General features: G+C 38.3%; 4 protein-coding genes across 8 annotated transcripts; 1 reads left to right on the forward strand and 3 right to left on the reverse strand.

Annotated features, from left to right (window-relative positions):
* The first annotated feature begins 487 nt into the window (after positions 1 to 487).
* Positions 488 to 56,260, forward strand: drd2a (dopamine receptor D2a). Of its 2 annotated transcripts, none has more exons than XM_077566863.1 (8): positions 488 to 1,400; positions 35,999 to 36,309; positions 43,686 to 43,795; positions 48,049 to 48,185; positions 49,784 to 49,992; positions 52,823 to 52,906; positions 54,059 to 54,440; positions 55,325 to 56,260. In XM_077566863.1, exons 2-8 carry the CDS (start codon positions 36,031 to 36,033, stop codon positions 55,519 to 55,521), a joined length of 1,398 nt encoding a protein of 465 aa, XP_077422989.1. In that variant the 5' UTR covers positions 488 to 1,400; positions 35,999 to 36,030; the 3' UTR covers positions 55,522 to 56,260. The 2 variants fall into 2 exon arrangements, with proteins under 2 accessions (XP_077422989.1, XP_077422990.1); XM_077566864.1 differs by having other exon boundaries at positions 36,066 to 36,309.
* Positions 56,261 to 84,178: 27,918 nt separating this feature from the next.
* On the reverse strand, positions 84,179 to 94,840 carry ankk1 (ankyrin repeat and kinase domain containing 1). Its single transcript, XM_077566862.1, has 9 exons — positions 94,404 to 94,840; positions 94,014 to 94,296; positions 92,874 to 93,025; positions 92,628 to 92,677; positions 91,720 to 91,875; positions 88,538 to 88,662; positions 87,979 to 88,012; positions 87,422 to 87,662; positions 84,179 to 85,614 (listed from the first exon to the last, which is right to left on the reverse strand). Exons 1-9 carry the CDS (start codon positions 94,592 to 94,594, stop codon positions 84,579 to 84,581), a joined length of 2,268 nt encoding a protein of 755 aa, XP_077422988.1. The 5' UTR covers positions 94,595 to 94,840; the 3' UTR covers positions 84,179 to 84,578.
* An 11,309-nt stretch (positions 94,841 to 106,149) lies between these two features.
* On the reverse strand, positions 106,150 to 115,420 carry LOC144052624 (uncharacterized). Its single transcript, XM_077566872.1, has 6 exons — positions 115,267 to 115,420; positions 114,037 to 114,118; positions 111,973 to 112,136; positions 111,098 to 111,171; positions 106,589 to 106,686; positions 106,150 to 106,263 (listed from the first exon to the last, which is right to left on the reverse strand). Exons 1-5 carry the CDS (start codon positions 115,343 to 115,345, stop codon positions 106,618 to 106,620), a joined length of 468 nt encoding a protein of 155 aa, XP_077422998.1. The 5' UTR covers positions 115,346 to 115,420; the 3' UTR covers positions 106,150 to 106,263; positions 106,589 to 106,617.
* Positions 115,421 to 121,818: 6,398 nt separating this feature from the next.
* ttc12 (tetratricopeptide repeat domain 12) lies at positions 121,819 to 143,634 on the reverse strand. 4 transcript variants are annotated; one of them, XM_077566729.1, is made up of 22 exons: positions 143,489 to 143,634; positions 142,923 to 143,010; positions 142,516 to 142,670; positions 142,392 to 142,413; positions 142,158 to 142,235; positions 141,923 to 142,044; positions 140,672 to 140,731; positions 139,497 to 139,568; positions 138,876 to 138,936; positions 136,884 to 137,072; positions 135,078 to 135,147; positions 133,743 to 133,831; positions 132,649 to 132,817; positions 132,127 to 132,222; positions 130,389 to 130,452; positions 130,183 to 130,317; positions 128,959 to 129,051; positions 128,802 to 128,870; positions 126,449 to 126,550; positions 125,434 to 125,533; positions 125,038 to 125,266; positions 121,819 to 123,411 (listed from the first exon to the last, which is right to left on the reverse strand). In XM_077566729.1, exons 1-22 carry the CDS (start codon positions 143,507 to 143,509, stop codon positions 123,342 to 123,344), a joined length of 2,154 nt encoding a protein of 717 aa, XP_077422855.1. In that variant the 5' UTR covers positions 143,510 to 143,634; the 3' UTR covers positions 121,819 to 123,341. The 4 variants fall into 4 exon arrangements, with proteins under 4 accessions (XP_077422855.1, XP_077422856.1, XP_077422858.1 ...); XM_077566730.1 differs by lacking the exon at positions 143,489 to 143,634 and adding an exon at positions 143,106 to 143,190; XM_077566732.1 differs by lacking the exon at positions 132,127 to 132,222.
* Between the last annotated feature and the right edge of the window lie 545 nt (positions 143,635 to 144,179).

Genomic DNA, 144,179 nt, shown 5'->3' on the forward strand with positions numbered 1-144,179 from the left:
CCTTTGAACTTGGAAATTCCACTTGCAAAGTCGGGAAAAAAACTACCCCAACTTCACCGACGTCACTCTACAATGGTGACACAGACCCTGAATGGTAAAACACATTTTACTTGAGTATAAAACTAGATTGCTTTCATCATTCATAAATAATCGCCATAACTTCACGTAATACAACGTACATGACAGTATGCCGCTCTGCATGAAATTATATAGTGAACTAGAATGGTAATGAAATAAGATAAAAAACAATAAAAGAAGCAAAATTGCGAGAAGGCAAGTTTGCTGAAAGTCAAAATGAGTTTTGAGGACCAAAATAAAAAGCAATTTATCACTATCCACTATCCATTCTGGTTGTTTACTTTCGCCTCGAACGCTTTGCGGTCGGAACTGGGGGGAAAAACAACTCGGATATTTCCGACTGCCGACTATCCTCGAATGCAGCATCAGCATTAGAAAACAGGTGAGCCGTGATTGGTTTTTGCGAGATTTTCGTTTTGGGCCAAATGCCCAATCCATTTTTTTTTTTTAAATTAACGCTGATTGCAGCTAAATGTGACAAAAATGTTGGTGTTATTTTCAACATGAGCCATTTTACAGAGCTCCAAACTTGCCGTGCTACTGTTTTTGTAAACAATCCCTTTAACTAAGGAAGGATGGAGTGTCTTGTAATGCGTCCTAATACCACGCCTCAAGCATCCCACATTTCCGCTGTTTAAAGCGCATCCTTCCAAATTTAATTTCCACTTAATACCCTTTTAATTTCCCGCTACATTACCACCTCCACTCATCCACTGGTGTAGGGCAGGAAAATGTGTCCATTTTTCCTCCCAGCTGATTTCCATCTGAGGACGCGTATAATATTACGCACATTTGAGCTGATTCGCGAAAAAAGGAGACCCGACGAGGCACAGCGTGCTGAGCGTTCTTCCGGCAAAGTGTGCACATTGTAACCCCGCCTTCTTTCTCCACTTGCTCACTTTCCTTGTCTTCGCCGTGCGCCTCCTCACTCACTTCAGTACGGAAGGTAACTCCGTGCGTAAAAGCTGCACCTTGGATGCGCTCAGCTGCCTCACGCGCAAAAAGCATTCCTAGAAATGCGTTTTCCATCACCAACCCGCTTCACGGCTGATCATTCAAACCCGGCTGAGCATTACCGTGGCTCTCATTGTGATTTGTTTTGTCTTTCTTTCCTGAGTGTTTACGTGGCGTTGCGCCAAATTGCTCCGATGCCTCCGGCACTAGTCGTCGATGCATCCACTCGCTGCTACGTGAGACCAGTCGACAACGTGCAAAGCAAATGAAGACCAATCAAGTTTGCGGCTAATTGCCAATTCTGGATTTAACCGAAGGTGACAGGACGCAAGCAGCGACGGAGATCCGCTCAAACTTATGGCGTGAAGGTAAGATTTGCAAACTTTGCCTTCGAATAATGCTGTCCTTATCTCATCTATCTTCCGGGCCACGTTAATTGATTGATTAACTTTAATGCTTGGTTTTGTTACAATTCCAAATGTGCGTGTAAATAACTCCATTGCTTAAGGGAGTTGTAGGAAACCGTTTTTTTCTCTCTCAGGGTCTAAATGCATGGACAAATTAATCGAACAGATCGTCACCTCCCTAAAATAGCAACATATTATTTTTCGTAATCATCTCATGATGCTGACCACTAAAATCACTCACATGCTCAGGTGCACACTTCAGGCAATTCTACCCCTGAAATGACAGATTTATTGATTTACCATTTGGTTCACTTGATTGTGTCTTTTGAGGAAGATACGTTTGTTGTGATGCATTATGATTATTTATGGGGTGTGTGTTTTTGTTTTTAAATACACAACAGTTGAGACAAGTTGGTATTTTTATTTTATTTTATTTTATTGTTTTTAGAAATAGTGAATCATGCTTAGGCATTGCCCATAGGGTGCCAAACCCTGGCAGCATTCATATTGGGTTCACATCCTTGCTAAAAGTTAATGTGCTGATTTGCAAATGTGTTGCAGCGTGTGAGAATTAATTGCATGTGATGCTGTTCAAAATGAAGTTAACAGTGGGGGCCATTGTTGATTTTTTTCTTCTTAAAAAAAAATAATTGAGTCACGTTTTTGAGCAGCTGTTGGGTGATGTTGACCTTCAAGATTGATCAGATATATTTTATTTTGGGACTAGGAGGAAAGAGCAAAAACTGCATTGTAAACCACAAACAAGTGAATATTTTTTTTTATATTTAGTGAGCAGCTGTTCTGTTCTGCTGGCAAATTGGAGTTGTAAAAAAAAAAAAAAAAAAAACCCTTATGTCCAGCTGTGTTTGGCAAGATAAGTTAAGCACCACGTAAGCACTTACTGTAAGTGCATCCTGTAGCAACAAAACACGGCCAATTTAATAGCAGTGTACTGTACGAGAAAATATGTTCTGCATATTTGCTTCCCAGTTGGAATCTTCGCTATTGGTCCATATGGATCCTGCACATCCCTCACATCTGATTCAGCTTTTTCTTGAGCACTTATCAAGCCATGCAGACTATTTGACAGAAATGGATCAAATCTCCTGGAGGGATTCTGAGAAGGGTCAGTCTGAAAGGCATGTCCAGCCCAGCTGCATTTGGATTATGATCAACCGATGATAATGGAAAGCATTTCCTGAGCAAAATAGGTTATCACTTCACATTTAGTTTTTGTGTGCCGTCTTTACGTGAATAAAAAGCTCAGGTGTGTCACAAATGTGGGGTGGGGGAGTGTGAGAGGGAGTGGAAGCCAAATCACTTCATGCAGCTGGTCAGTCAATACTGACATTTGAATTGTACAAACTGCTCTCGTATCTCACAGTCCTTGCTCCGTAAAACCAAAATAAACAACACTCATGACTTGCAAACATCTGAGAGCCGTCGCCGAGCGCTAACACATGGCACGGTGGTCAGGGTGGGATGATGTTTTTTGATCAACACAAAAACAAGCAAACAGACTCGACTGTGTGTAGTGAAAACCGATTTGAACAGGAAAATTGGTTTTGAATTAAAACGTCGTATGTATCTGTACACAAACTAATGAATCATTTCATCGTATTGAATCCCATGATACGAGATACAGTACATAATATCGAATCGCCTTTTATTGTTCAGATTCCCATCATGTACAGATAGACAAAATAGCTTGAGCGATCCGTACATGTCACATTTACATTACTAACACGTTCATTGGTATTGTAAAGGGATTTCCCATTTTCAACAAGAAACTCGTTACCATATCGTAGTCACACCCTCCGGCACCGAGTCGTACTTTATCGAATCGGAATCCCACTGAATCAAACCGAATTGAATCATTCCTCTTTAAAATGTACCGTCCTTGAATCGTATCGCACCTCGTGTAACGAGATCCGTCTCGAATCGTCTTTTATTAGAGAGCGCATCGCTCTCGGAAAGTCAAGTGGACGCCACATTTTGCTCTCCTTGTTGAAGTTTATCGACTTCTCGGTTATTTTAACCACTCGTTAACCCCTAATGGTTAAATTCTTGACCCAATGTTAGCTATCTAACCATTAAATATGTGTTCAATTAAATGCCATCGTCAAAGTTAACAGTCACTGGTTAGCAACAATATACCCCACAATTCCTCATTTCCTTTTTTTTCCCCAAGTGTTGCGGTTTTTGATCCTAAGCACTCCTAGGAAAAATAGTAGCAGGATTTTTTAAAAATTTATTTTTACATTTTATTTTATTTTTTAATTCTTTTTATTGTTAACATTCGGTTAAAGTTAACTAAGTTTTCAACATGGTAACGGTGGCGGTAAAGTTAATTGTTGATTAAATAACCAGTTTTGAACATCTGGGCTCAGTATGGCACAGTCTAGTTGTACAAAATAATAAAAATAATAAACATAATGTTTTATTAGTAGCTCCAGGATAGCATCAGACCCAAAAGGTGTAAAGTCAGAATTTTTGGTATACGTAACTCTTGCCTTAGATTGAGCAGGTGTACCTAATGTTGTGTCCAAAAGTTGATATCATCATGTCAAAGTAATAGTGTTAAAATGTGACGATGTATTTCAAAAGAGCATTACTGCATCCTTAAATCTGTATGACTTGGCAGTGGTGCGGAAAATATTTTTATACGCTCATGTGAGTCAAACAAGGTGCCCAAAATCTTAGAAAACAACTCTCAGTATGATTCACTGCAGTTGTACACTAGAAAGCTATAACCACAAAAAAAAAAAAAAAAAAAAAACACTTTGCGTATCATAAGCCTGGCAGCTCCGTCCTCATCATCGTTCTGCCAATATACTCAATGTCTCTTCTCTGAATCTTTCCAAACCATCTAAGTCCGGTCTTTATAACTTTATCCCCAAAGTATCTCTAATCCTATACACTGCAAAAATAAATTTTAAGAAAACAAATAGTAAAATAAGAAAATTACTACTTCAAATAAGCAAAATTATCCGCCAACAGAACAAGAAAAATTTCCTTAAATTTTTCTTGTTCAAATTTTTCTTGTTCTTTCTTGAAAAATAAGAAAATAATACTAGGCCCATATCTAAAAATAGTATTTTTAGACAAAAGACAAGTAATGTCGACTTTTTTCAAGCTGTAATAAATGGAACTTTTTTCTCAAATTACATAAGTATTTTTTTTTTTACGGTTGGATAACAAAGCCTGGGTGTCAAGCAGGGAGGTCCCATTTTCTTTGTCATGACCCAGCCAGGAATTGAACCCACAACCTTCAAGTCTGAGGGTAGGCACTCTACCACTAGACCACTGAGCTGGTAGTGAAATAAGGAAAAATCAGCTTAGTAAATGAACCATATTGCACTTGTCTGTTTTCATACTTGTATTTTTTTCCCATTTATCTTATTACTAGATTATGCAAAATAAGAAAACTTATGAAACCCTAGTTCAGGGCCTTTGATGTTGGTTAGTTGTCATCTTAAAATGTGGGAAATGCTCGTTTTAATCCTCATTTCTATCAATATCCTTAGCCACGTGTGTCTTGTCCAGGTGTCTCTCATTAGTGAGTGTGTGTATTAATGCTGCATTCGTAGAAAGGCAGGAAGTCGGAAAAGTCCAACCAGTCCGACCAGGAAGTATGCAAGGGAACGCCCCTTTGAATTTAGAAATCGAATATGTGAAGTTGGGAATAAGTCGGGATACCAACTTTGCCGACCGGTATAAATCTGACGTCACTCTATAATGGAGAACCTCGTATAGAGTCAAAACATAATTTACACAATTATAAACATATTTATTTATTATAGCATTAGCTTATTTATTTGAATAAAGTAACTTTATGTAACCCAACATGATTTTGACTGACTGTGTCAACCAGAACAAAATGTATCGAAATCATCAGCCATCTGCGTTGTTTACATTTTCCTCAAACGCTTTGAGGTCGGAACTTGGATGTTCCAAGTGGGATATGTCTGACTTCCAACCTTCTTTGAATGCAGCAATCAATTCCATGCTTTCTTTCAGTCCTTGTCGGTTCATTGTGAATATTACGTCCTTGCCACGTCGTGTTCCTTATTGTTTGTTACTTTGAATGTCGTTTTGCACTTTGCTGGTTTTTGTCATTTTTGAGATGATTCAAGCTTGCATTTTCATTTGTGTTTAATGAAATTACTTTTCGGAGCGCAAAACTGCATTGCCTCCATGCTTCCCTGCGTTTGTCTCCACACCCCAACACACAAAACTTGACATTTCCTACATTTCTAAATTGTTGTTGAAAATTATTGGGAGGAAAACATTAACACGATAAGTGTCGTCTGAGATGATTTACTATTATTATCATTAATTAAATAATCATAGGTGATTTGAGCTAATTTGCTATTTCACAAGTGTCAAAATGCAAACTTCGCTATCACAATTTGCATTTATTATTAACTTAAAAAGTAGCTCTGTGCTTCCGAGTTTGGTGACATAGATGCTATGCTATGCTATGCTATGCTATGCTATGCTATACTAAACAGCACAGTGCAATACAATAATGCAGTTTGTATGTTTGGTGACATAGATGCTATGCTATGCTATGCTATGCTAAACAGCACAGTGCAATACAATAATGCAGTTTGTATGTACTTACAATAACATATCATACAACTAGGCTATAATATGAACAATATTATGGTATCCTATCCTATGCTATAATTTGCTATATACTAGAATATAAAAAGTATTATTTTATACTGTGCCCTACTACAGTATACCATATTAGATTATACCATACTGCAACACATTATGCACTACACTTTACTAAAATATACCATATTCCTCAACACTACACTACATTTTAGTGCTGTGTCATCAAATACAAGAACATCAATATCATACTGTATTTACAAAAATATCACAGCATCCGCACCTGTGTTTCATCCTGCATCATTTTGAGCCAGGTTGGGGGGGGGGGGGGGGGACTGAACGGAAGGATTTTATTTGGCCCATGATGACCCTAAAAAAAGGCAAAGGGATGTAGACATGAGCTTCTCTGACCTTTGCGTGGGCTTCTATCAGGATCATCTGGACTCAGACAATCCAGCACTACTATTAACCGGATGCTAGGACTGACCCCTGAATGACACAGTGTGTAACAGTCACCACCTCGCCCAGGCAGTGGGTTTTGTGGCTATTTCACACACATTTCATAAGTGGTTTGTGACGGTGCGGCCGTCCACCAACCACATAACGCCGTTGCTGGTTGCGTTATGCCTCGCAATGTGGTGGTAATTCTCGGGTTGTTTTGGCTTTTGACACGTTTATTATCGAACTGTATTGGAGTTCAGCGAATGCATCCCAGTGGCCTACATTCTCTCTCTCTCTCTCTTTCTCTCCCTCCCTCCCTTTCTTCCCTTTCTCTCTCCCTTTCCACAAAGGCAATTGTTGGTATGTCAGTGATGTCAATTTGGCTGGGGACCAGCAGCATCTCTTAAATGAATGAAGGAAGACGGTTAGATTAAAAAAAAAAAATAATAATAATAAAAAACGCAATACAAGATCTATCATGATCTGGATGAGCTCCAGGTTAGCAGTTAAATGATGATAACGTTATGTCAACTGCTCCGCATGCTTCATCATATGAACAGTTGGGTGTAAACTGCTTTATGTATGAAAAAGTGTGATTTTCTTCATTCGGTGTTGTTTTCCCACACAATCGTCATTATTTTTAGAGCTCGTTATAATTGCCCTCACACGTTTTCAGCGCGCCTACACCGGCATGTGATTAGATGTCCACATGCTTCACATTGTTCATGTTAAAACATTTGAAGTTAACTAACACCTTTGTCGCCATGTACTTAAAATTAGATTGTGTGTGAATCACAAATCTTAGCGGTATGCAAAATCTGTATTGCTGTTATTTCCTCTTTATTGTAATTCAATCTATCATTCAGATGGCTCATTTAGAACCGCCGACTCGGTTTATAGTGCAACAAATCCTCTTTGTTATTAGATTAAGGTTATGTTTCATTTGCTTCGGTGGCCATGTTGCAACTTGTACTTATTAACATACATTACAAAAATGACATATAAATGAATGGGCTGTGTGTTATAGCAAGTTACGTTCGAGTAGCTGTTATAAGATTTTATCCAACTTGTTGACAATTGGAATGTGTCTTTCAAATTTAAAACTACTATGCAGTTACATAAAATAATAATAATAATAATAATGCATCAGATTTCTTCTAAAGCGATTTTTTTCTTTCTTGAAAATCAATGACGCTTCACAATCGATACATTATTCACACATTCACACTTTGGTGGCGGTAAGCTACTTAAGGAGCCACAGCTGTCCTGTTCATGGTTCTATAAATTCCAACCAGGGGTAGCCTGAGCCTTGGCAAGATTTTAAAAACTGGACCAATTAAAGGGATAGAGTTAGTACTTAAGTAGGACATTTAACTTAAATGTACTAAGAGAGAACCCTGAGATGAGAGTGTTTTCGTTGCTAGGTTTTGTTTTGTTTTGAATGTTTGTTTATGCACTTTTTTTTAATGGGTCGGTATTGTGGTGGGCTGGGGATTTGTTTTTAAACTGTTTTTTTTTTGTATGAAAAGTGATATACAAATAATTTATTGATTATTACCTCATTCACTGCCATAAATTTATGAAAAAAAAAAAAGATTATTAAAAATTAGGGGTGACAGGCGATTACAAATTTTTATCGCATGACTTAACTCACGATTAATCACACATTTTATATCTGTTCTAAATGTACAATAAAAAAAATCTAGGTTTTCATACTCTTGTTAACAAAAGTGGAAAAAATGTTGAACTAATAGAAATAGTTCAAATTATTATTTGACGTTTATAGCCGTCAATGGCAGTGAATGAATAAAAAAAAAAAGATTATAAAAAATTCGGGTCGTCAGGCGATTAACATTTTTTAATCGTAATTAATGGCATGACTTCACTAGTTAACTCACGATTAATCACAAATTTTATATCTGTTCGAAATGTACAATTAAAAAAGATCTAGGTTTTCATAACAAGTGTGGGAAAAAAAAGTTTAACTAATAGAAATAGTTCAAATTAATTTTTGACGTTTATAGCCGTCAATGGCAGTAAATGAGTTAATAATGGCCCCTAACTTTACCATTCCAAAAATAGCAAATGCAAATCTTGATAAGCCTTCGTTGACTTGCACACTGAACTTTTTTCGTTCAATTAAACTGTTATTTGACAGCCACAAATAAACATAGAAATGCATGTTGGCTCATAATGATACCGTTCAACAAAACAAATATCAAGCCCCAATTGAAGGGCTAGCTTAAATAACACATTCACTTTTTCACCACTTCAGTGTGCTTCAAAAGTCAAATAACTGAATCAAAATCAAAGCGATTATTTCTGTTTTGGGGGCGTTTCTAGATCTCAACTACCGTTACAAACATACTGTAGGTTAGAACATATGTAGGCCTAAGTCTTTATCAAAAACGAGACAAAAATGATACCTATTCCTAAAAAATTATAGTATAATATTAGAATACACATAACCATACTTAAATAATATATTAAGTTAAATACAATGGACAGTACTTAACACATACTGTAATGGAGTAAAATGAAGTTTAAGCCACTCAAACATAATTAGCTGTTTGAACATTTAAATCTCAGAGAGATTAGACCTGAAAACAGCTGTGCTTGTGCGCAGGTTTCTTCATGGTCCAGCGCCAAAGTACAACCCTGACATATTAGAGCAATATGAACCTTCTTGGGCTCTGAGACCCCCCAGGGAAGGATTTTATTTGCCTCCTGTAAAACACTTTAAATCATCTTGTGTACAAATTGTGCTCTACAAATAAACCTACCTCTCCTTGCCTTTATTCTTTTTTTTTCTTGTACCACTAAAGTGGAGGGAAAAGGGAAAAGAGATTTTGAGCTGATTCACTTCTTCCAACCAAAGTAAAAATACAAAGGCACAATTATTTTTTTTGATTCCTCTGAAAGATTATCTTAACTGTTTTATCTGAGGTGTGGGACTGTTAGGAGTTTTTTTCCGTATATACATTTCTCGACACGTTAGACGGGTTCCATATTTACGATCGCCAATCTGGGGCTTGCGTGTGCAGTTAAGAAATGGTTAAATCTACAGAAAAATGGAGGATCAGGTAAAACCTTAAGGAAGGCTAAAATAAGGAATGTTGTACTCAGGAAGGTGTGCAAAACGTGGCGCATGAATTTGCAGTCCACTTGAGGAGTATAGATTGCTAAATCAGTCAGGCTGATTGCAGCACATGAAACCTGACACACAGGGAACATTTATTTCTCAGCTGGCTCGGAACCGCTGATTGAATCACTTGGTTCCGCTCTGACCAAGAAGTCATGAAAAAGGTCAAATGTGAAAAAAGACGGAGCCGAGATAAAGCCGCTAGGCTACGCGGTGCACTCCTCACTTCAATAATTATTTTCAAACCCCTTGTGCCAAGTGCCAAATATTGCGTGCGTGGTACGAAACAGCATTTCTACTGGCGGCTTCCTCGATATTTTACTCAAGAAAGTCTTTTGTTTGGTGAACAAAGCCGTCTTAGAAACTTGCTGCCTGGATGACCCTTTTTCAATATGAAAATGTTCTTACCTCTCAAATAGAAGATTTGGTCAGCATAGCTCAGGTGTGTCTTGTGGGTTTGAGCCTCAGCGTGCCATTGAGCAAGATGCCGAACATGACTACAGACTGTGATGATAATGTTTTCCTCCTGTCGTAAATTCCTCGTCATTGCTACATTTATTGACAAATTCCGAACATTTTCATGGCGTATTGTATTGCTAACCATACAAACCAGGAATCATTTTATAGTAGTCAAACAACATTTGATCACATTTTCAAATCAAAATAATCCTCACACATCAAATTACAATGATCCAAAGTCCAATGCTTTTCAATGAGCAGACAGGGTTCTTTCACTGAGAATAATGCTGCATTCGAGGAAAGTAGGAAATCAGATTTATCCCACTCTGATTGCGTCTGACGTGACACAACTGCGTTAACCAGAACAACAAACAATTTATCGGAATCAGCCGTCTTTGTTGTTTACATTTGCCACAAACGCTTTACGGAGCTGGGACACTCCGAGTTTCCTCGAATGCAGCATAAAGCCACTATTATTTATTTTTACTCGGAATTGTTTGAATTGTCAATACAAGCATTAGTTTATTAAGCTCAGTTCATTTATTTCCATCAGGCACATTGTTAGACTGCTAAGGGGTCCTTTGAGGCGCCATTTTACGTCAGGAAGGAAATTAAACAGCTAAAGGGGTCCAAAAAAGGGGAAGTAGCATTGAGTCTGTTGGCCGCGCAAGGCGGTATTTGCGGCAGTTACCACAACAACAAACGTTTAAGTGGAAAATAATGGTGACAAAATGTACTTTAGCCTCACGGAAGTGTAGCTAAAATAATGTTGTTGGACTGCGGCCATGAAATTTACTGTCTGTTCTAAAATGGCGGCTGTCAATTAGCAATGACGGGAAACTGGCTAAAATAACGCTGACGGATGGACGATTACAGTTTGGTACCGCTTGAAATATTGACGAAGTGACGATGACGGAAGGAAGTCCCGACAGTCGATGATTGCTGAATGACGGACCCTCGAAATTAATTGTAAAAAAGTAAATAATCTCTAAAATCTAATAGGTTGTTCTTAATGAATTTGGGTGGCTAACTGGCTAACTTAGCGTCAAAAGACGATCAAGCTGTTATACGCTTATACTGTAGATGTATGCATTTGATGGAAGTATAACAGAAAAGCTGGCATCTTAAATGTGTTTGAAGCCAATTTATTCTGATTGCTTTTGTACTGACTGTGTGCTTGGAACCCCTTTGCGACCCATGGAGACATAGGCAGTTATGTCTGTTAAGCCCGACAGGAAAGAGCAAAGCAGAAAAGAGTTTATGACGAGCCAAGCACAACTCACCAAAACAACAACAAATGTTTCATGATTCTCTTTATTTCTTAATGCGCATACCACTTTCTCACTGTTCAGTGTGTCAAGTGTTGTTGGTTCATGATTTGCAAGTAAAATATGCTTTTAGGGCAGCAATTGTCATTCTGTAGCAGCTTGGCAAGACCACAGCAATTGAAGAAAAGCATGAAAAACACAAACCTACCATAGAAATTCTATTCTTTCACCAGGAAACTGTCTTCTTAATTCCGCTTCCAGGAAAAGCCTTTGTTCAACATAAATAGCGGAATACAGAATTTGTCTTAGCGGGAAAATCCATAGTAAATGGAAAAATAATAGAGTAAAACATTCACCTTTGAATACCAATTTGCAGTGGCTTGGCACAAATTTAGTCATTTTGTATTTGACAGAATCCACATGGAATAGCGAGAGAGACATGAGCGGACAGATGAGCCAAAGTGAGATGTTGTGAAAATATCAGTAATTGCTTGAAAATACACCATAACAACAAAATTGACATTGTCATCACTCGTAACCGATTTCCAAAAACCTATCAAATGTTTGTACTAAAGTAGTGGTTCTTAGCCATGATTCAATCAAACCTCAGTGATTTGTTGAGTCAGTTTCAGGGGTTCGGCTATCGTTGGTGATCACGCTACGTTTTGCTGCAGGGAATCTGCTGCGCTCAGTGGTTGACTTGGGCTTTTGTGATGGTATATCGTGTGATTTCTTTATTGTCGTAATCTCTTCTTACTTACGGAAGCATATTGCATTCACTTGAAACAAAAAAGTCCTGTTTTTCTGACTAATTTTTGGGGGGGAGCTTTGATTTTTTGAGTATTTTTTTTCTCTGTTTTATGGAATATTTTTCCCCTGTTTTTTTTTTAGTAATTGTTTTTTCTGTTTAAAAAAATATATATTTTCTCTGTTTTTCTGAATATTTATTTTTCTGTTATTTTGAGTAATTTTCCCTGTTTTATAAAATAATTATTTTTCTGAATATTTTGTTTTTCTGAATATTTTGTTTTTCTGAATATTTTGTTTTTCTGAATGTTTTTTTAAAGGGTTTTTCCCTCAGTGATTAGAGAACAAACCACAATGCAGTATACACATTCATTCCTTTATTGAGAGCCAGTAAGTAAACATAACCATCTTATTGCATATGGAGGTATGTGGAAAAGTATCCGCTTCCGCTATTAGCGAGTCTGCAACAAGTCACTTGGAGTTCAGAGGTTAAAAAAAATAAAAAATACTCCAAAAAACACCAGCTCTGTTTTTCTTCGTTTTTTTTTTTTGGAAGATTTTTTTCTTGTTCTTTTGAAAAACATTTAAAAAAAAAATTCTCTTTTTTAAAATATTTTTTCCCCGTTTTTCTGAATTTTTTTTTTTCAGCCTGTTGTCCGTAATATTTTTTTGACAGAATTTTTTTCTTCCAGTAAAACAGAAAAAAATATTCAGAAAAACAGAAAATAAACCAAAAAATACTCAAAAAAACTAAGCTCCCCCCAAAGATTAGTCAGAAAAACAGGATTTTTTTTTGAAGTGAATGCAATATGCTTCCGTACTTACTATAACTATGTCGAGTAACGAAGTAACGAATGTGCAATATAAATTCACACGTATAGCAGAAAGTATGGCCTCTGCTGTTTTCTTTGTATCTGCTGGCCCTGGGTGTCATCTTAAGAAAACAGTTGGTTTTAAAGTGCTCTATAAATATGGAGTTGAGTTGAGTGGTGGGAGTCAGAATTCACCGCTAACTGCATGATTTGGAATGTCTAGTCCAGCACAACTAGCTGATTCACCAACCTTGAACCCCTCAGGGGGATACGGGCTTTAGAGGCCTAGTAAAAATAAAAAGAGTCTGGAGCCCTGAAGGTATTTTCATGTTTCAAGTGTTGTTGTTTTTCTCATGGATTTCAACCACATTGACAAGTCTCAGAAAACTCAATGTTCCATGATTTGCAGCCAGCCTCAAAATTAAAAGAATCACGCCTCCTCAGCACTCGTTTGTCAGAAGTCTGCAGGGGAGATTACGCGTCGATGCGCAAAGCCACCGGCGTAAAAGAAGACTTTAGCGAGCGCAAAAAAGACAGAATATAGCCCTTAGTGCATATATCATTTTTTCATCATTCATGTCTCAGGTTGATTAGCTTCATTTGATTGATGGTAACTAGCTATAAACAACACTACATGGGATTTTCCCGGGGCCATGATCGTGTGCAGCCTTTCTTTTGTGTGTGTCAATGCGTGTAATGGAAAAGCAAGCCAGTGTGTGCGCGCGTGTGCGTGTGTGTGTCAAGCAGCCTCACATGAGACGAGCCTTGTTGTTAGGTTGGAGCTTTCCTGAAACCTAATGAGTCTGATGGAGGCTTGTTAGTTACCAACTTCTCTCTCCTCGGTGAGGATGCTCAAACATTTTTACCTTCTGAAATCCGGCATCCTAGTGCCTCATATTTAACCTGTTATGTTGCTGGTCCTTTTTTTTTTTTTTTTTTTTTTTTTTAATGCAACTTCTCGTGACACCTCCAAACATGTATCAAGTGTTTCATTCTCTTTCATCACTTTGTGACACAACTCGCTGTAGAGAACGGTCCCCTGCCAGCTGCAAAATATTTTTATTGAGTGACATTTCTGCCAACACAGATTATTGCATATGTCAGTCAAATACACGACTGAGTGATTCCAGCCTGTTTTTTTTTAAGTAACATGTCCTTTCTTTCCAATGATAACCTCATACCACCACCCCACTTTTTAAACATGATATTATTTGTGTTTTCTTACACGGTGACATATCCTGCATGTCTTTTAATGCCATGTAAAGAACTTTGATGGGTGCCACAAGTGTCCTTCAAAATATATACAGTGGATATGAAATGTCTACACGCCACAGTTGTAATGTCAGGTTTTTGTGATATACAAAAAAAAAAAGAGACAATTTGACTATGTTCAGTAAAATGCCAATCACATTCAAACATCGGCCCACCTGCCACAGTTTAGTGGAGGGAGGGGGGGAGGTGAGAGTGAGAGTGAGAGTGAGAGTGAGTGAGAGAGAGTGAGAGAGTGAGTGAGTGAGTGCATACATTTAGAACCGATCAAATTTTGTGAGTAACTAGTGAAGTCATGTTATTAATTATGATTAAAAAATGTAATCGCATGATGCCCCTAATTTTTAATAATCTTAAAAAAATTAATTAAAAAAAAGATTAAAACAAAAAAACTTTTTTATTTAATACTTTTTTGCAAAAAAAAATTCTAAATTAGGAATATTTCATAATTAATCCCATGACTTCACTAGTTAACTCACGATTAATTACAAATTTTATATCTGTTATAAATGTACAATATAATTTTTTTTCTAGGTTTTCATACTCTTGTTGACGTCTATAGCCGTCAATGGCAGTGAATGAGTTAATATTCATTTGTCAATGAAGAGAGTTATGTTTTTCTGTTTTATTTTCTACCCATCTTTGAATATATTTAAAGTATCTCAAGGCCAGGTCGGTTGTCCACTTTTTTTGCAAATGAAAATATGGTCACCCTAACAAATATGCCCTCAATGTTGCACATAAAGTCTAAAGCAAACTAATCCTTGCTAATTATTTTTATGTATTTGAATTTGTAATGTATTTGAGCTTTATAAATTCAGACTTTCTGTTCCATTTTAGTGTGTGTCAAAGTTTGCATGCACAGAAAGTTAAACCGTAGGTTAGGTGTTTGAGGTGTGGTGTTTTTTTTTTTTTAGACCAGTAAAATAAATGATCCACGTCATCACGGCACCAGCGGGGATGCAATTGGCCTTTCTTTGAACCATAACAAGAGCATTTCTGTTCGAGCTGAGAACAAGAAAAGAATACCTGGTCCTCATATATTAAAACAACAAAAGCAGGCAATCCATGGTAGCCACAGCAGAAAATCTCTTATCTTACTTGACTTAACTGACGCGAGGACTAATAGAACATGTAGTGTACAGTCTGGTCCACCAATTTTATTGACTACTCAAATAAATGATCCAAGGTCACCATGGCAACAGCAGTGATGGCCTGTTTGGCCTTACTTTGAAGTGTAGCATTAATATTTATGCTAACTGCTGACTCAATTCTCTTTACTTTTAACCTCAACTTTGGACAGCCGCGTTAGCAATAGCATGGGACTAAGACAACATGAGAAACGGAACTAGGCCAGTCATCCCACATGTTAGACAGTAGCGTTAGCATTAATGCTAGCACTAACATAAGGACTTTAGATTGCTGTCATTTGATTTGTGAGGATTATTTTGATTTCAAAATGTGATGAAATTGAAAGGTTTGACTACTAGTCACAGACAAAAGCGAGGCAGCCATTTGTTAGCATTGATAGCATTGCGTAGCATTGGGAAAATAGCAGAAAGGACCAAATGTTCGGAATAGTCAATTGATAGTTTTCCTGTGATGTCACACGCGTCACGTCACCTGTGTATAGTTTATTTCTATTTTCGCATATTAGTAAAATGTGTGGCTTATTTTATGTCGGTATGTTTTGATTAGTGTATGACTAATGTTTGTGACTACATTTTTCCTTGTGACGTCAACTGTGTAAGTAAGTGTGAACTTTGTGCAAATCTCTTTCATATTTTATTTTTCATCTGAAAGTCTTTAAGACCTGTCACTCATTACGTGGCTTTTTAGTAGGACAATTTCAAGGCGCAATCCGTCAAATTCTAAAGTGTACTTTTAATCTATTTTCATTGTTGTTTCCATTCCTTCAGAAATGTGTTTCTATCCTCTCCTTGTTGTTTCTGATTAAACCGCTTTATCTGAAAATCCTTACCAAACTAAATGCATATTCAGTGATGTGACACGGAAATCTTTGCTAATGACAAGTGCACAGAGATGGGGTGTATAATTGCGATGCCAGGGATGGTGACACAGTAATTGCTCGAACCAGAATGCGCAGGTTTATTTTGAGCCTCAGTTAATGTCATCGCAGCCTCCATCCACCTCCACAGCCGGCCTGCCCAACATGGCAACATAATTGTGACGTTTCCCTCGTATGACAACAAAAGAGAGGTTTTCATAGAAAAAAATGGATTTTATGAGAGAGTCGTTGATTTTGCCCGCATCAATGACTTTTGACCTGGCAACTAAGACGCTTGCGGCTGATAGAAAGCTAATTAGCTAGAAGGCCATAATGGCTAAATCAACACCTTGACAGTATTGACAAAATGGTATCAGGCGGTGGTTTTGCTATCTTTTTCCTCGACAGATTCTGGAACTCAGGAGCACATTTTATGTTGAAGAAGCTGAGCGTGACCAAAGTCAATCCTCAACTCTTAGACCCATAAGTCTATTACGCTTATTAGCAAGAAAAGTGGGTGTGAAAAAGTGCCATAAATAAAATAACCGGGATTATTATTTTTTTTTTTTTCTTTTTATTATTATTTTTTCTTAAGAGTTGAGTATTGCTCATTCGGTAATTTTACCGATTTGACATGTCATCATCGTTGCTCTCTCTCTTTATTATTATTATTATTTTATTTTTTTTGTATGTGGATATGTGCATGTGCGTGTGAGTGTGTAAAATAACCGGGACTTATTAAAGGCTTGCTATAGTATAATAATATGAGAAAACTATGCAGAAAATGAACAAAGTGTCAAACAACTGACTGCATTGAATTTCTCATAATCAAGCAACATGTGCGCTGCAATTAAAAATGGCTTATATCAATGATGCGTTGTAGCATAGCATCTCATTTTAAATTACGAGATCATTACTGTGTTATTGTTGCAAAGGCTGCTGCAATAAATTCAAATCCTCTACAGTGCACACTATAGCACGTCTTAATGAGTTCCACTCACAGGCCATAATATTAGGTACTCTCAAATCTAATAAGATCCCATACAAGAGCTGTGTCAAAAATATGCCTTTCGGAAATCAGTTTTGATTGACACTGTCAAAAATTATTCATTGAACATGCATACATTTATGCAGTGGTTCTTAACTGGATCGCAGCTTGACGAGATGGGTCACCTCTATGAGAAGGGCGACGTGTATGCAGAAATTCAAGCAGTCATTCGTCCATTTTTTTATTGATTCATTTCTTGTGCTTTGCCTTGGGTGCAGAAATTGGAGATACGAGTGCGATATGGTGGCAGTGAACTCGACTCATTTGAACAACAAGCAACAGTTGGACACATAGTAAGCAATTCTTCAAAAAGAGGCCTTAAGATGTTTATTAACATACATAACACCTCCTGCTGTCTCCGAGTCAGTGACAGTCTTTAATAACAGCACAAAAGTCAACAGATATTTTTGCTCATGGCCAGAAAGAATAAGTCGGTAGAGGGGTCGGAAAAGTAACACAGTGACTAAGCTTTCGTCCTCGCACGTCCCAGAGATCCGGTCCTGGTCGTCATGGTGACGAAAGCCGTACAGTATATCCTCATTTGTGTGATTTGACAGAAGAATAACTTAAAACCATTTTTGTGATTGGTCATTACAAAATTCCGCCGTTTTTATCCATCTCAGGGGGCGGCCATTTTGCCACTTGCTGTCGACTGAAGATGACATCAATGTTGCTCAGGGCTCAGGTAACGACCAATCACGGCTCACCTGTTTTCTGAAGCTGAGCTGTGATTGGTCGTTACAAAATTCTGCCGTTTTTATCCATCTCAGGGGGCGGCCATTTTGCCACTTGCTGTCGACTGAAGATGACATCACTGTTGCTCAGGGCTCAGGTAACGACCAATCACAGCTCGCCTGCTTTCTGAAGCTGAGCTGTGATTGGTCGTTACCTGAGCCCTGAGCATCATTGATGTCATCTTCAGTCGACAGCAAGTGGCAAAATGGCCGCCCCCTGAGATGGATAAAAATGGTTGGATTTTGCTGCTTAACTCTTATTCCACTAATAATATTAACCAGATTATCATATTTAGACCAGTGGAAGCTGCATAGGGCATATTATTATAAAAACAAAAACAAATGGGGGGGTTGACTTACCCTTTAAAGGCTTGTTCTAATTTTAAAGTTTTAAATGGTACGGTAATTTGTTCTGAATTCCTGTTTCCATACCAGTGTTGTAGTGAGTAGAATAAAGCCCTTTTCACACTGCACTCGCTCGTTGCCAGCGTGCCCATATTTGGAAATGTTAAGTAGCAACTAACCAGGAAGAAAAAACAAAGATTTTGCTGCTGCTTTCATTGTTGAAGAAGTAAGCCCCGACTTTGCTCCTTTCAAGAAGCAGAAGGAGTATACGAGCAGCAGAGAAAAACTAATGGCTTGGCGGGAACTAGGAAAATTTATTGATGTCGTTACTTGAAAATAAGTCCGCCAAAAATAACACTAAATCACTCCATCAGCTCCTCTCCAGTCGGAGGCACTTGATGCCGCCGCTCTCCAATAGGACATTTTCCAATTTTCCGTGTCGGCCATTAACACTCACCACATACACAATGAATGGGTCTGCGCCCTGCTAAATGCAGTGTGAAAAGGGCTTAATGCCGCAAATTCCTGCGACAATGTGGCTCAACTTCACCAACATTTCGCTTCAGTTTCTTCAATACAAAATGGAGGAACAACTAACTCTATAAATGACCAAATTCTTTATAATCATTTAATCATTTTCAGGCCCAAACATAATTATCAAATTGTCAAACAGCTAAAAACTACCATAAATTGTGCATTATCTTTGTGACTTATGATCCAATTTTTATAGCCAAGCTGGTTAGAGTAACTGTGTCATGTGTCATGTTGCTGTGAAATAATCACAACCAATTGACCGTCTCGGAAAACTTTCACAGTTTAACAGTTTGTTTTATTGCACATAAAACACACAAAAAGAAGATTGCGGTACTTTCATCCTTCACGCCACGTCAAGAGGTCACATCCAGTTTCTATTACCTTTAAAAAGTGAGATTTTCTCCACTTTATCTGATGAAAGCAAAAAAAAAAGCAGTTATTGTGAACACGACAAACATCCTTTCTTGTGCTTCTTATCTTAAAGCCGGAGAAACTGGGCGCTCCGCGGAGAAAGGGCGACCAGTCACTGTACTGTGCAAGTGCAGCAGAGTCAGATAATGCCTCCTGCTTTCATAGTTCAGTGGCGGGGTCACGGGGGAATAAGTGGACGCACTCGGATGCGAGACGGAGGATTGTGGGTAGAAAGTGAGGTCGGGCTATTTAAGGATTGCATCCAGGACGGGTCAGTTGCTCACAATGCAGAGGTTAGCTGGCTGGCTGAGGTACTGTTTAACTTGCTAATGGAGTGAGATGCACGCAGCATACGAGCAGCGCTGACTTCCATTTGTATTAAATGCGAATGCGTCTTTGTTGACCCTTTTTTCCAAATTAAAATCTGGGACAGTACAATTTTGCTGAAAATCTAATTTACAATCAATTCTCACTAGGAACTATTCATAACAAATGTAATTGCTAGTCAATCTTGTTTGTCTTAACTCATTCGCTACCATTGACGGCTATAGACGTCAAAAATTCATTTGAGCTATTTCTATTTAACATTTTTCCCACTTTTGTCATCAAAAGTATGAAAACCTAGAATTGTTTTTATTGTACATTTTTAACAGATATAAAATTTTCATTAAAGTCATGCGATTAATCACAATTAACTCTTTGACTGCCAAAAACGTTAAATAACGTTTAGTAAAATCCTACAGAGGAGTGCCAAAGACGTTAAAAGACGTTTGTTTCGAAACAGAGGTGAAACTAACCATTTTCTATTGTTGATTACTGAAAAACGGAATAAGGTAGAAAAAACTTTTTTTTTCTGATGAAAGATGAGAGTCCAATCTTTCATTTGGTAGTATGTGTGTTTCCATAGTCCAAACACATAATTTTCTGTGGACCTTGAAAGATCAGTCAAAAATGCTTAAATCGGCTGGCACCCACGGCATCCCTTTTCTGAAAACGTCTGGCAGTCAAAGAGTTAAAAACATTTAATCGCCTGACATGATTAAAAAAAAAGATTATAAAAAATTAGGGGCGTCAGGCGATTAAATTTTGTTATCGTAATTAATTGCATGACTTCACTAGTTAACTCACGATTAATCACAAATTTGATATCTGTTCTAAATGTACAATAAAAAAATTCTAGGTTTTCATACTCTTGTTAACAAAAGTGGGGAAAAAATGTTGCCTGACACAATAAAAAAAAAATATATATAAAAAATTTGGGGCGTCAGGCGATTAAATTTTGTTATCGTAATTAATTGCATGACTTCACTGGTTAACTCACGATTAATCACAAATTTGATATCTGTTCTAAATGTACAATAAAAAAATTCTAGGTTTTCATACTCTTGTTAACAAAAGTGGGGAAAAAATGTTGCCTGACACAATAAAAAAAAAATATATATAAAAAATTTGGGGCGTCAGGCGATTAAATTTTGTTATCGTAATTAATTGCATGACTTCACTGGTTAACTCACGATTAATCACAAATTTGATATCTGTTCTAAATGTACAATAAAAAAATTCTAGGTTTTCATACTCTTGTTAACAAAAGTGGGGAAAAAATGTTGCCTGACACAATAAAAAAATATATATATAAAATTTGGGGCGTCAGGCGATTAAATTTTATTATCGTAATTAATTGCATGACTTCACTGGTTAACTCACGATTAAACACAAATTTTATATATATATTTTTTCTGAACAATAGAAAAATTCTCGGTTATCATACTCTTGTTCACAAAAGTGGGAAAAAATGTTAAACTAATAGAAATAGTTTAAATAAATTTTTGACATTTATAGCCATCAATGGCAGTGAATGAGTTAATATTTTAGCTAATGTTAAATCCGACAGTTTAAAAGCTGTAAATAAGCCTATGCACTTACCATTATCCTAACCTTGCCAGCAAGATGAATTCTCGCGGTATTTGTGAGTTTACAAACTCACAAACTTTACAAATATATCTTGTGCCGCTCCCGCTGATTACGTTTGCAGCCAATCTTTTACCGATCGGACCAATCAGGCGTTGTTTAGGCAGGACGAAACCAATAAGCGCCGATGGCGGGGGGGGGGGAAGCAAACAAACCTAACAGATGAATGGATGCTGTTCTCGCAGAATTACTCACCGTTTCCTTCTTGAATTTGAACAGCGAAAGAAGTTTTGTGTATTTAAAAAAAAAATTGCCGCATCGTCCAATCGGCTTAAAGTATTGCACAGGAAGCCCCGCCTTTCCTGAACGGGTCTGGTTAGTGAAGTACCAGATTGATAATGTGAAGAACTCCCTCGAGTGAACCACAATTATTAATCAGGCTGGCGTTTTTGTGCACATTGTAACTTTGTAAATATGCCGGCAGAAAAGCTCAGCATAGATCAGACTGGAGGCCAAATCCATCTTAATGCTTGACATAAACGAATCAAATTGATCCATCTTTTCACTTTGCTCAGTGTGATTCTAACTATTGTTTTAAAACCTGACAAAGCACAATTTACAGCACGTTATAAGGCACACTTATATTGCAAAGTCATTTGTTTTTTAATTTTCTGCCCACAGCGGGCCCCTCCAAAGCACCACAGTTATTGCATTAAAAGTTTATTACAGTTATTTTGCGGCGCTCTTTTAAGCAGCACGTCTGGATATACGTCATTAACGAGGGTGCGAGCGCCTCGTTCTAACAGGGTGTCACTTCGTCCCAGCAACTTGGCTGTTTTCGTATCTTTCAGTTACAGTACATCCTGTCAATTTACACTTTCGGAATTGAGGTCGGTGGGAGGTTTACAGAGCGGACGCTTTAAGGTCTATTTGCGAGAGATTGGATCTGCCGGAGGGACACTGTAAAGCATCCATCCATCCATTTTCTATATCGCTTATTCTTGTCAGTGTCGCAAGGCGCGGGAACCAGTCCCGGCTGGCTGGGAGCGAAAGTCCCATTCATAGACCTTGTATTGGTTTGCTCGTTAATTGCAGGGCACACTGTCACTGAGTGGCTCAGACAAGTGAACCACTACACTACGGTGGCCATGTTCTAAAAACCACAAGACACAGTGGATTGTGCGTTTTCTAGCATTAACATTACAAAGGACGTTTTCAGAGCTTCTTTGAATACCCACAAAACATTGTATGGTACTGACTCTTCTTCCACCAAAAAAACATTTCTACTGCTGTCAAAATTGGTGCGTTCATTTTGAGGTTTTTTTTTTTAACGTGCGATTAATGATTAATGGAAAGCCTATACTGGGGGAATTTCGGAGCAGACACACTTCCACGTCAAAATTGAACAGTAATACATTTTTAATAATGATGCATATATTTGTGGAGACTGGGGTCAAGTTGTATTTTACATTTTTAAATATGTGCAGAATTTCAAAAAACTCTACCTTGATGCTCTGAATTTAGACCATCTGAATGAAGTGAATTCATTTATTTAGTGGGTTTTCTTCCATTTTTTTTTTAAAGCAAAATAAGCATGTACTATTTTCAATAAAATGAGTTAAATGCTATTGGTGTGAACCTTTTTGAATATGGTTCAAGGAAAAATGGGATTATGTTTTTCCAAATATGACTATTTCTATGAATCTTTTATTCTCATTCTTCTTATTATTATTATTGGATCTTGACCCTGATATACAAAATGTTGTTGTTCATCCCCTACGTATCTGCGTAGGCGTGTGGATTTGCAGCTCATTGTATTCAAACTAAAGCTTGTCCTTATTAAGATAAACGAAGGTCTTAATTGCAGTCTTTCGGTAATGAAGGCGGCACGGTTCAGGTGGTAGAGTGATTATCTCCCAACCCCAAATGTTTGTTTAAATAACCTACTTGAGCAAGATACTGAGCCTGATGCTGATGCGGCGTCATTAGCAGGTCATCGGAAGGTGAAGGAGGAGGTCGTGTTAAAGCACTCTGAGTGCCTCAAAGGGAGGAAAGCGCAAAACAAGTGAAAGTCATTAAGCATTTAATCTTGAGGTGTTCGAGTGAATGTCCTTCATTCATCTTACTTGAACCCTCGGTAAATTTACTTCATTAATCTTAGTTCAAATCCAAGTAAACTTATTTATAAAGGATCTGTTGACGTAATGTTATTCAGTACGGTGATGTTAATTTAGCTTGGGAAAAGTGATTTTTTTTTTTACTCCCCTTTTTAGTAAAGTAGAAGTAGTTAGAATTTACGGCGTACTCTACAAAATCTGCGCTGATCTCAAATCCCAAACTCTAGCTGGGCGAGACCCTCCTCCACACTTGAATTGAAAAAACAACCTTACGTTCCATGACACACGAAGGGGCTGATTTATTTATTTTTTTTAAATTCTGAGCTAAATTGACCTCATTAGGGACACGGATGAGCTGGTGATGATCCCAGCTGACTTGGGGCGAGAGGCGGGGGACACACATTGGACTTCAGCCATTTGCAGTCCAAAGTGGAAATTGTTCTATTGTCTCGGGTGAAATGCAGATTTTTTTTTTTTGCACTGGCAAATGATAGCCCATCTTCTTTCATTGCTGCAATTTCAATGCGGAGAAGATATAAAGAGCCAATTGCTCGCTAATTGCAGTCCATCTTTTGCTTGAGTTGTTAGTAATTTGCAAGGCGGGGGGGGGTGTTGAGTCCAAAGAAAAACTCTCATTCCAACCCTGTTCCTTCCTATTTCCACAGTCATCATCATTTATTAACCTTTGCAATGGAGAATAAATGTGCACTATGAGATGGATTGTGCTGCTGTGCCGAAGTAGCAAAGGTGAAATGATACCATCATTTAAGTTGTGCATATAAAAGGAGGAGCAACTCACTGTAATTTGTATTAGCCAATGCTTTTTACTAGTGTGCTAGCTTACTCATAAGTCTCTTTTATACGGCAGCTATTTGGCCTTTGGCTGTATTTATAGGAAAATCGTTGTCTGCTCTGGTTTCCCCTCTGCAGTGAGCGTGTTCTTGTCAACATGCTTGCAAGTATTGAACCACGTATTTACTGCATATCCTTCACCTGTCTGAAAGTCTTTGGTTTCATGAAAATCTTTATTTACAATTGGTAATACTACTGAATTCAGAAAATGTTGCGTTCTCGAAATTCCCCATCTCCATGCATCTTAAGGAAATTTTCCTTTCTTTTTTGCTCGATGCGTTGTACTGCTCAACCTGACATTGCAAATCATGCAGTTCGGATGCCGGCCCCCATCACTCAACTCAACTCTATATTTAAAGAGCACTTCAAAACAACTACCGCTGTTTATGGAACCCAGAGCCAGCAGATACAATGAGAACAGCAGAGGCCCCAGAATTGAACCCTGTGGAACGCCAGACGTTCAGTTGACAATGATTTTTGCTGCAATTTATATATGTTGAAGGAATCGTAATGATCTACTCCAGTCTGACTCGCTAATGCTAATTAGTGCGCTACTCGGGGCGCTTTTATCACTCAAAAGAACATCTCCACACTGCAAAAAAAAATACTTTTATTGGAATAACTTGATCGTGACTTTTTCCTTCTACTCTCTAATGTGGCTACAACTTAACAGTGTATCGGACCACGTGGAACCACACTGCCCCTAAGTGGCCAAATCGGGTACAACATGAACAGCGCTCTCCCGAAAAAGGCAGACAATAAAATAATTAAAATAAAATTGATTTTGGGATTTCAAATCGATTCTGAATCGTACTAAATGAGAATCACGATTCTTATTAGAATTAATTTTTGGGCACACCCCTACTGTTCATTATGGAAGCACAGCTAATTATTAGTTCAGATTGGTAATACATTTTCAAAAGTTACACCTTTTTTTTTTTTTTTACACGCCTTGCTCAAAAGAAAAATATTTTTGCTTGTACTTCACTGTGAAGTTCAACAATGATTATTGTTGTAATTTTTTTTCATATGATTGCATTTTTCCCCCATTTTTCCTGCACTTTGGGTTGTATTGTTTTCTTGTCATTATGAAATTCAATAAGTCATTTTGTAGTACTATAGAATTGTAACTTTTTTTAAATTACCTATCAGTTTTTTGGGGATCATGATGGTTAGGTGCAGGGTTAGAATCTCAGCTCCAGACATCCTGTATGAACTTTGAATCTCCTTCCCGTGCCTGCGTGGCTTTTGTTCGAAAACGTGCATTTTAGCTTCACTTAAGACTTAATTTTTTTTTGTTGTTGTTGGCTGTTTGCTTCGATGTGCCCTACGATTGGGTGTGTATCCAGCATTTTGCCAATGGGTCATCAATTGACATTGATTAAAAATAGTAATGATTAAAAAAAATGTAAAAGAAAAATATATGTAAATAATGTGTTATTTGTTTTATTTTATTTTATTTTTTTATTTTTGCAGGGCAAGATTAGTGTTTTTTTCTCTAATTCTTTATTTCCTTCGTTAGGAAATATTTTTTGCTGTTGCCAAATTCTTGTTTACAATTCAATGTATTGAAAATTCCATTCAAGTTGGGACCGCCGCTGATTGAACCTCTTTGAATTGAGCATCTCTTGTGCTGTGATTGTATTCACGCGCGTATATTGACACAGTCGGAAATTGCTTTTGAACTGCCATTATATTTATGTTGCTGATATTTGTATTGAATTATTGTTGTTGTTCCTCCCAATTGCAATATTATTGGTGGAGGAATTAGCATTTAAACTACGGCTGAATTGTGTTGATTTGTAAGGAGGCGTTATTCTTTCCTACTTGTTTGCTTTGTTATAATGCAGTTTTCTCAAATAGGTGTTTAGAGGTTGAAAGTAGACATTCTTTTGAATAAAATTGTAATTCTGATCTTCTGTACAGAAAACACAGCACCCATGATAAACTTTCTTTTAATCCATTTGTGAGTCTTAATCTTTGATCTTCATAGCAACGACTTCAACAGTTGAAGCCAAAAATAATAAAAGTCCACTCTCAAAACATTAAGCATAAATTTGATTCCGTTTTAGCAATATTTTTGCATTTGGTTTAGGCACAGAAAATGACCGTCATCCTCCAGCAGAATTTAAGCTCCCAATTATATTGCGGCCATGTCAGGTCATCATGGAGGTTTGCTGGGGAAAAGCTTTCATACGGCACTTTATTGACCGGCCTCCTCATCTCCACTTCACACAACACGGGGGCACTCGGGAGACGAGAGCATAAAAACTGGCACGGGAAACACAGCCACCCTGGCTGTTATCCAAGGTTGCAACCTTTCATCCCGCATCACATATTAAGAAAGTAAAAAAAAACACAAAAGAAATTCAAGGTATCAACTGGAGGAGATTATTGTATATTTAGATATTCTATAAAGTTCCATGGAATCCATTTAACTCATTCACTCCCAGCCATTTTCTCTGAAGCAACCCCCTTCGCTCCCGGCTGTTTTACTGGATTTGGACTGATTTTGCAAGGCCCACAGAGTATATAAAATCTACTTTTGGGAGCTTGTAGCCATGTTAAAATGTTAATTCCTCACCAAAAACATTACCAACATTGTGTTTTCCTCCATTTGCCCCTCTATAAGTAATTCTTGGTCATTCTGCTCTCCGAGCACCAGCCCCTCCCAACCTGAGAAAACAAGCTGTTGGCACTTTTTGACGTCATTACGAGTGGATCCAAACAGCAAATGAGTTAACGGACACCTTACATCATCTTGGCGAATCAATATAATGGCTAATTTAATGGTGTTCCACAAGGTTCAATCCTGGGGCCTCTGCTGTTTTCTTTTGTATCTGCTGCCCCTGGGTTCCATCTTAAGAAAACAGCGGTGGTTCTTTCAAAGTGCTCTATGAATATACTGTAGAGTCGGCTAGAGTTGGGAGCCAGCGTCCAAACTGCAAGATTTGCAAGGCCAAGTTGAGCAATTCTTGTCCAGCACAACTAGCTAGCTGTCTAGCAAAACAAAAGGAAGACTTCCTTACACAGGGAATCGAAAGATGGGGAATACAAGAGCACCACACTTTCTGAATTCAAGTTGAAGAGAGCCAGATTTCGATGAAAAGATTCTTTCCCTATTCCTATGTCTTGAATTTGAAGAAAAGAAGAAGAAAAAAACGTTTTTCAGTAAAGAAGGTTTTAGTGAAAACGTGAAATGTGCTTTGGAGTACCTCCGACAAGGTAAACAAACAGTGTTCTAAGCAGCTGTCATTCTTTTAGGGATTACATCGACAAGGATAATCATTGATTTCTGTCGGGACGTTGACGCTTTCCAGCATGCGACAGCTTTTCAAAGTCACTTGAATAGACAACAAAAGTGCATTGTGAAACTGTACTCTTATTGTGCTGTCAAAGTAGGAAATGACTCAGTGCAAGCGTGAAGCGTTTCCAATCAGCCTTCTAATCAATATGACAATCAGGAAGGCAACAAAGTAAACGGCAAAAGCGGGGATTGGAAGGATTTTATTGGCCATCGCGCTTGATTACAATCCGCAAAAATTAACTGCACGAGAGACAATCCGAATGTGACAGAAAGCGTTTGATGCTTTGCCAAAACCAACCCTTATAATGTCATTTTCAGTCAACACGGATTGCGGGCAGTTGTTAGCAGTGGATTAAAGTTGATATGTCGTTGTGTATTCATGCGGGCCTCATGCCTAATCCTGTTTGCGATATTGCGGGAAAAAAGAGTTAAATCGTTAAATATCCATTGTCGGTGTGTTTGCCAAGTGGCTATTACGCTCTCAGACGGCTTCCTCGCGCCTCCTTCTACATACAAACAAAGAATCAGTGAGCCCTCCCCGTACCATACTTGATTAAATGTTTACAAGCAAAGAAGGCACGGGGGGAGATTGCACACAACCAAATTGTTTTGCGGTTACAATGCCTGCATGCGCGTTTGTAAGCTGGCAGCGAAGCAGGCAATTTACACCAGCTGTGAACCAGACGCCGACCCGTTCCATTGTTTCTCCCCGTCAAAGCAATTATGTCACCTTTTTGAATGACAATTTTTCATGTGGGGCGGAGCCTCAGCATCCGCTCGACTGAAAGCGGGCTCTGGATACTCCCGGGAAGAACGTGTGATTGACGGAGAAAATCACGCCGTCGTGTGACGCGTAATTGCTTTGTGGGTCACACGGGCGAACGCAACAGCGCCGCGTGGGAGGCCTCTCAAAAAGTCGTTTCAAATAAACAGGAACACGTTAAATGTTCCAGTTTTATGGCGATAGTGAGTAATGAGGTGGTGTGTTGCTAAGAGTGACTTAAGACAAAACGTGTTTACTCACACACAGAAACTGCATTTAATCCTTGACATGATAAAAAAAAAAAAGATACTAATAATAATTTGATGGATGATTCTTATTTAATTAAATAATAAGCTTGCTGCTCCCAGCAAGTTTCTGGTGTGCGACGGTGCTTTAAAAGAAGCCGCTTGACTAATCAGGAGCTTACAAACAGAATTAGGTCATTGCTGAATCAGACGCAGGAAAGTGTGCTGACACTGCACTAAAATCCAGTAATGGCAATTTCATAATTTAGATTGATCGGTCTCTTTGTGTCTGTCTTTTGTTTACTGCATCTTGCCCAAAATGACGGCGTGTTATGGCAAAAGCCTAATTGGGTGTCTTTTTGCTAGCCATCCCCGGAATGTGTTGCAAACATCAGCAGGTTCGCCAGCCAGCCCTCCGGTATGCTTAAAAGTGTGTGGCGGTTTTCCAAATTCAAAAAAAAAAAGGAAACTGGAAAGCACAGCATATCGTTCCTAATGAGACCAACAACAATAACGTAGGTGTCCGTCTTGGAGATACTTCCCAGCATGTTGCTGTTTTTGTGGACATAAGCAGAACATGTGTGTGGGCACACTGCAAACGAAGCAAATCTTTTAAATTCATAAATAAATACATCTTTTAAATTCACATTTTATTGCACACATTTTTGACACAACATCAATATAATAAACACGTTGTTATTCACCAGGAAGTCCAAAAATAAAAAAAACTACGAAAATCTTATTCAAGCGCACATACTCGCACGCTCACCATACACAAGCTTGACACACAGGATGCAGTTATGCTTTAGGCCAGAGGTGGTAGTCATGAGTAAAAAAACGGACAAACTCGGCAACGCACCTTTAAATAGAGCAGCTGGTCCAAATAAATTCACTTGTAAAGGTTGGAGTGCATTTTAGGTTACTCCTGAAATGGCGAATATTTCTAACTTTTTGTGATTAGCTTATGGTAAGACTACACACTTTTTAAATCATCAGAGATTGTTTACATGCCGCTGTTTGGGTTCAGAGCAGAGTTAAATCTGGTTCAGCTGTAAACTGTTCAATGGCCGTGAGTGAACAATAATGTCTTCTTTTTTTTTTTTTTTTTTTTTTTTTTTTTTACTTGACACTGTAGCACTTTGAGATTTCTTTGAAAATGTAAAGTGCATTACAAATATAATTTTTATTATTTATTTATTTATTTTTAATTTATGATTATGGTATGGTATTTAGTCATTTAAAGATCTTATAATCTCAATCTACAGAGGAATTACAGCATGAAATATTAAAAAAAAAAAAAAAAAAAAAAAACGCTATCAGGCCAGCAGTTTCACACATCCACAAGCAGAGCAGCTAAATAAATAAGAATTGACAGCACAGGGCATCTGCAGGCTACATCCACAAACTGGTCCCCCGGAGCATTTCGTTCTTGCTTCACTTACTCACTAAGTCTTTCTTCTCATTGTTTCTCTGCAGAAATTATACCATCTCTCAATGCACTGAGGCGGCCTCCTCTGGCATTTTCTCTTATTAAATAGGCCGATTACGTGGCTGGGAAAAATGCAGTTGCACATCCTCACACACACACACACACACACACACACACACACACTGAACGCTATTGCCAAATGTGGACATTGCCTCATTATGTAGGCATATTTACATATAGCATGTGAGAGGAGGGATAATGTGATTATTCACCCTTTCCTGCATTTGCAGTCACTGAGAAGTTGAAAAAATAGACTACTTGGCCGCAACATACCCACTTGTATTTCTAGACTAATGTAATTAACAATGTAATAATTTACTGAATACTAATAGGCTTTTATAACATTTTAGTTACCTAAATAAACCTTTAAAGTTACCTTTAACACGAGTGTCATAATATTAGGAATAAATCTTAGAATTAGAACACCAATAATAAACATTGTTTAAATAATACATATATTCTGCCCTTCAGAAGGTCACCGTTTGAGTTTGTGCAACCTTAGCGCGCCCTCCAGGGGTTGCTTTGTTCATTGTTTTGGTAGAAGAGAATTCCAATGTGGCAGCACGCAACGCCGACTCGTTTATGTGCTACGCGAACTGATGGATCCTGTTTCGTTGTTGCTTTAGACAAGAATTGTCCGTAAGTACATGCGATGTTAAGAAAATAACACTGTGTAATCATTTTAGTTAATTTAGGGCAGTATTAGAGATAAGAGACTGTTGTGCAATGTAACTAGCTATTAGCATGAGAGTGTGTCGTGTACAGTTAGCTAATACACATTGTTTGTTACTGTTTTTTTGTAGTTTTACGACGACCTAAAGAGGGTAATGGTCAGAGGACATTGTTCAAATAAACAGCCCAAAAGGAAAACAAAGTCTGGTTATTTGGAACGTCATTAACTCGCTGTCTAGCTGGTGAAATCTAGAAGCTTCGGAGAGAGGACAGCACAACATATGTCGATCAAAATTGAGCTTTTAACCTCATGTATTGGATCTTAAGCGCAACAGTAGCTAACAGGGTGACCATTTGAATTTATAAGCCATAGAATCACTCCGCTGACGCTTAATAATAAATGACCCATAGAAATGAGCTTACAGTGGGGAAAATAAGGATTTGATGCACCGTAAATGTTGCAATGTTCAGTCTTCCGTTTTGCAAAGGATGGAAAATGTGAGGGACGGCATCTAAAAATGAATGACAAACGGAAAATGTCACTATTCTTTTTTTAAATAATTAGTTTGATTGCTTGGCATTTGATCATCTTCCAACACAATTTCGGCTCACATTTCTGCTCTGACTACTGTGGCCAGATTTTCAAAATTAAAAATCAGGACTCTACAATTTCACTGAAAATTAACTCTCACCACGGATTACTTATACCAAACTTTTTTTTTTTTTGTCTTTTTTTCTGGAGAGCTCAGTATTGTTTTGTTTTTTTGTATTTTACCGATTTAGCATGTCATCATCATTGCTCTCTTTTTATTTTGTTCATTTATTTATTTTTATTCATTTTTATTTTGTATGTGGGTGAGAATGTGTATTCATTAGTTCACCTAAAACCTATTAAAAGTTATACCAAACTTAATCGTTAGTCAGTCCAGTGACCAGTAGTCGGATTATAACGTTAGTTAATGCTAAATGCTATCTTGGTTGACAGTTCAATAGCGCTAAACAAGCCGACGCGCTCACCATTATCCAACCTTTTCTGCTCGGTCCTCCTGCTAGCTATTGAAAGCTGGCTGTGTCGTTTAGCTTGCGCCGGTCCCGCATTGTATCATTAGAAACAACACGGCACCACAAACCCTCAGCTTGTGTTTGTAAGTTTGTAAGTAACTGCAGCATTAGGTTAGGTCAGTCCTTCTTCTTTTTTGCTACGCGCCCCAAGGAAGGATAAAATCTTTTGTGCCTCACTCCCCGCTGCCATTATAAATTGGATCATTTGTCTACAAAATTGTTTTAAGTCAAACTCTGCAGAGGAGCTAATACACCTCGCACACTGAGAGCGCCACTGCCACCTACTATAGTGGATGTGCAATTACACTTTATTTTAGTACGGCAACAAAATTTTTTATTTTTTTTAAATATTTCCTGAGGTCCCAGACCTCCGTAACTGTAAACAAGGTTCTGAGCCAAATATTAGGGGTGTGCCCAAAAAATCGATTCTCATTTAGTACGATTCAGAATCGATTTTAAATGTCCCAAAATCGATTTTATTTAAATTATTTCATACTGTCCCGCTTTTGTCTGTGTGTGCCTTTATTGGGAGCGCTGTTCATGTTGTTCCTGGTTTGGCCACTGAGTGGCAGTGAGGTTCCACACTGTTAAGTTGTAGCCACATTAGAGAGTAGAAAGAAAAAGTCACGATCAAGTTATTCCAATAAAAGTTGTTTTTTTGCAGCGTTGAGCCGTTCTTTTGAGTGATAAAAGTGCCGCGAGTAGCGCGCTAATTAGCATTAGCGAGTAAGACTGGGGTAAGTCATTACAACTCCTTGCACATCTATAGATTGAAGCAAAAATCATTGTCAATCAAATCATTTTGAATAAAAAATCATTCCTGATAGAAAATCGATTCTGAATCGAATTGCAGACCCAAAAATCGGAATCGAATCGCAGACCCCAAAAATCGGAATCGAATCGAATTGTGAGACACTCAAAGATTCCCACCCCTACCAAATATTATAATACTTATTTCATGAAATAAAATGCATTTTTCACGGTTGTAGTGTGTGCCTATGATGAAAATGACTCCATTGTTTGTTAGTGGAAAAACTTTGAAAATCGACAGCGTTCCAAATAACCGATTTCCCTGCTAAGGTTGTCCTTCAAGCGACTCGTGTCCCGCTGATAGAGATACTTGCCAAAGTTGCGCGGCGCCTCTCGAGAGTTGTATTGCGCTGACTCTATTGTGTATCTTGAATGAGTGTTTGCTATTGATGACTTTTCACTCAGCAGCCAGTTGAAAAGCATCTCTGAAATTATGAAATTTCAGTCAATGTCCTCTTGTTCATCTGCTTTGCTTTTGTTGGCCTTGCTACGTTTTTACTAGTTTCAACACTGTTTGGCCTTGACCCGTGGAGATGTTAACTTTTTTCCCTCGTGTGTTTGCGCAGAGTATTATAAGGTTTTGCACACCATGTTGCTGCACGTTGGCCTCGGGCTTTTGCGGTATGCTCAGCAACCATAGCAGGCTTCTGTTGTTGATCCTTCAGGCGTCGTAACAGTTTTATGATGTGAAAACGACAACAATATGTGGTGTTTATGAAGGATTGCGGATGCTTTTGTTGTCGTTTTGAAATAACTATCAGTATGTCCCCTTCGTTATTCTGGGGTGCTGTTGTTCAGCAGGCTTGGGCCTTTTTCTGAAAACGTGGCTGCGGAGTGAAAATTACAAGGCTGCAATGTGAATTGCTGATCGGTGTTTTATAAAATGACTTTGTTGTCACTTTAATAAGCAAAGCAATTACTTGAAGAAGAATTTAAAACAGGTCTCTTAATAATGTGTCTATGTACGGAACGCAACTAGGGATGCTCGATTATGAAAAATATATAATAATAATCCCAATTATTTTGCTAATAATTTAAATCACAATTATTCAAATAAATATAAATTTTAGGGTACAAAACAAGACCAATTTAAAAAAAAAAATAGAAACACTATAATTATGTAAGTTCCTTTTGGACCAAACTGAATTTTTAATAATATATGTTATTATATATTTATAAATTTATTAATTTATGTTGGCAAAAGCTTGAAGTTAGAGTGCAGCATGTGCACTGTGCTTTTTTTTGTACAAAACAAGAACATGTTTAATTGTAGAAAACAAAACAAAAATGTGAAGACAAATAAAATTCTTTGAACCACTATAATTATGCAAGTTCCTTTTAGATGACGCAAAATATGTTAAATTAGTAATTTTAAAATTAAAAAAAAAGGTGCAAATGTATAAATTTAAACAACTCAAAAATTTGTATTAATAATCTTTTTTTTTATGATTATGCTGATTTTGTAATTGTGGAGTGTAATAATTGAAATTTATCTAAATCGTTTTATGACACTTTTGCAAAATACTTTAATTTCGACCTGTCATGAGTGCGTAAAACTTTTTTGCGGTGTTTGAGAGTTTTGAAATGTTGATCTGGGATGTCCAAGCCATCTGTAAGGCTTTTTCATATGGGAATTGTTGGCAAGGTGGACCACAGCCTGGCTTGTCATCTCCAAGGTGATGGAATTATATTTGTTAGTGGAATCGTCAAATAAAGATTTTACTAAATCGAATCACTTTTGGGAAGCCGGGAACCAAATGAAGCCATGCTTTGTTTGATTTTTTTGTGGTTATTATATGTTGTGGCATGACTCCTTCTTGTGATTGCCAGGTAGCCATAAAGGAGTAGGGAATGACATTCACATCGATATTTCACCTCCTCCACAAAGCATGCATAACATGGTTTGCCTATTTATAAACAATTTGCCAACATTTTATTATTATGTATGCAGTTCTACGCTTCAGGCATGTTACTATAGACAAGCAGCATCTGCAGTCATCATTTGTAGGAAAGAAGCAACATGAAGAGCTATTGAGTCAAGAAGCAAGCAGGCTTGTGACATCTTTGTCTTCCTGTCTAAACATCTCCCGCAATCTCGCTGCCGCCTTTTGGATATTTTTACACAAGGGGAAACCGTTTGTTTGCGTCCCGCACTGAAGTTACCGCAAGGGGGGGGGAGGCTAGTGGTGGTGCATCGTGGGTGTTTAATAGACAGGAAGTTGACACCTCAGTCGGAGTTTTGCTCCCTGGGTGTGTGGTTTGCTTCAGGCAACAAAAAAATCATTTAGTGAATCATCTCAAGCACTCTTCAAGAAAATTGCCACTTTTTTTTTTTTTGTAACAGCCACAACAAACTTGTCTTATTATAGCTTCTACCTATATACTGTATAACAATTGAGATTTTATTGAGCCAGCATTCAGTGGCAGAGGATGTTGCGTAGGAAGAAATCACTTTGGAAAATGGTATTGCCTATTTTACAGAATCATTTGTGCAGTATAAATGGTTTTCGCACCTTGTTTAAGTAAATACTTATGTATTTGAAAAAAGACAAAAACAGATACTGTATATCTATTAGAGAATGAAAAAAGTCAATATAACTAGCAGGTGTGTTAGGCGATAAAATGTAAATCTTATCGCATGACTTCAATAGTTAACTCACGTTTAATAGCAACATTTATAATTATATTTGTTCTAAATGTACAATAAAATGTACAGTAAAATATTAAAAAATTTCATACTCTTGTTAACATAAAAGTAAAAAAAAAAAGTTAACCTATAATAGAAATATGGCTGCATCTTTGAGTTATTGATACAGTAATTTAATAAAAATTCATAAAATTGAGTTAAAATTAAAAAAAGATATACTGTACTGTAAAAAACAAGTGTGATATTTTTTCTGCCACTAGATGGCATAATTGTATTTTTGTACATTTGTAAGAAGTTGGTGACAGCTCCGTGCATTTTTCTTTTCATATTAAGAGCTATCTCATCTTTAACATGAAGTCACTTGTGAAATTCTGCACATTTTTAGAATTGTCAAATACAACTTGACACCAGTCTCCACAAATGTATGCATTATTATTCATGTTTTTACTGCAACATTTTGACGTGAGCGCGTCTGCTGCGTTGTGACTGGAATTCCCCCCAGTACAGGCTTTCCACGTAAGGGGCGGTTATTAATCAAAAAAAGTCAAATTTCCTTGTTCTGTTGACAGATAATTTTGCTTATTTGAAGTAATACTTTTCATATTTTACTATATTTTTTTCTTCAATTTTCTACTGTCTCTTTCAAGTGCTCCTGATGAAAGCAAAATATTGTTTTTGTTTCTTTGTTATCATGAAAAACCACAAAGCCTATATTTATCTCTTGGAACATTTAGTCTTTACTGAGAGATTCTTGAAATAGTTTAAAATCTCAATTGACTCATTTCAGCACCTCAAATGCTTTTCTAAAATGGAACCCATGTCTTCTCCATATCTGTTTTTTCCCAGGGCCTGTTTCTGGCCTGCATCACTCACAGCTAATGGATGTCTTTACCCACTATGCCTACAACGACAGTTTCTATGACAATGGAACATGGGGCTTCAACGAGACCGATCAAGAGCAGAAGCACGAGTACAACTACTACGCCATGCTGCTCACGCTGCTCATCTTCGTCATCGTCTTCGGCAACGTGCTGGTGTGCATGGCCGTGTCAAGGGAGAAAGCCCTGCAGACCACCACCAACTACCTGATCGTCAGCCTGGCGGTCGCCGACCTTCTGGTGGCCACGCTGGTCATGCCCTGGGTCGTCTACTTGGAGGTATTCGTGCATGAAACGCAGATGACCTGCAGTGGTATCTTCATTTATGAGCTTGTTCAATGGCGGAGGTTCAAAGATTTCCCATTTAAATGGATGGAAATGCCATTCATCCATTGCAGCCCCCATAAAACGTTTTTTTTTTATTATTATTATTATAGTACAAATTTTCAATAAAGAAGAATATTACTGCATTTTAAAGAACAAAACATAGCCATAACATAATACAAGAGAATGTCAATATAATTACTATATGTTGGCACAACAACTGTAGTGTTGTGTAAGTGTCTTGAAGGGGCGGGGCCAAGTCAGTGACGTCAGGGAATGTTTCTTCATGCGCTGTAGCATCTCCTCGCAAGTGTTCTCATTTCTTATTTGTGTTTGACTGTTTCGGCTTATACTTAATCAGCAGCTGTGGCTCCCCTTTTTTTTTTTTTTTTCACTTCACTTGAGGAGCAGTGTTGTGTCTGGGTCGGGGGGGAAAAAAAGAAACGTCCAAGAGGGATTTCATAATTAACTCTTTGACTGCCAGACGTTTTCAGAAACGGGATGTCGCCAGTGCCAGCCGATTTAAGCATTTTGACTGATCTTTCAAGGTCCACAGAAAATGTTGTGTTTGGACTATGGAAACACACATACTACCAAATGAAAGATTGAACTCTCATCTTTCATCAGAAAAAAAAAGTTTGTTTCTACCTTATTCCGTTCTTCATTAGTCAACAATAGAAAATGGTTATTTTCACCGAAATGCTCTGTTTTGAAACAAAAAGCGGAGAAAAAGAGCTTTTTGTGAAACGATGTTATTTCATGCACTCTAGTGAATTCTACACTTCTTTTTGTCCATGAATGATGCCACAAACACCTAAATAGTGCTTTACTTCTGTAATACACCACCACCAACAATGAAAAAGTGTTTTTAGATTGCAAAATACGTTTATTTCCATTCAACAGTGTAACAATTTGACAAAACAATTTCGCAAACTATTTACAAATGTGTGCAACTGTGGTACTATTTACAATTATGTGGATGTTTCAAATACAGTTTTTCTTTTTGTAACGCTCTCCTGCGTGCAAGGAGAGGGAGCAGGGTTTGCACAACAGATTACTTTCACTTTCCATTGTCCGTTTCGCGTGCAGACGGCCTTTTTTTCCGGGGAATAGCAAGTAGCAGACTGTGCCCACTCCTCCGATGAATATGCATTGGACTCGGGGCACTCATCGTCGTCCGATTGAACGTCCGCCTGAGCGTGCTCGGTTGTGCTCCGCGTTTTCCGGTGTTGGCATCGCTAGCCCGTGAACCTTTTATGACATCGTCATAGCCGCCGCGTCAACGCTTCCAACTTCGCCGTCAACCTCGGAGTCACCATCATCATCATCGATGATGATCATCGTCGTCATCAATGTGCTCTTTATAGCGTTGGTCGATGCTTTTCGTCTTTGAAAAAAACGGCTCGACCGTGAGCTGCTTGCAAACCGGTCGCCATTATGGCTTCTTCAGCCAATGTCCCCCTCAACACTCGAGCCCCGCCTCACGTCTTCTGCTGATGCCTACCCAATCTTGTCAAAAGAGAGTCATTGCTGCCATCTGGGGGCCAAAAATAGTCATTAGGCTCACTAGACCTGCTTGAAACTTTCAACACAGCTGGGGAAGGCTTTCCTCCACCCGTTTAAAAAAAAAATATATAATAATTCGGATGACGTCTTTTAACGTCATTGGCGGCCCTCCGTAGGTTTTTACTCAACGTCTTTTAACGTCAGTGGCAGTGAAAGAGTTAAAATTAAAAAAAAATCTTGAGTCATTTGGCACCACTTTTGTGCTCATCTTCCAGCGTTCAAGCACAAGATAACTCAATTTCATTTTTAAGTTAGTTCGGGGGAGGGGGGGGGGGGTGTTGAAACAATGGCAGAATCTCAAGCTATCTTGAAAGCTAAGAAATAAGAATGTGTTAAGGCAGGTTTTAAAAATGAATCATGAGTGATTGTCTAATGTTCAGCATGTGGCCATTCCATCAATTAAACATCCATTGTTTCTAAAAAACGCAACTATCAATGCTAACTGTTAGCTAGCATGTCGGCGGTGTTTAGTATTTTAATTAGCATTTAAGCTAATTGGACTTTCCTAAGGCAAAACTACGTTTTTGTTTTCAATACACAAAGTTTGCCGAGCTGAAAAAGAAGCTGTCGAACAAATGAAAAAGTGTGGTTGGGTGGCCGGATTTTCAAAATTAAAAACCAGGACGCTGCAATAAAGCTGACAATCATACATATTGTAAAGTAGTAAAGGTGATGATCCATATTGTAGTGATAACGTGAAAATGTCACGCCAGTCACAGTTCACATAATTATGAAAAATTCTAATTTGGGAATCCATCATCATTTCATAGTGTGAAATAATGGGGACCTTTTGCTTTCGGCAGCTGTGACTCATCAGCCGTGGTTGTTCAGTGCAACTCAAACTGGAGAGCGGAGACGGACGGGTTGAGCATAAAATCTCAAGTTAAAAAAAAGAAATCAAAAGCAACCAAAAAGATCATTTCTTAAAATATATTTTTCTCTGGTCGTGGTGGTGGTGGGGTAATAGGGGGTATTTTTGACCATCGAGCTTGAAGTCACGCTGTGTAATAAAGAGAGGCAATCAAAGGGTGCAGGGTCACTAAGCCTCCACTGTACTCGCAGTAAATCATCAGGATTAGCACTCTGATCCGATTACAGCGTTTAAATCTAAACCATGTTATGGCGGCGACTGTGCAAGTTGTTGTCTTGCAGTAGCGCCATTTTAGGACAGATTATTACAATGAGTTAAGCCGTCCGTCCGTCCGTCTTCAATTCCGTTTATCCGGGGTCGGGTCGCGGGGGCAGCAGCTTTAGCAGGGAAGCCCAGACTTCCCTCTCCCCAGCCACTTCACCTAGCTCCTCCGACGGGATCCCAAGGCGTTCCCAGGCCAGCCGAGAGACGTAGTCTGTCCAGCGTGTCCTGGGTCATCCCCGGGGCCTCCCGCCGGTAGGATGACTCCCCAGGGAGGCGTCCGAACCAGATGCCCGAGCCACCTCAACTGGTTCCTCTCAACGTGGAGGAGTAGCGGCTCGATGCAGAATGAGTTAAGCCATAGACCAAAAGTAAGGAAATGGTGAAATGGCCTTAGTGGATGTTATTGACATAGACAAAAATAATCATTCCATGAAACAAAATTGTTAACTAAATGTTAAAATGCTGTGATAAAGTGGGAGTTTTAATCGGATAACGAGAATAGCGTGTTTTTAAACAGGTGTTTCTTCACTTTAATAGTAATGTAATACACACACACACACACACATATCTTCATTTTCCTTTCTCTCTGATTTCAAATGACATCTGTTGACATTTAACATTTTCAATTGATATTTTTACTGTTTTTGAATTTACTTATAGGTATATAGATGTCATATAACTATGTGTAGTTAAATGAATAATACTGTGATAATGATTTTGTGAAATATATTGGAACCTCTCACTCCCTGCCAGCTCTTGAGATAAGAATGTGTATGTTTTAAAAGTTGTCAAGTTCATTCAGTCATTTGGTCGTAAAAACTGAACGTCCAAGGTCAAAGCCTGTCTACATCATTTTTCCGAGGCTGGTGGGGAGCTGAGATGATCATGTCAGTATCTTGTGCCTACTTATTTTAAACACTATCTCTTTGTTAAATGTAAGAGGCGGAGAGAACCTTTTCTACTAGTTTAAAGCGACTGGGTGTTTCCATATTCTACACACTGGAAGCTTAACATCACCTTTCGAATGTAAGCTTTTTTTCCTGTGTCTTAAGAGCTCTTAATAAAATCCTTGCAAGGGAACTTTTTCATGAGATCTCAATTCTGATTTATTTGAACACGCAAAAGATTACACTTAATAAAGTAATCAAATAATGCCTTCACATCCCAAATTGCTCCCGCCACCTCCGTTGTCTGCTCCCAAGCCTCCATTACTACCTTTCAAATTCCTCATTGTGACACCTTTGCATATTAAGCCAGGATGCTGACACAATTTGAATCACGAAAAAGCTTGCGAAAGCATATTCTCCGCCTGAAGTTTACGAGTGTGCGGAAACCAAAAACAGCTGCGGCCCCCCCTGCGACAATTGCACTTTGGTTTGGCTGTCACTGTCGAAAAGAGACAAAAGGAGCGGTTTGACGACACTGCCAAGTATTGTCTTGCCAATGTCATTCGACTGGTGTTTGTGTTCTAAATTAAAGCCGGTAAGTCCACGGTAAGTTTGAGATGAAGACGTGTTAGCAAGTCCATCAAGACAGACATCAAGTTTTAAAGGTTGAAAAATGCAAAAGAGGAGCAACGTGGAGAGGTTGGGAGTGCGGGAAGGCCGCTGGATTATGATGTCTAACCTTTTGTGCAATCAATGTCTCGGACAGCAGAAACGCGAAATTTTTGGACGACAAGGCCTCAGGGACAAAGATTAATTGACCTCCTGACGCATACATCTGATACCCTTTTAAGCGCTGTTGGAGGAAGCAGGTGGGCTTGTCAGGCCGGCGCTGATAATGTTACGTTCCTAATGGGGTGCTTGGAGGAACAGTAAGCTTATAAATGCACGCGCTTTGATTGAAAGCCGCAGGCGGGCTCCGAGCGCAGGTAAAAAGACTTGTAAACAAAGGTCAAGATATTGGCGTTGCTTTTTGCCGTAGCAGCAGTTTTATGTGTCTTCGTTATTGGTATGAAACATTTGAATGATAAACTGTAAACGTTGGTAGCAACCCTAACACGTGGACAATGTCTGTCATATTTGGCCTTGTACGTATGTTCTCGTCAACTGAAAACACGTTTCTGTGAAGCTTGGGTGTATTGGCTGTTTCTTTATTGATGATGTACCTCATGACGGTCGCAGCATAATAAATTCTTTTTTTTTTCTTTTCTGGAGAGCTCAGTATTGTTCATTCGGTAATTTTACCGATTTGACAGCAGAATGAATTCTAAAGTCGACAAAACCGGTTTGTCTTGCAATTTGCAGGAAAAAAGCATCCAAATTAATTGGGAGAAGCTTTTACATACAACAAGATAATGAGTTATTCATCAGGAGGAAAAAGTGGACGCTTTTAGACTGGCCAAGACGATCACCTGACCTGAACCCAAAAGAGCATGCATTTTACCTCCTCAAGAACTGAAAGAGGCTGCACTAAAGGCCTGGAAAATCATTTCAAATGAAGAATGAAACTGTTTGAAGTCAGTCGCAAGCTGGGTGCAATTATTGCAAATACGGGTTACGCCACCAAATATTCAATGTTATTCACATGGAGTTCATTTAATAATGTCCGTTCTTTACCAGTGATTTGTCACCTCTACTGTATAATTGAATCTCTTTTGATGTATTTCTTTAACTGATTTGGTCTCAAAAACGTATAAACACATTCTATTTTAAATATTGCCATGGTCCCAAAAACGTATTTATATGTTTAATATTTATTATGCTAGAGCAGGAATGGCAAGATCCAGTCCTCGAGGGCTGGAGTCCTGCAGGTCTTGGATATTTCCCTTCTTCAACACAGCTGATTCATGATCAGCTCATCAGCAAGCTCTGCATAAGCCTGATAACGGTCCTTTTAATTGGAATCAGTTGCAGTTCGAGTAGGGAAAGCTCTAAAACTTGCAAGACTCCGGCCCTCGAGGACCGCAGTGCTATGGAAGGCTTTGATGCAGCCTCTGACCTGAAGAGGTCGCTTAAAGCAATGGTAGTTATTACCAAAAAAAAAAACGGCCAGCAGGTGGCAGCAGAGTATAAGAGATCAACCAGGGCCAGTAAAAAAAATTATGAAACTTAGCTATATTCTAATGCTAACTGCTGCAAAATGGAAACAGATACAAATGTTTTTTATCCCCTGATAAAAGAAAACACTCTAATCTTTCTTTTGGTAGGTTCCACGTTTTGATACCAATAGAACACAATATTCTGTGGGCCCTGCAAAATCAGTCAGAATCCAGTAAAACAGCCGTGAGCAAAGGGGGATGCTTCAGTGAAAATGGCTGGGAGTGAATGAGTTAAATTAAACCAATCTATGGTGCAAAAGATATGGATTTTTGTTTTGATGATTGTTATGGGAAGTTTTGACACCGTTTAATTTTTTGTTTATTGAAGAACATTTTTTCATAATGCCAAAGATGTTTTTGACTTAATTTGCCTCAAGGGGACTTGACAGACGGACAGACTCTTTTCCAGATGGATGGATTTCTGAAACCGTTTTGTGTGAGCTTGATATTGATTTTCTAATTCCACAACATGGATACCAACTGGGTTTTTTTCTCTCTCAAAGGCACAAATGGCACAATTTGGATCTTCCAAATGTGGATAGAAACCGCGTACATATTTGTTTTATATTTATCAGATATATTGTGATGATGACAATGACGTCAAAGATAGGTTGAATGCACCCATCACTGTTTCAGTACATCAACTCATTCACTGCCAATGACGGCTATAGACGTCAAAAATTCATTTGAACTATTTCTATTAGTTTAACATTTTTTCCCACTTTTGTTAACAAGAGTATTAAAACCTAGATTTTTTTTATTGTACTTAAGAACAGATATAAAATATGTCATTTATTGTGAGTTAACTAGTGAAGTCATGCGATTAATTCTGATTACAAATTTTAATCGCCTGACGCCCCAAATTTTGTATAATGTTTTCTCTTTTTTTTTTATACATTCATTGCCATTGACGGCTATAAACGTCAAAAATTAATTTAAACTGTTTTTATTAGTTTAATTTTTTTTCCACTTTTGTTAACATGAGTATGAAAACCTAGAATTTATTAATTGTACATTTAGAACAGATATAAAATTTGTGATTAATCGGGAGTTAATTTAATCAAATTAAATTAATAATATAAAAAATAATTTAATGTAAAATAATGTAATTAAAAATTGTAATCGCCTGTCGCCCCTAATTTTTAATAATCTTTTTTTTTTAATGAATTTATGATAGTGAATGAGTTAAAAACACTCTGCAACACTCGCAATTAAACATGGTTTAAACAGACTGACGTGAGGTCACCCCATCTAAATCAATTAGACGGAACCAATAAGCCCATGCATGCAAACTAAAAACAATCTAACATTAAAAATGTATATTGTTAAGTGCCATGAATGTGTTCCATTTCAGATGCCTTGAAATGTGCATATAAAAAGAAAAGAAAACAGATACAGGCATTACATTGGAATTGCTCACTTGGGCCTCTTGTGTAAATTCAAATAGTGTGTTATTCGGGAAAGCAATTTCTGCACAGTTTTTCCTGAGTGTCTTGGCTTACTTTTTTTTCCTTTTTCTTTTTTCCTGGAGAGCTTCCTTTTGTTAATGGTTGCACTAAACTGCCACTTGGTGTTTTCCTCTTGCAGGTCGTCGGGGAGTGGCGCTTTAGCAAGATCCACTGTGACATCTTTGTCACTCTGGACGTGATGATGTGTACAGCCAGCATCCTCAATCTGTGCGCCATCAGCATTGATCGGTGAGTTGGCCAACGCTCAGATTGCTCTTTCCTTCCTGGCAGCTTTGCATGGATTTTCTAAAAGGAAATCTTTACCTTATGAATAACAGGTGAGCCGCTTCCAACCTTTCTCAGTTCATGCCCATCACTGTCAATTACACTACAAACTCATTCATTTTTACAACACTCCATGTAAATTGTGTGTGCGTGTTGACATGCAATAGTACAGACAATTAATTCAATACAGTACTTCAATAAAGTGCAAATGTTTATTAACGACAGTATTCATAGATGCAACCAGCAGGAACCAATTAATAAGGCAAGATATGAATTACTGAAATGAGTCTCGTAAGAGGTTTCTACATATCTTGGGAGAGGTGTGCGCTCTACCGCATCCTTTTTAGTTTATGACTGTAGCTGGAATTATGTTTTTACGTATTAACTAGTCACAAGGGGAAGCAAAACAGAGAGTTAATTAGAAGCTGTTGAAATTTAGTTGCGGACCACAACCCTTTGCCGTGGTCAGATGAACAACTCATTGTTTGTTTAGGGGGCCAGTGAATTACAATGAGAGATACAGCTGTAAAAAAAAAAATCATAAAAGAAAACTACTGGGGTTCATCCCAACAAAGTAAATATGAACAGTTTAATTAAGAAAACGTTCTCTCTCTCTCTCTCCCTCTCTCTCACCATCGCTCTCTCACTCTCTCTCTCATCGTAGTAATTGTAATCCCTCGAAGTAATAACAAATGTACCTATAATCTGATTACATGTTTTTTCCTGTAACTGTAACGGAATACAGTTAAAAAAAAATTGTAATCTGATTACGTAACGGTGGTACATGTATTCTGTTACTCCCCAAGCTTGAACATAAAAATGAAAAAAATGTTAAACTAATAGAAATATGGCTGCATCTTTTAGTTCACTGATAAAATTTCAGGATAATTTATAAAATTGGGTTAAAATTAAAAAGCTGTGCTGTACTGTATAAAAACAAGTGTGATATTGATTTTTGTTGAGGTCATTTTTCTGCCACTAGATGGCATAATTGTATTTGTAAGACATTGGTCACCGCTCAGTGCATTTTTATTTTCACATTAAGAGCTAGCTAATCTTTAACATGGAGTAATTTGTGAAATTCTGCAATTTTTTTAAATTGTAAAATACAATATATATATATATACATATATATATATATAAAATATAATATAATATGAACATTATTATAAGATTTATAACTGTTAAATTTTGAGATGAACGTGTCTGCTACGTTGCGCCTGAAATTCTCCCAGTACAAGCTTTCCAAGTAAGGGTCATTAATCGTGCATTAAAAATATTTGTTATACTGCTCAAAACAATTAAAGCAACAAAGTGTTCCCTTAATTATTTTGAGCAGTGTATATGCTATGTATATATGCACTGCTAAAAGAAATCAAAACAATTAAGGGAACACGTTGTTGCTTTAATTTTTTGGAACAGTGTATATTGTCATATTTAACTCCCCATGATGTTCTGCTTGGCAACAAAATCAAAGCTCATGCCTCTCATTGATCGTATTGAATTAGGATACATGCTTGTCTCTCATTTGTCGAGAAAATCCCATCATCCCGAGTAATAGCCTAATACATCATCATTTGTATTTGAAATGAATGTATGTATATATGCCAAAGGTAAACGACACCACAATTTGCATTTAGATGTTATTTGTAAGACTCGTATACCCTTGGTGTGCACTTGCTGATCCTCAAGGGAATGACTGTGGCTCTTCCCAGGACTTCCTTCCTCTTCCGCTTGAGAACATCCAAGCATCCACTTAAAGGATAGTTATTTTAGAAGAGTCTTTGGATGAAATGTGTTCTTCCCTTGAACATCTGGAGGCATCTTCCTTTTTTCTACATGAAAGGATAGTTGCTTATTCTTATTCTGGATGCTTGTGCATCCATCACCATGTTCGTGTTCGTCAAAGTGGAGCAAATTAGACGGAGCTCACATTACAGACCCTCCATGTGCCCCCTCAAACTGCACACTGCAGCTCTCACGATGCAAAAATGGGTTATCGGATAGTTTTTTGTTTTGAAAGAGAGACAGAGAGAGAGACACACACAGAGGGAGAGAGAGAGAGAGAGGGAGGAAGGGAAGAGAGAGCGCGCAAGAGAGAGACAGACAGAGAGAGAGCGAGCGAGAGGAAGGAGGGAGGGAGGGAAGAAAGAGAGAGAGGGGGGAGACAGAGAGAGGGGTGGAGGGAGGGAAGAGAGAGAGTGACAGAGCAAGAGAGGGAAGAGAGAGAGAAAGAGAGAGAGGGTGAGAGAGAGAGGAGGGTGGTAGGGAAGAGAGAGAGACAGAGCAAGAGAGGGAAGAGACAGAGAGACACGGAGAGAGAGAAGAGAAAGGGAGGGAAGAGAGAGACAGAGCAAGAGAGAGAGAGAAGAGACAGAGAGACAGACAGACAGAGAGACAGACAGACAGAGAGAAAGAGAGAGACAGAGAGAGAGGAGGGGGGAAGAGAGAGAGAGAGAGACAGAGCAAGGGAGGGAAGAGAGAGAAAGACAGAGAGAGAGAGGAGGGAAGGAGGGAAGAGAGAGAGCGAGAGGGGTGGAGGGAGGGAAGAGAGCGAGTGACAGAGCAAGAGAGGGAAGAGAGAGAGAGGAGGGAGGTAGGGAAGAGAGAGAGACAGAGCAAGAGAGGGAATAGACAGAGAGACACGGAGAGAGAAAGAGAAGAGAAAGGGAGGGAAGAGAGAGAGACAGAGCAAGAGAGGGAAGAGAGAGAGAGCAAGAGAGAGACAGACAGAGAGACAGACAGACAGAGAAAGAGAGAGACAGAGAGAGAGGAGGGGGGAAGAGAGAGAGAGAGATACAGAGCAAGAGAGGGGAGAGAGAGGGAGGGAGGGAGGGAGGGAAGAGAGAGAAAGAGACAGAGAGAGAGAGGAGGGAAGAGAGAGACACAGAGAGAGAGAGAAGAGAAAGGGAGGGAAGAGAGAGAGCAAGAGAGAGAGACAGACAGACAGAGAGAAAGAGAGAGACAGAGAGAGAGGAGGGGGGAAAGAGAGACAGAGCAAGAGAGAGGAGGGAAGGAGGGAAGAGAGAGAGAGACACGGAGAGAGAGAAGAGAAAGGGAGGGAAGAGAGAGAGAGACAGACAGAGAGAGGGGAGAGGGGAGAGGGGAGAGGGAGGGAGGGAGGGAAGAGAGAGAAAGAGACAGAGAGAGAGGAGGGAAGGAGGGAAGAGAGAGACACAGAGAGAGAGAGAAGAGAAAGGGAGGGAAGAGAGAGAGCAAGAGAGAGAGACAGACAGACAGAGAGAAAGAGAGAGACAGAGAGAGAGGAGGGGGGGAGAGAGAGAGAGACAGAGCAAGAGAGGGGAGAGGGAGGGAGGGAGGGAAGAGAGAGAAAGAGACAGAGCGAGAGAGGAGGGAAGAGAGAGAGAGACAGAGCAAGAGAGAGAGGGGGAGACACAGAGAGAGAGAGAGAGAGGGGGGAGGGAGGGAAGAGAGACAGCAAGAGAGGGAAGAAAGAGAGAGGGAGGGAGGGAAGAGAGAGAAAGAGACAGAGAGAGAGAGGAGGGAAGAGAGACAGAGCAAGAGAGAGAGAGAGAACAAACCAACATAATGCCAGCAATCAGTAAAATAATCAAAATCTATTGATTAATCCATTTGGCCTGTCCCCTGGTATCTCCTCCACACTCTGCTAGGAGACACGACAAACTTTAAATCAAGATTTTTAATCAACCAATATATATCAGTCAAACCTCCTGGTTACAGCGTGTATGAATGAGTCATCCTGGAGAACTCAACAACCCGTGTAGACTTATTTCGTCAGGTCATGATAGTGGCAAGGCAACTGGAAAAATGCAAATCTCTTGAGCAATCAGAGAGAAAATGCCCACAGTGTAAGCCCTGATCACCTTAATCTGGCTCTGGGGAAAGAATCGGAGATCTTCCGGGACCCATGAGTGAGGTTGTTACAACCAAACAACATAATGCCAGCAATCAGCAAAATGACACCGTTCAGTGATGATACGGCCTCCTCTACTGATCTGGACTGTCTCCCACTCTTGACACCGAACGTGGGTTTGAGTCACCAAGTCAGGGCACGCCTGCTGGCGAATGGCAGGATGTCAGGAAAGTCCAAAAATGCCCTGATCTCAATCTGCATGACAATCACTTAATAAGGGCTGTGTGATTGTTTTTCTTTCTTTTTTAGTGCTTCAGTAAATATTTCATATATCATATTGCTTGTGTCGATTTGAAACTAAATTGCTTTCCCCGTCTGTCAGTTACACAGCCGTTGCGATGCCGATGCTGTACAACACCCGTTACAGTTCCAGAAGACGGGTGACGATCATGATCTCAGTGGTTTGGGTGCTCTCTTTCGCCATATCTTGTCCTCTTCTCTTTGGGCTCAATAACACAGGTAAGAAAAAGCACAATTTGAGAGAACACATAATTTTATTAAATTTTTTTTATCACATTTTGTTTGCATTGTCTATCAGCGTTGTGGTTTCACACTTGATTTGAATTATGTCGTACATTTAGAGTAGTTCAAATTCAAGGGTCGGACTTAATCATAATGTTATTTGCTGGCCCGACTGTTCCCTTGTGAAACCATCACTCAAGTGCCATGAGAAAAAAAAAAATGTTGCCGCTCTGACCTTCGAAACATCTCATTCAAAGCCTGTCTGGATACTTTATATTTCAAAATTGGAAGTGAAAAATCCCCTCAAAGTTGAAGTTGACTAACTTTGCCAGAGATTGCGATTCGTGAGTGAAGGAGAAAATTTCAGTCAGCATCAGCATCAGTCAATATACAAAACCTCTCACAGCATCAGGTCCACTTGTGTGGACTTTGTGTGCTCTCCCTGTTATTGTAGTTAACAAAAGCTAACAAAACACAAATTAACATTAATATTAATACATAATAATAATATTAATAAACTAATGTATGAAAGTCCTTAAAAAAATCTAACTAATTGGAACTTCATTTTACATTTATAAAACCAACTAAAACTAACTGTAACCAACAAAAATTGCCTTTTTTTTCATCTTTGTAAATTAATTTCATACATATGCTTTCGTTGTTCATTTTAAATATATTAATATTGGTATTACTGTTCAGCCATACAGAAGAAGGAAGGTCGAAAAGAGTACGCAATAGTTATTGTGATTTTTTTTTTTTAATTAGCTCTCACTCAGCAAATACTCCACCTACATTAAAAAAAAAAAAAAAAAAAAAAAACTCAAACTAATACTAAAACTAATAGTCAAGTCAATTTTATTTAGATAGAACCTTATGTTAAGAAACAACTCAAAGTGTTTTATACACAAAAAATAAATAAATTTAACAAAACTCCAAATAAGTAAAAAAATACAAATAAAAAAAAAAAGTAAATAAAATTTAAAAAAGTAACTATAACGATTAAAAATAACTATAATGAAAAATCCCAAACTATTATAATTGAGTTTTTTTTTCCAGATATTCTGGCTTCCTCACACAAAAACATGCCCGTTAGTGTTATTGAAGACTCTAAATTGTCCATAGATTTAAATAAATTGTGTCTCACCCAAAGTTCGCCGAGATCGGCTCCATCTTACCCACGACCCGAGTGAGGACACGCGGTGTTAAAAAATGGATGGCCGGATGTAAATATCAAGCACTTGGACTCACAGAGGTGTTTGGCACCGCGATGACTCACTTGTTTGAGTCCCCGAGCCGGGCGGAATAAAAAGGATTGTCATGTTCCAAGCAATGGGAAAAAGGAGCCTAATAAAAGAAATTGTGTAAATAACCCTCAGGTGAGGCGAGCTGACATTTTCTGATGTATTTTCAAGAAACTGAACATCACACACAAACCCTCTGTGTTGCCGCAAATGCAATTTCAAGATACAGCATGTACCAAAGAAGGCTTTTTGAATAGAGGAAGCAACTCCACACTAGTCATAAAAAGGGGCTGAACACAAATCCTTTTGTATTTTCTCACGCGCAGCTCTGAATCTCTTCCTTTCTCCTCACAGCGACTCGGGAAGCAACGCTGTGTGTTATCGCCAACCCCGCCTTCGTGGTGTACTCCTCCATCGTGTCCTTCTACGTTCCCTTCATCATCACCCTGCTGGTTTACGTGCAAATCTACGTGGTTTTGAGGAAGCGCAGGAAGCGTGTCAACACCAAACCCAAGCAGCGCCTGTGTCAGGCCGCCGTCCCCGATGTGGCCACGTCACTCAAGGTGGGCTTTGTGACCCTGTTCAAACTCCGATTTCAAAATAAAATAACATTCTTTTTAATCTATTTTAGTATGTAATAGAGTCTTGTGTCACATGGCTCAGTTTCATCAATCCAACGTTACTGCTAGTAACATTTGGCTCCATTTGACAATTCAAACGACCCCACACAGAAGCAACATTTTCCAGCGTCCCATCACATAAAACACATCAGAAATATATATTTACCTTACTGATAGGCGTCAGCTCACCTCGTTCGAACGTATTGGCTAAAATGTAGCATTGCCATTATGGCGCTTGTGCAAGTCAATGCCCCCCGTGGTATTATCGGGGGGGTAATGTAGCCAACTGTTTTAGCATTTAGCCTACGTTGTACTAATACGTTCGAACGACTTTGCAGTACGTTCAAACGACATAGCCCAGTCAAAACTGTACACCTGTGAAAAGCAACATAAAATATTTGGGGAATTTTCAAAAAAAAAAAAAAAATGGAAAGAGCAGTTGAGATGCCTCTAAAACACTCCATGACAACTAGATAACAAAAAAAATAAAAATAAAAAGTTGACCATTGACGTACATGACCCGCTGCTATTCTACCAATAATTTTCCATTTGCGTTTAAGTAAACGGGTATTTTTGACACATTGGCCTATACGAGCTATAGCAATCAGTGGATATTTTTAACTGAAACTTGTCAGCGAACCAGAGAAAGTCTTCCCCAAATAGCAGACCAAAAAAAAACGGTGGGGTGGTGACTGTGAAGTTACACTGTTTTACTCTCATTTTGGTTTTCTGTAGGCAATATCAGACAAAAAAATTTCCCAAAAAGGCATTTTTTTCTGACACAAAACCCTCAATATTTTTTTCCAAATTCAGGTTCACGTTGCCATTCCAATCAGACACGGTCATTTTTGGTAACACATGCCACGTTGCTACTCAGACCTGGGTGACAATAAGCGGTATATAAAACGGATACAGTGAGGGTCAAGACTTGGTTTTAGAGTTTAGGTTTGAATTGGGTTATGGTTGAGGTTAGGGTGAGGAATGGGGGTAGGCAATCATTTTTGATGGTTGGGGTTAGGGGGAGGGGCTAGGAAATGTATTATGTCTATGGATGTCCTCACAATTATATAAGTACAGGTGTGTGTGTGTGTGTGTGTGTGTGTACTTGTACATACTACATTGTGAGGACCAAAATACCTCTTTAACCAACAGATTGAGGACATTTTTGTGAAGTGAGGACATTTTGGCCGGTCCTCACAACTCAAGACCTATTTTTGAGGGTCAAGACTTGCTTTTAGAGTTTAGGTTTGAACTGGGTTATGGTTGAGGTTAGGGTGAGGAATGGGGGTAGGCAATCATTTTTGATGGTTAGGGTTAGGGGGAGGGGCTAGGAAATGTATTATGTCTATGGATGTCCTCACAATTATATAAGTACAGGTGTGTGTGTGCGTGTGTGTGTGTGTGTGTGTGTACTTGTACATACTACATTGTGAGGACCAAAATACCTCTTTAACCAACAGATTGAGGACATTTTTGTGAAGTGAGGACATTTTGGCCGGTCCTCACAACTCAAGACCTATTTTTGAGGGTCAAGACTTGGTTTTAGAGTTTAGGTTTGAATTGGGTTATGGTTGAGGTTAGGGTGAGGAATGGGGGTAGGCAATCATTTTTGATGGTTAGGGTTAGGGGGAGGGGCTAGGAAATGTATTATGTCTATGGATGTCCTCACAATTATATAAGTACAGGTGTGTGTGTGCGTGTGTGTGTGTGTGTGTGTGTGTGTGTACTTGTACATACTACATTGTGAGGACCAAAATACCTCTTTAACCAACAGATTGAGGACATTTTTGTGAAGTGAGGACATTTTGGCCGGTCCTCACAACTCAAGACCTATTTTTGAGGGTCAAGACTTGGTTTTAGAGTTTAGGTTTGAATTGGGTTATGGTTGAGGTTAGGGTGAGGAATGGGGGTAGGCAATCATTTTTGATGGTTGGGGTTAGGGGGAAGGGCTAGGAAATGTATTATGTCTGGATGTCCTCACAATTATATAAGTACAGGTGTGTGTGTGTACTTGTACATACTACATTGTGAGGACCAAAATACCTCTTTAACCAACAGATTGAGGACATTTTTGTGAAGTGAGGACATTTTGGCCGGTCCTCACAACTCAAGACCTCTTTTTTTTTTTTAATCACAAATTTTATATCTGTTCTATCTGTTTTCATACTTTTGTTAACAAAAGTGGGAAAAAATATTAAACTAACAGAAATAGCTCAAATGATTTTTTGACGTCTATAGCCGTCAATGGCAGTGAATGAGTTAACGTACTTGAATACTAATAATTTAAGATTATTTTGGTGTTCATCCCAGTGTTTGTGTGTGTGTGTGTGTGTGTGTGTGTTTGTATGATGGCACACCGAAAAGGGGTTTCGTAGCTTTCTTTACAGTACATTACAGTGTAATGCAATGGCCTGTGAAGTCATTACGTGGTAGCGTATTGACAAACAAGCAGATAATGATTATGATGTGAAAATAATCTTTGTGGAGCAGATTAATTTCCATACAGCTGCTGGCTGGCGACACTTGTTTGTAGTGAAATAACCTCGCTGTCTACTTTATGATGCTGTCAAGTTGATGGCTTGACTTTCAACAGAAGAACACATTCTCACTGAGCTGTCTCGCCGTTGCCGACGCCCGTGTAATCTGCTTTGACCTTCCAGGCTGCCGTATCTGCGCTATGACAGTCCCCCTTTTTTTTGTCACCCCTGAGCTAACATTGGACTCGCTGCTTGTTTGACACTTCTTTCATTCTTTTCTTTTTTTTTAATTGCAGGAGTGCACTCACCCGGAAGACGTGAGGCTGTGCACGGTGATTGTCAAGTCAAACGGGAGTTTCCCTGCCAACAAGAAGAAGGTGGTACGTTGTCATTATGTTCTTCTTTTGGAGTGTGATGGAAAGTGAATGTGACAGACTTACGGGGAGATTTAGCGGGATGTCACCTTGAGATGTGACATCCCATCCACTATGTTAAACTAGGGATAGGCATAATAATTGGTTAGCCAATTATGTAGAACGGATGCATTGTGTTTTGAATTAATGGACCATATGCACGGCAAGGTGTTAAGCGTTTCCAGCGCAAAGGTCAGTTTGTGATGTCTATTTGTTAACCCTATAAACCCTGAACCACGAAATATATGAGAGAAAATTCTGATTCTTTGTAAATAGAGTATGTATTGGCCTTTTTGAACAAACATTGTTTTTCTTCCACATATGACTTTTCATTTGTGTCATATTTGATACGTCCGGTCACAATGCTTTAAATTCATACATTTATAATTGTCAAAAATATAATAACACTAAACAGTCATATCAAACCAAAAAATCTGAGATAACATCTCTCACTATAAATAAGTATAGGTGTCTCTCCTTTCGCAATTGGGGCGATCTTGCAAGGTAGCTGGAAACACCGTTAGCTGAGTGATAGTGCCCTCTAATGGATTATCCGTGCAGTACATATGTCAGATCATATACGTCAGGGTTTTAATGGGGAAAAAAATATTATACTCATAAAATAGAGAGCTCAAAATTTCTTGTATCTAATGTGATACGTTTGGTTTTATAGGTTTAAATGCTACTGGGACGCTATCTGAATGAAAAATAACCTCTGTTGTAAATTTGTGATGTTGGTCTGTTTTGAAATTGTTTGACTTTTGAAACTGTAAGATATTGGCTAGCACAAATAAGTTTGGGGTTTGATCGGCCACAATGCGTGGAAAATATGTGTGCGTATATATATATATATATATATATATACACATCTTGTGGGGTTCCTCAGGGATGAATTCTAGAACTCTTGCTTTTCTCTTTGTATTTGATGTCTCTGGTTCTAACTTGAGATGGGATTTTCTTTCCGTTGCTGATGACAGGGAGATTTATACTCTACCTAAGAAGAAAGATCCCTTCTTCTTAAAAAAAGATTTTATTAGGTCTGGAAATCATTCACACTTGGATGAGCTTTTAACAATAATGATCCATCTCCATATTTTCCCTTCTTGTGACACTTCTCAGATATTTATTAAAGACGTCGCCAGCAAGGGCGAAGATGTGGAACTGGATGAGCTCAACAGCGGAAGCAGCAGCCATAAACAGAAGTCGCAACGTACCCTGGGAAACACTCCGGCCACCAGCCACCAGCGACTGATGCCAGCCAAGGCCAACGCTAGCCCCACTTCCTCGCCCCCGACACCCCCGGAGGAAAGCCAGAGAGCGGAGAAGAACGGAGACCCCGGCAAGGAGGCCCTGGGAGATCCGGCGCAAATGGTGGCCAAAGTCTTCCAGACTCAGACGTTGCCAAACGGCAAGACGCAGACATCTTTGAAAAGCATGAGCAAGAGGAAGATCTCCCAGCAGAAGGAGAAGAAGGCCACGCAGATGTTGGCCATCGTCCTCGGTAAGTTTGCTCACGTGAGTTACGTTGCAGAAAAAGAGAGCCAATGAAAAACAACTACAATGCTCAGGAAAAAATATATAAACCCCTGCCAAGATACTTAGATTTTTTATATTTATTTTATTTTTTCATATACAGTGTATATACAGTATGTATGTATGTATGTATGTATATATATATAATATATATATATATATATTATATATATATATATATATATATATATATATATATAATAAAAACATTTTAATCGTAATTAATCACATGACTTCAATAGTTAAACTCACGAAACTAATAGAAATATGGCTGCATGTTTTAGTTATTGATACAGTAATTGCATTATAATTCTTAAAATTAAAAAGATGTACTGTACTGTACTGTAAAAAAAAAATTTGGTGTGATATTGATTTGTGTTGAGGTCATTTCTTTTTCTGCCACTAGATGGAATAATTGCATTTGTAAGACGGTGCAGCTATCTAATCTTTGACATAAGCTAACTTGTGAAATGCACATTTTTAAAATGACAAAATACAACTTGACGTGTCTCCACAAATATATGCATTATTATTCAATTTATTACTGCTAAATTTTGATGTGGACGTCTCTGCTGCGTTGCAACTGGAATTCCCCCAGTAAAGTCTTTTAGTGGCGTTAAAGGAACTTTATGATAATTTCACAAGCTTAAGTTATGACAATTTACTAACGATTACAACCCCCAGCTTCCCGTAAGTTAGTATAAAATAAAGTGTAAAGGCTTCAAACTGGGGTAGTGATGCAATGACGAAGGAAGGAAGTAGTTGGACACGCCCACATGTTCCCTAGAGGCCTACGTCCTTCCCATTCATAAACCCGTCGTTCCAAATGTCCGTTTCCTCCTCTCTCCTCAGGTGTATTCATCATATGCTGGCTGCCATTTTTCATTACACACATCTTGAACACCCACTGCACAAAATGCAAGGTTCCCGCCGAGATGTACAATGCCTTCACATGGCTGGGCTACGTCAATAGCGCCGTCAATCCCATCATCTACACCACCTTCAACGTGGAGTTCCGAAAGGCGTTCATCAAGATTTTACACTGCTGAAAGACAGCGAGGCTTTTTACACTGAAGGATGAACACAAGCGTGTCACTGGGCAAATACCTCATTTTGGAAATGAAAACACACTGCGGGGTGCTGGTAACTGAGATTACATTTTCAAAGTCAGGGAACAAAGTGACTGAAAAAAAGAGACTTTTATTTTGGAACGGTTCTTCGTGTTAATTGTTCAAGGAGTGCTTTTCCTCGCTCCGAAACTCTGAATGTAAAACAAGAAATGTCTGTAACAATGGCTTGTTTGGCAAAGACAAATGTACCTAAAAAAGAAAAATATTGTGCTTGTCACTGTGTACTGTATACACTGCACACAAAAACGGCTATTTCTTGTGTGTTTCTTGTTTCTAAAAATCTAAATATACATTGATATATGTATATATAAAATCAGTGTTCATTTCAGTCTTCAGATACGTGAGCTCTATATTCTGAAAACCTACTTGGAATGTGTGTTCATGGCGAAATACTCTTTATGGTACTTGCTGTATAATGTGGCTATGCCAATACCCACATGATTGCAATTTTATAAATTGGAATGTCATATTTCATTATTATCATTGTTATAATTTGCTGTAAATATGTTTTCCTAACACATTTACTGTGTTTCTATTATATGCCTGCGACAGAAATGTGATGCATGTTACACTGTTTCTCTATTCGGCTTCCCATGATCTGTATATGTTCAACTCTAAAAGATGTCCAATAAAGGATGAGACACTGTCAAGTGCCATTTGATTAACAGTATTTCATTTTTGGATAGGCTAAAATTGCTCTGTCATCATTCAACAGTATTCCCAGCGCTGCTTCCACTGATGCTGTGTCAGCACCCAACTAATTTCCTGGGTGCCTTTCCTCACATGGTTTCCCTGTGCCCCGCCATGTTTTTTTTTTTTTTTTAATTGTATTATGGATGTTTTAATTGTTTAGCACCTTGAGTTGCATTTTAATGTATGAAAGGTGCTATATAAATAAAGTTTTATTGATTGATTGATAATGACTTAGAAGTGAGAAGAGTAGTCAAATTTACCTTACTTAGCTTTTAATTCATTTACTGCCAATGACGGCTATAAACGTAAAAAAAATAATTTCAACTTTTTCTATTAGTTTATCATTTTTTCCCACTTTTGTTAAGAATATGAAAACCTAGAATGTTTTTATTGTACATTTAGAACAGATATGAAATTTGTGATTAATCGCGAGTTAACTAGTGAAGTCATGAGATTAATTACGATTAAAAACTTTAATCGCCTGACGCTTCAAATTTTTTATATTTTCTTTACTTAAAAAAAAAAAATTCATTCACTGCCGTTGACGGCTATTAACGTCAAAAATGAATTTTAACTATTTCAATTAGTTAAACTTTTTTTCCCACTTTTGTGAACAAGAGTATGCCTTTTTTTTTAATGTAAATTTAGAGCAGATATAAAATTTGTGATTAATCGTGAGTTAACTAGTGAAGTCATGCGATTAATTAAACATTTTCAAAAATAATTTTGCCCCAAATTTTTAACAATCCTTTTTTCTTTTTTTTATTAATTTATGGCAGTGAATGAGTTAAATGCTCAAGGAGTCTGGTACGTCGCCTTCAAAGTGTATCGACCATCAAATTTTGTTTACTCTTGTAATTAGAACCGCAATATAATTTATGGATTCGCTATGTGAAATATGCAAACAGCAATGCTGCTTTATAACAAAGAACTGTAGTGCCCATATTTAAATGTGGAGAGAGGCTTCAAAAGCAAAACTAGATGAAGGAGGTTGTATTTGTGTTTGTGGTTCAATGCCTGTGAGGCCGGGGCGAAAGTGGGAGTAAATTCATCCCTGGGGAAAAAAAGAAAAAAAATGTAAATTAGCAATTTGCTGTTCTATGTGGCGTTACATAGCCGGTGTGCCTCAGTACCTCACAGGAATCTATCACTGTCTCACCGTGGCCCTGAAACACAATTTCCGCAGACTCCCATGAGAGTTTGAGAGGCGCCCAGCAACGTTATGGGCATGTGTGATGACGATAAAGTTTGGATTCAAAGCCAGCGGTCGAACGCGTACCAAAGCAGCTACAAAGAGGGACGCGTCCGTCCACGGTGGCAGCGAGGAGTGAGATATGGAGGTTGCTGAGCAGTTGGTAATATTCAGTGACCCGAAATGTTGTGCTTTGCAAAGCAATTCATCAATTGCCGTGAAGTGCTGCGGCTGACATTCAGGAAATGCAAGTGCAGGCCTTTTTATGTACAAATGTTGTCTTTTAATCAAAGGAAAATGAACAGTGACATGATGAATGAATACGTGTTGACAGTTTTGCAACGGGAGGCCCAGAAACGCAAACTGTATCAGAAAAGGTGAATATTGATTCCGCAATGATTTGTACTCACAATGGGAGATGCTGAAAAGACAATTACAGTGATGTCTAAGCAATCGGTTTTGCTTTTGAAATTGTGACTTGCGCCTTCAATGTAGTACCACGTACTGGCCCATAGTGGGCAGCAAAGAGGTTGTAAGTGTAATTTAGAACTAGAAGAAGATCTCTGTTTTGCCATTTTAATATTAACTTACCTGTGAATATACATCTGTTTGCATGTTGCTGTTCCTTGTCTGTTGAAGAAGCAGTTGAAGATTTTTCGTTACCGTAACATTTAGCCTGTAAAGCGTTTCACAACGTATGCAGTGGACTTTTGTGGTTTGGGTTGTGTCCTGTTTACAGTCAACTTTATTTCTGGTTAAAAACTATAGAAGACTGCCAATGTGTTATGAAGTTCTAACCCATGGCATTAAAGGGAAAAATATGTTTTTAGCATTTATCCTATGTTTAATCAATACGTTCGATTGACTTTACCATGATAAATGCTAAAAAAATATATATGATATTTTTCCCCATAAACGACAGGGTATTATTAAATTATGCATGCACAATTGGGGCAATGTCCTGTGGCATTATGGGGGGAAATGCTATGTTTTTAGCCTTTGGCTAATTTGGACCGTTTTTATCAATACGTTCAAATGACATAGCCCAGTCAAAACTGTCTACTCCACATTGACAGTTCTACGCTTTTGTAACAAACAGCTTGAAGCAAGCACACCTCGGCACTTTTTGGAATCATCTGTGCAAGCAATAAAAGGGAGAACAGGCACTAAGCGGGTTTTATTATAGGTCTATTTTAAAACATTTACATGTGTTTAAAGCGTGTGAAAGATTTAAAACAATCTTTTTTTTATGTGCTTGGTCTGTTAATATTGTGTGAAAGTCTGCAACGGTATGACTTCACCCAAATCATAAAGAACAACATCTTTGTTATTGTCAACACTATCACTGAACTTAGCAATGTTGTGTTGTGTTAATAATGGCGTTGGTTTGAAAGCTGCTTGACATAAATTTGATTCCTCATGAGGCCCTGTTAACAAATTAATATTGTTGCCCTCCAATGAAAAACACGCATCTTCATTTTCCCCCTGGAAAATGTACCTCACATTTGTAGATAAGGATAAGCCCCCTCCAGGTGGGTATGGTTGGTCTTGCTATTTTGCTGATTTTGTTTTTGTTTAAAGTTAACTCATTCACTGCCATTGACGGCTATAAACGTCAAAATTTCATTTGAACTATTTCTATTAGTTTAACATTTTTGGCAGATACTGCAAAGCTGGGTCGGAATCGGTATCGGGGGCCAAAAAACAATATCGGAACAACACTAGCGTGACCACCAGATCACGTAATTTGGTTAAGTGCAAATGAATAGCAGAAAATAAAAGGAAGTATGCAACTGTCTTTTTAGAAACGCAAAGAAATTCACCTTGTTGTGCTTGCCAGATTTCAGCTTTGTTTCTTCTTTCTGGAGCTTTGATAGTTTGTCTTGAGATGGAATGCGTGTCTGTTGTGTCCTGAAGTTCTTCTTTCCAAAGCCTCAAGAGAGAATCCGTTTCACTTTCTTCCCTCTCAGCCCAGCACAATGTGATATCGCCTTGAAAGAGTATGCCATTAATTAACAAAGTATAGTCACAAAAACAATTAATGACCAGCGGTTATCTATGCACTCCATATGGCAATTCAATTTTTGGAGAAACAAAGAGTGAGTGACCGGTAAGTATCGGACTGCTTTGTGTGTTGCGGTTGCGATTGGTCAGTTCACGTTTCAGGGGGGTTTTACATAGCGGAAGGTGAATTCCTGCCATTTCCCGGCGGTCCAACGAAATCAGTAGCGAAGGTGTCGTGTCATTTCCACTCCATCCCTTCAGGCGCTGAATGACTGATGCGATGTGCTTGTCGACTCAGTTTAATGGACTTACAAAATCTCCAAGGACATTTGGGCTCTGTTTGGCCCCCTGGCTGACAAAAGTGGAGGGAAGTGGTTACAGTACAGCTGGGAAGTAAAACGAAAAAGCATTTGGATAAGTTCATTAAACACGCCAGGTGATACCATCAGGAAGTCAGTAGGTTTTAAACATAATATTCGACATGTTCATGTGCACAAACCACGTTATAGCCTGATTATGTATTTTATTGCTGCCAAAAGAACCTAACATGATCCATGTCTGCCATATGGAATTTCGCCATTAAAATCCCAGGAGATCATTTCCCACATTAATGCACTGGACCCGCTTCAGCCACGTCTGCTGCATATTCTTTCACTGCACTCCTTCTGTTGTCATAATATCCACATAATCAATTCAATTAGCGACTCATGTTTATGGGTCTTGTTTGGTTAATCAATCTAGTGCCTGTCTGCGTATAATGCCAATATGATTTCAAAGCATTAAAAAAAGAAAGACTTGGAATTGAGGCTAATCAGTAATGCATGCATAAATTTACTACTGTGCTTTGAAAGAAGGGTTTTCAATATTTATGTAATTCTAAGGAAATTTACATCCATTTTCTATTTTCTTATAGCATTGTCTGGGACTGGGCCGTACTGTAAATAACAAAATCCATGTATAATTATATATATATATATATATATATATATATGAACGCTGAAAAACGGATTTTTAAAAATTGACAAAAAATCCGTAAATGGTATGCTAGGGTCCCACTGTAACGGTATACATATACTGTGTAGTGTACACATTACTCACTCGCGACAGCAATTCTCAAATTATATTCAGTGTCAACAAAATCGTAGCCCTAGCAATACTCACCTAGCATTAGCACTGTCAACATGCCAATGTTAGCCACAGTTGCTATGTTGGTAGCATGACTTTTGACATTTGGAAGTTGCTGTTTTTTTTTAATGTGCAATCAATCAAACATTACAAAAAATAATAATGCCAATATGATTTCAAAGTATTAAAAAAAGAAAGACTTGGAATTGAGGCTAATCAGTAATGCATGCATAAAATTACTACTGTGCTTTGAAAGAAGGGTTTTCAATATTTATGTAATTCTAAGGAAATTTACATAAATGTTCTTATAGCATTGTCTGGGACTGGGCCGTACTGTAAATAACAAAATCCATGTATAGTTTTATATATATATATATATGAACGCTGAAAAAAGGATTTTTAAAAATTGACAAAAAATCCGTAAATGGTATGCTAGGGTCCCACTGTAACGGTATACATATACTGTGTAGTGTACACATTACTCACTCGCGACAGCAATTCTCAAATTATATTCAGTGTCAACAAAATCGTAGCCCTAGCAATACTCACCTAGCATTAGCACTGTCAACATGCCAATGTTAGCCACAGTTGCTATGTTGGTAGCATGACTTTTGACATTTGGAAGTTGCTGTTTTTTTTTAATGTGCAATCAATCAAACATTACAAAAAATAATAATGCCAATATGATTTCAAAGTATTAAAAAAAGAAAGACTTGGAATTGAGGCTAATCAGTAATGCATGCATAAAATTACTACTGTGCTTTGAAAGAAGGGTTTTCAATATTTATGTAATTCTAAGGAAATTTACATAAATGTTCTTATAGCATTGTCTGGGACTGGGCCGTACTGTAAATAACAAAATCCATGTATAGTTTTATATATATATATATATGAACGCTGAAAAAAGGATTTTTAAAAATTGACAAAAAATCCGTAAATGGTATGCTAGGGTCCCACTGTAACGGTATACATATACTGTGTAGTGTACACATTACTCACTCGCGACAGCAATTCTCAAATTATATTCAGTGTCAACAAAATCGTAGCCCTAGCAATACTCACCTAGCATTAGCACTGTCAACATGCCAATGTTAGCCACAGTTGCTATGTTGGTAGCATGACTTTTGACATTTGGAAGTTGCTGTTTTTTTTTAATGTGCAATCAATCAAACATTACAAAAAAAAATAATAATAATACTTTTTGTCGAGGAATTTTTTTTCAAATTCTGCGTCGCTGCTGACTGCTCTCAGCTAACTAAATTGCCTCCACCCTAGAAAGGTGACTTTCTTTGAGTTTGGTCTATTAAAAGGACAGTGTGCAGTAACATTAAAAAGGCTAGTTGCTGCACCAGATTTAGCACAATGCTAATTTCTATGTTCACCCTCGTTTGCAATTGTTTTGTTTTTTCCTTTCTTGCGATTGGCATTCATCCATACTTTCAGCAAAACTGTTGAAGCCCAAGGTCACAGGTCAATACAAGGCCTTGGAGGGCTGTCAGCAGGTGCCTAATAAATCATTGACACCGTGTCAGTTAGGACTTCTGTCTTGGACTCAGGACAGTTGTTGTTGTTGTTGTTGTTTTAAACTTATCGTTTTATTCATGTACCACTGTCAGGTCATACTAAGTTTTAATAAATATGACAAAGAGTTTTGGTTTGTTTTGTTTTTAATTTAAAAAAAAATACTATTCCCAAATGATAATTATTGACGCTTTGATGTACTTTTGACTTCCTTTTCCCTAACATTGTGGATTATATTAGTTTGTGCTGTTTTGATATTTACATAGCTGTGTAAATAATTAACTCTTCGTATAATCGAAGTCACTTTCAGTGGTAAAAAGCAACTGGAAAATAACACGGGAGGCACATCTGCATTCATGAATAATTGCAGAGTGCGTGCTCAGCTCCGCTTCGGCGACACACGGACTGTGGCATGCGTGTGCACACAAACACGGCCGGGTGATTTGCTTCGTTTGTAATTCAATCAGGCCTGATTGGTTTGTAAGTTATGAATTTAGTAATTATGTCGTCATTGTTGCTTCAGGGACACCCTTATTAATTTTATGATTACATCAGATGCAATCTCTTCATTGTTGGCCACCCACACTCCTGCACCTAATGTGATTTTAATCCAGACACAGGAAGTCGCTCTCGGAACGAACGTTCTCGTCCATCTTGCGGCCTTGTCTCTTACCAAGACATCCTAAAATGACACATGACCATGCGGCGGTACTCAGCTGTGATTTATGGGCATGCACTCGCATATTATCGATTTATGCTTCAAGAAATTTCCGAGGCCGTGTCGAAAAACCTCAGCGGTTGACGACGCGTGATGGGAGAATCTGCAGTGGCTGTCTCAGTTGAGCGCATCCGTCTCACTGGTTCTCCTCCAAGTGTTTTCTCTTGTCACCTCTGAACACTCCACACCTAGGTGACAAACAGCTCTAAAAAAATATATATATATAGTTACAGCGGTCACGGGAGGAAGGTCAGAAATGCAATAGAACACATGTAATGGTTCTACATAATTAGAATTGACGCACACACAAAAAAGTAACTTGGTTCCGCGCCACATTCAAGCTAGCAAGCGGAGGAACTGTTTCCAACGTTGGCAGTGCAACAAGTTGTCATCATTTCTGCCATTCGGACCATGAAAGCTCATGTAAGCTTTAAAGTTGAACGAGAGAAATCCAACAGGAAAAAGTTGCTAGTCACTGATGTCAGAAAATGGCCGAGTCAGGTTTACCAAAAGCGGCCTGTTTGTGAGTGATATGGGGTAAAGGAAGAAGTGGTGACTTTTGGATTCAAGTTTGTGAAAATGCATTTAAAATGACAAAACACACAAATTTACAACTTATCCAATAGAAAATTATTCACAGAACATACATTACTCAATATATGATTAAGAAAATGGGACTCTCAGACTCCGACATTTGTCTCCAATGTTTACAAAACACTACAGACACTTATGTTCATGCTTTATGGTTATGTACTCCGGTTATGGATTTCTGGACTAAAGTCTAGAAAAACTTTCCACTATTTTGGACTGTAGGATACCTTTATCTCCAAACTTGTGTTTGCTAGGTGACCTAACAACAACTGACTTACCACACATAGACAATTTCAATCTACACTTGTAGCCCTTACTATCGCTAAAAAAACAATTCTTGTTAACTGGAAAAATAAACAAACTCTGAATATCGACCAATGGTCTAACCTCCTCATAAATCACATTTTAATGGAAAAAATATCTGCCTCAAATAAAAACCAAATATCAAAATTTATAGAAACATGGTCTACATATATAGAATTTTTTAACCTAATTCTGGTTACTTAATTCTGTCTGTTAGCGAGAGCCACCACATCGTGATAACTTACATTGATGTTTCTGCATTTGGCAATTTATTATTATATTATATTATTAGTATGGGATTTTTTTTAATGGGCTTTAGGTGAACTGATGAATACACGCACGCACGCACGCACATGCTCACCCACACACCAAAAAAAAAAAAAAAAAAATATATATATATATATATATATATATATATATATATATATATATGTGTGTGTATATGTATATATATGTATATATATTTAAAAAAAAAAGAGAGAGAAAGAAAAAAAAAAACATTTTTTTTTTTAAAAAAAGGAGAGCAATGATGATGTCAAATCGAATGAACAATACTGAGCTCTCCTGAGGAAAAAAAAAAAAAAAGGAAGAAGTGGTGACTGTTTGTATTCACGGGAAGACTTCAATTCATTTAAACTAACATTTACAAAGAAAAGTGCGAATTGTCAAAGTCATCTGGACTGCTCTATGGGGCGCTAGCATTGAGCTAGCAGCAAGCTAGCTGGCTGCTCATTCGCTACAGGGCTCTTTGCGCGAATCCACTGATTCCTGAATTCAATACCACTCCTTCATTTCCTGCCTTTCATGAGTGGACAAGATGATTAATCCAGGTGTGCCTGACTTTAGTAACAACAGCGACAATAGTTAGACAGACCTGAATTAATTAGTTTGTCGAATCATGAAAGACAGGAAACAAAGGAGTGGTGTTACTGTTAAATTCAGGAAGTCGTCGAGCTGTTGCAAAGAGCCCATTGCCAAAATAAGCATTGTTCTCAGCAATAATACAAAAGGTTATATTGTGGATAATACATGCACCATTATCTCATTATCAGGTGTTGTGTGTGTGCGTGAGGGGCTGGAATTATTAACTCTTTCACTGCCAGACGTTTTCAGAAACGGGTTGTCCCCACTGCCAGCCGATTTAAGCATTTTGAGTGATCTTTCAAGGTCCACAGAAAATGTTGTGTTTGGACTATGGAAACACACATACTACCAAATGAAAGATTGGACTCTCAGCTTTCATCAGAAAAAAAAAGTTTGTTTCTACCTTATTCCGTTCTTCAGTAATCAACAATAGAAAATGGTTACTTTCACCGAAATGCTCTGTTTTGAAACAAAAAGCGGAGAAAAAGAGCTTTTTGTGAAACGATGTTATTTCATGCACTCTAGTGAATTTTACACTTCTTTTTGTCCATGAATGATGCCACAAACACCTAAATAGTGCTTTACTTCTGTAATAACTCACCACCAACAATGAAAATGTGTTTTTAGATTGCAAAATACGTTTATTTCCATTCAACAGTGTAACAATTTGACAAAACAATTTCGCAAACTATTTACAAATGTGTGCAACTGTGGTACTAACAATTATGTGGATGTTTCAAATACAGTTTTTCTTTTTGTAACGCTATCCTGCGTGCAAGGAGACGCCAGGACTCGCACAACAGTTTACTTTCACTTTCACATTGGTCCGTTTTGCGTGCAAACGTTACACTTTCTTGACGGCCTTTTTTCCGGGGAATAAAAATCAAGTAGCAGACTGTACACACTTCCTCCGATGAATATGCATTGGACTCGGGGCACTCTCCGTCGTCCGATCGAACGTCCGCATGTGCGTGCTCGGTTGTGCTCCGCGTTACGACACCGTCATAGCCGCCGCGTCAGCGGTTCCAATTTCGCCGTCAAGCTCGGATTCACCTTCATCATCATCGAGGATGATCACCGTCGTCATCAATGTACTATTTTAGCGTTGGTCGATGCCTTTCGTCTTGTAAGTGTAGAGCTGCTTGCAAACGCTCGCCATTGCCCGTTCCCTCATCCATCTAGCTCCATCTAACGTCTTCTACTGCCGCGTCAATGCTTCTCAACCACGGAGTCACCACCCTCATCTTCATCATCGATGATGATCATCGTCGTCAACAATGTGCTCTTTCAGCGATGCTTTTGGTCTTTGAAAAAAACGGCTCGGGCGTGAGCACCTCGCGACCGGCCGCCATTTTTCCTTTGTCTTCCATTCTCATCTCCTGCTCGACGCTCTAGCTCCGCCTCTACTGACGCCCACCCGATCTTGTCAAAAGAGAGTCATCGCTGCCCTCTAGGGGCCAAAAATAGTCATTAGGCACAACAGACAGACTTGAAACTTTCACCAGATATGCGGAAGGGTTTCCTCTACCCGTTTCAAAAAAAAAAAAAAAAATCATTGGATGACGTCTTTTGACGTCATTGGCAGTGAAGCGTAGATTTTTACTTGACGTCTTTAAACGTCAGTGGCAGTGAAAGAGTTAAACACTACCGTTAATTCAAATATTATCTTCATAAGCCTAATTTGTCCTTTTCTTTCTATTTTCACCGTTATGTGGATAGATTTAAAAACACTGTTGAGCGCTACTGCCACCTACTGTAGTGGATGTGCAATTGCACTTAATTCTAATACGGAAAACACGATGAGGAGAACATTTGATATTGACATACTGTGACCAGGTTTCGAGTCAATCAGAAGAAAATTGCAGATTTTTTTTTTTTTTTGTGGAGTAGCCTACATGAGCTTCCTGTGGCCCCGAACTTGGATCTTGACACTTTCACCTGTACAAAGCTCTACAAAGCTCTGAAGCCAAACAATATCGAGTGTATTTATGCTGTGTGAGCGACTAAAAAGCCGTCTAAAGCAGTCTTACACTTACATAATTTGCAAATGCAATATTCCATGTTATGTGACTCTGTTTTTTAAAATACACTTTATGTTAACCAGAAGAAACATTGCTTGTTATGTATGTATGAGATCATGTAGCATGGTTGGCTCTGTTGTCATTCACGTCATCCTTAGCTGGAACAAATCGTGTGATGGAAACATTGCAACATCACAGACATCTCAAGCACTTTCAATGCGTTGCAATTGTTGCGAGGAATGGGCTGTGCTCTGTGTGTGTAATTCTCACAAAGCCCCCTGGAGGTGACACTGGCTACACTGTGTGTTCAAGCAATAAGGACCTTTTTAATTAACTGAATCATGATGACTTTCCTGAATTATTAAGTGCTTTTTGACCCTGGACCAAACCTGTAAATTTGATTAGAGCGGGATGTTCATTTATTCTCTTGGATGAGCCCCTGGAGGTCCAAAAGTGGGAAACTTGTGACAACTTGGCCCAATTTGGACATGTTTGGAAAGAATTCCATTACTATACTTTGACAACATAATGTTGAGGCCGGGGTGTGAGTGTTCCGGTCAGTGTGTACTGCTCTTTATGTCGTCAATGTTATTTTAGCCGCATAATCGTTGCTGCAGAAATTGTGCTGACTTTATGCAATCACTATGACTATAAAGGGGCTAAGCAATGCATCCTGTGGACTCTCTATAAGAACCTCACCGGTCAACTCATGATTGTGTATAAAAAAAATAAAAACGATAAAAAATAAAGTTATGTGCCTTAGTACCCCCAGTAATATCAGTAAATGTTGAAATGTCGTATTGTTTTGAGTGATGAATCATAACTGTTGAAATGTGAATATAGATTAATTCAAATGTGATTATATGTTTATCTATTTGTGTTCTATTTGAATAAAATCTATATTTGGCGTTTTATTTTTGTTATTTTGTGTAATGTAGATTTATTTAGAATATTTGAGTGTTTGTGCTCCGTTAGTTTGTCCTGCTTGTTAGGCTGTCGTAAAGGAAGGAGTTGCCGTAAAGTGTGTTGTTGACATCAAGAAAGAGAAAAAGCTAGTAGGGCTAGGAGCAACAACTTTGTCTAACCGTGCTGATCGTAAGTTTGTTTATGCTTTTGTAATCACAATTTTTTTGTAAATAAAGTGGAAATCTTTTTTGTACATCCGCAATGGCGTTTTGCATTTGTGGTCATTGCTGAAGGTGGAAAGATCGACTACGGTTGGTGCGTGTTAGAGACCTTCATGCCCTGCTTACGTAACGACAAAAAGGAAAGGAACGGTGCCGTTACAACTGTAAATGTAGAAATCCCATTAAAGGTAATGTAACTGATAATGGTTACATTTTGTTTTGTCCCAGTTTTACACAGGTCCCATTACGGAATCTTTTTTTTTTATATATATATGGGTGTCAATCACATGGTTGTCATAGAGATTTATACGATAAACCAATAATAAATGAATTTCGCATCTAATAGCTTGCAGGCATCCAATGTTTTCGTCACACCGGCACGAGGAATACTTCCTCTTTTTTTTCTCCAGAAAAAAAAAATTATATATATATATATTTTTTTATTTACAAAAAAAAATAAAAAGGAATACTTCCTTCTTCAGTATCTAAGAATCACGGGAAGCGCAGGCTGAACTAGCGTTTCTGGCGGCATATTTCCTATGTTACAACGTGGGACCGCGAGGAAATATATAGCTGCCGGGACCGAGCAAAAAAAAAAAAAAAAGGTTGGCTCATTTAGCGTTGTTAAACTGTCAACCAAGATAGCATTTAGCATTAGCTAAAGCAGCAACAGCCAACGGTCACCAGATGGATAGTGATTACATTTGTTTGTAGTTCTTGGTGAGAATTTATTGTCTAGTTGATTTTTAGTGAAACTGCCGGTTTTAAATTTGAAAATCTCCATCAACCTATTCTGTGATTCAAGTCAGCGGTTTTCATTTCTGTGCTCTGCTGGTTAGTCACTGCCGCACAGTTTGGAGTTTTGGGTTTCAGGTGGATGGATGGGCCGTGATTGGCTGGCCTTCTGTCCAAGATGGAAACGGTCTCCGACTCAATGTCAGCCTCAAAGTTAATGGATGAATGAAATATGCGCGACAGGCTGTCTGTAGCCCAGTGCAATCATGAGTAGAGCTTTTTAAATTGCAGTTTTACACTCCTCATAGATAATGAGCAGAGTGTGGCAGCAAACATATCAGTGTGAATGGTTATCAAGACCCAAAATATTCATCTTGATTTCTGAGCGGTGAAGCAGCACTAATGACGGTACCATTAAAGGGGAAGTGGCCTGCGTTCTTCTACAGTGGTTCTAGTAAATCAAGTGCATCGAGAGGTGTAAAAGCAGAACAAAGTGCAGCTTCAAAAGCCGCATCTTCTTTCATCGTAAAAAAAGTGCCTGAGGGATGGAAAAGTGTTCGACATGAAAACGACCAGGTTTGATCTGATTTTGACTACTTGATATGTATGACATACTTTTATTCTTTTGATTCAGCAAACTCGAGTTGATCTGCATCGCGGTGTGTTGCTGAAAACAAATGACCAAATTTCAGCGGGGAATCAACCCTCTATTCTCTCCAAACGATTAACTCCGGCCTATTTGTTTGCAGTAAATTCATAGTTATCCTTCTGCCCTTAATCTTTCAATATTTATGACCACAAATTCTCATGCGTGGTGGGGTCAACGTAGAGTTCGGCCCAGCTATGGCAGAGCAATTACGTTAGATACAATAATGATGACGGGAAAAAGAGCTTGCAAATGCAATGTAATTAGCAGATACGCTAACAGTTTGTCTAGATTTTATAACCGTACTACTGCTGCTGCTGCTACTCGCACCCTTTGGTCTTTTCTGGCAAGAAAAGTTCAACTGGCCGATGTCAGTTGACCTTTGTTGTCCTGTTTGTCGTTTCAATTTCACCACACACATAAAAAGTGTTGATAAGCACCTTTGGAAAAAAATATGTAAATTTCGGTATGTTTACATCTAACCTCCACCCGGCTCTTCCCCGCTTCTTTGGAGTTCCGCAAAGACGAGCCTCCGAGTCATTTGCCGTCATTTAATCTCCCCCCCCCCCCAGGCAGCGTATCAATCTCAACCTGAACACAAGCTAGCCAATCAGAAGAAACGAGCGTGGAATAAAGGAAGCATGATTTGCTGTTAATTGTGCCGGGAGTCAGCATGCGCGATTGTGGGCGCTCTCCCGGCTGCCGCAGGTAGCCGTAATCACATTCTTAGATGACTTCGCTGAATTCAGTGGCTCCACTTGAGCTCCGTTTAACATCAGGCCCCTTTCTGCCTTCAAACGCCACTCCCGCCCCCGCGCGGCATGCCTTTGCGTCTCATGAAAAATATATGAATAACAACGTAAAATGTCTCAGCAGAGCTGTTTACAAACTGACTGCTAAAGTTTGAACTCCGTTATTTACTTTTGTTCAAATACTAAACATTCCTCCATAGAAAAACATGAGACATGCAAAGTTGTATTACAATTAGCGCACCGCTGGTGATTTTTGCTTATTGACTTTACACATGATTTGCACAAGTGTCATTGGTTGGTAGTAGAACACTAATGGTACCCTTACAATACCTAAAAACTCGTCAGGTCTATGTTTGTCATAGTTGATTGTGATAAGAGTTGCTGTTTTGAACAAGAATAGCACTCATTAAAGTGGAAGTCAAACTTAAACATTCCTTGACAATACTATGTCATATGCGACGTGTGATGTGATGTGTATTTTTGGAATATGAGTTATGAAGCAAAATCCAGCTGTTTTTATCCATCTCAAGGGGCGGCCATTTTGCCACTTGCTGTCGACTGAAGAGGACATCAATGTTGCTCAGGGCTCAGGCAACAACCAATCAGAGCGCACCTGTTTTCTGAAGCTGTGCTGTGATTGGTTGTTTCCTGAGACCTGAGCAACATTGATGTTATCATCAGTCGACAGCAAGTGACAAAATGGCCCCCTTCTGATATTGATACAAACTGCTAGATTTTGCTGCTTAACTCATATTCCACTAATGCAATATTAACCAGAATATCATATTTAGACTAGTGGGGATGCATAGAAGATATTATTGTCAAAGAATATTTTTGGGGTTGACTTCCCCTGTAAAGCGTAAAGGCTATCTGAATACAGACGCTCCCCACCTTCCGAACGAGTTACGTTCCGGACGATCGTTCGTAAGGTGAATTTGTTCGTAAGTTGCTTCAGTGCTATATTTTGTATTATAATTTATGTTTAAAGCCTATATAAGTATATTGAAGGTTTATATAAGTGTGTTTAAGGCTTGTACAAGTAACCTGCATTGGTTTGTACTGAAAAAAACTTAATAAAATGGAGAGAATACGTACAGTACTGTACTGTACTAGGTATGTTAGAGAGAGAGAGCGAGACACACACACACAGTATGTACATGTACGTAATAAGATAAATAAAATGAAGTTTAACTTACTTTTGGAAGATGTACTCGATGCTTAAGGAGATGATGGAGGAGGAGGAAGAGGAGGATTTTATATCATGAGAGATTCTTCGTCGTCGCTGGAATCGGCTTCAAAAGTTATTTCCTGCTTTATGGGGACCGGCGTTTTCTTCCTCCTCCTCCTCGCCACGTTGCTCAGCCTCCAATGAGCTCTCACAGCGCCAATCGTCGGTATTAGCGGCGGAAAGAAGCACTACGCGCAATACAAAATCTAACTTACAGCATCTCTTTCCGAACATTTTTTGACATACTGTACGCGCAGAAATGTTCGTATGTATCGTTGTTCGCAACTCGAATGTTCGTAAGTAAGGGAGTCTGTAGTCTAATTTATCCACATAAAGTAATTCTCATGACGCTGAATTAATTGCAACTGAACTGTTGACAAGCTTTATCAATTTATCCAACTAGTCTTGGTTACGGCAGACCAGCCTGAGTTGGTGTGGAAAACAACTGATGCTATATTTGTGGCACACCCTCAACCCCGAATGGTGTCATTCTTTTGGAAACGCCTTGCAAAGAAAGTCAATAAGTCATTGGGTGTGAACTCCGTCATTAATACTTTCTTCAGGTAGTGGAACTGCCTCATACAGCCAAAAGAGAGAAAAACAAATCAGCTTGGAATGGATGAAAGGACAGCATTATGTGTGGAGGATGGCCTCTCTCACACTTTCAAACCATCTGTCTCCTTTGTGGAGAAGATGTCCATTTTTGAGTGCTGGCTTCTCTTTGAGGTGCAGGTAAACAGCTGAGTCTTGAACTAAGGATTTGTTCTGGCTGCACCCCCAAAAATGGCACAATCGAAAGTCCTTGTGCAGTGGTGAATTTTCGCACAAAAGCAATAACACGGCGGTGAGTCGGTGACTGGCCCAGGGCCAACTCTTGCTGACACGGATACATGCAAACCGGTGTAATTAAATTAGGGACGATGTAACTATGGATAACTCAGAACACTTGCAGGCAGTTCGGTGACGGGTTTAGTCGAGGGGCCAACATGGCAGGACTCTCTAGCAATGGAGCAGCGACTGATCAGCACTTTCAATCGCTTTATTGAAAAAAATAACATAATTCCCAGAGACATTAAACACACAAACTGGTTAACTTTGAGCCATTTAACAGTCCGCTGCTATCCTGCGCCATCAATAACCAACACCACACTCTCATTCGCTGACTCCCAACTCACGCATTCAAAACCACAGATACTACAGTGTAGAATGTGTGAGTCCGCAACATCATTTGTCATTGTAAAAAAAAAAAAAAAAAAACAGTAGCTATTGCAATAACATTGTTTACTTTTCAATCTCAGCTACATTTTCCACGAAAATCTCACTCTGACTTGAATCCCATTTGTGTCTGAATGTGTGTGCGTGCGTGCATGTCGCACCCACCCACCTGATTGATTGCTGATCAGCTCGCACACCTGCCATCCATCATCTCATCAACTGCGCAGAATATTAAACATGCTTTTCATGCCGCCATCGCTACATCACCAATTCAGCCGGCGTGTGACGTCGAGCTTTGTCGTATTTGCTCAGCCCTGCCGGTGATTTGATTTCAGACCACCTGTCTAAACATAATCACTGCATGCCTGTCCACGATACTGCATGAGTCTCTCGTGACCTCCACGCTGTACTCCCAAATTTTGCGTTGCATGTTTTCCCCGCCGGCCTACTTTCTCAGTTAGCAGCCCCGTCACCTTATGTGACCCTCGCTGCCAAGACAATGCAGCCTCTCCTCATACATCCCCGTCGTTCTTTTCGTGCCCTTGCATCTGAGTGTGCTGATCGCCATACAAGTAGCTCTCATTGAACACGAGGAGGAGATTTCGCTTAACTGGAAATTATACTTAATAGTGGTGTTTGCTTAGGTGTATAAAGGTCTGAATCATAATTCCAAGATTATTTCCATAATCATATAAATTGCAGTCCACTCCTGTACAATCTGTATGTGCTGATGAATCCAACCTTTAAAGTTAAATAACCAAAAGAACTAATACTGTCTTAAAGGGGAAGTCAACACAAAAAACATTTTTGGGACAATAATATATTCTGTGCAGCCCCACAAGTCTAAACATGACATTCTGATTAATATTACATTTGTGGAATATGAGTTATGAAGCAAAATCCAGCTGTTTTTATCCATCTGAAGGGGCGGCCATTTTGCCACTTGCTCTTGACTGAAGATGACATCAAAGGTGCTCAGGGATCAGGCAATGACCAATCACAGCTCACCTGTTTTCTGAAGCTGTGCTGTGATTGGTTGTAACCTGACCCCTGAGCAACATCTTCAGTCGACAATTTGCTTTAAAAAAAAAAAAAAAACGGAAATTGGATGGAAACCTGACTAGTGTAGTTTGATCAAACTATTTCACAGACATGCCATGTAAACACCTGGAAACTGTTTGTTTTTTTAAGTCTCCTGCGAGACCTGTTGAGTAAATGAATCATCATCCATTTGAAGCCATTGTGGGCCAGATATCAAATTTGGACTGTCAGATAGCGCTGCGGCAACAACAAAGCACTCTTATCAAGCTCATGTAGAGCAGCCAACTTGTCTCGTAAGAAAGCAAATTAGCGAGCGTTCGCCACCAATAGTCGCCACAAAATGGAGAAGAGCCCCATCCAGTTGTAATAATTCATGTCTTCTTTCCATCCTCAGCATGAGGGAATTGATCTGCCAGCTGCTTAGGCGCATCCCTCCCATTCCAAAGTACCAGAGGGGTACACAAATAGTCGGAGCGTGTATAAGCTTGGCACACATTTTGAAACTGCCAGCATTTGTGGGGGAATTGATGCTTTGTGCAACAAGAACAAAGCCCTGCAAATTGACATTATTAATAGCATGGAGGGTTGTTTTTTCAAACAGCTCTTGCGTTGGATCACATCAGGGTTGAGTAAGTGCACTGAAAGTACATTTATGATTCGGAGGATAGTAAGGTCGTGAAATCCACTTAAACTGCTCTAATACAAGTACAGGAAAATGGGAAATGGCTTCATGTTGTGTGAGGAGTGATTTGTACTATTCCTGAGATTGGCCCGAAATCATGTACTGCTGGAACTGAAAACTACATTACGGGCTTATGAATCACGGTTAAGAAAAAAGAACGTCAAATCTTGGTAATTCAAAGGAGTCGATGGGCTGCCGAGTCCCTTTGGAATACAAGACCATAGCTCACGGAAATAGTCTTACTCCAAGAGGATGGTCCAAGGAGGACTTCACTATTCTTGTTCACTGAAAAACTCCATTTGTACCACAGCCTGTATGTCATCCCAGAGGGGCTTCTATACGAAGCCATTCAAGAGGTTTATGGCCTCAGCAATAGCTGTATTCCTACCTTAAGTGAGATAAGCGCTTAGCTGTCAATACGACTGCAAACCAATTATGAGCGGATTTGAAGGCACTAGTCAAAACTTCCATTCAAGGACCTGAGCACCTCCATCAGCAAATCGACGACCGCTTTTATTGAGGTTGTTCGAGTGGAGGACTACAGGAAAACCAAAACCACATAATACATGCGGTGAGGTCTGTCAAGTCATGTTTTGAAATTTGTCTTAGAACGACCGTCATTGTCTATTCATGGCTAGAGTTGGCATTTATTTATTTTTAATTGATGTTAATTGACTCGAAAGTGTTACGGTTGCGGGTTTTGGTGGCAAAAAGCTGGAAAAAAGTTACTTGCCCGCTAACAGCAACATATAGAAACACTGAGCCGACACAAACTTACAACAAACTCAAGTCAACTGATAACAAGCAAATTGACAAGACAAAAAGCCATGCCTGGACAAGGCACAAGTGGCCGGTAGACAAAGACTAGTGTTGAGTATTCAACCTCTGAACTGATTACTTAGGAATAATTAATCACCACAGGGCGCTCCGGTAAGAGAGAATGCAAGTTTTCAGTTGAACTCAACCATTTATTCAACTCAAAATGCAGCAAAGTGCAGATTTACAGTTTCTGGAAAAATAAAAGAAAGAAAACAATTACCTTTAAAGCAACTATATGAGTGCTTCTATCATTGAAAACAAATTAAACTCCTAATGAAATTCAACTCAAATGAATAAATTGGCTGTTTTGGGATGAAAAACTAACTATATTGTTAGTCTACATTAGATTACTTTGGCAAATTACTAACAGCTACACGCTAGCAGTTAGCTATCAACTACTGATACAAAGTGCAAACATTAGACAAAAAACGAACATATAAGAGACATTAACCCTCATAGTTTTTACTAAGCACATATAAGAACTTATTACCATGAATTAAAATCGTAACGAGTCTAAATGGACACTCACGTCGTCATTTACTACTGCACGCTGCGAGCTGACTGACGAACAGAGGACGGAAAAACAGGAAGCGGAAATATGGCGCGGCTCGGCCTTTCAAATTAAGCATACATTTCAAAATAAGACATAAGTAAACATTACAAACGAAACAACTTGAAGAATTCTTAACAAATGGGGCTAATGAGAATTATTTTTCAAGTATGATGTTTGTTCAAGGAATACAGTATTTAAAAAAACAGCTTATCCCTTTTTCAGTGCAATTCTTTTTTTATCTCTGAAAAAAAGGTGACAATACCAACACAAAAAAGCGTGTAAACAACTGATCATTCCTATCTCTATGTAACTGTAACTGTCAAACGCAAATTCTTGCTTGATTTAATTTGAGTATTTCCTGCAATCCAATGATCTGGGGAAAATTTATATTTAGAGCTATTATTCCAGAATGTCAAAGGATTAATGCAGTGCATCCCTACAAAACTGCCATTACACGCTAGACTCGCTCCTGTCGCAGTCTTAGTTTAAGACACGCCCACACTGAATATGCATTCTCTCTCAATCCTGTCAATTTATTCACAAAGTCACATCCTAATGGATTTCTGATTCATTTTTCCTACCTCGCAGCAATGAGGAATATCAAGGGAAATTTAGTGCCGCATTTAAATTAGATTTGGCGTAGACGTGCTTTTACAGTGCCAAGAAGATTATTACGGATGTGACTGTGTCAAGTTTAATAGTTAATATTTTTGTAATACAAGGCAAATATTAGATGTTGTAATTGTTCATATAAATGTTATTGTTATTATTAAAGCTTGAGCAAAATTACTTGTCCGTTCGTTTTTTATTCTGGAAACTACATCACTGTTTTTGGTGATTTTAACATACTCCAAGTCACCAAACTTTGCAATGCAGACACATTTGAGATATTATTCATTTCCTTTAAAAAAATATATAAATAAATAAAAGGAGTTTTTTTTTTGCATTTTTGTTATTGTCCTGATTGCAGCATGTTTATACACTATTGTAAGGTAGACTGCCGAATGATGAAAGGAAATCTGACCAATGATAGAGGCGGTACGACATTTCTGTGAGTTGCACTATTTTTCTCCAATCATTTTTCATCCAGCTAAGTGCAATTTGCCAAACCAAACTAAAGATGTTTAGAATGCACAACATTAATTAATATTTACTTAGAGACTACTGGTAAGTACATTTTTTTGCAAATCAAAGCAAAGACTTCAAAAAAATTCAGAAGTTGGATGACTTGTATTATTTTTATTGTACCTTCTTTTGTCATTAATGTTTTATAGTATGTGCCCTGTATTAGTGGTGGTAGTGTTGTTTTGCATTACAGCTAAGCTACCAAATTTATGTGAAACATTCCATGTGAAAATATGCAAATTGAAAATATTATGAAGAAAACAGCTATGAACTCATACAAAGTGAAAAATGATTTATTTTATATATATATATATATATATATATATATATATATATATATATATAAACCTAAACTTTTACATGTTGTGCAAAGCTTGTGTATGCATGATCACTTGAGTGCAAAAAGAGCACTGTGCATTTATTTATTTATTTATTTATTTAAAGTGACAGCACTGTTGGTGGTTTTGCGCAAGTGTTTTTCCAGTGGGGGATAACGGCTTATAAGGGAAAACAAATGTGGATGTTGGATGGATATCAGGCAGAGGGGAAGGAGGGAAAGTGAAGAGGAAATGAAAGAGATGAATATCTGAGTGGGCTTTAATTCGCTGTGGGTTCGGTCCTGCTGGCAATCTACAGCAAGGACGTGTTTGGATGTTTTGATACTGGGATCGCTTAGGCACTCTCTCCCTAACAGGAACTTTGATTTTTTTTTTCTTTGTTGTTTGTTTTATTTAGTGCCATAATCCCTTTTCCCTTGTTTCTAATAGATGATCAACAAAAACACTGAAAAGTGACATTGGCAATTCATTACACTCTCATGCATGATAAACACAAAGTCCCTGAACACCATTTATTGTAATGTATTCAGGCACTAGATACACAAAATGCAATCATTGTCCCGGGTTAAATTGAAACATGAAGTGGAGTTGTAACATTAATATTTTGTTCAAGCAGAATATTAATATTCTTTTGTGACATTTTTATTGCCGAAAGGATACTACATACTCGATCAAGTGTTCAGACTGGAAATTTTGAATCGTGGGAGCACGGTGTAAATATTGCATAATTAAACACATCCTTAAATGGTTAGTTTGCTAGGATTAAAACTTTTAAATTGCACCATCTGAATGACTGATGAAAATGTGTCATGTTCTTTTTTTCAAATTAGAATTAAAAAAAAAAATCTTTGAGGAGCATATTTGCTAATCAATTACATCATTTGAGGAGCAACTTTTTTTGCGGGTTAACCCCGTTGATTTGAAAAAAGGATTTAATGAACCTACGTTTCTTCCAGTGTAAAAAGCAGCTATTCAATATTAAATAACCAAATATTTGGATAAAAATATATTTTGCTTGTTTAAAGAGCAATTGTAAATACAAAAGAGAAAATAAAACATTTTATTTAACATTACTTTGCATATCTTAGGACCACCAAATATGTGTTTTCATGTTTGCTATTTAACCACCGAATCCTGAATCCATTCAAATGAAATTACTAATTGTACTTTAGCTGAAAAACATGTCTTAGTCCAAAAAAAACAACAAAATCCAATTTGGACTTTGTAGTGCTTTATCTCTGCACCATATGCTGTCCAAAGCACTTCACCTAGCCTCATATTGACTTTTTTGAAAACATTCTGTATCTGACACAGCCACATCAGCCTACGGAAAGGTTTTTATATTTAGTTTTAAAGGTTTGAAATAACTTACTTTATCTTTCAGGGTCCCTCGCTTTACACTGGCCAAAAGGCAGAATCCAGGGTGTTTTTTTTTCCACGTTTGGTAAAGTTTAAATCCATCTGTGTCATCGCAGCCTTTTAGCTAGGGCTAAGGTAGCGCTAAGCTAACCCCATGACAGTTTTTTTTCTGCTAATAAATAAATGCATGCCCAAATTTGCATTTATCACCTATTTGAGCTCAAATACAGTTTTATGTTTTTTCATATATTTTTTTATGTTCAACCTTGCCAATATTCAAATAGTTTTGTCACTGTTATATACTGTATAATTACACTAATTGGTGCTTTTCAATACATGATGATCATCATACCACATCAAATCGTACCTGATTTCACTGTTGATTTTCATTTAAGAGTGCTCATATTTTTCAAGCTTTACAAATTCAAGCAGGCTTTTTCTCATGAGTTTTATGATCAAAGCTGGACGTCAGCTGTGATAGTTTACACTGTCGATCAAAGGGGTGTGATGCGAACTCACACTGGGATGCTTCTAAGAAAGTGTGCGTCCAATACTGATATTAACACCCCATGGAGAAGCGTTGCCAATCTATAGTGAGTCCGTTGCATTGAAATATTGTAAAGCGTGTTGGGGTTTGCGTTCTGTGCTTGAGAGATAGCGCTGGCATTCACCATTAATCATCGCAGAGGAACATGACAGGAGCAAGAAAAATCAGCATGAAGGGATAATAAGAATATACTGGGGCCTACAAGTCCCTTCAGAGGCTACACTTCAATAGCTCCGACAATCATTTCAGCTTAAAAGGATTGTTTTTTTACTAACTCATTATGTGTCGTCTTTGAGTCCAGCGTGTGAATTTAATCGCCATCAAAACCTCGTTTCACAGTTGCCTGTGAGATTCCGTCAAGAAGACGACAGTCAGCATGAGCTTCTGACACAACCTGCTTTTTGCGCTGTCAAAAGAAAGAGGTCACCAAACCAAAACACACGAACGCCGTAGCTACAAAAGACCACGGGACACCCGCCACGATGTAGTTACAGTAAGCGGGGTTCTGTAATGGCTCTCCGCTGAGAAGCTAAATGTTCGCATGGAAATCCCAGATGACATCATCTCAAGCACGTCAGCAAAGAGATATGGGAAACATTACAAATGTGTGTAAGACACAAAGTACCTAAAGTAAGTTTGTACATTTTGGTTGTGAATACAGCGGTGGGGACATGAAGTCACAAAATAGTCTCCAAAATAGTCACTTTTCAAGAGACCCCCAAAACCATTAACATTGGATCTTTAAACAGAGAAAGTCATTTTTAACACCTAAGACAGGTCAATAATTTGTATAAAAAAATATATTTATTTAATTTATAAAAAAAATATAAAAAATACCACTACTGCTAATAATAATAAGAATAAATAACACCCACACGTGTGGACTGACAAAAAGTAGGCTCTAATTTTTATTTTGGGGGGCAAGGGGAATTATTTTTATTTTTTTTACATGTTATTTATTTAATTAATAAAAAAAATATAAAAAATACTACTACTACTACTAATAATAATAATAAATAACACCCACATGTGTGGACTGACAAAAAGTAGGCTCTAATTTTTATTTTGGGGGGCAAGGGGAATTTTTTTTTTTTTACATGTTATTTATTTAATTAATAAAAAAATATAAAAAATACTACTAGTACTACTAATAATAATAATAAATAACACCGACATGTGTGGAATGACAAAAAGTAGGCTCTAATTTTCATTTTGGGGGGCAAGGGGATTTTTTTTTTTTTTTTACATGTTATTTATTTAATTAATAAAAAAATATAAAAAATACTACTACTACTAATAATAATAATAATAAATAACACCCACATGTGTGGAATGACAAAAAGTAGGCTCTAATTTTTATTTTGGGGGGCAAGGGGAATTTTATATATATATATATATATATATATATATATATATATATATACATATATATATATATATATATATATATATATATATATATATATGGGGTAATTAAGGGTTAATTCTTTTTACATAAAAAAAGTCCCCAATATTTTGACATGAACAAATATTCTGAATGTCATATGCAAGCATTTATTAAATGCTTTACTTTAATGCATGTAGTTATGTTAATTGCTCAAACACAACCTGTGCTACCTTTAACGTAACCATCCGCTGTCAGCTAAAAGATCCTCTGTGGTCCAAATTAATAATGTGATTAATTTGGGTTAATACATGATTTATGCGATAATTTTTTTAACGCTTTCACTTTGACATTACTAATTTAAACTCAACATGGTACATGGTTTCTTCATGTACTAAATTGTCTACATTTTATTAAAAAAAAAATAAACACTGTTCATTGGAGAAAAAAAATGAATTTTTGAATTTACACAAATATTTAAAAATATATATTTTTGGGCAAATATTAATACTATAGTATATTTATAATTTTAATATTACCATACTGTATATTTCTCATGGTTATATCTTCAGAATTTAATATGCCTGGTAGAATTTGTGTGTTGCGATCCTGAGAAAAGATGACCAGGTTCGTGGTGCGAATGATAAACGGCATGTAAAAATAGCAATTGACATTCAACTTGAGCCGTGCATGCGCTTACCCAGTGTCGCTCACGGTGCCTTTCATAGTTGTACGCCTGCAAATAAATTTGTTTTGCGATTAAAAGTTTTTTTCATGTCTTGTTTTTTGTTGTTTTGGGGTTTCAGGTCGAAGTCTTTATTCTGTTTGACATGTTTCTTGTCATAATTAGCTCAATTTCAACACTTATTGATAAGTAACCAAACCCATGTTGATTACTAAATAATGCAAAAACATAGAAATCAACTTTATTTTTTCAGGTAAAAGAAGAGAAAGACGAGTCAAAAATACTCAAACCCTTGCTTTGAAAAGAAGTTATCACCTCTTCTCCTGTCTCATTTGACCTTCTCCTGCCCTTGAAAAACTTTTTTTTTTTCTTTACTACCTTATCGCATGACAGAAACAAGCAGTTTGATGGGGAGGCATTTTTTTCCCTCAGTTCGGCCCAGTACCGAGTGACCCACTAGCTGCAAATGCTTTTATTCGATGTTTCAAAGTCCAACAAATCAGAGATTGACCACAGTTAACGAGCCACAACAACAAAGCACGCCTCTCACATCGTTAGCCTTGTGTCGGTGCAGCAATCTGGAGGAGGAATCTTCCTTCTTCCTGCCTGCTGCAAAATAAAATTAGCTGAGGTGCCTTAACTCAATTAGCGGCTAATAGAGGGGATCCGATGTGTCACCTTATGTGTTCAAAGGTTGCGGAGGCACCATTGATTGAGCTGATTGAACGTTGTTTCAAAAGGGAGTTTATTTGCCCAGTGCCTGGAATGACAACGATGTTCACAGAAAGTGTGTTTGACAGGTGGAAGGAGATAAATGTTGTTAAACGTGTCCGACGACGCCCGCATGGATTCCTTAAATGCGACAGCTCACTTGCTTTACTGTGCACAACCATTACAATGTGGTTTATATACAACTTTTAAGATACTGAGGGTGTTATCATTTTCATATTGTCACTGAAGGGAAGCTTGTTTCCATAAATCATGCAATAAAATTTCAGAAGAACACGCACACACCGCGAAGTCTACTGGATAAATGAAGGCGAGTGCAAGGTCAACTGATTCTTCTCTTGGCTGACACCATAAATCAGCATGTCGTTCATCTAAATCGGAGGCAGCTTTTGCTAGTACTGCTTGATAGCTGTCTAAAAGGATTAGAAAGGAGTGTAGTGATCACTAAGCGGAGAAAAAGACAGTCAATGCATTAAAGTAGGAACATGTTATACATTGGGCTTATATAAGAACGAATCAGTGCTTTGAGGTTTGTGTACTGACATTTTTGCCCATTAGTGGCGAAAATGATTGCAGATCTGGAAAGTGTTTATCAAAGGCAGTAAATCTAAGATACGTCCATCACTTTCATGATATTTTGGGGGATTATTTTTTAAGCAATATTTGATTTATGGTTTCTCTTTTAAACTGCCATTTAGATGAAAATAAAACCACACTACGCCTAATAATGACAGAATCATTCGATATTGAATTTCCTAGCCCTACCAAACTAAACTCCTATTTTAAAAAAAAATTGCAAAAATCATGTATAACTGACACCCATTATAATTGTATTGAAAATGCAAAATTATTTTTTGTTATTTATTTTTTAATCCCCCCAAATCCTTGAATAAGCAAGGATATATCGCCAATATGAAAAAAACAAAACAGGCGTTAACTCCCAAAACAAGATGAGGCTATTCCCCCCATCCCGAGGATTGTTTCTACAAATTGAAGAGATAAAGCAGTTGTGGAAAAAAACATATGGCTTAATAGGAGATTGGAGCTAGTTGTATCACGGGTAAGCTGTCACGTTGCAATTTTCTTCTCCACAAAAAAGTGGAATACAATTTTTTTTCGTATAAATGGTCAGTAGTTGTGTACCGTCTAGGAAAATAATAGCACATTGTGAGCTGAGATGAGTACCAGTGATCTGTTTTGCAAAACCCAAAGTAAACATTTTTTCACTCCATATATTTTGAAACAGGCGACGAATTCTAGCAACAAATCATGTGGACTCGTTAGAGGAGCGATTCAGGCATCTTGTCATGCCTCAGTCACTGCTCCGTTTTAAGCTAACTTTAAACTAGAGCAAGTATTAGCCAACATGGTAGTTTGGGGCAATTTTGTCTCATTTTGGGGTTGGTTGTCACATATGCAAAGAATGGGCTAAAGAAAAATGCACCTTTGTTGAATTGTTGTTGTTCTGTTTCATTGTTTAAAAATTATTTTTCCAGTTGTTGGAACAACTATATGCCCACATGTCAGAACTGGTTTAAGTTTCATGATGATCCATTAATCCATTAACCAAAATGTTTCTTTTTTTAAATTATTTAAATGAATCTAAATTTTTCTGTGTAGCCCCTTCAGACCCGCATTTTTTCTGCTGGGCAAACTTTATTTCTGTTATAGTGGACGCCAGGATAATATGGCTGTAACGTGTTGTAAACATACCAATGTTATATATATATCTGAAGGGGTTAAGGGTGGCACAACAGGCATTTGAAGCTGAGAGCTATGATCTCCATGCCAGCAGTACCTAATGACTTTAATCCATTTTGTAATATTTGATGTTAAAGTTTGCTCAATGACTATGCTACGTTTTCAATATCAATGATAAACAATTTATCTGGCTGACAAACAAAAAAACAGGAGAACAAGGAATAGTTGCAAAATCCAGTGTAACACCTTACCCCATATAGTGTGACAACTTACCCATTGGTGGGGCAACATGTTCACTCCCTCTATTTGATGGCTTATAACTGCACTGACAAAAAGTATGAAAATGACATGAATACAAAAAATATACCTAAGACTTTGGTCTTTCATCTGGTATACATTTTGTTTATATATAATGTATTGATTCCAAGAAATATATAAAAGTATAAAAAAAAACATACAACTAGTCCCGGTCTCCCCTAATTGAGCAATGAAATTTTGCATTTAAGCAACAGTCGTTCATTTGGAAATGAAAGACAGAAACAGTCTCCTTAAGTCAAATGATGCTTCCTCGCTCACAAGCCTTCATCGCTAAGTCTGAGTCTCATGTGGCTGCTAAAGTATAAAAATAAAAAAGGAACATGTGGGTCACCACATCTCCAGACGTCATGCATTTCATTTCAATTTAATAAGGTGTCACTGTGGTAAACGAGCGGCACGCATGTGGAGTTGTGCTTTTCTCTTGTCTGCAGGGTCGGACTTAATCATTGGAGTTATCTTGCAGCGTTACTTTTTACCTCGTCACAAACCATCAGTGCACTTTTAATTAGAAAAGTTACGTAAAAAGATTGAAAGTGGCGCAAATGACGGTGACCATGGAATGAACTTCTTGTTTTATTCATGGCGTTTTTGGGCATATATTGATTAATTAAATATAGGTCTGATGAAGCAATACAGTGGCTCAAATCTGTGATCCGAGCCGAACCGTGACTTTTGTGATCCGTTGCACCACTAACAACAAATAATATAAAATATTATTTTTGTTAAATAAGACAGAAAAAAAGTTTTCTTCTCTTTTTGCTGTCTGTCTGTCAAGCCTTGTTCTGTCCGACTGCATTTCCAATAAATGTCATTATAAATAACAACAGAGGACGTATACCTAACGCTCCACTTGCACAGTAACATTGTTCCAGCATGAAAAGTCATACAATCCCACCAATACAGCACAACAAAGCAGATGAATAGGACAGCTTAAAAAAAAAAAGAAGTAAAAACTAGATGTCACTTCTCCAGTAATTGGACGATTTCACATTTTCCGTGCCTCTTTGCCACGTCGACGGGTGTCGATCCAGAGGAGTCTTGTCGAGTTCTGTCTGCCCCGTTGAGCAGCAGCGCCTTCACAATGGGCACGTTGCCGTGCTGGGCGGCAATGTGCAAAGGCGTGGCTTTTTCGGCGCTCTCAGCATTCACGTCTGCGCGATGCGAAATCAAGTGCAGGATGCTCGGGAAGCTGAGACTGGCGCAGGCCACGTGTAGCGGCGTCCACCGTTCGCTGTCCTCGATCACGTTGGGGTCGGCTTGGGCGGCCAGGAGCTTGGCCACCATTTCGGCCTCGCTCTGATGGCAGGCCAGGTGCAGCGGAGTCCAATTGTTCTCACCGGGAGCGTTGACGCTCGCACCCAGTTGTTTCAGTTCCACAATGGTGGTTACGTGGCGCTTTATGGCGGCCAGGTGCATGGCGGTCCAGCCCTGGTGGGTCCTGGCGTCCGGGGTGGCTCCATTGGCCAGCAGCTGCCTGCATATACCTTTGTGGCCATTGAGAGCCGCCAGGTGAAGCGGAGTGTGTCCTCTTTTGTCCGCGCTATCAACCACAGCCCCGTCATTCACCAACTGCCGTACGATTCTATTATGCCCCGCCTTGGCTGACAAGTGAAGAGGAGTGGACAGGGAGCTGTCAGAAGCGTTGAGATCGGCTCCCTGGGAAAGCAGCAGTTTGGTTATATTGATGTGACCGTAAGCGGCAGCCAGGTGAAGCGGCGTCCTCTGCTGCACGTCCTCCCGCTCGCCGATCGCCTTGACGGACAGCCGCGTCAGCAGCAGGCGGACGACCGCTTCGTGGCCGTTCTGGCAGGCTAAGTGCAGCGGCATCCATCCGGACTTTTCACGAGGATCCGCGTCCGCCCCCTTGTCCAGCAGCAGGCGGACGGACCTGTCGTCACCGCTCTGCGCCGCGAAATGAACGCCCGTCCACTGGTCCTCATCTCCCTGCGTGGGATCGGCGCCGTGCTCCAGTAGCAAAGAAATGATATCGTGAAGCCTGCAGAAATGAGTCTTCGGTGAGCTTAAGCAACATTTAAGCATGCACAATGCAGTCAAAACAAAAGTAAAAGTAAATGTCCCGTGAGAACAATCTTGCCCAGCCTAGTGAAAATAATGAGCATAATGAGCACTTAAACCACAAGACGTAAAGCAAATATAAATGCGTGTGTTGATTCACACGCCAACAGTGCAACAAGTTACCAAGCTGTGCAAGACATTTTGAAATGCTACGCGAAAACATGTACATTCCATCAAGCGGCCGTTAGCATATATACACAGGTCCTTCACTCTAAGTAGGTGCCATGTTGAACAAGGAGTTTGCGATTGTCTCTGTGGTAAAACCCTGACTACAAAATAACACGTGGCTTGTATAATAGCTGCATGTCAAATGTTTGTAACAAACGAATCCTCATCAAAATAGCTATAGAATTCAATGAGTTGTACTAACTTGATTGGAGTCAAACGCACACCAATTGCTAGCTAGCTAGCTAGCTAATTTCTATGGTCCAAGACAGGAACCGAAAAACCAACGTATACATTTCTGGGATCGATAAAAATTGCCAGTTAAGCAGTCTCTTTCAATACGTTGTTCACATTTTGACACCAAGACGAGACCCCGCCTATCTCCCAAAGTCAGGTAGAAAATGTTCCAGCTCACCCATGACCCTAATAACGACAAGTTGTATGGAAAATGGGCGGCTGTCTTATCTACTTCCTGGATGCTCTACCAATCAACAATCACTTTCTCAGACATCAATTATCTTATAAAAGATCAATCAAATAGTCGACTTGTTAACACGTCGGGTTTACCACTGCTCAATGACGACAGCTTAACCCCTAGGCGTTATTGTGACCATTTTTGGGCTTTTTTTTGGTTCTGACCAAGCCATTTCAAAATAAAATACTGCCCACGGGTTAAGTCGATTAATAACCAATCACATCTTTTGACATTACCACCACGAATGCCTTACGGAAGTCAGCAGGTGGTCGGTGACGATAATATGAAGGTAAGCGGTGGTCTATCAATAACCTCTTTATTGTAAAATAAACAAATAAAAATCAACATTTGATGTTGCCAAAAACACAAACAATCTAACTACCACTTTTAACCTTCAGAGAAAGAAGAGGAGGGAGAGTGAGCTAGTTCGGGCTTGGGGGCGAACGAGGACCCAGCGATTCGAAGAAATAAAAAATATCAATGACCTCATCAATTAAAAAATTTAATCGTCCAACCCCTGACCTTCACGACTACTGCAAACATCCAACCAGTCTGTTAAAACATTTTTGTTGTTTTAGATTTTTGTCAAATTGCAATTAATTAGTTGTGGATCCATTCAGGGTGTTGTTTGTTCCTACCAAATCCTTCCAAATAAACCCACAAATTGCCTCCACCACCTCAATTCAATTGTCTGGTGTGAATGTGAGTGCCAAGGCTTGCCTGTCTCTTCAGTATGTGTCAATCTTGTCCTACCTGAGTGCCCACCGCATGCTGTCTGTTAACAGACACTTCCAGGAAATCTTTCTCATCAACTTCAATTGTTTAGCAACGAAGAAACTCCCCTAACCGCAAGTCCTACTGCATACCGTGTAGTTGATCAACCGCCACCACACCTGTCAAGCCATTAGACACATCATGCCATGAGATTGGAACAACAGGTTTAAATGATTATTCAAGATGGAACTGTGAGATTGCAGTTTGCAATGCAGAACAAGTCGTCGTTAAAACGTTGAAGCGGAGGTTTGTGGACTGCCCATCCCACCCCTGACCTTTCCCAAACGGTGTACAAATGCATCTCAGTACGGACCTTTTGAGGACAGCCACAATCAACGGCGTGTATCCTTTGACCATGACACAGTCGATTTCCGCGCCCAGGTTCAGGACGTGCTCCACGCTCTTTGCGTCCCCGCTGGCCACCGTGTAGTGCAGGAGACTCTTTTCTCCGTTAAACTGCTTGCTCACGTGCTCCAGTTTCACAGATGATCGGAAACTGCCAAAGTCCTTCTTGAGGAGGAGAGAGAGCACGTTGTCCTTGCTGCATTGTTCTTCTGTCAAACGAGAGCAAAGGACGTGGTGGTTTAGAGGAATGTGATGCCCTTCAAGTCAGGTTGTTCTGGTATGTAGCCCGCAATGTAAACAATTGGAAAAGAGCCAAACTTCCCAAATGTAGTGACAGTGGAATGTATCAATGTACTGGGTCGAGGCTTTATAAAGATTGCTTGCGAGTCATTGCGCGTGATACGTGGGATAAAAGCTTCTTATTCTCTTCCACACTCTGCAATGCCATAATATTAACAACATGACACACTTTTTAAATAGCAACCCTGCTGGCGGAGGATCCATCACGCTCTATTCTGTGTTTACCTGCAGGAAGGTCAGGTAACTGAGGTGGAGAAATCTAAGGAGGAAATGACAAAGAAAAGAAAACATCAAATGACATTTTGCTTGTGGCTACTCATTAAGGCTAACACCACGCAAAAACACAACTCTATCCTGGTAGCGGGTAGACCGTGATGTTTTTACTTCAGTCAAAACTTGGGCTTGTTATGGCCCTGCAATTCCACCTCAAACCTTTATTATGCCATTACTGTCCTACAGTTGGTCACTTGAGCAACACCGAGGTGCATTTTGTCTCACTTCAACATTACTGTAAAACTACAGTGGCCCTTAAGGGCAAAAAAAAAAAAAAAGATTTTAGTTTTAATACTGTGAATTTTGTGTCAAAGCAAGAATTAAGATTCCAACAAATATCTGAGCCAAGACGATTGAATGAGTACCTTAAGCCATTATAAATTTTGGAGTTGGTGGTGTGCCATAAGCTTTTTTGCTAATGTAAAAAAAAAAAAAAAAGAAGTGATTTGTTCAAGAAAGAAATTCTAAACACTCTACTAAACTGTGTTTCTATTTATTAAACTGAATTAACTTCATAGACGGGGGAAAATGGGCATCGAGGTTCCACACTGTGTCCATTTTCACGGCTGTCGTGACAATCGACTGGTCCCGGGATCTTCAAGATTTCACTTAGGGCTTCTGTTTTCCTCACAGTTTCTGCAACAACACAACAGCAGTCAAGGACTGAGTATGAATTTGCCTAATTAAACCAGATTATTTGTTTGCAAATGATTCGAAAACCCCCGTGGAATTTTATTATCACTGTAGCAATATTATGGAATATACCTTCACACATGACTTGCAGGTTAATGCTCTCATAGAGACTGTATCTATGTTATTAGCTAATGTTCATGAATAAACATGACTTCATAAGGTGTAAGACCGTGTTTGAGCAACGCTGGGCCAGATGTATCATCTGATCTCATTTGAAAGCACCAACGTCACTCATGCATAACATGCATTGACAAAAACAACTTTGCTTAGAAAAAGCAATTAAACACATGGCAAATCACTGTTGATGGAGCCAAGTGCATGTTATCAGCGCTTCTCACAATCTTTTGTCACAGCTTAGAAACTGACTACTGGTAGTGAAAGAGGAATAAAATTATTTGTCCTCTTTGCGTGTTACAAAACTTGAAGACAGATTTAATGTAAGAAAAAACACCTTTGCAAAAATGATTTAATCTAACAGAGATCTCTGGACATCGTGACAGTCTCCAATTCATCACTTAACAAGTGGAATTCAGAGCGCCTCATGTGCCTCTTCCGCGTGTAAAATGGCTTCTTATAGTTAAAACCGACCGCCTCTCTTTCATTTGTAGACAAAACATACTCTCTGGGTACTTTTCCATGAGCGATGGCGAAAACAGAGTCAGGGGTGCGTGTTCGAAACAGATTCTGTTCTCAAGGACCAAATGTGTTTTCCCACAGAGAAGAAACTTCTAGACCAAATAATATGTCCCAGCTTAAGGTCAAATTATACTGAGTTCAACACTACTTGCTATCCACGTCCACAAAACATTTCGACAAGGTTAATATAAAGAATTAAAATGTTAACAATGTATAACAATGGTTAATATATGAAATGAAGTATTAAAAATGTTAATAATATCTAACAGTAGTACAAATACATTTTACGGGTGGCTTGCACAAACCTGTAAAATCCATTTTGAATGCTATGCACGGAGACTGAAAATGTGACTTTTATGAATTTGATAGATATTTGATAGAAATGGTATCTTTTCTTAAAAACACGGTAAAGTGGGGAAAAACGTCTTAAACATTTGACATTTCACAAAGAAGTGTTCTAAACAAGAATGGCAATTTTGAATGGAAAAAAAAATGTTCAATAATATGAAAGCAGGCTTCAAAATGATATCAATTTGAGACTTTCCCCTCAGCTCTCACACTGTTTGCTGAATAAGCTGGGAACACACTTTTCCCGACTGCCACTCAAACAGTACATTTTCACAGTATGAGCTCAAATGTCAGCAAACCCAGTATGCGTAGTGTGAGCCACAGTTTGAATATGTGCTACTGTGTTTAATAACGGTTAACTTTGTGCTGACGAATTGGATTACCCAACACCACCACCAGCATCCCTCGTCAACTTGAGATGCCTGTTAGCTCACAAGCTAGCCACCAGTTGTAGTGTAATAATTGTTTCACTTTCACTGAAGTGTCTCTGTTGAGTAGACCCATGAGGTCGGTCTGCTAGCCTACTAGTAGCTGCTAGCTCCCACTAGCGAACTACCTGGCTTGCAGACTGCTGGCAGGATTGTCTAAATCGCCACCTTATTCCGTGCTCCACACAACAGACAATGCTGCTCAAATGACACAAAACACACAGGCTAACACTTAGGGGAAGTTGCCTTTTTTAGCATAGCTTCCTAGCTAACCGCATGCTGTAGTGGTAGAAAAAGGGCTAAGTTATTCATAGGCTACACACAGATGAAATGTAGAAATATAGTAGGAAAGGGCTGACATATGCTAGAGATCCAAATACGTATCTGGGCCCCATTTTAGCAATGCCCAAAAAAAAAAAAAAAAACTGAGAAGCTGAATAAGAGTTTAAGGCTAAACCTCAACAATACCCTACTAAATTGTTGTCAGTCTTCGCACATGTTTTCAGCACTTAATCTTCAAGCATATTTAATATATTCAGAAACTTTAAAATAGAATTTACAGAGTGTTAAATAATCGCCTCTGTGTCTACATTGATAACAACAAGAGTTGTCCTTAAAACACCCTTGACTTTTATCAGCAATAACGGATAATGTGCCTTTTCATAGGTGGCCATTTGGGAATTCAGCTGCTTCTCTGTTGCAGCCACAAATAATTACCACATCTGAAAATAGAAGACACTTGGCCTGAAGTCCTTACAAAGCACAATACATTCTATGAAGAGAAGTATTTAGACATTAAATCAAAGGGAGCTTAATACTTTTTTAAATTGCAAATCAAAATAAAAAGAAACTAGCTAATTATTTAATTTTCTTTTAGAGTTTTCTTGTAGTCCAGCTTTTGTCATGTTTTATATATGTAAATGAGCATAGATGTATGAATGGGGCAAAGTGACACGTTCTTATTTTGTGGAGCACAAGATAGAATGATGTTTACATTATGTATGTGAATGAACAGACTGTTATAAAAATGTGTGTTTGTAAACATACTGGTGTATACCAATTATGTGTATGTGAATTGACTGGCCATTTCTGAACGGGCATAGTGATGAAAACAAAGTGTATGGACAGACTTGTGATGTTATGTGAATGGACAGACAGATGGATATGTGATGTGACAGACAAAAATGATGCCTATCTATATGCCTATATGATGCCTTAAACAGCTCCCGGCTGCTTTACTGATTTTGACTGGTTTTTGCAAGGCCCACATAATATTTTGTTCTATTGCTATATAAACATTCCTGTAGAAAACACTGGCAAAAAGAGCTTGTTGCAACATGGCCCTGGCTGATCTCTTATACTCTGCTGCCACCTGCTGGCCGTTTTTTTGTAATAACTACCATTACTTTAAGCAACCTCTTCATGTCAGAAGGTGCAACCAAGCTTTTTTTTATGCTCTTGCATTAAAAAAACAAAAACAAAACAAAAATACAGAAAACATATAAATACGTTTTTGGGATTGAATGACAAAGTAATAAAAAAAAAGTATTTACACGTTTTGGGATTTAAACGAGTAAATGTGCTGTACCTGAGAAGGGTGGCCTCTTTTTTTGTTCCTGATCCCAACACTGTTTCATGATGCTGATCATCTGCTCACACTCACGTGGCCTCTGCTCAGGAATGATCTCCACGCAGGGTCTACAGCCACGTGACACATTTAAGAGCACGGTGGTCATGCTGCACCCTGCATCCACAAAATAGATGTCAGCCAAGACAGTGCAAAAGTAATTGGTTATGCGTGTCCACATTAACTTAAAGCTCTGGAGGATACATTTGTGTGACACTTGAAGGCAGCACCATTTCAAAATGGGATTATTATATGTTGCCTTTTTGGCAGAGAATCCAATTTACGAGAGATGCTGCCTCCTTTTAGAAAAATAAGCAATGCATATGCAATGAAATGCAATGACCGTTTGTAAAAGGTTAGGCAGTGATCGAATGTATGGTGGGGGTTTTTTTCAATTTCTATGAAGACCATAACCAAACCCGTCCGTCCGTCCGTCTTCTTCCGCTTATCCGGGGTTGGGTCGCGGGGGCAGCAGCTTTAGCAGGGAAGCCCAGACTTCCCTCTCCCCAGCCACTTCAGCCAGCTCCTCCGAAAGGACCCCAAGGCGTTCCCAGGACAGCCGAGAGACATAGTCTCATAAGCATGTCCTGGGTCGTCCCCGGGGGCCTCCCGCCGGTAGGACATGCCCCAGGGAGGCGTCCAGGAGGCATCCGAACCAGATGCCCGAGCCACCTCAACTGGTTCCTCTCAACGTGGAGGAGTAGCAGCTCGACGCTGAGTCCCTCCCGGATGACCGAGCTTCTCACCCTATCTCTAAGGGAGAGCCCGGCTACCCTGCGGAGGAAACTCATTTCGGCCGCTTGTATCCGGGATCTTGTTCTTTCGGTCACGACCCACAGCAACCCAAAAAAATAAAAATTAGTTCCTACCTGTGTAAGGTTTCCTTTGTGTCAGAATCTCCCATAAAACTATTCCAAAGCTGTAGATGGAAGGAGTGAGAGAAAATTGAGTTTTAAATTACTGCTTTCATCTGATTTGTGTTTAGTGTAACTCCAACTCCCACATGAGGTCAATTAGGATACATCAGACTGAAATGTGAAATTACTGGCAGTCTGTCAAAGAGTACTTGGTGTAAGCTGTTCATGTGGAGTATGCCCGTGTGATTTACATGTCACCTATAAACATCGAAGGAAAGTCCAGGAGGATCACAGGATTGAGTGAAGATCTCAGGAGGAATGTAGCCGATGTTCCCTCTTGCTGTCAAATGCTCCATGAACAGCTTCTTGTTTGTCCCTTCCTCCCAGTGGATTAAACCAAAGTCTGAAATCTAAACAGAAGTCAAAATGTTGGGAAAAGTGCGGCTTGCATTCAATACATTTTGTGCGGTGTGAATGTGAATGATGTAGAGAAAATGTGCCAAATCTTCACTGCCTACGTCAGGCAGTTTATTCATCTGATGAGCATCCAGATTCACGTTTCAGTACTTTTTAATCATGAAATTGTATCAATTTATTCCCAACAGTCTTATTTTGTAGCAATTCTATTGGATGTACTGCTTCCAGTGCACATATGAATGGCAGATTTTTGTTTTTGTTTTTGTGTGTGTGTGTCTAATCCAATTACAGCCTCTAAGTAATTACATTAACAGACACCATGTCAATTCAATCTGCTCAGGGCCTTCAGACTCAATAGTGCTGGCCAATACAATTTAAACTATGTTAACAATCTTTAAACAATCAGATTTTTCTTTCATCCTCGCAAGGCCTCCAAGCTGGCACAAAGTAACATCAGCATTTTCTCATCCTTTACTATTAAATCCCATCTGTGGCACGCACTGAAGGTTGCTTATTATTATTATTTAAAATACAATAAACCCTCCTCCATTATGGATTCTTCAGTCCTGCTGTTTCGAGGATTTTTTTATTTTTATTTTTGGTTACAGTTATCCATTTTGGTTCAATTTTCCTGTATATTGCAATTCCAAGTTCTACCACTAGATGGCCCGTGCTTATTTAGTTTGAGATGTCAATTTTAAAGACAAATAAACACTGTATTTCATCAATCACAACCTAATTTTTGATGATAATTAATGATTAATAAACGCTTTCAGCTGTAAATTGATTTTATAATGTACATCTTTGAGCACGAATATATTGTGAGATGAAAAGTTAAGTTAGTCGTTTGGTAAAAACAGGATTTATTTACTGTGAACGCGGAGGGTTAAGTATAATCATATATTTAAGTTAATATTTCTGTGTATTTCTGTATCGAACCATCTTTAATTGAAGACATGTACACCCCCCCACCTCACTGACCTTGACATGGAGATGGTCATCCAGTAGAATGTTGGATGTCTTCAGGTTCAGATGGAGTAACGGGGGTTGCAGGCTATGGAGGAAATTCATGCCCATGGAGGCCTCGTGAATGATTTGGAACTTCTTGGGCCACATTAGATTGTGACTATTTAAGAGACTGTTCAGGGATCCATTACTCATGTACTCCATTACAATGGCAGGCACATCATTGCACAGTCCATAGACCGACACTAGGTACTTGAATTTCACTTTAGCTATGTTGGACGCATCCTCCACCAGTTTCCTGTAACAAAACAATGGTCTTCATTGAGGACAATGTGGTACAATACAAATGTATAAAATATAAAAATGTGGGGGGGGAAAAAACAGCCTCATACTGTAGTAACCCACCTGTAAAGTTTGCCCGTACCCACATTTGCGTCAAAAACTTTCAGGGCACAAATTTCCCGCCACAGCTTAATCTTGACTTGGTAGACTTGGCCAAATTTGCCTTCTGATACTTTAGTCCAGTCCGTCTCAAAGTCGGTCTTCTTAAAACTCCTGAGATGTCCAGGGAACACCTCCACCTCCGGACAATCCATGAGTGCCGTCCTCGACTTCACACAAATCCTGTGAAGGCGCTCGCGCTGGAATCCCAACCATCAACAAGGTTTTTCCCTCATAATCCCCTTCGATCGGTGACGCCCGGGGATGTGCGCCAAATGCAAAACATGGATCCGCAATCAAGTGAAAGGCACATTGAATCCGCTGTTATGTGGGAGGAGCCGAGTCTTGAGAACCGGTTTGTGCGAAATGTTGCTAAGCCGGTTTTTGACTAACAATACTGCAAATGTAGGTTTCTGCCAAGGGACGTACGTAGCAACATATATTTGCACATTTGATTGACATTTGATGGTGGTATACTGTGACACCAACCCACTTTGGCACAGCTGTACTCTCTTCCTGGGTGATGTGTTGGCTTTTAATTCTGTATTCCAATTCATAACTAAAAGTCACACTGATTTCAGTACATGTATATATGTGTGTGAATTTATAGGCCCAAGTATGGCACTACATACTATCAAATGTTTTCCCACTTATCTCTGATCAACTGAACAATTTAAGCCCCAAAGGCTAATTGAGTGAAAATTAGCGCTGGCTAACAATGCTATTTCCTTGACAACTTAATATACAACAGAACATGAAGAATGATTTGTGATGTTCAGACTGCATGTTGTCACATTCCTGGTCTATGCGAAGCCGAAACATAACCTGAGGCACATTTACAATGGCTTCCCACTCCGGAATATCCCCAATGTACATGTACACAACATTTAGTTGTACTAAGTCTTTAGAGGGAGAAATAGGCCAAGGCAACCAACAAAACAGATGTAAAACACCTACAAGGAAAGATATAAATAAAAAAAACAAACCCTTAACCTGAGTCCTAATGAAAAACAGGAGAAAACGAGGCTTCTCCTTCGCACAACGGTGCCCTTAACACATGGTAAGTCTCTTACAGACTATATTAAAACGGGATCACAGGTACAAAAACAACGGCCGTTTCTCATTTTGCATTCTTGTCTGTTCTCACATTACTAACATCGTCAGTCACGACCCAAGTACTGTTCCAATTGAAAGTATGATTAAACCAAGAACGGGGGCGGGGTTTAGTTCGCTTGTAGCTAACTGGCAAAACACAATTAAGACTTGTCCTCAGAACAGAAGAATCCCTTGACATATTCCATATGTCCTGTTCATTAATGGCAAAAGTCAAATAATAATACTTAAAGCTAACAAACAAAAAAAAAAAACGTACAAAATACCCGGATGCTGTTCTTCACTGCTAGCTTAAACCAAGAATGCATCGCTTGATGCTTGTGCTAACTTGGCTAGCAAAATATCTCAAGATGGATTCTGTGATGCTCTCACGGGAACACGTCAAGAGAGTACACAACCGTTTTCAATTTACAAAGAGGTTTGCGTTCTTAAGAACATTCCCATCATCAATTGCTCCAATTTCTTTTGTGATAAAGGGAAGTATATAGGATATAGATTTATAGTCAATGATGTGCTTTATGGACCAACCAAAGCACACTTTAACAAGGCACTTCACCGCTGCCTGCTCAATGCCTTACTGGTCTGCAGTTTGACTGTTTCATGTTACAGCCATTAAGTTGGATGTAACCAACCAGGGCAGGACTAGCCATCTGACATGCAGGGCAAATACCCGGTGGGCCGACTTCTTTTGGGGCGGATGCAGTGCTTTTTAATGATTATTTTCCAACATTTTACAACAAGAGATTTAGAAGGATCAGTCCATTAATCCATTTCGAATATAGGTAGCAAACTGAATCATCATCAATAAACATTAGTGGTAGAACTACATGATGTTAGGCAAGAGTCGGGCTGGGCCGGGCCGGCGGGCCTAAGTCAAAATGCCAGGGCCGATTTTATTGTTCCAGTCCAGCCCTGGGTGTAACTGTGTGTGCCTACTCTGAACAGCCCAAACTGCATGACTTACGACTTGGGAAAGACAAAAAGAATTTACAATAAAAATGTACATTAATTCAAGAGATTTAGTGGGTAGACCTGCATCTTGTATCAGTCTGCATATTTTCACCTTTTCGAGTCTTTCTTTGGAATTGAAATAAAACTTTTTCTTGGAGGTTAAGGTCTTTATGCTGATTCGTCTCTGAGATAAATTGTACGCTGTGGATTTTCCAAACACACCTGAATGCTAACTGCTCTCGTTCAATGGAGGTGAAAGCAGGTGAAGGCAAAAGTGGAAGTGAATAGTTGTTTGGTGTCAATGTCAAAAGAACACAAACTTTAGTTTGTCAGCTAAAGCCGACGTCTTCATTTTCAAGTGCCAATTAGGAGTTCTCTAAACATATGTCGTGTTCCTCTCTCATGCACCACTTTGTGGTTTGTCAGACTGGTTTCACTTATTTTGGATATAACAGTGACATTGTACATTATTATTTATATACAGTTATCTGGAGGTATTTAGAGAATAAAAACGTTTTTATGATTTAAATTGGCCTTTTAGAAGTTACTTTCCGGTAATGTTTAAGGTAATCTATGTACTGTAATTGGTGTTGCATTAGTTAGGGGTGCACCAATCACATGAAGTGGTTCTATCCCCCCAAAAAAGAAAATATTAGTCATTAGGGGTGTGAATTGCCTAGTACATGGTGATTCGATTCTTGTCACGAATCGATACCAATTAATCCCGACACGAATCTATACATTGATTATTGCAATAATTTTTTTTTACTCAAATTTAGAAAATAAAAATCGGTAAACTTGTACATGTACGCTTTAAGATTTGTATGAAAATGTATTTATTTACAGTATCTGAAAATTCAGGCTTATAACTGAGCCACTGCATTTAACAAACAGGTTGCAGTCGGTTTCATGTTTGAACAGCAATGAAACAAAATATTAAGGCTTCATGTTCCATTAATATAACATTCTTCCATGCTTAATGTGTGAATCCTAACCCTAAGTAAGACGTTTTGTTGAATATTCCCATTAAAAAATGATCTTTAAAAATCGATTTGGCCGCATATCGAATCGATTAGAGAATTGCGATATATTGCCGAATCGATTTTTTTCTAGCACCCCTATTAGTCATCTCAGCAGAAGAGGACGCTGGCTGACTTTTGTAGACCTCAGAGGAGGGATGTAAGATCGGTTTTATTTCAAAGGATCAACCGATCCCCCAAAATTAAGGACATTTTTCCACCTCTGTTTCTATTTCCACCTGCTGTTGGGTTTAACAGGTTCATCACTTGTATTTCACCACATTCTAGTCTCTAGCATATTTTCTAGGGGACACGAGGTGTTTTGTAGCCTGAGACAGGTTCAAACATGCACATTTTTAGAAACATGCCGACACGTACAAAAAATTGTGTGCATGTATACAGCAAGTTACTTTCAGTCACATAAATATTTGGGCCATCTCCCGTGGGTTTTGTCATCCAGAGTACATTTAGATACGGTGTGGCTCCTACTGTGAGCATGCACACTGGCAATCGCGAGCAACTCTCACTGGGAAGCAGTTCATTCCGCTTTGTTGTAAAAGGGATTCATTGTGATTTTTGGCAGACAGATTGCGTCTCATGAGGGGGGAGTTACGGGTTTGATTTCTGCAGTCATTGACTCTGTTATCCTTTCTGACTGTATGACTCTCGTTTAAAAGACGTGGATGACATAGTGAGTTATTCTGTTTCAGTGGGATTTATTGTCATCATCTACAATTGGGATCACATTGCTAGCCTGTCAGGGCCGGGACGACGAACTAGGCGATTGTTCTTTGGAAGGGGCGCCAAGTTGCAGGAAAAAAATATATATATATATATATATGTTTTGGAAATGGCTCATATAAAAGATAAAACCCTCCCAAATTATGTTTAATATACAAAAATAAATTTGCTTCACTGAAGAAATTTTGATCATTTAATGAACACAGAAAGGTCAGATTTTGGCAAGACAAAAGTTTTGACTTAACTTAACTGTTTTCTGGGCAGAAGGTGGATTTCTCTGATGAATCTTCGGTTGAATTACATCACAGCCACCGCAAATATTGCAGAAGACCTACTGGAGCCCGCATGGATCCGAGATACACCCAGAAAACAGTTAAGTTTGGTGGCGGAAAAATCATGGTCTGGGGTTACATCCAGTATGGGGCCTTCAAGAGATTTGCAGGGTGGAAGGCAATATCAATAGCCTAAAATATCAAGACGTATTGGCTACCTCTTACATTCCCAACCATAAAAGGGGTCAAATTTTGCAGCAGGATGGCCCTCCATCGCATACTTCCATCTCTACATCAAAGTTCCTCAAGGCCAAGAAGATCAAGGTGCTCCAAGACTGGCCAGACATGAACATCATTGAGCATGTCTGGGGTAGAATGAAAGAGGAAGCATGGAAGGCCAAACCAAAGAATCTTGATGAACTCTGGGAGGCAAGTAAGACTGCTTTCTTTGCTATTCCTTATGACTTGTATGAATCATTGCTGAACCGCATGGATGCCCATCCTTCAAGCTCATGGAAGTCATGCAAGATATTAGATATGGATCTCACAGCACCACTACTTCATTCTCTGATGTTATGTAACTTTTTTTTTGTATTTGAAGTCAATTATTTGTTCCATTTTCACATGACTTTTTGTAGGCGACAAAACTTTTGTCTTGCCAAAATCTGACCTTTCTGTGTTCATTAAATGATCAAAATTTCTTCAGTGAAGCAAATTTATTTTTGTATATTAAACATAATTTGGGAGGGTTTTAGCATTTATATGAGCCATTTCCAAAACCAACTGGTTAATTAAAAGTCAGGTTATAAGCTGGTGTTTCTAAAAAATGGATAAGCGACAAGACTTTTGTCAGGGACTGTATATATATATATATTTATGTTTATATTGACGAGAGGTCTGTCAATTTTGTCGCCGATTAAAGACGGACTAAGCATTGCTTGAAGTAGGTTTTTGTTAATGTAAGCATCTATAACCGTTTCAATACAAACAAGTATTAATTTTATCTGCCATGTTTACATTTGGTCTCAGTTTAAGTCCGGTTTTATATATATATATAATTTTTATCTTGAGAGAGCTCAGTATTGTTCATTCGGTAATTTTACCGATTCGACATGTCATCATCATTGCTCTCTCTTTCTTCTTTTTTTTTTATTTTGTGTGTGCGTGAGTATTTGCATGTGCATGTGCGTGTGTGTGTGTGTGTGTGTGCATGTGCACGTGCGTGTGTCTATTAAAAAAATCCCATACCGTTCACCTAAACCGAATACTTCAGAATCCAGCGAGAGTCGTGAGGTTGTCAGGAGACCCGAGGAAGGATCAAAGAAAAGAAGGGAAAGTGAAGTCCAACACCTCTCGTCAATATTAACAAAATGCCCACCTCTACTTATAACAGTGATAATTTAACCATTGTAATCAATATATTTTATTCCTTTTTGAAAACAATTTAGAATAAATTGTGTGACTTTGGAGGTTCATTTGTACAAATGTGTTTGCCTTGGAACGTTCAATTGCACCTCTGTATGCAGGTGTTGCAATTGATGAATTTAACATTCACTGGCGGCCGCGGTTTCTTCATGCTCCACCAACTCACGCAATTATTTGGGACAGACTCGTGGATTGATGTTCCAATGAAAACCCAGCGCTCGTGATCGGATTCCTGATGTGCTACCTGAGGGGAAGAAGTCTATCTTCATTGACGGAATCTGCATGACGTGAGGCGGCCAATCACATTAGCAGGCTCCACCACGTCGGGGCAAGCCGACCAGCCTCCACTCTCGCCCCCTAATGTCCTCTATTAACTAGCCTGCTTAAAAATCCAGTGTCTTTTATCTGTTTTGTCGGCTTGGAGGGTGCGAAACAGACCCAAAGGAAATTGAAGTGCGACGGCCACTAAAGAGACACTGCAGAAATTGAGCACAGTGAATGCTTGAAGTATGCAAGTCACTCCATCATTAATTTGTTTCTGTGCTCAGTACCGACATTTTGCCACGTATATTTCCCAAGGCTAATTAACATATGAGGGAAGGTTGTAATGCGATAAAGGATGCACAGGACGTCAATAATAGCGCATATTTCACACAGACAGACGGGTGGGTGGGGCTTTGCACAGGATGTTGAAAACTTATATTGCAGTCTGAAATGTACGCCAACACACAAACACTCTTTTGCCATCATTAGTCCACTTAGTCTCGCGCCAGTCTGCATAGTAATTGATAATTAGCCTTCAGGAAAAATGCTAGATTGTTATCCTGATGCCTCGCCCGTATCCGTGCGTATTTTGCTACTTCTCTGTTAATCTCGGGGAGAATCTTGATGACTTTTTAAACGAAGAGAGATCAGTTTTGATGAGTAAAATTTGATCATTAATCCCCCACAGGAAATTAATTTTCCCCCATTAACACACCAAACAAATGAACACCATTCATATGGTAGTTTAAAGACTTCGGTGCATAGCTCAAGGGCACTGGCATCCCTTCAGCAATAAATCCGAAACACAATAACCAACCAGGTCCTGAGGCTGGCGTAGACCAATCCAGTGGACGGTAGCTTGAGATACAAATGACCCTACCAGTTTTCTGAAATCAAAACAAGCAGTTGCATGGTGGCGGATAGTTTACACTTCTTCAAAAAAAGAGTCTTCAAGCTGTTTAATGTCACTCGGAGTTTACTGGCAAATTGAACATGAAAGTATTTAAAGCAACCTCATAACTTTGCTTTAAAGTCTGCTAGCTTAATGATAACAAATAATTATAAACGCTTTAGCTTTCAACTTTTAAGCAATGGACCTTTCGCCATAAATTGTGAACACGTTGACAGATACTCTTAACAATACAGTTGACATCCGCTATTTAGGCATAGGGACCTGCATGGCCAGCCCACGAGTAGCGAAATTACGTGTATAATTGACACCCAATTAAATGAATTGGGGGGGGGGGGAATAAATTAACCCCACAAATTTTGCCCCCCCCATAAAATGCTGAGAAACATTCAATGCAGTATACGTTTTCCATGGAGGGGAAAAAAAGATATAGAAAACTTGGAGGGAAAATACTACTATGCAAATTTGCAGGTGCTATACCGCGATTATGTGGGGGTCGACTGTCTTCACAAGCCTATATGCTTTATCCTCAGCATAGAACGACAGATAATACTGCCTTACTGATGAGCTGGGACCATGTCCATGTACACTACTGTATCATACTGTATCCCATGTCTGTATTATACTGCGCCCGGCTGACAACACCAGAAGAAGAAGCGCAATGTCCATTGAATTCAAACAAAACATTTGACCAAATATGTAAAAAAATAATATTAATAATAATTAAAAATAATTACTAATAATATTAATTATTAATAATTTAATGGGAGTCTGGAACGGATTAATGGCGTTTCCATTTATTTCAATGGGGAAAGATGATTTCAAATAGGAGTGTTTTTGTCGTCACAGAATTAATTCAAGTTGTATTTCTGTATGTGGAAGACTCAATCTGAATAATGTCGAAAGGGAAACATGACAGGAGGGTAAACTATAAAGGAGCAGCTTTATAAATTAAAGACAAGCGAGCCTCTGAGAAACAGAGCCCTACATTGCACTCAACACCATTTTTGTACAACACTGGTGCAGATCGAGAAGTGCCAGCAGGTGGAGAGGGAGTCTCTTCAATGGATCACCAAGAGCAAACTGAATAATTGATTTAGCTAGTGGTTTGTACTGGGGCAAGATACGCTAGGCAAACTTCCAGAATCAACAGGAGAGTGTGTGTTTCATAACCAAACTGCAGGCGTGCGTGAGAGGCAACCGTGACAGACGCAGTGTCGGGATTGTGAAGAAAAAGTATTTCTGGCAGCATGGGAAAAGAGGAGTGACAAATACGATTATTTCCGTCTTCACTTTGTATGAACAACACACATGCAAACATCTAGGAGAGCAAGTGTGAGCGAGTTATCCGCTATTTCGGTTAAGAAGGTTAAAAAGGTTAATGACAACTTTTTTGTCTTTTGAGAGTGTTCCAGATGCAAACCAATGAGATGCACAAAACGCCGACCCCGAGGGACATTCAAGCTATCATCTGAACCTTCTCTGTTGTGTTCATAATTACAAAGATTGCATCTGTCTCTGACTGCTTTGTTTCTATTACACTCCGCTGCTGACGCACAATTTACTTCACCCAAAAATAATAACTTTGTGGTTGTCTGCCTTCGACTTATCTTCTCAAGGTGCCAATTTTAGCCCTGTAGCACGCAAAACTAGTCAATCCTAGTATGGGAATCCAGTTTTGCTTGTCAGTGTACCATTTCTGGTTATTATAGCTTCAGTATAAGGATTGTTGATTTTCCATCAAAATTATTATTTTTTTCCCTTTAAAATTGGGCCTCGTTCGCTATCATACAAAAATATAAATAAATGTGTTCCTACATCTTGCTCAAATACTTTATGAAGAAACATATAACATGAATTCGCCAGTTAATAAATTAGTTCTAACAAGGTAAATAACAGAAATACTAGTCCACATAAACTAAGTAGACAACATTTTCTATAGGTTTCAGAGGTAAAATCCAAATATTAGTTTTTCTCTATATGGTCCTCTTTTTTTTTAAATTTTTTTTAGGTAATTTGAAAAAGTATAAAATAATAGTAATAATAATAAATTGTCAAAACAAAGCTGATACACATACCTTTAGCTGGTCTTTGGAAGCGCCTAATAATCATTCACATGTTTCAAAGGCACTGGCTGTGATTAAAAGTGACTTAGTTAGTAGTGCACACTGCACAGTGGACTACCTAGTAACTTACCAAAATGGCAACAACAACAAAAAAAACGGGGAAAAAAAATCAGTCTTTTTTTTTTATGTGGACCACTGTAATAAATAAAATCCTTAAATAATCCTCCATCCATCCATCCATTTTCTATACCGCTTATCCTCTTTAGGGTCGAGGAGTGCAAGCCATCATGGAGCAGGAAGTGCAAGTACAAATGATAAGAATTATATTATGTTACAAAAGATATTTCAAGAAATTGGTGATTTACTGTGAATTTGTGCACATTTAAGTATGTGGATGACCTACTTATTCTCGTTAAATCAAACTTATTTATTTACGAATTTATTTTTTAAATCTGTAGTTCTGTGTCCAATGAAGACATGACTAAATAATACATTGCATTACTAAATAAATTTTGTACATGCATGGTCGCAATTACTGTTTTTTTCTTCTTTGATTCTGGTGCTCCGTTGGCTTTAACCTTGTTTAACGCGTTTCAATTTCTCTTATCGACTGCTCCCCTTAGTTTGTGTTTATGCCTATGACCCTGCAGACTTAAGTCAAGGGCAACATGGAATGTTTTATCTATGCAAATAGGACTAGAGTACAATACATATGCTTGCGTCTTACAAGGAAACTGGTTCACCAATCATAGGCGCTTAATATTCTGTACTTTATGAACTCTTTGTGGATCTAGGCTTGGACTTTCTTGGGTACAATTTAAAACCCCTAGGCGTTATTGTGACCATTTTTTGGCTTTTTGTTGGTTCTGACCAAGCCCTTTCAAAATAAAATACTGCCCACGGGTTATTAAGAAAAAAAAATACTAAATGAAGAACAGTATTCCATTATTTGTAATGGCTACTTTTTTTTACAACATGACAGTCATGATCCCAGGATCTAAAATCCAAAGATCAATATTACACAGCGCTCCTATTTTCTTGCAGTGATGAAAGAGCATGAATTTCCCCTCTCCCAGACACCCTTGCTGAACTGTTGATCACAGCGGCTCAATAGCATGTCACGAATGCATACATTATATTACAACCTATATGAACGAGCTAGCAAATTTGCAGTCCAATTTCATAAAGTATTGATTTGTTTGCTCTGTGAGGGGAGGGCTGAACGACGTGTTAATTGGGCCACTTGTGATTATGTTTGAAATTTGACTGCAGCACCTGAGGTAAACATATGAATTGAATCACAATCACCGTCTGCTCTATATGGCTGTCCGCTGCATAGAGCTAATACAATTGACTGCACCACTGTCTGTTGACTAATGTAATTGTCTGCTGCTATTTTGGTAAAGGACATGATCTGTGGAATTGGCGGTGGACCTTCCTCGGTCACTCGAGGCTAGAGTGTCCTCCTCGATAAGCAGAAAACAAGCATGTCGCAAGTGAAGGTTGTCTCGCTGAAATTGAAGGTGGGTCGGCTACTACTGTGACGTCAGAGGAGTCCCCCCACTGGCCTGAAAATGCCTAAGGCCAGGTCCCAGCTATGATTACTTTTGAAAATATATAACGTAAAAAACAGAACTGAAGTTGGTTAACCCTTTGCAGTTTTGGGAAGACCTCTCTGGAAAGGAAAATTCCAAACACGGAAAAATCAGCAAGGGCATCGATATGAGGTGAGCCGCAAAAATCAAGGTGTTTAAAACACAACCCTAGTATAAGAAGGTCACTCTGGTGGACAGTTATTGATTATATTCTGACAGAAATGTCAAAGCAACACATATTGGAAGGAATATCCAGCAGGCTTTCATGTTGGATATGGCACCCCAGGCTATTTCAACAAGATTTTGGATTGTGTCTCAGAATATTTGACTTATTAATACAGTGTGGAGTTTTACTGGATTTTGATTGATTTTGACCACAGAATACTATGTTCTATTGCTATAAAAAACATGGAACATACCAAAAGAAATATTAGAGTCTCTTCTTCCATCTGGAAAAAAACATATATTTCTATTTGTTTCCGTTTTGCAGCATTAGATTATAGCTAAGTTTCATCATTATTCACAAATCGGTTTAAAACACTGGGGAAAAGAGCTTTTTGCAACATGGACCTGGTTGATCTCTTATACCCTGCTGCCACCTGCTGGCCAATCTTGTAAGAACTACCATTGCTTTAAAGGATCTTTGTGCAGTTTGTCACCTTTTTTTTTTTTTACTCACGACTGCCCCCTCTGGCCCAAAGCGTAACTGCAGCATGTGTCAGGCCCGTTTATGGTGCGCGTGCGAGTATGTGCACGATCTTAAAGCGACAGCCACAGTTGACAAAGGAAGACATGAGTTCAAATGAGGTAAGAAAAACTCCTCCGCCATCGGTGGAGCATGCATGATGTAGAAAATACTTTACCTTTTTAAACGGTACAATGCACCTTTAAGCGTTCTCTTCAGTTCAGAGTTCAAAGCCTTCTGTATGCTCTAGTATAAAAAAACAAACAAACATAAAAAAACGTATAAATACGTTTTTGGGACCATGTCAAAATGTAAATTAGAACATTTTTATATATGTGTTGGGAGCAAATGAGTTAACAACCAACATTCACATGCATAAGTAAATGAGAGAGCAGTATCAGAAAAGGTATGAGGTAGTGTTGTAATCCTCGAGAACGGTCTCAAGACTATCTTTTCAGGGTCTCGTCTCAGAATCAAAGGCATTTTTACTCTGTCTCATACTTTGAATCAAGGCCAGTGGAGACCAGGCCAGTACTACTGTGATCAGTAAAACAACAAATGTACATAGACTGAGATTTGTTTCATTGTACTATTTCAAAAACAACATAGCTGAATTAGTTTATGATGCAAACGTACTGTAAAAAGTTACTAGTCATTTTGTTGTGTGTCTTGGTCTTGACCTCCAAAAGTCTTGGTCTTGTCTCTGTCTTGATAGTCTTTAGTCTGGATAATACTTTGGTCTCGGTTGGTGTGGTCTTGACAACAACGCTAGCATGAGGATTTCTGGAACAGATTAAATGATTTTGCCAAATTTGGAATTACAGAACTATCCAATATGTAAAATGAAATATTAAGATTGAAAGAGATTTCAGCATTTTTGGCTCCTTTTCGGTATGAATGCCTTTGAACATTTCATTCTAAACATATTATTATCTCCTGTATTTGCGCACCAAAGGTTATTAGGCAATGCGACTCTTCTTGTCACATACCACAGATAAACGGAATGCCCATTTCACAATTTCCTTCCCTATAGCATTTTCCCACGCTTGGCCTGTTATCTCAGATCGATCATTTTGGTTTTAAGGCAGTGCTAATAATTACTTCTCACCCTTGGCAAGACATCGTTTTTCACTTCTTTCAATATGGGACCAAAGTGGATGGAATTCTTGAGAATGCAGACGATAGCCTCTGGAGGAAAACTCCTGCCTAAGACAGTGGTAACAAGAGACAAAAGCAAAATGTAGCGTGTGAGTATGAGAAATGTCAAGAGTAGCAAACGGGTAATTAACTTTTTGGAAGAAGGATGGGGGTCCTGTTTTTGTTTCAAAGATAGCAGGAGCAATGCAGACACATGGCAAATGCAGTAATACAGGTGCGGCTCTATGATTAATGTCAGAATGTTTACTTTGGGGTATTCAAGTGCAGTGACAAAAGCCATTCAAAGGAGAAGTGCAAAAGAATCATTTGAGCTTAAAAGTGACACTGTCTTTTAAATCACACATCCATCTGTGCTGTGAGATCTAATATAGAGCTTTTTGTTAGTGATATTTCTCCGAGTGGCATGTAGGCAGAGATGGATTTGTTTGTTATGCGAAAACAAATCAAAAGCAGCTCAAGAAAGTTGAATGTCAGCATTGTTAGATGTGTCAGTATGCACCTTATTTAATAACACCATACAAAATAACAACTATAAAAGAACCACTAAGGTCACCTTTATATATGAATGCAGCGCCCTTTCCAGTGTAAATTAAATTCTTATATATTTTTTAATTTAGAATAAGCTTAGCCATATTGAGTGGTTTTCATGCTAGGTCGCTTGAATTTCTTGTTCTATGAACATCATCAAAATCCCACTTCTAGAGTTAATACTTAGGATGCTGATGAATACATCATTTGTGGCAATAATCTGATTAACATTGCATTAGTAAAAGAATAATTAATCAAAATAACTAAGCTGCGGACCAAAAGTGACAATGAAGTGCTAGTAACAAATTGCCTGCTAAGACTGTGTGGCATTAAACTGCTGATAGATTGTAAAAAAAAAAAAGTAAAAAAAAAAAGAGAGAAATGGATTTAATCAGTAAAGCATGTGTACGCTATGATCAGGGGTGTCCAAACTTTTCATATACAGAAAAATACATATATTTTTTCTTTTTTTACACAGTAAAACCAATGAAGCAATTATACATTGTTGATATAATGTCGTTATTTTTGAAAAACTGCAAATGATAAAGGTCATAAGGCAAATAGTTTAAATCTTGTTTTGGGATGCTCCCTGTGTGCCACTATAATAAATCCGCTTTTCCACTGAACAGCAGCTGAATCCCGAGTTCAACATTCTGAACCACAACAAGAACAATCTGTAGTAAACTAGAACCATTAATGGGATGTTTTCACAAATCGGATCTTAACACTAAGCAGCAAGTGGATGAAACCATTTTCGTTTCTGAAACTGAATTATCTTGATCTCCACAGTGTTACAAACACAAATTCTGTTACTTTAGCTGTAAATGTGTGTGTGTGTGTGTGTTTGCGTAGCTAGAAAAGTGTAATACACCCTCTTTTTTCAAAATAGCATTGTGGCCATGTCAAAATTTGTTTTAGTATATGCTGAGGGCCGCCAAAATATGTATGGAGGGCCGCAAATGGCCCCCGAGCTTTAATTTGGACACCACTGATTTAGATGACGATGTTTATGATTATGGTTTATTATGTAGCTTTTGTACATGCAATGACAATGAATATGTGGCTCGTTGCTGAATTAATACTAACTGCAGTCACCACAGCCCCAAAGCTCAGCACTTCACAATTTTATTTTTTTTTTGCTTGAGAAAACCTAATAATTTAAAATTGTGGCTTACCCGCTTGGAAATGAATTTTCAATCATGTGTGACAGTCGTTCTCCTTTTCAGTCACCGGCCTCACGTAACATATGGGAACGGAAGGAATAAAATGACCTGGTCAACTACAGTATATCACCTTGATTCCATGATGCCGTTTATACAGAGACAACCTTATTATACACCGGTTCCATATTATTCCATACAGTCCAGCGCTGTTTATATGGAGTTGTATTAGAGCTATTCATCATCACTGGTCTTCTCAAAGGCACACATCAAAAAGATTCCAAACCAATTGCTGCGTGAAATTCCTACAACATCCGGCGATAGGAGCTCGTATCGGAACATCAGCATCCTTTTTTTTCCCACACTGCTAGTGTTGTACTTTAACTTTGAAGCCCATATCTGACCTTGAGAGTCCTTAATGACATAACAGATGTAGAAAGCTTTTCCCAGCCAAGTACATCACACCTGAAAACACTTCCAAATGCCGCCGCGAGTGTCTATTATTCATTCTTTATCCACTTTAAGAATGGCTTTTATCCCTTTTTGAAATTGAACTCGTCACTTTTTAATAAACCGCCCTCTTTTGACGTCATATGGCAAAAATAGGTCTCACTTGCAAATAATACTAGCTCCTCCCCTCACTGTTTTATCATATAAGCACCCATTTATACTATATCCCTCCCCAGACCGTCATCAACATCATCCTTGCTTTTTTCTCTCTCTCGCAGCGTCGCTCCCCGTCTTGCTAAATTTAAATCCCCCTTTCGCCCACTCGGTACACCCACTCGCCACTGTCCTACCCTCTCACAGCTTCCTCAGGCAAGTCCTGAGATCACAGTGCACGTACACTACATAGTAATTAATCATTTGCTGGAGACCGATGGCGAGGCTGGCACCACTTGACAGGGCAGCAGGCAGCAGCACGATCCCCGCCGGCCAACATAAGAGACCAACGCAGTCTCGCAATAAACCCCTTTACAACAGAGAAGGGGAAGGAAAATCTGACGCTGACCACAACCCGCAGGTGATGTCAAGTGGCAAACGACACCAAGGCACTGAAAATGCAGACTGGCTTGCAATCAATATCTTAAATTGAATCGAGTTAAAAGGTTAAGAGAGAAGAAATGTTAAATAAAGGTCAACATCCCTTTTAGTATCATTGCTCATTGTGTGTTCAGTTATCACATTGGGCAAGTCATGAAATCCATTTTTTTTATTTACATTTTTTATTTTATAGATTTTTTTAAAATCTGGTTTAAGGGATATTTCTTAATTAGATTTTATTTAATAGCACCCCTCCATTTTACTATCAAATGATAGGAGTTCTCAAAAAATGTTCCAGTGGTTTTCCAGATAAATTGAGTAAGACATTTGACCAAAAGATGGTGACTTGTATAAATTATTCATCCAAGTAATCGTATAATATGGTGTATACAAAACCCATTTCTGATTCACTCTCAGCTTCTAACAGCACATATTTATAATTGAATTTCCATATCAATTTGTATTCCTCTTCAAATGTGTTCATAGGTTAAATAGGTTTAAATATGCAATCTCCTTTGTGGTCACTTAGAGTAATTGTGAAACAACAAACCAAGTATTACATGGTAACATTTCTGACTTGAGATTATTCCGAAATGTGAATGTGCAACATCTTTAATTTAAATGTAAAGACGGGGGTCTTTAATTTAAATGTAAAGACGGGGGTCATGCTCTCAAGGTTTGATCCTTTCCATATAACATAGTGTGTTTGTGTGAAATGGAATTTATTTCATACCTGTATCTGGAACAAGTGTAACCTCGATTCAACTCAACAGCATTTTATCACGAGCACAGCAGCGACAAAGTGCTGTGCATAAGACGATTTTAACATCATTTAGAAACATTAAAAATGATCAAGTTTACATAAAACTCAATGAGACCCTAAAACAAGGCCAGAATCTCAAGATGCATATATTTTTTTTGTATGTGGGTGACTATGTGTATGTGCATGTGTGCGTGCGTGCGAGTGTGTGTGTGTGTATTCATTAGTTCACCTAAAACCTATTAAAAAATCCTATACCGTTCACCTAAACCGAACACTTCCAGCCAGAGACCCGAGGAAGGACCAAAGAAAAGAAAGGAAAGTGAAATCCAGCACTAAAAAAATAATTAAATAAAAAATAAAAAATCTGGTAAAATTACCGAATGAACCATACTGAGCTCTACAGGAAAAAAAAAAAAAAAAAAGCCAAGGAATAAAAATATTTTTTGAGGTGGGTTTTAAAAACAGACTTGACTGGTGTGCACAGCGAGGTCGTTCCATAGTTTAGGACCAGCAATAGAAAAGGCTCTACCTCATCTAAGCTTCTGCTTCGACTTAGTACCTCCAAGAGCAGCTTGTGACCTGAGGCTTGGAATAATTTATACTTTGGAGTGAGTAACTACTCAATGGAGATCTGTTAAAGCGTTGTGGAGTCTTTAATAGTTTGCTTATTGTGATGCAGCAACCAAAAAAGACCCCGTGGTAACAAATCTGATTGGGGTCAAATTCCAATGAAGATGGGATGTTGTGTAAAACTTTAAACATTAAATATCTTGTCTTTGTCATGTATTCAATCCAATATAGATTGGAAAAAAAACGTTTTTGAAAAAAGAATTGCATTCTGTTTTTATTTTACACATTGTCCCACCATCATTGGAATTGGGGTTTGTACATACTGAATGGTTTGTCCTTGAACTTGATTTTATGCGGAATGTCAACGAGTGTATCTATATCAGCAGCAGCTTACCTTTACCGAGGAATAATAGCACCCTCTGGGATTCTGGACGCCAACTCGCGAAAAAAAAAGAGCACACTGCAGACCTGAAATATATTCAGGGAACATCCGGTCAAACTACATTTGGGAACCAATAAACATGGAAACATAAAGATGAATCTGTAGACCAACCAAAATGTGTTAAAATAACACCCACAGATTTATGAAAAAAATACAGACGCTCCCCACCTTACGAACGAGTTACGTTCCGGACGATCGTTCGTAAGGTGAATTTGTTCGTAAGTTGCTTCAGTGCTATATTTTGTATTATAATTTATGTTAAAAGCCTATATAAGTATATTGAAGGTTTATATAAGTATGTTTAAGGCTTGTACAAGTAACCTGCATTGGTTTGTACTGAAAAAAAACTTAATAAAATGGAGAGAATATGTACAGTACTGTACAACGTATGTTAGAGAGAGAGAGCGAAAGACACACACACAGTATGTACATGTACGTAATAAGATAAATAAAATGAAGTTTAACTTACTTTTGGAAGATGTACTCGATGCTTAAGGAGATGATGGAGGAGGAGGAAGAGGAGGATTTTATATCATGAGAGATTCTTCGTCATCGCTGGAATCTGCTTCAAAAGTTATTTCCTCCTTCATGGGGACCGGCGTTTCTTCCTCCTCCTCCTCGCCACGTTGCTCAGCCTCCAATGAGCTCTCACAGCGCCAATCGTCGGTATTAGCGGCGGAAAGAAGCACTACGCGCAATACAAAATCTAACTTACAGCATTTCTTTCCGAACATTTTTCGACATACTGTACGCGCAGAAATGTTCGTATGTACCGTTGTTCGCAACTCGAATGTTCGTAAGTAGGGGAGCGTCTGTAGTAAACTTACCAAATTGTGACAAAGGAAATGAAGGAATTTTAGATGTTTCTGAGGTTGGTGAAGGACTCTGGTTGGTGGCCCGGTGGGTGGTGTCTGGTCGGTGCTGGATTTTAATAATTTTCTTTCTTTTCTTTGGTCCTTCCTCGGGTCTCCTGACAGCCTCACGGCTCTGGCTGGAAGTGTTCGGTTTAGGTGAACGGTATGGGATTTTTTAATAGGTTTTAGGTGAAAAAAAAAAAGAAAAGGAAATGAAGGCCCGACGCTCGCAATATGTTTAAAAATGACAAAACTGTAACGAAGCCAAGGCCAATCTGGTTGGGGCGGAACAACATTGCGTTTGACAAAATAGGGCAGCAGGAGTCCCAAAATTCTGGCACGTGCTCTCTGTGAAGGCGGAATTTTGTCAGTCTATCATTGTTCTTCTGCCTTTCTGTGTCACTAGGAATTCATTACCTTACAAATGGTATATCGTGGCCGAAGAGCTATGACCTCTAATTTCTTTTTGATTCTTTGCTCTTCTAAAAGCTATTATGAAAGCAACACAAGATAAGATTCCGCAGGCAGATAAAGATGATGTAGTCGTTCCCTTGTGTTTAAGTCAGGCTATGTCGATGTCTGCTCCAGCTTGCGCCCGGACTCATGAACTGCTATCTCTCCTTTATCCACAACACAAGCTGACCTGGTGGCATTTTGTGCTTCTAATAGCTCAGCTTTGGCTACGTTGCTTTATAATTGTGTTTTTGTTTGGGTTTTCTTTTTTTTATGGTCAGCAGTGGCCGGCACACTTTTTCAATTGTCTGTGTAGTTGTTCATTTTCAGGTTCAGGTAAAAAAATGACCTTTGCCGCAATAGCTTCCTGACTTCTAAACACCAAATCTCTGAATTCCTTTGGGTTCTTCGTAAAGAAACAGGTCAAGTCTACTTCGTGACACAGGCAACACCAACTCTATAGGTTTTTGCTGCAGTCTTAAAGCGAGGTCACACATATTTTTATTAATCATATTTCATACATAGGGAACAAAGTTTGTGGATTAAAACTTTTCCGAGGTCAGCTCTGACAGTCTCCAACTCACCAATGACCCTAAACCAGATAAGTGGTAGAAACTGGATGTTTTGTATGAATGTCCTAATTCATTTCTCCTTACATTATAAAAACTCCAGCCAAGGTTACGAGTAAGACTTTCTGAAACAATTCTGCGCTGTAACCTTTGGAGGACGGAATCTGATACGTCTTTGGAGGCAAAGCCTTCAAAGCCCCTTTGAAAGTTTTCCAACCCTTGTTAAGAGATGGAATAGTCTTCGATTTGGCGATATTTCCTAGTTGTACCACCTTTGCTATTATAAGACTGTGTTTTGTGACTATATCAGCTCATGCAGTATGCGTATATTGATTTTTTCTTTATCGCATTTGTTCTCCCTAGGAGTTGCCGATGTCCCACGTGTTGGCATGCGTTTTAATTTCACAGTTCTCACGTCAAAGCAGTTGCATAGGTTACTATTTTTTTATATCACACCATACGTTTAGCATACATTATGAGACGTACTGTATTCTTTGAATATACAGCCTCAGTTAAATGGTTTAAAATACAGAAAATGCACCATAATACCAAGGATCATAATCTCCGAATACCGTACTTCTGAGTAAAAAATGACACTCTCAAGGTCACTTTCGAATTGAATGTGTGAAAATGAGCATCATTATCACAGATGGATTATGTTGCTTTTCAGTACATAGCTCATAACGCTCTATCATAAATGACTGTTATTATTCGGTACCCTTTAGTAGGCAGACGAATGATTCGGCTAGCTCCTGTAATGGCGGTCCAATCAAAAGTGAAAGTAGTGGTGGGCACGATGTGGGTTTATAAGTGACCTAATCATACCTCTTAATAAACCCATCATGTCGCAAAATAATGTAATGATATGCGAAATAATGCGGGGTATTAAAGAAGTAACAGTTACCTTTATCTTCCTATACTGTATACGTTACCCCCAAACAGCTCCAAACGTCAACGCTACAATATAGCGCTTCACAATAAACATAAAAACTGTAAATATTGTTTGTTTACTCACCAGAGATGATAATGCAGGCAGACCATCTTTCTTTGCTCCAGCCTGTCCGTGTAAGTGAACTGTTCCACTCGGACACACTCAGCTGACAGTGATAAAAAAAATTATTTCCAGGTTGAAACAAGCAACAACGTTAGTTAATCTCGCCTCATAAAGTGCGCCTTGAAAATGAATTTTTGTGTCCAACATCGTCGTATATCAATCCAAGGTGCGCATTTTGATTAAAGGTCAACCAAGCAGAGGGATTAACTAATTAGATGAACTAATCGAAGACTGGAAAAATGTAGATGCTCTTATTACGTTGAATATATTTAATAAGAGAAACCCTATGATTTAAGTTTGTTGAACAGAACTCATAACCCGGCCTCAGCAAGACATAAATCAAGTGATTACAATCTTTCTCAGTCATAAATTATGTTCACGCATTAGCCACTTTGCAAACCATAGGTAACTACAACAGTAGTTGTGTTATTTATAATTTTTAATGGTCTCAAACCAGTTTATACTGTATGCTGACTATCACTTCATCAGGTTATTTAAACGAATAACCGACATGAGGGTGATGTTTGATGAGCGATTGGTTCGCTAGCTGTGTCTCTTATCTTTGAGTTACAAACTTCAATATATACACTCAAATATAAACAGGCTAGATTTGTCCTGTCAAGTCAACCTTAAATCAAGTTGAGCAAGCAAACCAAGCTGGTCCCAAGTCCCGAAAATGGTGACTTTAGTCTGACTTAACTCGTGTCTCCCACGTGTGGTGAGCACAAAAGGCAAATCTGCTATCACAGTTGTTAGCTCCTTGATTTTCAAGACTGACTGCTGATGTTTTTGCCATAATATTCAGGGGAGATAATATTCAGAGCGGGTAACAGGCAAAACAGAAAATACAGTACATCTTCAAACTGAACAGGTGTTACACTTGGCTAGCTTAGCGCTACAATACTAGCTAATTTCCTTCATGGTGGGCTTAGGGGTTTGACTTCTTTCAGTCTACATTTCTAGCCAAAAGCGTATAATGCTGTCATGATCACTCATCATAAAAAAATAAAAAAAGAAAGAAAAAAGAATTCATTTTGATTTACTAACAGGTTCTTTCTTAACGACTGATGCTAGCAGATGGGTTTTAGCTTCCTAATTAGCACTGCTGCCTCTGGGCTGACTGACTTCATTGTGAGGTCATGAAGATGAGTTACATTTGTCACTAACTTGATGTCGATTTTTTTTCCCTACCGTTTGTTTTCCTCCACAGCAGTGTCTTCGGAGTTGCTTGGACTGCCATTTTATCCTCCCTAACACTGCTGCTTCTCATACTTCGGACTGGATTTGTTCATTATGGTGTTGTGCGGAGTAGTAATGATCTTGTGACCCGGATGGACCGTGGAGATTGAGGGCAACATTCGTGTTGATAGAGAATTGTGCAGTTTGTCAATTACCTCGTTGAACTAGAAGAAAATAGTGCGAAGTGTTGCTAGTGGGCTTTAGCTTGTTTGTCTTTAGTAACAAATGTGTGGTTTCTCAAAAAAAAAAAAAAAAAAATCTAATTTCAACACTTTTTTTTAATGGTTGTTTCTTTGCCTTGTATGAAATAATCACATGGCATTTGCTTATTTTGATGACAATTAGGAATCCATCCTTGTGGAAAAAGTGACAAATATCCAAGGGTGGCCAATATTGTGTCTGTTATTACAGCAACAAAAACGTACCAGATGATTATTCTGACGGTGGTTTCCACTCTATTGTTTCATTCATCATCATTGATGCCACATTAAACAGGTCAGCTTGGCAGCCTTCATTGTTTTGTTTTTTTTTTACTGTCAGTTTTGGTTTTGTGGCCAAAGATTTCAATTCATCAGATTTATTGGATGGTGTTTACATCGGCATTCGTATTATTAAAACTGATGTGTTCATTGAATCACCGTTCTTTGCCAATTGCCGCCGAATTGCAAAGGAGCGCTCTACAGCAGAGGTCATTTGAGTTTGCATACAGTCCCTAGCAGCTTGACTTAATTGTCTCATCAGTTATGCCTAACAAGGACCCAGCATGGCCACTCGCCCTTGACATATTTGGGTTCAAAATGTGCCCTCAATATTTTTTTCCTTTGGTTTAATAATTATGTCTGATTACAGGTGCCAGGTAAATTGTCACCTTCAAGCAGCGTGAGATTTGGATGTTGTGACGTGTCGCTGACAGGGAATTGATTGTTTTTTTTTGTTTTTTTGTTTGAGGACTCATTAGAGCCTGCACTGATTTCTGTTTATTACCATCAACGGGGGCATGTGACAGATTAAACCATTGGCAGCAAATGAGCGTCTCTACCTGAAATCATGGACAGACGAACCTCAGGGGCAGTCTGCTCTTGGACCGTGGAAGACCTGGATGATCGAGTCACAGTACTGTACATATGTAAAATTATTCAAAGGATTCTTCGGAATCAAATAAACGACTTGAATCATGCTTGAGGTCAGAGTGTCTTTGACATCAGATTTAAATAAACATGCCTGGTGTAAGATGTGCCACTTGCTCTTTGCCAGGCCTGTAAAGATTTGTTATGTGTGATCCGATCGTGAATACAATTACACTGTGAGAAGTATTTACTTTAACTTTGCAGCACTCTGTACCTGCATTTGATTGCCGCTGGGGAGGCAGTGGGTGACAAATTATGACTGATGACATTCAATACAAACAACTGATTTAGTCGCACTAATGTGGGGAAATTGCTGGCTTCAAGCTTTCTTGAACGCGCGACGTGATAACTTTTAAATGACTTGCCAAGAGAGTTCCAGGGATTGTTATTGGAATTGGTTCTTTTGTTTGTTTTGTTTTGTTTTGTTTTGCAAGTCAAGGCATAACTGCACCGACATCAACAGCTAGATCTATGGGAAACTTTTAGGAGATTTGTCTGTCTTGATGTGTTTGGGTTTAGATAGATCAGACTACGAAAGAAGTATGAAAGAGCTTTTTATCAGTTCTGGAAGTGATTTACCCAGATGGCTTTTCCTTGGTGCAGTGGTTCAATTATTAAATCAAAGTCAGGAAGGAATAACATGCCCTTTGTAAAAATTTATAGGATTAAAATTGCAGGTCACATCCTGCCCCTAGTTTGCCTGCAGTTTCATGTCTTCATTTGCCGCTATTTGTTTCAAAATCCAGGAGGTGCTAGCCTTCCAGTCCTTTTCTTTTACCATCAAGTTTTCATCGCATGTTTTGGAGTTAATTAGCAGAATTGCGCAATAACAAAAGATTTATGGAGTGGCAGGATATGGACTTAAATTATTGAATTTTGGCGTGGATTGGAATTCTGTTTTGTTTTTTTAAACATGGCCAGTTAAGCATTTTACAAAAATAAATCAAAAGTAAAAATACTTTTACATCCTGGGTTTTTAAATGGTATTTAAATAGGAGGATGAGAGCTTTTGAAAGTTTTACCTGAGCACAAGACCTATTAATTCATTTGCAGTGCCCGAATCCCTTCTTTATTCTCCACACAGCATCCCTTTTTTCTTCAAGTATTATCTCACTTGAGCCATGTATTCACCAAAGAAAAATACATGTGGCCTGCACAGTAATCTTTGAGTGACTTATCTCTCCCCCCGCAATATATCTTCTCCCTCTTGAAGGCACTAGTGACGTAAACCCAGTAATGAGGTTGGGGATTGTTCCAAACGCAAAAGGAATTGACCCCTTCCCATCTATCAGCTGGATGAAACTGAACGTGGTCAAGATATTTTCCTTGCTTTAAACCCTCAGCACTGTCATAGTGGAAGATGGATCACATGCAATCTAATTGGTACTCATTGGGTCGCTGGTTTAAAAGCCTCTTTTCATCGTTGTTTAAAGATTGCTTGTCATCATTAACCGCAACTACTTACTGCAGTCATATGGAGATAATGCTTCGATGATTTTCATTAGCATGTATAGTGTGGACCAGTTCAATGTAATGTGTACGAATGAAATTTGGACTTAAGAGGTGGTATTCATCACTAATTTAATTGCAGATGATGGTTTTCATTGAGATCGATTGGAATTACGAGTTGAAGGTGAATTTAATTGATAGTCAATATTGGGAAATTTGAGGATTGAAGATCACAATGGCGGCGTGTTTGTCAATGTTCATATCAGGTGGCAATGTCTTTTTGGAGATCTTTTGTGAGAGTTATTTGTTCCCGTGGTAACCTTGGGAAATGTTTTTCAGCCGTTACAACAAATGCAACCAATGAGCAAACAATAGCACATGCTCATTGTTTATATAGTGAAATATACACTTGCAAGAGAGTAAAATATTTTGGTGTACGAGAGAATGTTTTTGGTCTCCCTTTAAAGGTTAAAGTAGCTTTGATTGTCAAGCCCAGTGGGGTGAAATTTGTTCTCTGCATTTGACCCATCCATCGAGGGAGCGGTGAGCAGCAGCAGGGGCTTTTTTTTTTAAATAAACTAATAAGATGTACTAAAAAAAAATCATTTTAAAATGTTCTGTGAAAAAGACTTTACTAGGTTTTTGTCATGGGACCAATCCTCTCGTATACAGTAAAAATACTTTGAGTAAAATTTACTATGAATATTTTACTCCCTTCCAAGTGTAACTTTTAGTCTGTTTAGAGTAGGACCTAATAGACACTTTTTAGATTAAAATGTACTCTACAAAATTTACTGTGTAACTATACCTGAAACAGGAATGCGACCCAAATTATCTAAAAAAAAAAAAAAATCTTCAAAAGTTATCAGGTCATGGTAATCATCTCGCAAATCCCATTAAACTTTAGCTCGTGCGCATCAGAAAAATTAACTCTCCAAATTGCTTCGCTTTGGCATAGAACTGGAAATGGGTCTTATTGCAGAGTGCAAAAGGGGTAAACACATGAAATTAAATCAATTGCCTTCAAAAACATGTTTACCGAGCCAACTGATGCGACTAAAGTATACAAAGGCATAAGAGCTCATTTCTAGCTGCACATTTATTTTTATTGTGCAGTTGGTTAGTGTTATTCTTGATGACCATTTACTGTTGTTCCATATTCCATGTAAATCAAATTAAGTGCTTCACAAATCAGTCACAGTTAATTTTTTGAAACTCACTGGAGGGACAATCCCGGCTGTCTTTGGAGGAAAGGCGAGGTGCACCCTGAACTGGTCGCCAGCCAATCGCAGTTCAGTAAGTAGTTTGCCAACAAAACATATGGGAGCTGTCTGATGACCTTTAATCTTTGTCCATCTCATTTAGGTAGATTCAGTGTATGTAGAGTTTATAAGTCCTGCCTCCAGAACCGACACGTGCAGGTGCAGTTTCTGCTATTTTCTGGTCTGCCTTGCTTCACTTTCTCTATATCTGATTTCCTCCCCCACACAGTCCTATTGTTATCCCAACAGCCCCTCCTTTTTAAAATCAAGCATTAAGAATTTCTTTTGGCTTTCAGGGCTGTAATGTATTCTGCAAGAGGGAATGGAAAACCTATTAATCTGGTATCACATGTATGTGCCAGGACATTAACAAGGGCAAACAGTGCATGCATTAAACATGTATCCGGGTGATATCACAGATCTTTCTGTATTAGAATTGAGTAGGGACTTTATAAGTCTTTATATGGACAAAGGCAGTGATGTGCACTGAGCTCTAGGATTGGGTAGGCAGGCAGTGGCAAATTGAGACGCACACACCAATTACAAATTTGTGTGTCGGCAGGCGAGTACAACGTTTCCTCGGGTGACCATATTTTCATTTCCAAAAAAAGAGGACACTCAGCCTGACCTCGAGATACTTGATACTCAGGTACAAGATGCCATACAGTCAAACTATTTTAACATATGCCTCCTCTGTATGGGTAGAAAAAAAAAAAAAAACACTCTTTTTGAAGTCTTATTTTTTTTAGCTCAACACTTGCCACTCAGTTAAAGGTCTGCCAGCCACTGTAAAGGTAAAACGGACAATTCCAAACCCGCCCAGACGAATGTAATAAAGTGAATATCTCCCTCTAAAACAGCCGAACTCCTCACAAAATCAAGCTAGCAATAGCAATGCCAAACACCATGCAAAGTGAAACAGCCAGTTAATCGAAGCACATCCACAAAGCCAATCTCGCACCATTCTTTGTGAAAAGTACGAATAATTCTTTGTCCCTTACTTTGCTGAAGATCCGGTAGCTAAGGCGTTGGTCTCCCATCCTTCAAAAGATGGCGTTTTCCCTCAAAAGAAAGGCGCAAAAATTGTTTTATATTCTCCAAAGTGGCGTCATCTAACTGCTTTGCTGTGCACTAAGTGTGTTTTAAATTTCGCTTCCCTGCCTGGGAGACCATATTTGTATGTGTGCTGTTTTCTGTGAGTGAAAAAAAAAATTGGCAAAAAAAAAAAAGGTGTGCCATCAGGAGGATCATTTTTGCAGCATTTTTGCCTGCAGGCAAAGTAAAAAGTCATTTTTAATTGAGGTATTAAAATCACCGAATGTTGTCACTTTTAAACCATAGGTAGTGTAGGCTTTCTGAAATGAAAGAAATAATTAAAATAAATAGAAAAAGTCAAACGGTTTCAACTTTCATTTTGCAGCGCCTACCTTGCCTAGCCTGAACGCATGTCACTGAAAAAGACTTGGGGCACAACTCAAAATCCCTCAATTAATCAGGGGTTGGGATACAGTCTTTTGTAATGCTGAATATTATTTCTTCATTTTCCCAAAACGTTTTGCATAAATGTATGGTTCGATGGGGAAGGCCCTTGCCTGTGCCCCAATTCACTAAGTACAGTCCCATAAAACAACACATGGGTGATTTGGTGTAGAAGAACAAACTTCAACCTTATCAAATGCCTTTGGAGTCAACTCAAATCCCTCAAATGTCCAGCTGGATAAATGATGAAAATGTGAAACAGACACGCTCCAACACCTTGAAGATCCCCAGGTAAGGAAGCACTTAAGTAGAGGCAAGCAGTTTTAAAAGAAAAGTTGACGTAAAAGTTGGAAAGATGTCTTATTTTATAACTTTAGGAACAATGCGGCCAGAACAGCAAAAATAATAAGTCCTCCTGAAATTCATCTTCACGGTACAAATGAGAAGTGGAACAAAGTTTTCTTTGATTTGCGTCTAGATGCAGAAAATAAGTAAAGAAAAATGTACAGCGGGTGCCAGACAGAAATAATACACCTCAAAAAGTTGGAGATAAAATTAACTTATTACAAAGATGTAGAGACTTTTGTTATGCTACCTAACGCCATGTTCTTATGTTTGGTTAATTGGAAGAAAAAAAATGAAATCCAAATGAATTAAAATTGGAGCAGTGGCCTGACGATTTTATGTATAAATTCAAACGAAGGAAGAGTTCAAATGATGTGTACAGTACACAAAATGCATGTTTGTGGGGGCTCCTGGTTGTTGCTCTATTTCACTTTCACTTAAACATTTGCGACACCCGCCAGGAACAAAAGAGACTAACGAACAACAGTGCATATTTCGAGTACTTTGCATTACTTGCATAACACACCAGACGGCAGCGAGACCTCATACCAGCATACCATACGTGCATAAAATAAGCTTCCATTTCATACAACAGAAATCTTGCGTTGGAGAGATCACAATTAACTGGAAATCACGATGGTAGTACAAATATGTCGATGTGCATCAAATACTGTAAGACTTGTTTAACTTCAGCTCTTATTTAGGAGATATTTAATCAATTAAAAAAACATGCCTTTTTCTAAACAATATATGCATGCATTTATTTCATACTCTTATGTTGAATTTTTAGAGGTATAAAAAAATGTTTTTGTGTTGATCAGTGAAAAAATGTTGTGGTGCCATTTGACTTTGTTTTTTTTTATTTTTTCCACAGTAACTTGGAATTGATTGAAACTTGAAAGCTACGACTTGAGATCTACATGTCCAATGGAAGAGCATTTAATGTTTGTGCTTGCCACGATAGGATGCCACTTGCATGGACAGACAAATATATATTTCTAATTAATAAAAATATTTACATACCACAATAACAACAATAAAAATACTTCTGAATCGTGGATTTAGTGAACCCCTAAAAATGTTACGTTAATGTTTGGCTACATTAGATGAATGGGGGGAAAAAAGCAAATTGTGTACATAAATAAAATAATGCAGAATGTTGACAATAAAGTAAAATATAGTAAAATAAAGAGAGACTACAAGCAGTTATAAATATAGTTAAATAAACAGTTAGGAAGAATGTTTTCCCCTGATTTAATTTTCCGAAACAATGTATTTCTGGACTACAAGCCGCTAATTTTTTCACTTGCATTCGACCCTGCGCCTAATACAAAGGTGCGGCTTATCCATCAGATCACAAGGGGGCGCAAGATCGTCAAGCAGAACAAAACAAACCAAGTGAGCCCAAATACAGTAGGAGAGACAATTTGCACCCTCATTATGGAAAATAAAGTAGCGGGAACCCGGTGCAGTAACATCAAAAACACCTGCGGCTTACAGTCGGGTGCGGCTTATATGAGTAATATTCCTCAAATTTAACTAGCGCGGCTTATAGTCAGGTGCGCCTTGTAGTCCAGAAATTACTGTACCTGTATTTATAGGACCACCTCATTCCATATATTCATCAGTTCACATTGTTGTTCAGGGGAGGGGGAAAAAGGTTCATATTTATCCGCAGAACAGTTGTCCAAACACATATGGGGTGTGCAAACATTATTCTTCCAGAGTTCCAGCTCTGACCTTCCCCCTGTGGGTTTGTTCAATATTTAAATAGTTTCTCCTTCATCTAACCCAGTAAGTTCTTAAATAAAATGTTCAAACTTTTTTTTTTTTTGTTCATCATTAAATACTCACTTTTCAACACACTTGTATAATTTAAGAACATTTTAAAATCTTTTGTCACCATCTACACCATCCAAAGACAGGCAAAAAAAAAAAAAAACGTAGCAAAGGAATCAATTATTCATAATATAGACTGGACATAACTGTCAAAAAGAAAGAACATGCTCAGAATATTAAAGATGACCACGATTTCAAACTATAGCAGCTGTGCGCATTTAAAGCAAAGACGTATTATTCCGACGGCGTTACTGCAGCTTGGCGAGTATCACTCATTCATGTGGCGAGGTTGCTGAAGTATTTGGGACAAACGTCTTGCTGGATTCATGTATCATATCCAACATAATTAATAACATTACAGTCAGTGCGATTTTGGAATGTATTAATCACGTTAATATGAAAACGCTGACTGAACTGGCCCCACCGCCGCTGCGTCTTCATGCTAATGAGTCTACATTCCACATGGGCTTAGAAAACAAGGTCAGTTACAAGTTGTAAAAAAAAAAAAAAGATTATCCTCACATCCTTATTTAATGAGCTTCATACAGGAGTGCAGGATCTCAAAGCCGTGCAGCTCTCGAAGTTTGCTCACGTGTCTGAAAAATAAAATGAGAACGGTGACAAGTTGTTTTCTTTTACGAAGAAAGGTCAACATATTCTTTGGTCATGAGAACAAAAAATGAAAACAAAAGCGTGAAAAAGTGTGTCGCTGCAGGCCCGTCACTTCCAGCATGTGCTTGACTTTGATTTTACGCAACATCGGGTCTAATCAGTGAGGAAAATAGCTGTCGATGAGGAGAGTTATTGACAAGTTCTGCTGTGAACTAAATATAGCAAGCGGACGTGGTTTATAAATAGATTTAGGAACTTCTTTATTCTCTGATGCTTTGTTCTTTCTCTCCTATTCTCGTAAGTTACAGAGTAAATAAATAAAATAACACAAATATTTTTAATAAGATTTTTATCTGCTTTTAGATAAAAAATAATTGAAATGCTCCAATACTGTTTAACTGGGAATCAATGACTAATTTATGCGAGCGAGCGATACCAAGCAAATTGGTCAGTGTTAAATTTCCAGTGTTTGATCAAATATGCAGTGAGCAGTGTTATTTTAGTACTTTCGACACTACTCAGTGATTACCAGTGTAGATTTTTAACACTATACAGTGTTGGAGTGACATTGGTTAAGGGTAAAAAAGTAACACTTTAAAAAGTGTATGAGTTACACTCAGTGGCGTGGACACATGTAAACACTTTTCTAGTGTTAGATTTAACACTTTCATTGTTAATCTTTAACACTTTCAGTGTTAATCTAACACTGGCGATTTGTTTAACACTGACACTAGTGTAGAGTACTTTCGACACTACTCAGTGATTACCAGTGTAGATTTTTAACACTATACAGTGTTGGAGTGACATTGGTTAAGGGTAAAAAAGTAACACTTTAAAAAGTCTAAGAGTTACACTCAGTGGCGTGGACACATGTAAACACTTTTCTAGTGTTAGATTTAACACTTTCAGTGTTAATCTAACACTGGCAATTTGTTTAACACTGACACTAGTGTAGAGTACTTTCGACACTACTCAGTGTTTACCAGTGTAGATTGTTAACACTTATACAGTGTTGGAGTGACATTGGTTAAGGGTAAAAAAGTAACACTTTAAAAAGTGTATGAGTTACACTCAGTGGTGTGGACACATGTAAACACTTTTCTAGTGTTAGATTTAACACTTTCAGTGTTAATCTAACACTGGCGATTTTGCTGTGCACTTGAACCATGTAATGTAAATGCAGCCGGATGCCATTAATGTATGACCATTGTCACCTTATTCACTTCAACTTATTTAATAATGTCTGTTCCAACATTTTTGCTCACTTGAAAAGTGGGTGGGTTCAAAAAAAGCATTGAGTTGTTTAACATATCTGGATGTAAATCCCACGAAATAAAAGATGGATTTCTGAAATGTAGTTTCATATTCATCTTTTGATCTGAAACTCAAATGTCTTCAGTACACAAAATAATCGGCCTTGCTGTTCCAACTGTATATGAGTAAATACGGGTGCCACGCTAGCAAGGAACTCAATTTCTAATTTGGGTTCTGAGCTGAAGAATTTTGGGAAACCATTAGCTGACCGCCATTTCATCACTTATTGCTGCTTCAGACTTCGTTCTATCGTATAATCACGAGAATCTGCTTTGCAAAGTGAGGTGATTGCGCACCTGGGCTCGGATTGACACAGCTTCCCCAGAGCAACGGCTGCATTTTGCTGCACAGCTGTCTTCTTAGCGTCTCCGGCTGCATGGCGAAGCAGCTCAAGCACGATATCGGTGCCCAGCAGGTTGCTGGCAATACCCTTCAATTCGAGGCAATGGGCCAGGCACAGGGCAGCATTTCCTGACACCGCCTCATCACAGCTGGAGCTCAGCAAACGACGCAGAACAGACAGCTCTGTTGCCAATGATAGCCAGAGAGCAAATTAGAAGAGAATATGAGTGTTCAAATATGTGAACAGTCATATGAGCATCAACAGGGAATGTATTTTTGCATATTTGGTAAAGCCTAAAATATCATCCATGCTTGTGGAAAGTAAAGGGATTCTGTCAATCATTTCTTACTTTTGTCAGACTTCACCAGCTCCTCACGGGCCAACTGGCTGGCGGCCGAGCACACCGTCAGAATCTTTATAGCGTACTTAGTGGCAGCCAAGTCAGCTTGCTGGCAGCCAGTCAAAATAAACAGCACATTATTCGACTTATACTGTGAGACATGTTTTTGAACTGGATAAAAGTATCCCAGAGGCCACTATAACAGGAACTAATGATCAGATTCATTGATTTGAGCAAGGTAAGGCATAAAAAATTTAAAAAAAAAACACTACCTATAATTACACAAATAAAACTTAAGCATCTATTAACTCATTCACTGCCTTTGACGGCTATAGACGTCAAAAATTTATTTGAACTATTTCTATTAGTTTAACATTTTTCCCACTTTTGTTAACAAGAGTATGAAAACCTAGATTTTTTTTTATTGTATTAGAACAGATATCAAATTTGTGATTAATCGTGAGTTAACTAGTGAGGTCATGTGATTAATTACGATAAAAAAAAATTGTAATCACCTGACACCCCTAATTTTTAATAATCTTTTCTTAAAATAAAAAATAAAAAAATGATTATTAAAAAAAAAAAAATTTTTAAAGAAAAGATTAGAAAATTAGGGGCATTAGGGTTATTTTTGACCCAATTCTTTTTAGAGTGTGAGCAGCTATGATGTCATTTTCAGTCGACAGAAGGTGGCAAAATGGCCGCCCACTGAGCTGGATAAAAACAGGTGGGTTTTGCTGCTTAATTCATCCTCCACAAACGCAATATTAACCAGAATGGTGCGTTTAGACCTGAAGGGGTGTAAAGAACTATGTGTAAAAAAATAAAATTAAAAAAACACTTCCTTTTTCAACCCTAAACCTTAAAAAGGGAAGCAAGTAAAAAATTGGCAAGTATACGGAGGTCAACAATATTGATTACACTGTACTATAAATTGAACTTGGTTGTCTGTAACGAAATAGATTATGTTCCATTTCAGGCATCACCCCCTAAACCGATTGTGGTTGTGTGTACGATTGGGCACCTTGAGCTGTCGCTGCACCGTCTTCACCACATCTCGCTGAACAACATGATTAACAGCCTTGGAGGACTGAGGGAGGACGCTGCTCAACACACCCATGGCTCTCTGGAAGACAAAGAAGAATTGTATCCAAACAATGGCCATTCAGACCAAATGTAGAAGGAATATAAAACAAAAGTGGTAGAGAATCAAGAGTGTGGAGTGTATCAAGAAATCCCTGTGTTGAGTGGAAAAAGGCTGAGTGAGAGTGTTCAAGGAAAATGACTCCTAATGGAGATAGGTTGAAAACGGAGAAAGAATACCAGATGCAAGCTTTATTACATGGAATCAATAAGCATTTGAAACTGGATTTAAAGAAATAGAGATGGAAAATGACATTGTGCAGGTGGTGAGAGTTCATCCTTGTAGTGTGGCTATAAAAAGATAAAGGCCAGGACGATAAAAAAGAGAAAATCAAGTATTTAAGAAAGACCCCAGGGTCTTGTCTGATTTGGGAGGCAATTTATAGATTAAGGACTAACCACTGCTTCAGTTTATGAAGATTGCTTTTGTATCATGCGATTTAAAGACCATACTTTTTTTTTTTTAAGTTGTAACCCAGCCTTTTCCAAACTTTCTAATCCACAACCCCATACCCACATCTCAAACACACCTTCAACAACAACAAAAGTCAAAACAAAGCAGTTTGACAGGGGGTGTGCAACACTGCATCAAGGTTTTAAAGAGCCCTAAAAGTTGCACTCAAGCAATATTAGAAAAGGGATGAGAGTTAGGAAAAAAAGTAAGGATGTTCGATTTATTTTCAGGCCAAGACCACAGTACGAGTCCTCAACTCTTGAGTAGTCACAAATATCACGAGCACACTGTAAAAGAGAATTGTTGAACCAATTTAAGATTACAAATTGATTTGTTGACTAATTTTTAAAAATTGCTTCAATTGGTAACACACGATTGAATTAAGTTCATCCAAAGTGAATATATTAAGCTTAACAAACTCATAATTAATTAAACTTATGTATTCACTTTGGATTAATTTAATTAAATCGTGAGTTACCAATTGAAGCGATAAAAAAAAAAAAGTTGTTCACAATACAATTTGTAATCTTAAATTAGTTCAACAATTCTCTCTTTAAGGTGTACATAAATTTTCCTCGCAAAAAAAAGACAAATAATTTAAAAGAAAGACCTATACATATATGCTCAATATAGCATTTTCCTTAAAATTGCTAGAAATGAATGGCAATTTCTTCTAATTCCTATTTTTTTGTGTCAAAACACTCCTTTAGTTTGTTCATTTAAGTTTTCAATCACCTCCAAAATTCGCTGAAAACTCTCCCGGAACAGAATATATTTGTGTGATCAGCAAACAAATTGAACTTCAACAATTTTCATACTCTACATGTCATTAATATAACATAAATATTTTTGGACCTAACATTGACCCCTGTGGTACTCCACGTGTGATGTTCCTGTCCTCAGATTTATGGTCACCTATTTCCTCAAACTGTTTCCCGCTTTTTTAAATAACTGTGCATTCAGCTCAACCCAACCCATACCTTCCCAATTAATCGAATACCGGTAGTATGTCGTGGGCTTCATTCATTTTGTAAGGCTTTTTTTGCCCAAAATGTTCCCATAAGGTTGAAAGCATAGAAGCACAGGATAAAGGGCCAATATGTCTAGCATCACATCTGACGGACAAATGCATCAATTTAAGAGGTGTGTCTCAAAACATATGTCCATATAGTGTCTCTGCCACATATTTTGAACGGTACAATACTTTTCAAAGGCAATGTAAAAAAAAAAGGGCATCGATAATTGCTTCTAAGAAGACGGTACTTGGTATTCATGCTTGAGGGGATGTTAGCGAACCCAACATTGCATTAAAAAGGCAGAAGATTGGACAATTTTTTTAAAAAGGATGTTGACATGAGGCAGGAAAAAAAAATTAGCTTGCCAGGCAGTTGGTGTGCAGTAAAAGTGAGTAACGAGTCAGACGGGTGCAAGTGTGGGACACTAAGCCCGCCGCTTAGGTAGAGTGGAACTGCTGAAACAGCCGTTAGTACAGACAGCAGCACCTGGAGCTGGAGCTTTTAATCAAATACAGTGAGGTATATACAGCACCCCCTGAACACTGAGAAATTCAGCTTCTACGTGAGGACTTTGTTGCCAGAGGCCTTACAAGGCAGGAAATGACCCGCACAAATGTCATGTGGTTTTGCTCTGGAAAATAAAACTTGTCAGGAAACTTCAGTGCGACTGTAAAAAAAAAAAAATGAAAACCTGAAGGGAGTTAGGCCATTCCGATGCATTTTGTTTGTGTGTTACATTGCTATAAAAAGGATCTCTCACTCACCGTAACAACACCTTCGTCGTCATTCCTCAGCAGGTCCAGACAGGAGCCGCACAGTGAAACTGCGCTTTCCTACAAATAAACCTCTCACTTCTTAATGGAAGAAATCAAGTGCTGCTTTTTTTTTATGTGGCTCTCAAAGAGGATGACATAACCTTACCTTGATGACAGGGGAGGTCAGGGTTGAAAGGTTGATGATCAACCCAAGTAGAGGGTAAAGAATTTCACTGTAACTGCATGTGATGCATTTCTTCTGTAAAGACAGTCAGTGAATGGTATGTTTATGTTTTGTTTTTTCCATTAATGTAAAGACTTGTAATATATCTTTTTTTTCTTCTTTGGCATATTTTTCATTTGCTTATGGGGCAGTTATGAGTATGGCATAAAATGTATAAAATAGGACCTAACTGATTCAACAGTCCGCTGATTACATCGGCTTATATTAGCCCATTTCAAGACAATTATAATTAGATGGCGTTTTGCCAATTAAACAAACGATAAACACTTCATTTCTCCTAAGTAAATTCCACTGTGTTGGAATCACTTTTATGTGAAACTTTTTAAAGCGTTAAGTCCAGTTCCCCTACTAGTTTAAACACAACATTATGATTAATATGTATTAAAATGCATTTGTGGAATATGAATTAAGCAGCAAAATCCACCCGTTTTTATTCATCTCAAAGGGGCGGCCATTTTGCCACTTGCTGTCAATTGAAAATCACCCAACCATGGCTCACCTGTTTCCTGGGTTTGGTCATCCGACCGACGTTCGCAAGCTGAGCCCAAGTTAAATCATTAAAAAGTGTTGCAAAACACTCAAAAGATCTTCTTGTAATTCACATCAGTATTGTTGTAAGCGTTAAGAGACCAAAAAAAGTGAATTCAGTCATTATTTATATTTTGAAACTAGTCAGCCGATTCATCAGCTCTCTTTTTTCTTTTTTTCTTTTTCTGGAGAGCTCAGTATTGTTCATTCGGTAATTTTACCGATTTGACATGTCATCATCATTGCTCTCTCTTTTTCTTTTTTTTATATATATATTTTTTTTGTTTGTGGGTGTGTATGTGTATGTGCGTGTGTATTCATTAGTTCACCTAACACATATTAAAAAATCCCAACACTTCCAGTCAGAGTCGTGAGGCCGTCAGGAGACCCGAGGAAGGACCAAAGAAAAGAAAGCTCTATTTTTTTCTACCAAATTTTGTAATCGACATCCGACCTCAAAAACTCCAAATTGGTGGAGCCGTGCTTAAAGTCTGCCTCGTAATTGGTGGTGACAAACATGTGACATGATCAGGGGAAAAAAATCAAAGCAATTCTTTTGATCTACATGACTATTTCTACGTTTTCTACACAACAATACAAATATGCGATGGCACTCACGATAGCAAGCAGGAAGGCCTTCCAACATTCTGCATCGTGAGCGAGAGTGTGACGGATGACATCATCTCTACTCAGACTGCCAACAGCTGATAAAAGCGAAGGGACCACGTGCCGATTGTCCTTGCCGATATTGCTCTGTAAAGTGAAAACATACATGACATACATGCACAAAAAGTAAACACTGTATCCATTTATTATCATCTCACCGTTAACGTTGTGAATGGCTCAGTGAAAGAGTCTGTCAGTACATTCCTTATCTGAAGGCAAAATCTGCAAAACATGATAACACGCAAGTAAGACAGATATTTGTGCATGTTGCCACACATTACGGGTCAAATTAATAATGAATGTGCGATTAAGTCCAACATGCACACGGCCTAATATGCGCCATATGGAGACTTCATTTACAAACAGCAAATGTAACCTTTCAAGACGACAAATTGGTGCATTAAATGACCATCTTGTACTCCCTAATTTACAAGAAATGTCAAACCAATTAAGAAACATTTCTCCAATTCTGTATTTTGTGATTGCCTTGGAAGATTTGACTTGGCATAAGGCCGAGTTGATGAAAACTACTTTTAATCCAGTTCAATCGATCGTCTGTGGTGCTTTTGCTCTTTAGGATCACGAGAGAACTCTCTGGACGCTTCATTTGGAACACCTGAATAACGTAGAGCAGAGTTTTTGCATAGCGTACCACCTCTAAAACACTCAGGACAGTAAAGAGCTCATACTGAAAAAAAAAAAAAAGCATAATATTGTGCTTTTGTACATAACAGCAATGCATATAAACCAACTACGATCTCTAATAACGCTTAATATTGAGGCACTTACTTGCTAATGAACGCACACATTATGACTCAAAGGCATATTGCATTCCCCTTCATCTGACGATTCGATTTTAAACATAGAAGGGCCGAAACACCACTTATGAAAGTTAATCTGCACCAACAAAAATAGCCACCAGAGGGTGCTAGAAATGCACAAATGGAAATCAACCTGACTTTTTTTTTCTTTTCTTTTTTACAGATGTGCTGCTTTTAATATCGTGACATGACAACGACGATATAGTAGCAGTTTTAATATTGCGATATCACGATATTGCCGTTATCGTTACATCCCTATTCTAAACATGTATCAAAAACATACGCGCTCAGCATGGTACGTCATGATTTATTCAAATAACAAAATTATTTCATACTATGCCGAGCAAAAAAAGAAAGTAGTCAGAAGAATCTGTGCAATATGAATTCCCGTGTATAACGTTACGTATGGTGAACCACAGGGTTCCGTTCTGGGGCATCTGCTGTTTTCATTTTCATCTGGTATAGTATAGTATAGGGTTTGGTGAATATGCATAGGAAACTAGTGGGGTTAAGTACCTCCAACTAGGTTAAGAATGACTGGTCTATAACTCAAATTGAATTAGGACTTAAAAGTTTTTTTTTATTTATCTCCATTGGGTATCAATGTTTTTTTTTTTGGGCGGTAAGTGTGCATACAGACAAAACGCACGATTGTGACCCCACTGAACTCGGTGCCACATAACTCTCCAAGGAAGATACGGCGGAAATTGATTTCAGTGCTTGGCACGTCGACTTATTTCCTGCTGTGTTCAAGAGCCCCAGTTGTCCTTTCATGTCTGTTTTCATGAGGCTTCGGAAAGGGGAACAGCTTGAAAACAGCTTTTTACCTTGAAGAGACATTAACACTTGGGCCACGCGTTGATTTATTAAAGAGCTACCTTTTCCATTTCTCTGAGAACCTTTTCGTGATGGAGCCAGATTTTGAAGTGCGTTTAATATAGATATGATACATGGAGGTAAAATAGGCTGGCCTGTGGGTCACACTCATTTCTCGAAAGGTGTATTCCCACATTCGGAAACACGAATCATGTGGCGGTATGTGAGGAGAATCGGGCTTGTAGTGCTGCGCTTGTACTTTTTTTCTCTCGCCAACTCCTGCAAAATGAGGAGCGCTCTGTTCTCCCGTTGCTGCCCTGGCCTCGAGATGCACGCCATGAGGCTTCTCGTTAACCTTTAGAGTCAGATTAAGGAAGGGCAGATAGGAAGGAAAGTCAGAAGAAAGGACACAAAAGGGAGAAATGATAAAGCGTTTTTGGCAAATGACACCTTATTAACTTGAAATTGCATTCCGTCAGAAACTGTAGGAAAATGCTGAGAGAGGTTGTGCCCAGGCAAAAAGTCCTCGGCTAGCATGCTAATACGCCCCACACTAAAATCATATTCCAAAGCTAAGTCATTAAGATTTTAATAAGGCTATAATCAAGCTGCATTATAAACTGTAATTGCTTTGGAATTCAATTTGGCATTATCACACATTAGTGACAATAAAGGAAATAACTGCATCACATTCGAAACAGATTTGAAAGCAATGTAAAAAAAAGTTAGCACAAAAACCTGACAGCATGTATCCCGACGATGACAAAACAAAACATCATACATGGGGACATCCAAGTTGTCAAAGAGAAGACGTCGGCCGTGCGCAGTAAGCGAGAACTGACGTAACAATTGCAGGCACTCTTTCTGCACTGCATCATGTTTCGATGAGATCAAGGGAACAATGGACTCTTTGGACACGGGACATGTCAGCAGCGTTTTCTGGTTTTCTTCTGAAAAACACACAAAGAGATGTTTACATCAATCTCGAGACATACGGACAAAAGTATTGGAACACAATCAGGAAATGACAGTGAGGACTAAGTAGGGCTGTCAAAATGAAAGCGTTGACTCTATTTACTTCCTTTTATGGCCCTACAGGCAAACTTAGTCACTGGCTTACTTTCAGTTTTACTTGACACCTGTAGGAGAAATCTCAAGTAATTTCTGCACTTTACAAGGCCAAATTCAAATAGCATATTAGTTGTACGTCTTTGGCATATCATCTCAGAGCAAAATACGCTGCTCAAGTTACCTCCACGGGGGCCCTGTACTCTCTATTCAAGGATCAGTCTTTGATTCTAAATATACTTTCTATTTGAGGATTTTATATTCATTCCAAGATTTTACTCAAATAAATCTTTTGTTTTTCCTTTTTTCTTTTTTTTCCCGAGAGAGCTCAGTATTGTTCATTCGGTAATTTTACCGATTCGACATGTCTCTCGCTTTTTTTTAATTTTTTAATTTTAATTTTTAATTAAAAATTTTAATTTTTAATTTGATTTATTTTTTTATTTTTATTTTGTATGTGCGTGCGTGTGAGTGTGTACTCAAGTAAATCTGTTGCAAGCTTTAAAGAAAAAAGTAGAAGCAGGAGTAGGAAAAATGTGATTAATCGCGATTAATTACAGAAATTTGTGCGATTAGTTGACAGCACTAGAACTAAAATAAATCTGGTTCTTTCAATGACATTCTATGATGAATGATGTTGGAATCTGTTTGTGAGATGTGAGTACATACATCCAAAAGAGCAAGGCTGCGTCTAATACATGAGCTGCAAAGAAATCCAGCGACAAAGGGATGAATCACTGTCGTCGGGAGTCTAAGAAGGCTTGACAAAAGAGAGCTTAGCAAGCAAATGTCTTTTTCTCTACATACCGTTTTCACTGCAGGTGATTGTCCAAACATTGAGAATGCAAACACACAAGTCTGGGCTGCACGGGTCATTTGCTTCCTGCAACAGACAACTGAGGAAAAAAACAAAGATTAAATCATTTGTTTTCTACTAACTGATTAAAATTGACTTTTAAATTGTTTTTTGGGGCACTGGGGTAATTGGCCAGCCATTAACGCATTTACTGCCATAAATTAATAAAAAAAAAAAAAAAAGATTATTAAAAATTAAAGGCAAGAGGCAGTTAACATTTTTAATTGTAATTAATCGCATGACTTCACTAGTTAACTCAAGATTAATCAAAAATTTTACATTTGTTCTAAATGTACAATAAAAAAAATTCTAGGTTTTCATACTCTTCTTAACAAAAGTGGGGAAAAAATGTTACATAAAACATATTACCTATACTGCAAAGAAAAACATTTGGTTTGACTTCCCCTTTCTCTCTACCTGTCAAAACTAAGCATCATTATTTTTTGAAAGGTGGCCATTTTGAAACATTTCTCAAATTGGATCTCATTAACTCATTCACTGCCATTGACGGCTCTAGATGTGAAAAATTCATTTGAACTATTTCTATTAGTTTCACATTTTCTTCTACTTTTGTTAACCTGAGTATGAAAACCTAGAAAAAAATGTATTGTATTGTAGACTCTTTTTTTTTTAAGAAAAGTTTATTAAAAATTAGGGGTGTCGGGCGATTACCATTTTTAATCGTAATTAATCGCATGACTTCAATAGTTAACTCACAATTAATCACAAATTTTATATCTGTTTTTTTTAGGTTGTCATACTCTTGTTAAAAAAAGTGGGAAAAAATGCGAAACTAATAGAAATAGTTTAAATGAATTTTTGATGTCTATAGCCGTCAATGGCAGTCAATGAGTTAAATGTGCATGTGAACTTAAATGAAATGTCTGCTGAATGTGGATGTAAAATGATCTCAACACTTCTGCCAGATATGCGGCCGTCTAGAAATCAGCTATTTTTATCAATTTGCAGCTGCGTTCCCCTGACACTGAGTGTTCCCACTTTGTAATGCCAGTGCTAACAATTGACGTGGATGCGACAAGTTAATTATAACCTTCCTGATGTGCCATGAGGGAGTCAGGATTCGCAATTTCTGAGAAAGAAGTGAGGGAAAAAAAAGCTCACTTATTTCAATCTTCTGATTCTAATCTTGTCGTCGCGCAACAAGAGCGGAGTCGGGTCAGGAAGCGATCTCGGCCATCATTGTCCGTGAATGTGCCTATCTGCTGCTTCATTTGTCAAAGCTCCGCTGAGAGCTGACAGCCAAACACTCCCTCTGGTCTCCTTACCTCCTCGTTGTGTCATTGCTGTCGATGAGACTGAAGCCATCGTGCAGCCTGAAAAGCGTCTGGCCACTGCCTGTTGGGGCGAAACGTCGTAAATGACACGAGATGACAGTGTAGCATATTTCATCATTCCCGTACGGAAGCTCTCGCATTTGGTTGCATTTACCTTGTTAGAGTGAGCTTTGGAAGCAATGGCGTGATTCCAAGCTAACAATGAGCTGCATTACACAGAAAGTCAAACGGGAAAAAAAAAAAAAAAAAGAGAGAGCGATGATGATGTCATGTCAAATCGGTAAAATTACCGAATGAACAATACTGAGCTCTCCAGAAAAAATAAAAATAAAATAAAAAAAAGACAGTCAAACGGAGAAGTGAGCCATTATTTTTATAAGGCGGAATGTCAACCCTGCTGAGATACTTTCAGCGGCAGGTTATGTAACTCGTGCCCTTTTCTACTCAATGGCACTGTCAGACTGTTGTTGTTTTTTTATCACTCAGTAATCATCAAAATGAAGAAAAAGAAATATTAGATGAGAAATGTTAGTCAGTGTGAAGGAAAATATACTAAAACAGTGATGCCTAAAATTTTTTTAAAAAAACGATTACTACACGAAAGGAATCAAGTTCTGTCATTTTTGGCGCGATGTAGTCATCTGTATTTATGCTGGGGTGGGAAGGGTTGCAAAAGTGTGTCAAAATTACCATATAGAAGAAAAAGAAGGCAGCGAGCGTGATGGATTATATGCAAACTACGATGTCCGCCTTTTGGCAATGCCTCAAAATGAGTTGGTGTAAGATGTACACACTTTCAAAGTCAACTGTTGGGTCACAATAAAGAGGAGAGTGGTGGCAGCTTTATGAGAGGAAAAGTCTGAAGCTTCCAACAGCTTCACAGTCACACAATAATGATACATAACAATTTGCTTTGTGATTAAAGCGTTGAAGTTAAAGCGTTAATTGATTAATTAACTCATTCACTGCCGTTGTCGGCTATAGACGTCCAAAATTCATTTGAACTTTTTTTTTTTCATTTTTGTTAACGAGATTATGAAAACCTAGATTTTTTTTTTTTGTATTAGAACAGATATAAAATTTGTGATTAATCGTGAGTTAACTAGTGAAGTCATGCGATTAATTACGATTACAAATTGTAATCACCTGACGCCCCTAATTTTCAATAATATTTTCTTAAAATAAAAAATTAAAAAACGATTATTAAATTTTTTTAAATTATTTTATTTTTCTATTTTTTAAAGAAAAGATTATCAAAAATTAGGGGCATCAGGTGATTAAAATTTGTAATCGTAATTAATCGCATGACTTTACTAGTTAACTCACGATTAATAACAAATTTTATATCTGTTCAAAATGTACCCCCCCCCACCCCCCCAAAAAAATCTAGGTTTTCATACTCTTGTTAACAAAAATTGGAAAAAAAATGTTAAATAGAAATTGTTCAAATTAATTTTTGACGTCTATAGCTGTCAATGGCAGTAAATGAGTTAATCACAAAAAATGATCGCATTAATCATGAATTACTGATTACTAAAACTGTTAGGTTTAACCTCTCACTATTGGAATGAAAAAAAAAGTCCCATTTGTTGCTCTGCTTCAGGTGAGTCACTACAAGCACTTAAATACTGCTTTTTCTTGACTTATTTCCTTTTGTAACTTCGGAACCCTCCCGAGATCGGTGAATCAGTGGAGCAAGTTATAAAGAAAGATTAGAATGAACACAAATGGATCCAGAGGAGGCAGCGACTTGTTCAAAGAGAGTTTTTTTTTTTTTTTTTTTTAAAGAACACTCACAGTCGGCCACTGCTTGAGAGAGAATCTCCAATATTCCGCAGTAGTAGAGCAGCATCTGCCCAGGCTCTGACAGCTTCTCCAGAAGCTGAGGGATGACCTTGGCCTTTTCCACTCCCTTGTCAAAATCTTGCTTCGCATTGAATTCGTCACTCTCCTTCTTCTCTTCCTGCTCCATCTTAGTCAGGTATTCTGTGTTACAGGAACAAGGTTATATTAGCAGTAACGAATATTGCCCGTCACCCTCAATTTTTCCATTTTATGTGCTTTTTTAAACATTTCCCCCTGGGGAATGTGTGTGCGTGACTCTGTGTTTTCTGTTGAAAAAGGACTCTTTTGAGTTTCCCTCCAGCAGGGACTGGACTTCGTTTTATATCACAGCTCCGACAGACCTGAAATCCTGTCTGATAAGCAGTCCCCAGACCCTCTTTTATGGTCTGGCCTATCCACAGGAATTAGCCATGTGTTTTTTGGGGGGAAACAATGCCCCTTGGAAGTTGTATGGTACAACAGCGCCCTCCAACGGTCACTATCGGTTAACGTCAAGAATCCTGCCGCTCCTAATTCACCTGAAGTGGACATACACGGACTCTATGTACTTGACCGACATCAAATAACTCCTGTTGTTTATCTTTGTACACAACCTGTATGTCTATCGCAAATGAATGATGTGTGTAATTTCTGTAGCCACCTAAGTTTAGCTAATTAGTAAGCTTAGCGGATTCAATAACTTTATGATCGCGGTAATGTTTGAAATGTGTTCAGAAGGATAAATGAAGCATCTGGCTTGTCAATTTTGATCCCAAAATTATCAAATACTATCCCAAATGCTTGGTCTCAGTCGACGCACGGAGGGAGCGTGACTAAACTCCCCCTCCCCCACGGATTAGTAATTCTCTTATGAAAGCAAAGAACTCCATGATTAACTAAAGTAGCAACTTCAGATTATGAATACTTGATAATAGGATTTTTATCGTTTAGTTTGCTCCAACAAATAAGCAAAGTCAAGGTGGTGCCCCCAGAGGTTGCTGAGGAAATTGCAACTCCCCTCAGTACCGTCTAAATTTCTCATTAAGCCATTACGGCAATCCAAATAATCGCTACATAGTTAACTAAAACTAAAATTAAAAGAAATAAAATAAAAACGAAAATGCTTTTTAAAAAATAAAAACTAACTGAAGCTACATTTTATGTTTACAAACTAAAACTAACCGAGAAATTCTACTGTATTTGGATTCTTTGTATGTCATGGTTATATATGGACAACAAAAATCCTTGGATTCTTGAATATTTGATTTAGATTGTGAAGGTGTACCAAATTAAGTGCACAAGAGACCTGTCAAATAAAACAAAAACAAAAAAAGAGACCGCTGCAAAATAATCAATTTCTTTGCTATTTGAGAAAAAAAATCATTTTTGTTTTACTCTATAAACTGCTTTATACTGTCTTCTCTTTGTTTGTGTGTGCCTTTATTGGGAGCGCTGTTCATGTTGTACCCGATTTGGCCACTTAGGGGCAGTGTGGTCCCACGCGGTCTGATACACTGTTAAGTTGTAGCCACATTAGAGGGTAGCAGGAAAAAGTCACGATCAAGTTATTCCAATAAAAGTATTTTTTTTGCAGCGTGGCGCCATTCTTTTGAGTGATAAAAGTGCCGCGAGTAGCAGTAGTAGTAATTAGCGAGTCAGACTGGAGTAGATCATTAAGATTCCTTGAACATCTATCAATTGAAGCAAAAATCGTTCTTAATCGAAAATCGATTCTGAATTGAATCGCACACCCAAAAATCGGAATCGAATCGGGAGAAATTCAAGCATTCCCACTCCTACTGACAACACCCTCATTCAATTTATTGCCATTTAAACTATTTATTTGCACCAAAAATTAAAATGGTCAAAATGCCAAAAAAAAGTCCAGTATTTTTCTTTTTTCTGTCTTAACGTTTTCCAGAGCAGCATCTTAACATGAGCAATGGGAAACGACTCATACTTTACCTTTAGCCGTGTTCTCCATCTGTGGCTCAAGTTGAGCTATCTTTTCAAAGCACGTTCTGGACTGGGAAAAAAAAAGGGAGAAGCATTTGTTTAATGTCTTGTGTATCCACATTGACTCAATTGCTATCTCATTATCTACCACGTTGCCATCAAAGGCGCTACCCAGAAAAAAGTGAGGAGTCAAAAGTCAATAACATGTTTTTGCCATGTTTAATGAGATGTTCAAGTATGCACTTCCCTGCATTATTCATTTACCACCTTTCCCATCCTCACATCTCTAAATATTCACACAAAAAAATGCTTCCACTTCCAACCGCTACAGTCAGAACAGCTCCAGAGCTACATAAATATGTTACAGAAATATGGATCAGTGCTGCTGCCGAAACAGACGACAGCAAAGATCCGAGGAGATTTCACATGAAAGCTGACGAACGAAAACGACTTTCATGCTAAGCAGCTTACTCGAATCATGTTGAGCCTTGAAATTCTGTTAACTTGTTAATGTATCACCAGCATAAAAGTATCGGCGTTAAAACGTGTCTATCGTGATTAGATGAGACGGTGAGCGTGCTGTGGCTGCACACAGAAACAGTGAGATCGGATCAAATGAGCGCTACTTACTTCATGATACTTCTTCAAGCCAAGGTAAGCCTTTCCCATGTGGACGTAAGCCTTAACGCAGTTCTTATTACACTGATACAAAAAGAAGAGTACACTTTTAGTAAAGGCACAAAAATCTCGCAATTTGATTTTAAAAAAATTCATTCTGTAAAAACACTCAATTCTTAAATCATATATCCCATATATATATATAGAAATGCTGTGAATCTGTTCCAGTCTCCCACCCAAAAAATGTGTGCAATATGATTTTTAACTCATTGACTGCCATTGACGGCTATAGATGTCAAAAATGTATTTGAACTATTTCTATTAGTTTAACATTTGTTTCCACTTTTGTTAACAAGAGTATGAAAACCTAGGGGGAAAAAATATTGTACATTTAGACCAGATATAAAATTTGTGATTAATCATGAGTTAACTATTGAAGTCATGCGATTAATTACAATTAAAAAAAAATAATCGCCTGACGCCTTAATTTTTAATAATCTTTTCTTTTTTGAAAAAAGATTATTAACTCAATGTTTTTCACTTTTATGTTAAAAAGAGAATGAAAACTTGGGAAAAAATTATTGTACATTTAATTGTAAATTTAGAACAGATATAAAATTTGCGATTAGTCATGAGTTATCTATTGAAGTCATGCGATTAATTCCGATTAAATTAATCCATCCATCCATTTTCTTGACCGCTTTTCCTCACAAGTGTCGCGTGATTTAATTAATTAATTAATTCCTAATTTTAAGAAAAATCTCAAGTCATGTAACTCATCTGCCGTCGTAGAAAAGTATTCCCAGAAGGGTTGAAGCTGCCAAAGCAGCAAAATGTGACACCTGCGACCGATACGATTTCATATTTGTGTGCCCCGGTACGAAATAGTGCAAGGCTGACTAACACATGAACACCAAAGTGTCCAAACAGCCACATTTGCAACATTTTACTTCTAATTTCATAAACTGTGCAGTCTTATAAAATTATGCCAGCTGTTGGCAGCAAAACTGCCTTGAATTGTGGCTTGATTACAAACAGTTAAATTCCACTTTTGCCAACAGGCGTCAGTGTTTCTGTATGACTGCTTTGCTGTGAAGTGCATCCCATTAATCTAGCCGACCATCGTGTGGCATGAAATGACAAATGAGGCTGCAAATGACTGAAGAAAACATCCAGCAGTACCTTACCTTCAGAGCCCATTCACAGTCACAAATGGCCTCCTCGTACCTCTCCAGATTGATGTAAGCCTATGGAGATGCAATCTCATTATGCCATGCCTCAAATAGTTGCCAAGTAACATATAACATAGAATCCTATTATATATCGAGGAAAGCGGTACCTCATATTTTAAGTCGTACTGAAAGACGGCTATAAACGTCAAAAATTCATTTGAACTCATTCACTGCCATTGACGGCTATAGACGTCAAAAATTCATTTGAACTATTTCTATTAGTTTAACTTTTTTCCCATTTGTGTTAACAAGAGTATAAAAAACCTAGAGATTATTTTTTGTACATTTAGAAGAGATATAAAATTTGGGATTAATCTTGAGTTAACTAGTGAAGTTATGCGATTAATTACGATTACAAATTTTAATTGCCCGATGACCCTAATTTTTAATAATCTTTTCTTTTAAAAACATTTTTAATAATCTTTTTTTTAAAGAAAAGATTATTAAAAATGAATTACAATTTAAAAATGTAATCGCATGACGACCTAACTTTTAATAATCTTTTCTTCTTTTTTTTTTTAAATAATCTTTTTTCAAAAAAGAAAAGATTATTATAAATGAGAGGCGTCAGGCGATTACCATTTTTAATCGTAATTAATCGCATGACTTCACTAGTTAACTCACAATTAATCACAAATTTCATATTTGTTCTAATACAATAAAAAATTCTAGGCTTTCATACTCTTGTTAACTAAAGTAGGAAAAAAATTAAACTAATAGAAATAGTTCAAATTAATTTTTGACGTTTATAGCCGTCAATGGCAGTGAATGAGTTAACTGAAGTCATGCCATTAATTACAATTACAAACTTTTATCGCCTGACGCCCCTATTTTTTAATAATCTTTTCTTTAAAAAAATTAAATAAATAAAAAATATATATTTTTAAATGTCTAGGTTTTCATTCTCTTGTTAACAAAAGTGGGAAAAAAGTTAACTCATGATAAATCACAAATGTTATATCTGTTCTAAATGTACAATAATTTTCTTCTAGGTTTTCATACTCTTGTTAGCAAAAATAAGTTAAACTAATAGAAATAGTTCAAATGAATTTTTGACGTCTATAGCCGTCAATGGCAGTGAATGAATTAAAGGTAAGCAATGCCAAATAAAGTGGTAATTATTTTGCAGGCAACTATTCTATATTACTCCGTATTATTTCCACTGTGGAACACTTAAATGTCAAAAACAATTATAAAAGTATTTACTTGCGCTCTGTTGGTATATAACGGCTGCATGTCGCGTAGTTCATCCAAGCCGTCACTGTAATATTTCACAGCAGTCTCATAATCTCCTTGAGCATAGGCTTGATTTCCTTTCTCTTTAAACGCTGTGCAGACAAAAAGCATACAACGCTAAACAGGAAATACAGCTGGCCCCGCAGACGGTACAACAACCCGTCCACCTCCCAGTAGCAGATTGAAGTGGCAGGTAACAACACACCAGTGGCCTTTTTCTCTTGAGCGAGCCTCTTCTTCCTCCTGTCTTCCGCATCCCTCTCCATAAACCTCATGAAATTCTCTGGCCATAAAAAGAAAAGCACTTCTATTGGCATTTATGTCTACGATGTAGAGCCCCCGGTGGCATAAACAGTAACAATAAAAAGAAAAATAAAGAATCTGTTGCCCTTCATTACAGGGGACATTCAGTGTAATATTTATTTTCATTGGGCCTTACCTGCATTTTCACTTTGTGCATCCTGCAAAATATAAAGAGCAATTGTAAATATATTATTGACAATTAAGAGATTTGTAAAGGGAAAATATGTTTACAACTGTCTGTGTGTGTGTCTGCTCTCTACCATAGGAGGCTTTGGTGTTGGGTTTGTATTGATTGTGGTCTTGTTGACTTTTGTTCTGCAGGATCCATTGAAGGCTGCAATCCGGCAGTCTGCCTTCTGGATAGCTTTTTGCTGGACTTCCACGTTTGATGAATTTAGGTCCTTCACGAGCTTGCCTGGGGGGTGGGGGGCATTTCACAATGCATGGTAGTCATTAGCAATGTTGTTATGTATAAAATAACATAACATACGATATTAAAAGAAACTGTACACCTCAGCTCAATTTAACATAGAGGCTAACGTTGCTGGACTGTATGCTAATGCTAACGCAAATGTAAGCTAACTCAGCCAAAACATCCATGTTTTCTTTCTTTTTTTTTACTGCCAAAGCCCTAATTACATGACCACATATTAAGGATAACACTTACTTATATCGTCGACATTCTTCAAGAAAACGTCCAAGTCTTCAAGTGAGTCTATATAGTTGTTTGGCTCCATTTCTCTCTCTTTTTTTTTCTATATGTGAAGTACACAGACGGTTCAGGCAAGTTTTCACATGGATTAACTTTTTCCCCTGCACTAAACAAGGTCAATTTTATTTTATAAATTACCACATTGCATGTACAGAGCGTTTTATGCGATGCCACCAGCGATTGGTGGTGAGTTGGCAGCGAGACCGAGATGTCAACACTGTGGGTTACCATGACGACGCGATGCCTTCAAAGATAATTGTAAATTCCACCATCAAACCTAATACGGACACGATGACGCCGTTTACACAAATTGAAGTCTAAACATCACGTCGATTTATAACAAAAAAGCTAGATACAAGCCAAGTCAAATTCATAGCGAACATATCCCCGTCTTTTATTTGTTACGTTGTAATTTAAACTTTTTTTTTTTAATATGCTGTAGTTATTATTTACACTTTAAATGTTAACACGTTGTAGAATGAGCATAGTAGGTTATTGACTTTGAAACTGTGGTAGCTTACACCCCCCGCCTCCCCTTTCATTTTTCTGAAGCAGGTACATCAGCAGGAGCATCTGACCCTCAGAGACCTCGTGGCTAGGTGACCTCGTCTATGCCTGTATCAAAACAACATCAAAATCAACAAAAGCAGTTCTCAAACGTACATAATTCAAAGACCCTACAATTTTTAAAAGAAATGATGATGATGATGATGATGATAATAATAATAGTAAAAAAAAATATATATCATTCGTTGTATAGTACTGCCCCCTAGCGTTTCTTTTAAATATTGTACAGTGCCAGTCGTTCTCAAACTAATTAAGCAGAGCCGATGATAATAATGATAATAATAATAATAATAATAATAATAATAATAATAATAATAATAATAATAAGGAGTTTTTAAAGTGAACTTCAGAGCTTCTTCTGTTGTAGAAAAAAATCTGATGGAACAAGATGTTGGCTTTGAGGTTTGGCACCTATTTCCTATCACTACGTATTTCTGAGAATAGTATCTAGCATCTACGTGTGTGCACGACTAACTAGAAATGAACCAAAATGTAAGACTAGCTGGACCGTTAGCTTCCAAATCAGTATAAACACAATGGTACTAATTGTATAACCGCCACAGTATGAAAAACAGATTTCTGCTTTTATAGTAATCACTCATTTAAAGTGTCCTGAAAAAATAAAGTAGCTTTTCAACCTCACCT

This window comes from Vanacampus margaritifer, chromosome 5 (assembly GCF_051991255.1).
Source record: "Vanacampus margaritifer isolate UIUO_Vmar chromosome 5, RoL_Vmar_1.0, whole genome shotgun sequence".
Lineage (NCBI taxonomy): Eukaryota > Metazoa > Chordata > Actinopteri > Syngnathiformes > Syngnathidae > Vanacampus > Vanacampus margaritifer.

Coding starts and splice junctions, on each gene's coding strand:
- drd2a (XM_077566863.1), top strand. CDS start 36,031: ATGGATGTCTTTACCCACTATGCCTACAACGACAGTTTCTATGACAAT. Junction 49,993..52,822: donor ATGTGGCCACGTCACTCAAG/GTGGGCTTTGTG, acceptor TTTTAATTGCAG/GAGTGCACTCACCCGGAAGA. Junction 54,441..55,324: donor GATGTTGGCCATCGTCCTCG/GTAAGTTTGCTC, acceptor CTCTCTCCTCAG/GTGTATTCATCATATGCTGG.
- ankk1 (XM_077566862.1), bottom strand. CDS start 94,594: ATGGATTGTCCGGAGGTGGAGGTGTTCCCTGGACATCTCAGGAGTTTT. Junction 92,678..92,873: donor CTTTCCTTCGATGTTTATAG/GTGACATGTAAA, acceptor TTCCATCTACAG/CTTTGGAATAGTTTTATGGG. Junction 87,663..87,978: donor GTTACCTGACCTTCCTGCAG/GTAAACACAGAA, acceptor CTCGTTTGACAG/AAGAACAATGCAGCAAGGAC.
- LOC144052624 (XM_077566872.1), bottom strand. CDS start 115,345: ATGAGAAGCAGCAGTGTTAGGGAGGATAAAATGGCAGTCCAAGCAACT. Junction 112,137..114,036: donor TGCCTGCATTATCATCTCTG/GTGAGTAAACAA, acceptor GAACACTTCCAG/CCAGAGCCGTGAGGCTGTCA. Junction 111,172..111,972: donor ATTTCCTTTGTCACAATTTG/GTAAGTTTACTA, acceptor AATATATTTCAG/GTCTGCAGTGTGCTCTTTTT.
- ttc12 (XM_077566729.1), bottom strand. CDS start 143,509: ATGAAAGGGGAGGCGGGGGGT. Junction 129,052..130,182: donor AGGCCTTCCTGCTTGCTATC/GTGAGTGCCATC, acceptor CTGTCTTTACAG/AAGAAATGCATCACATGCAG. Junction 128,871..128,958: donor TGACCTCCCCTGTCATCAAG/GTAAGGTTATGT, acceptor GTTTATTTGTAG/GAAAGCGCAGTTTCACTGTG.